This window comes from Lichenostomus cassidix, chromosome 3 (assembly GCF_008360975.1).
Source record: "Lichenostomus cassidix isolate B80296 chromosome 3, HeHo_3.0, whole genome shotgun sequence".
Taxonomy (NCBI): Eukaryota; Metazoa; Chordata; class Aves; order Passeriformes; family Meliphagidae; genus Lichenostomus; species Lichenostomus cassidix.
The window spans coordinates 79,109,032-79,253,210 of NC_139483.1; the positions used below are offsets into that span (position 1 = coordinate 79,109,032).

General features: G+C 39.1%; 1 protein-coding gene and 3 long non-coding RNA genes across 7 annotated transcripts; 3 read left to right on the plus strand and 1 right to left on the minus strand.

Moving 5' to 3' along the window:
- Positions 1–231: 231 nt before the first annotated feature.
- On the minus strand, positions 232–8,285 carry LOC146440074 (uncharacterized). 2 transcript variants are annotated; one of them, XR_014851346.1, is made up of 4 exons: positions 8,156–8,285; positions 1,692–1,762; positions 470–647; positions 232–438 (listed from the first exon to the last, which is right to left on the minus strand). It is a non-coding gene; the product is annotated as an uncharacterized LOC146440074 (long non-coding RNA). The 2 variants fall into 2 exon arrangements; XR_014851345.1 differs by lacking the exon at positions 1,692–1,762.
- Positions 8,286–8,551: 266 nt separating this feature from the next.
- IBTK (inhibitor of Bruton tyrosine kinase) lies at positions 8,552–64,695 on the plus strand. 2 transcript variants are annotated; one of them, XM_085056440.1, is made up of 29 exons: positions 8,552–8,748; positions 16,335–17,002; positions 20,286–20,382; positions 20,713–20,837; positions 21,674–21,784; positions 23,025–23,195; positions 24,326–24,443; positions 26,192–26,372; positions 27,582–27,705; positions 31,751–31,928; positions 33,677–33,851; positions 34,681–35,274; positions 36,642–36,728; positions 37,646–37,728; positions 37,831–37,868; positions 39,686–39,779; positions 40,008–40,109; positions 40,855–40,972; positions 42,640–42,700; positions 43,406–43,533; positions 44,981–45,093; positions 45,697–45,845; positions 46,037–46,200; positions 47,323–47,415; positions 48,501–48,659; positions 53,259–53,411; positions 60,037–60,105; positions 60,215–60,347; positions 62,732–64,695. In XM_085056440.1, the coding sequence occupies exons 2-29, from the start codon at positions 16,679–16,681 to the stop codon at positions 62,855–62,857; spliced, it is 4,068 nt and encodes a 1,355-aa protein (XP_084912566.1). In that variant the 5' UTR covers positions 8,552–8,748; positions 16,335–16,678; the 3' UTR covers positions 62,858–64,695. The 2 variants fall into 2 exon arrangements, with proteins under 2 accessions (XP_084912566.1, XP_084912567.1); XM_085056441.1 differs by having other exon boundaries at positions 48,504–48,659.
- A 45,132-nt stretch (positions 64,696–109,827) lies between these two features.
- Positions 109,828–112,716, plus strand: LOC146440076 (uncharacterized). Its single transcript, XR_014851347.1, has 3 exons — positions 109,828–110,140; positions 110,685–110,820; positions 112,559–112,716. It is a non-coding gene; the product is annotated as an uncharacterized LOC146440076 (long non-coding RNA).
- Positions 112,717–112,828: 112 nt separating this feature from the next.
- On the plus strand, positions 112,829–118,889 carry LOC146440077 (uncharacterized). Of its 2 annotated transcripts, XR_014851026.1 has the most exons (4): positions 112,829–112,988; positions 113,071–113,155; positions 114,317–114,395; positions 115,280–118,889. It is a non-coding gene; the product is annotated as an uncharacterized LOC146440077 (long non-coding RNA). The 2 variants fall into 2 exon arrangements; XR_014851025.1 differs by lacking the exon at positions 113,071–113,155.
- The last annotated feature ends 25,290 nt before the right edge of the window (positions 118,890–144,179 follow it).

Consider the following 144,179-nt stretch of genomic DNA (forward strand, 5'->3'; position numbering starts at 1 on the left):
GGAATCTCACATGCTGACTTCTCTCCCTAGTTTTGATTCTGTAATGTTTGAGTAGGCTTGTAATTAGGCGACAGAATTTTATTCTGTCTCTAAATAGTACCATAACTATTTAAACAGCTAAATACAAAATGAACTAATTTACTTGCAGTAATCTGAAAAGATATTTCCCTGTTTCTGCTTCAGGAAACTATATCACATTCGCTAGAAATTCTAGTTTCTTCGATTGTATTTTCCCCTCAAGTTTTAAGAGTCAGGCTATCCAAAACGCTACTTAGAAATATAGCCTGCCATTCTTTTAATTTGGTTTTCCTGAATACCTTTGGAAAAGAGGGATCAAAGAACAAACGTGTCTCGACAGTGGCATCTAGTGGCGCAATACGTGCGATGCCCTTGAGAGAGCCGCAACCTCTTCTTCACACTGATTAATGCTTTGGGATGCTTTCACACTGATTAATGCTCTTCTTCACACAGATTTGTACTTTGGGAGGCCTCACTGTGGGCGACTTGAAGGCTTCTTCCATCCAGAATAGATGAGAGAGTACTTCTAGCAGTTTGCACAGGAGATGATGTTGTTCTGGGGGAAGAGGTCCATGCCTTTATTTGAGTTGCTAAGAAAGGTATGCCCTTTGCACATCAGGAAATATTTCCTGTGTAATGAAATCATGAAGGGAGAATTGTATCTTCTGAGAAAGTATGTAAGCTAGTCTGACACAGCAAGTCAAACTACATAAGCATAAGGACTATGTACTGGGGAACTGCTGATGAAGTTCCCTGTTAGCTCTTCTGAATGTCTCAGCAGAGCTAACAGGAACTATTTAATTACCCAGCTACTTAAAAACAAAAAAAAACCAAAAAAAAACCCAAAAAAAAGGAAAAAAATAGCTTTTTTCCCCTTTTCCTGTTTCTAAATAGCTTCATTTTACTTATGTAAATTGTGCTATTGTGCTTGGGTGTGTCCACTGCATTGCAAAAATCCAGTCTACTGTCATAAAGATGTGGAGCATCACCTTGATTCATGATCTGGCAGGATGATGTCGCTGTTGAGCAGCTAGCAGAGTAATGAAGGCACCAGTTCTCAGCGGCAAGAAGGAATCACCTTTATTGTTTTGATTTCATCACATATATAGAGTTCTCAAAAGTCACCCAGATTGGTCAGTCAGAAGCCTTCCCCCAGGCCTGATTGGCCAGGCCTGCACCGTCCAAGTTCTGGGACACTGTTCCAATAACATCCAAACTTTATCTTTATTTATAAAATACAAGAAGAATTCTCGTGGGAAAAACCTGTGCTAGCCACAGGATGAGATGTATCCTCTCAGTCAGGAGAGAGGAGCATATCCTACAGACAGCCATGGTTATCTATAAGGATGTTATCTATATGTAATCCATGGCTGCCCAGCACTGAGGACTTTAGAATGAATGGAAGTATAGGAGCTAGCTTGATTCTTGAGAGCAAATTTCTACAAAAATGAGATGCAACTATGAGTGCAGTGAGATACACTACAATTGTGTTCCTCGGACTCCTGTTTTTGGAGGTCTTATCTCCAGGGCATGGAGCTGAATTTACTGTCCATTTGGGAAGGAAATCAGGAGAGAGTTTAGTGGTTTTTGTAGTATTGTTGTTCAATACATGCTGTCTCACAGATAATTATGATTTTTTTGGGCTACAGTACTACTAAAACACCCCTTTGTACCTGCAGTGTTGTACTGGATATTCACACTGCCCAATCAATGCTAGAAGAGGAGATAGAAACCTATTTCATACCTAGAATATAAAATTTTAAAAATTAATCAGAAACAATTACTGCAAACTTGGGATTACTTTATTAAAACTTAGAAATCAGCATAGTGTATGAAATCCATCAAATATTGTGTATCCCCTTGGTGAAACTAGAACAAACAATAGAAATTATAATTTCCATTTATGCTCATTACACTGTCAGTTCATAGAAATGCTGCTGCTTAACTTTTGCTATTAGAAGCCTTAGCAGAAATTCAAACAGATATATCAAAGTTGCTAATGTTGAAAATTACTAATCAAAAAATCCATAAAGGTTTCAATTGGAAAAAAAAAAATCTATAAATTTTCTGAAATATTCTGTCTGAAATACAATGTACATATGTATGATCTATTTACAGTGGGCCTAAATGACAGCTAGGTGGGTTGGAGTTATCCATGAGAAGAAAAACGAACATTTTCGGTTTTTAAGGATTTATGTTTTTTTTCCCCTACAATCTGGCATCTGTTGGACCTCTTGGAATGAGTCCAGAGGAGGGCCATGAAGACGATCAGAGGCCAGGGGCACCTCTTCTGTTGTGAGAAGCTGAGAGAGCTGGGGCTGTTCAGCCCAGAGATGAGAAGGCTCCGAGGAGACCTTATAGCAGCCTTCCAGTACCAAAAGGGGTCTACAAGAAAGATGGAAAGAGATCCTTTATCAGGGAGAGATAGGACAAGGTGTAACGGTTTCAAACTAAAAAAGTGTAGGTTTAGATTAGGTATTAGAAAGAACTGTTTTACTGTGAGGGTGGTGAGGCACTGGACAGATCACTCAGAGAAGCTGTGAATGCCACATCCCTGGAAGTGTTTGGTCAAGGCCAGGCTGGATAAGGCCTTGACTGGGTCTAGTGGAAGGTTCCCTGCATATGGCAGGGGGCTGGAATGAGATGATGTTTAAGGTCTCTTATAACCCAAACTATTATATGATTCTATATATTTGTTTTAAAAATTGTAGGAAAAAAGACACTCTATTCACCCCTTTTATAGTTTTACTTGTATCTTCATTTGCACTTTCACCACACACTAAAACAAAACAATCTCAAATTTTAGGTATTGAATCATTTACTATTTCTTATATAGCCTTTCCTTCACAGGTTTCAACCCACTTTAGCTAGTCCTATGTGCATCCCACCTTCTATTTCCCTCCAGTACCTAAAGGGAGCCTGCAAGAACGAAGGAGAGAGACTCTTTACAGGGACATGTAGTGATAGGAAAGGGGGAATGGCTTCAAACTGAGAGTAGATTAGACAATAGGAAGAAATTTTTTACTGTGAGTGTCAAGAGGCACTGTAACAGGATGCCCAGATAAGCTGTGGATGGCCATCCCTGGAAGTGTCCAAGGCCAGTCTGGATCGGGCTCTGAGCAGTCTGGTCTAGTGGAAGGTATCCCTGCCCATGACAGGAGGTTATAACTAGATGACCTTTATGGTTCCTTCCAACCCCCTCTGATTCTATTTTGTTGAGGAGCCAGTGATTAGAAACAGCTTCATACAAGGGACAACTTAAAACAGAAAAGTTAATTTTCTGTTTGCAGCAGTCCCATTAGAGGTGCTTATTTAGATTGTGGATGGAAACAGACCATGTTGGGAGTGAGGAAGGATGAATATTCTTCCCACTGCCTGATGCAATATTTAGCAAGCCACTGGCACAGCTGAAACTAGGTCAGGAGAAATGCTTTGAGTCCCAAGCCTGCACGCCACAAGCTCACCTTGCACAAAAAACTGTGATGCCACAGGTTTTTTTGCAGAATTGCCTGCTAACTGAACAGCAGTGTGGTGTCGAGTGTTGCAAGACCTTTTCGACTGTAGATGGCACTGCAAGGTAAGTGCAAAGGTGTGTCTACTAGCTGTGGAGATTTTATTCTCTTGAGATTTTTTTTTACCAAACACTCTGCCAAACACTCTGATAACATTTTAAGACTATATACCTAAAAAGAAGCAAGGTAAGGTCAGAGGACACCAGTCTGGAGGTGATGGAAAGGGAATGCCATGCTATCTTTGCCAACATGCTATTAAATGCAGCACTACTGGGAACCACCACCTTTCACAACAGCAGTGAGTTGCTACAGGGCCAAGGACAGGAGTGGTGCTCCCAGCTGCTCCTGGCGTCCCTGCTCATGCAGCTGGAGCAAGACAATTCCAGTCTCCAGGCATCACTTCAGCAGGGCCATGATCTCCTGCAGAGATCACACTGGTACACTCAGAGAGACAGGTGTCCCCTGCTGTGCCCAGTGCTGTGCGGCATGTCCTGACTCATGGCACCCTTTGCCCTCTGCCACACCCCGACTGGGCACAGCAGGATCATACTGCCTACATGGACAGTGTATCTGGTGCTCAGTGCCAGAGAGGGTGCCAGATGCCATGTTCAGGTATAGTACCAACACAGCTGCATTTGGGCATGAAATGGACAGAAAAAATATCAGCTGTACAGTGAACAGGATGTTTACCTGGTCTTTAAAAGAAGTTTTTTTAAAAAACAATCTCTTCTTTTTTTCCTGTCATCAGAATAAGGCAAGAAAGGCAGTTCCTCTCTGTTCCCACATGTTCAGAAGCTAGAAACAGATCCTCTTTTTCTCCTAACCACCACGATCTTGCCTCTCCCCTCTTTGTGAGACTGCTACAAGACCAGCAGTTGATTGCTATGGCTGTAGAGTCTGAGATTTGCACTGGAAAATCTGTAGGAAGCCCAAGAGAATGTCCTTGAGTCTCTTGTCTTTTCACCCATCCTCTCCTCTCCACAAAAGGTTGATGCTCTGAAATAATCTGCAGCCTTGCTCCTTCGATTCAGGAAGATCAAGGTGAAAGATGTGCAGGAAAGGCAGGCCACAAATTGAATTTTTTGCTGCACTTATACAATAAACTTCCTCCAGAATAAAAAAAAAGCCCAACAACCACTTTGTTAAAAATCATGCTCTGCTGCAAAATATTTCACATCACAACAGATAATACTACAATAACTTCACATGTACTGCAGTCTCTGATTTTATTGAAGGTTACATTCTAGTAACTGTCCCTTTACCAGGTCGTACAAAAATTCTTTTGGTACCCGTGGTATGCCAATATAATTTTTGTTTCATGTATCTTAGGTCCTTTACCACAGGATTTTACAAAACGTTTTTTTAAATATAGGAATTCTGAACAAACGTGGGACAATGCATTCTCATCACATACACCTCATATCACTGATAACAAACTATCCTTTTTGTGTATCTGGACTACAACAATAACAGAAAATCTACCTTGGGCATCAGAGAGGTTCCCAAGGTCTAATTAGACAAGCTGGAGATCTTGTGAGTTAAAGAGGAGATGTTGGAGTTTCTGACATGGCACAGCTCCATGGAAGTGTTCCCAGTCATGCAAGATGAAGAAGCTGCTTTGCTGGAGCCATGGTTTGCTGAGAAAAAGCTCCACACCACATCTCCATTTCCTACTTCACAGGGGAACTCTCAAGTACATTGATCAGAGTTTGGGGAGTCCATATCCATCACCATCTTCATTTCCATGCTGTTTGATCCTTGGACTTCTCCATGTTTTTCTTAGATTATTATATGGAATTTAATGACTCTGTCTGTTTGAGTAAGAGGATAAGCTTTGTTAAAGGAAGATGCACATAATTTAATAAATTTGGACTTTTTTTTTTGCAAGCCTTCCCTTCTGTGAGATGTTACATTAAATTTTGCTCTGTTAGTTCTGTAATAAAAATTTTCCAGCATTTTACAATCTTTTCTTTTTTCAAGTTCGTAAAAGAGAAAGATCATGAGGAGTTTTTTCAGTAGAAGCAGAAGTTAAGCCTAGAGCTGATTAATTTTTTCTTCAGCAGAGTATTACTATTGCCAATAACAATTATTACTCAAGGCTCCAGAGGACACTGGTAATAATTAGGCCAGCTAAGGCACATAAATAGATATGTGAAGGCAGAAATCTGTCATTTGACATTTAGTATAACTGAAAAGGAAAAAATTATTTTCATTTTTGATGTGTAGACTGAACTTTTTGATTACTGGCTTATAGAAATAATCACCCTTTTTTTTTTTTCCAACATTCAGGGTCAATTTCAGATAGAATAAAGCACAAAAGTAATTTTTTTCCTTACTATCACTTACAACTTTTCCTCTAATTCCTCCACTAGCTTAAGTCTGGTGTAGACTACAGTGGATGGATGGATGGATAAGATTAATGGGTCACCAGAACTGCCTATTGGGGCAATGTCCTCCCTACAGCCTATAGTTAATCTCTCCATATTTGGAACACAGTCAATCTATAATTCTTTAACAGTCAGTGAACTGAGACACATACTGAGACAAAAATACACTCTGTAGGCTAGTTAAGTTGCTCAAAATTCATGTTCCTCCTCAGATTCTGAGGATGGCTAAGTACACTGGCTTTCCTTTTTAAGTGCTCCTATTTCTTTCTTTTTTATGGATTTTTGGCTTAAAGTCTAGAGCTTCCATAAAAAGTAACTCAGCAGTTAGAGACATATTTTTTTCCTATAATTACATCTTTATTTGTGATAATTCAGATCTTTTCATCACAGACTGAAAAAAGCCAGATGAACAGTTCTTTATTGACAGACACATACTATGTGTGTCAGGAACTTACAAATCTGTCTGTTGGATTACCCAATTAAAAATACACTTCAGTGACATGTTGCTGGCTTTACATCTCCACATCCTGTAACTTCTTCTGAAAGGCTTAAAACAGTATATTTTTCTGCAACAGTGTTGTAATTTTCCACAGTAGAAAAACCTTAACCAAAACAAGTAATTTAAACAGAGGCTCAAGTTAACCTGTTTGAGCTACTTTCATTTTACAGTATTACTTTATCACCTGAACATAGCTCTGCAAATCAAACTGTTATCATCCTGGTTCTGTGAATGGTGTTCATTAGCTTGCTGCTTTTGGAGAGGCAGTACAAGATAGCAAGAATTTTTATTATTGACCTATAAACTGGGCTCAATTAGAAAAACATAAACAATAGAATACAGGCAAAGTAGTTAATATTTTATTTTTCCATGAATATATTTAAAGTCCTGCAAAGAAGATAAAACTGTTGCATAGAAAACCATTGCTAAAAGCCTTTGGTTATTCTGTCAGGGTTTGCTGTGGCTCAGACTCTATCAGGTCCTATTCATGACTCCATTATTTTCCCAATTTTCTGTGTCCTGTGGTGTAGTTTTCTATTCTTTACAGTAGTATTTATTATGAAAGACCTGAGGGACAGTCCAGCTTCCAGAAATTGTCTTTCTCATATAGAATCTTAAGCCTTATTCTACTTTGAGCCTCTTCATCTTTCTACCATGCTCTTTACTGCTCCAAAGGATGCCTGTCCAGGTTATTCACTTGAATTTGTTATTGTGCAACAAAGCATTGTTTAAGACTGACTTCAGCTGTATTTGGACCTCCTTATATGATGACCTGTCCAGATGGTCATCACTGTTCTTAGGCCAGCTGGCAGCATACTTGGAGCAAGGCCACCTCCGACCTTTACTTGTGACTGAAGCACTAAGAAACTATCACTAGGAAAATAATCCATAAATACATTTCACATGGCTTGCAGGTTTAGTTACAATGGTGAATGACTGCTGGCAAACTAAACGTTTATACAGAGAAAATCAGAGAGCAGATTGTATAGTTCACATTAAGTGAGTCAGACGGCACTGATAAAAATGCTTGAAATACATCTACATACAACTCATACTGAATCTTTCCCAAGTTGAACTGCTGCTAAAAAACACGTATAATTTTCTTCCCCAACTGTTTGTGGTTTTAAAAATACCTAGGTTGTGCTAAGACCATAATGCTCATACCACATGGGATAATACTGTGGTTTTAAAAAACACACAGGAACTCTGGCCATTACATTAATATTAATACATCATTAATGTACTTCTTGGAAAAAATACATCTTTTTTTCTCTTTTTTGAAAAAGGTGAAGTGCATTTGTTTTACGCTGTATTTTATGATAGGTACTGCTTGTCTTGGTTCCAGCTTCCCGCCCTAAAACAGTACACCCTAATCCTGTTCCAGATTAATTTGTAATCTGTGCCACCTATTGCATCATCCAAGACACCCACCAAAAAGAACTGAGCCCTCACGGAGCAAGCCACAGGTAGCTACTCTACACGAGCAGCTGTGCAAATCCTTGTGCACACAGCAGGTTTGCTTACGAGACTGCCCCGGGCTGCTGTCAAAAGCCTCACAGAAAATCAAGCTCTATCTGATTATTTAGGCCACTTGCTCTATCAGACAAAGAAATTGCAGTGGCATAACACAGGCTGAATCGGCACAGCCCTCTCGAAGCTTTCAATCCATTATTTTGAGGGGACCGACAGGCTGGTTATTTCACTATTTGCTTTTGGGCCCTGCTGGAGGGAGGCGTTACCTTGCCAGAAACCCATCCCCTTCTCGGCAGCAAGACACGGTGCTTCTCCCGTGAAGACTGCCAGAAGGAGGCACCTCTCCTCTTCGCCCCTTCTCGGCTCTCCCGCTAACTCAGCCCCTTCCCTTCCCTACCCGACACGACCAACCCAACCCACACCCCCGGCGGCCATGTCAGTTTAACCCCTAAAACACCACGGAAGCCCCGCCCCCAGCCCCGTCCCCAGCCCCGTCCCCAGCCCCGCCCCCAGCCCCGCCCCCAGCCCCGCCCCTTGTCCCGCTGACCCCGCCTGTCACTCAATCCGGGCTCAGCTGCGGGGGGCGGGGCCGAGGCTGCAGCCAAGCCAATCGGCGCACGAGGTGCGGCGACGCCGCGGCCAATCAGTGCTGCGCTTCTTCGTGGGTGCGGCCGTCGCTGTCGGTGCGCCCCGCTGAGAGTCGCGGCCCCGCCTGTCACCGTCGCTGTCGCCGGCGGAGCTGTCGCGGTAGCAGCCGCAGCCGCAGCCTGGCCGTGCCCCGCAGTCACTGAGGATGAGCCCCCGCGCTGCTCAGCGCGCGTCCCGTCCTGCCCGCCCGAGCCCATTCATCTAGCGACTGGTGAGGGGCGGGCCGGTGTGTCCGGCGGGGAGCCGCTCGGGGGAAGGATCCTGTCGGAGGGGTCGGGACGGCGGCAGTAGGGGGCTGCAGGAATGGGGAGAGCTCCGGGCAGAGCAGTCGGGGAGAGTAGAGGGCAGCCGGCCACGTAGGATGGGAGGGGACCAGCTTCGTGGCTCGGCCGCCTGTGTCAATAAGTCTGTTGTTTCGCTCGTCGCTCCCCGGCTACGTGGACATATGTGGTGGGAGTCAGAACGGCCCCTTGCCCCCCTGCCTGCCCCTGGCCTCTGTCTGCCTCCCTGGAACACTTCAGACCTTTCCCCGCCCTGACACTGACACAAACCTCTTGCCAGGTTTCCTTAGCTGTGGATTCAGGGAAAGCCTGTCCTGTTTTCTTGCCTTCTTGGTCATACTAGTCCATGGTTTTTGGTAGCAGCTCATAGTGCTGCTGGATTAGACCAGCGCCGTAAGCACTGGAGAGCTGAGGTCTCGTGGTTAGCTTAAAAGCATACTTCTGTGCAGTCTTCTTAGGCAAAATACGACTCTTTTTTTGGTTACGTGGTCAGTGTAGTTAGTTGTCTGTCTTTATGGAAACTGACCGCAGTTTGTGGTTTACAAAAAGCAGTAATCGCCCACCAACATCTGGTGTGGGTAGTCTATAATAATACTGTACCAGAAGTTCACAGTTAATTCCAAAAAGTCAGTTTTCCCAAGATGGAATAATTCTTGATGTATTTATCGGATATAGTTTGAAGTGTGGTGAAATTCTAGAGCACGCTTGTGGTTCGTTGTGCCTGACTTCCCTTCAGCATTATCTGTTTCAGTAAAGCCTGTAGCAAGATCCGGATGGATTGTGGAAGTGACTGTAGCTGCACTCACTGTAATTTTGTCTATACCACTTCATGTTGTAATTTTTTTTGACAGCATTAAGTTATGAAGCATAAACAGTCCTGAGTATTTCTAGATAAACCCAGCACAGTATTTCAGTTTACTGTTTATGTACTATGATTCCTAACTAATAGATTTGCTCTGACGTGTTGTCGCTGAATTTAGCTACCAATGGTACTTTGGTCTTTTTTTGACAGACGTGTCAGCCTTTAATTGGCAGTGCTGCTTAGCTCAGCTAAGAGCAGCTGAATTAGGGTTCTTGGATTGCTGAATGTCTCATTCTGATAAGGATTATGCTGTTGTCACTGTGAAGGAGGAAGTCATAGAAAATCTGGAGAGAGCCTCTAAAGGTCACTTGTCCTGGGGTGTACCTGTGCCAAGCAGTGGCACAGAGGCCCCAGTCTAGTAAATGACTCATCTCAGATCTGCCATGGCCCAAGGGACATATTGGGCATGGTGGAATGTGGTGTCTTTCAAAGCAAGTTGGTTTTCCTTCGTAGCTTTACTTTTGGGCAGGTCACATTTATTTATTACTTGAGCAGTTTGCTTGTTGTCTAGCCACTTTTGAGAGCCTCATGTGAATAAAATTTGTCATTTGAAAATCCTTCCTGGCATGTAATCTGAATCTTTTATGAAATTTGAGTGAATGACTACTTCGCCCACTGTCAGGAGTAAAATGGACTGGAGTTTTGATTTCTCTTCTTTTTGTAACAGATGCCTTATTCAAAGGCTCTGGGTGGTCTGCTGCAGTCACAGCTGAAAGAGAAAAGAGACCTAATTTGCTTGTACTCATGGGTTGTTCCATAAACATTCTGAACTCCAGTGGCTCTTTCCAAGTTCTTCCTCTATTTACTTACTTCTCTTAAAACTTGATATCTGAACTAGAAGTAGGACTCTACCTGATGTTTTGTGCATTGAGAAGAGCAGAACCCTTGTTTTTTGTATCTCATGTTGCAGTGCTCCTGTTGTATAGTCAGGAAGAAGCTGCTTTTTTTAAAGGTCTCTGTGTTGGAATTTCAAGCTGCTAAACCACTCTTAGCTAGTGCATAGCTTAGATTTACCTGTTTTTCCTTGTACATTTAATCACTCTTTTCCCCATAAAATATATTTGGTGTTCAAGAGGTTGGAAAGCCTAGATTTTTGCCCATTCTTCAAATGTACAGGGAATTTTTGAACAGGTTAAACTATCTGTGGATGTGTAATGAGTAGGAATTAATAGTTGAACTCTTCTGTAAAGCGTAGGACAATGTGCTGCTTGTCCTTGAAAGGTGTACTTGCTTTGTTTATCTAGGAATTCATGTGTGTTTCCTTGAGGATATCTTGCTCAATGCCAGTGCTAAGCCTGTTGTATTACTATCCAGCTTCAATTTTCTAGTCACTTTTTTCCAGATTCTAAACTATTACTTTAATGTGTATTAGTGAAAGTTGCCTTTAGGTAAGACTATAGTCAACAGGATGTCCTGGAAAAGTGGTAACGTGATGGCAAATTCCTGTGGCTTTGGTTCCATAAACCTTTTTTATTAGCTTAGTAATCAAGTAGTCTGTGTAGTGAAGTTTGCTTTGGGTACAAATATTATCAGGATTTCCATGCTGTTATGGTTACAGGTCTTTCATGGTGTTATGAAACAAATGCGAATGGACCAACATGGAGAAATGTCAGCATGCTTGTTTCAAAAACAATCCGCAAAAACAATCCACACTGGAAGTATTTAAGATATTGCAATACCCTTATAAGGATAGAATTAACCTTCCTGAAATGTATGGTGTTGTCAGTCATCTTTTACTTCATTTAGCAACTTATTATCAAAAGGAAAAGCAAATGAATTTAGTACCTTCAGAAAAGCCATATTGTTTTTACTTATTCTGTTTTAAAGGAAGGGTTAGGAAAGCTCTAGGCTTCTTTTATATGGAAAATAGAAACCATTACTTCGTGCTGTTTTAGGAGAGCCAAGTTAGGGGAGCTAGATAATTTTTCACCATGTGCATTTTAGATGCAATTGGTATTTAGAAAATCAGTAACACTTAAAAAATAAATTAATAAACCCCAGCAGAAAAGCAGTAAATGGAATGAAGTTATGCAAATTTTAAGGTCTTGAGAAATATGTTTCTAGTAAAGCCACCTGAGGATGGGCTTCAGGGCCATGTGACTGATTTGACAATTGAGTTACTTTAATGCAGAGCACATTTAAGATGCAAACCCAGTAATCTGTCTTCGAGTGGCATTGAATTCTGAGTAGCTGAATCTCTTCTGTATTCTCCTTCACTTCCATATAAGACCATTGTCTATATTAAATGAAAAAAGCCACAGCAGCAGCTACTGGCCACTGTCTTGGTACCACTATCCACATCTGTGTTAGCCAGATTTTGGTTTATCCAATATCAGAATGTAGGCTTTTATTGGAAGAATCGGAAGGACCACAGGTGGGAGTTCTAGTATCAAATCAGACTAGATGTCAGAAACATACATTGATGCTGCCAACCATGAGGTGAGGGTTGGTTGTTGTTTCCTTGATCCTCTGAGCCAAGAAGACACAACCTCTATGGAAATGCTATGGAAAAAGACAAAATTGGGAATTTGTTGATAGAGAATATGATGCACAGAGAGGTGTCTGGAACTTCATAGTGGGAGGCTTCTGCCAGCTCTGTTCATTTTTCCCAAATGTTGAGATTTCATGTCTGCTGTCTGCTGTTTGCAGGAAATGAAATCTATCACCATTATCCTTAGTCACTGAGGTATTTGTAGAATCTTTGTTCATTTCATACTCAGGAGAGGTGTGACAGCTTTGATTTGTGTAGTGACTTCTTGTGAGAAACAGATTTTTGAGACAACCATAGTAGGTAGAGAGCTCCTTTTTCAGCTGTAGGAGTTCTGCCTCCATGGGGTCAGATGACACATCTGACACACTGCTTCTTGGAGGGTGTCTGACAGCTCTGGTGCACTGGTGCTTTGCCTTCTCTGAGGGGGAGAGCTGAGTGAGACAGCTCTACCTACCCACTTGCAGGAGGCAAGATAGCACAAACACTTTCTTGCTACTAAGGAATAGCTTCCAAATTGGTTGACATCTTTTAAATTTTCCTGAGTTGTGAACAAGTGTAATAAATAGCTCATGTCTCTGAGGGTTAGAAACCCACTTGCTGCTGAAGTAAAATATCTTTGGGATACTCTGACCACTGCTCCAATTCCTCCATTTTTTGTGACTTTTTTCTATAATAAAATGTTGAATAGGAATTAATTTTTAAAGATAATCTGAATTCTAGATAATATGTATGTAAATGTTAAAAATATTATAGCCTCATTTAGCTTTTTATGTCTTTTAATTATTACAACATTAGGAAGATGCTGGTATTACAATATGAATGTGATTCATGCTGAGAAGCCTACAGAAATATCTGCAAATAAAAATGAAGACACATAATTAAAAGAGTACCATGTTCTAGATAATACGAATTCAAAGTTTAAAAAGTGCTGGTGCTTCCTGTTTTGTGTTTGTTTTAGGTGCTTACTGTTCAGCTGGGACTCCATATACTAGAAATAAGCATTTGACAGCAGAAAGGTTTTCATACAGACTTGAGCTTCAATTCACAGTGTGAAAGATTTAAGGCTTCACTTAAGGACTTACTTCTTATAACAGATTATCAACCTTTTTTGGATATTGTAATAATGTGACAGTGTTACCAGTGTGACAGTCAATCATGGAGAGATGAAAACTTGATCTACAGCCTTCTGTCTTGAGCTCAAGGTGTATATGTCAATCAATATACTAATACAGTATCTAGTTTTGTAATGTGTAAAGAAAGGCTGGGTTGGAATGACTTATAAAGAAATAATTCAGCAGAGTCAGGTTTCACATAGCTGCAGTAAATGTCACCATGATGGAATTAGTGTGAAGTAGGGAGGCTTGTATTTCTATTTAGTAGCAGACTTTTTTATTTTTTAATCTTTGATTTGTCGTTCACGTTATTTATTTTGGTGTTTGATGAGGCTAGAGCTCAGGTGCCTTCAATAAGTTTTTCTCTGGCCTCTCTGTTCCTTTCTTGTGATGTCAGAAGTCTCAGGATTTGCTTTCTTCTGTATCATTTTCTCAAGCATTTCGGTGCCTTAGATAGGTGTGTATCTGCACAAGGAAGGTATGGCACAGGGGACAGCAGGACTGCTTCCTTGGGTGGTGGTGCCATTACATACCAGTTTATCTAACAGATTAGTCAGCCTTATTTTATGTCTTCTCTGAGTGATTTTTCTTTATGTTCTTTTTTTTTTACTTTTTTTTCTGTGTAGCAGTAATAGTGATGTTTAAACAATGAACTGTATTTAAGATGTGCTTTACAAGGCATGTGTAAATTTTCACTTCTTCCACAATATAATTTTATTGCCTAGTGTCATATTGATGAAATGTAATAAATTTTTCCTGTAGATCTCCTAATTTTTCTTTTTTAAATTATTAGTTTTAGAAGGGTGTTTGATGCACTGGCAGTAGGAGTGTGCTAATAGTTACCTATCACTCTTTGATTTATTGGTGCAACAAATCAGACTGCGTTTTTCAAATTAGAGCTTTTTTTCAAGCCCATTACAGTGATGTACTTCTCCTTATAGCCTGAGGCTTTAGAAGATCAGAGGACTAAAGTCCACACAAAAAAATGATAAATTTCTTGTGTTACTGCAGAAGTTTGTAAGTTGTTTGGAAAATGTCCTGTAGAGTGAACTGAAGCTTGCTGTGACAAATGTAAGCTGAGCAGTTTTGGTCAATTCTAGTCTCAGAAAGATTTCTGAATGTTACCCCTGGTCAGGGATGAGGGACTAAATTGTAGTGAATAAAAACAATTTTTTTTAAAATTCGTTGTTTGCCTGCTCTTTGAAATAGTTTTGAAGGTATACACTGAACAACTTCTTATCTGTAGATTTGCATTCCAAGTATTTTAACCCTTCTGAATGAAGTGGAAAAGTAATCGCTGAAGGCATTGTTATGAGATATTTAAACGAATACTCTTGGATTGGAATTTTTTTTTTTCTTGAAAGTTTAGAATCCATTATTAATGTTTGCTCTGAACTGTTTGCTTGGAGCTTTATGGAAATCTTAATGATGATTCTTAAAACCAGAGGAGGATTGGGATTTCTCTTTTCCAAACAAAGTCATATTTTTCTGATGTGTCTTTGCAAAAAGAGATATTAATAAAAGATGGTTATGCATTCAGTGGCTGAAAAGCAATGGAAGCTAAGCTCAACCAGCTTTTTTGATGAAGCTGGGGTCAAGCAGTAGGATGTGAACATATATAATGGCTGCTAAGCTTGAGTAGGGTGGGGAAGTTTGGTTTGGTTTGGTTTTTTTTTGTTGTTGGGGTTTTTTTTTGGTTTTTTTTTGTTTTGTTTGTTTTTGGTTTTTTTTTTTGTTGTGTGTCCCTGTCTTATTCCCCCCTTCTCCCCCATTGCTCACACTGAGGGTTTGTTAACATTTTTAGTTCTATTTCTCTATCTTTCATGATGGCATTGTTCAGCTTCTCTTGGAATATTTCACTCATGCATAGAACAGTTTTAAATTACATATTACACAGCAAACAAAAACATGAACTGAATGCTGTTTCACTCAGTTTGAAACTTATATCTGGAAGACTGAAGTGTGATTTTTGGGGCGCTTAATAGCAGTTCTCAGTAAATTAGTGATGTATGTAGTTCACCTTTTCTGTTTTCTGGGTTTCTGTGTGATTTTTATATTGCAGTCTGCACCTCTTGTGACACTTTTGACTATAACTGCACACATTTCACAGGCTAGGTGAGTGCTACTGTCAGGCCTCCTTTACTTTTGAGAAAAGGGTTGCTGGAGAAAGATGGGTATGCTAAAGATAAAGTATGCACAGCTAAGCAGAAATGCTGTATACCCCAGACTGTGAAAATATTTTCATGAAGGAGAATTCTTACTTTTGCTTCCTTTCCCTTCATCTTCCTCCCTTACCCCTTCCAACTTAGACCTTCGTTTCTTCTTGCCTGTTTCAGGAGCTTTAGACGTTAGCCCTGCATGAGTGGTAACAGCCTGAATTCATGTCTCTTGTACAAGCTGCTTTTATTTGCTCTGATGCCATCCTTCCTCCCACCTTTGTGAACAGCTCTGGGACTGGAGGAGAGAAGCCTTCAGTCTTGATTCTGCAGTATAGAATTAGTAGGGACATGGGTAGGCATTCAGGCCAGGGAAGGGAAAATGGGACATAATCCTTTTATTGCAGTGGCTGTGAACTCTGGTGGTCCCTTCTTCCTTCTGGATATAACTAACAATGCCTCTATTAGCCAATACGTGCTCAACAGCTGGGGATGGGTTTTTAGTGGATGGCTTCTGCCCCCACCCAGTCTTTTAGTTCAGTTCTTGCTTTCTGATCACAGAGTAATGATACAATCAGACACAATACAGTCAGGGTCCTGAGGACCCTAAGGTTGGGAAAGCAAACGTTTTTGGATCTAGTTTACCTTGTAGCCTAAACGATTTATGTCAAAGAAAGGTAGGAAGTGCCTTTGGAGGCTGGGGTGGGGAAGGGAGTAATGTTTTTTAAGATGACTGAATGTTTGAGTGTAAGCTCAGATGGCATAGGGAAGGTCAGTCAGCCCTTGTCACATTGTCTTGTCCTGCACTTGCTAGTTTGATACGCAGTTGAATCGGTACAGTTGCTGGGGAAAAGAGTTTTTGTTTACTAATCTGTTCTGGTTTGTTCTCTTTCAGGTCTCCCTTGCAATTATGGAGTTCTAGAAGAATAAGGTAGTGTGGAGGGGGAATCCCCCTCTGCACGCTAGAGGTCATTCACTTTTGGAATTTTCTATGGACAAGAATATTTGTTATATAAGATGGTGAAATAAGACTTCTAAAAATATATTTTTATAAATATTTATTTGGATCAAGTGCCAAACATAACAGTACAAAGATTTCTAATGGCAGCTCAATAAACTTGGATTTACATCCTTGGAATTACAATTTTTCTAAGGCACTGTGCTGTGTACTGAATTGGAGTGCCTTGATACACTTAAGGGTTGTTCCCCTTAAGGAGAAGAGCAGCTTTAGAAGTGAAGATGAATTCTTACATGCCAGAGTGCACTTCAAAGTGTCGATCTCTACAGCATGCTTTGGATGTTATTTCTGTAGTCACCAGAGGAAGTGAAGGCCAGATCAAGGCCTTTCTCTCTTCTTACTGCTACAATGCTGCAACTATCAAAGATGCCTTTGGTAGAAATGTTATACATCTTGCTTCATCTTGTGGCAAAAAAGGTGTGCTGGACTGGTTGGCTGAGACCAAAGGAGTAGATCTCTTGGCAAAAGACAAAGAGTCTGGATGGACAGCTTTGCACAGAAGTATATTTTATGGATACATTGATTGTGTTTTGTCATTACTGAAGGTGAGTGATTTGCAACTGTAGTTTTCCTTGGCATCTACAATTTTTTGGAGTTGTATTGATTATGTAAAAGTATGTTTTTAAACTTGACTGGAAACCTTTTGAGGGTTGTCTTAATACTGTGTTTAGATTGCAGTGCATTGATTTACTTGAAGGTTGTCTCTGTTCATAGAGATGTCTGTCTTTGGCCATGCAGAAATCACCACTGAGCAAGGATTCCTGATTAATTGTGGACTTCCTTCAAAACTTGTTTGTGTGGATATCGGGGTCAGGATCTTAAAAGTAGAGAGTGATCAGACTAAAGATACTCTGAAAATAGACTTCGCAGTAATTATACTAATTGATGTTAGAGAACATAAAATAAAGGAAGATTAAATGGAGTTATAATTAGAAATTAATCTTACATTTAAGATATAAGCAATTCAAGATATGCAATATTCTATCAAGTGAATCTCCATTTTATTAGTATTTTAAACCAGGAGTTTTGCTCAGTTCCCCTTATTCCTTTCTTAAAATTTCTGTTTCTTTCCATCCACTTAGCAAGTTGGATATATTTTTGATCTTCCTTCTGTTTCTCCTTTCCCAAGTATAGCAAAGGGAAGAGATGTTTGTTTGAGATGTTCAGGGTCTCTTTAATCATGTGAGAAAATGAAACATTTGTGGTTCAGGGTTGTTTAAAAACAAACCTTTTAAGGCAGAGAATTTTCCATTTTGAATGCAGTCTTACAATTACAGTGACTAGCCATTTGTAGACATAACTCTCGGCTTTCTATGAGACTTCAGGTACAAAGATGGTGGATCTGGTATCTTTTAATTCTTGAAGGTTTGATGACTTAAATATGTATTTCATGTGCTGTCCCCTTACATAGTAGGGAAGTTTAATGAAAACTTGGCAAAAGTAGCTATTTTTATAAGCATTGTACATATGATTCTGTTCTCTAGAAAACTGGAAACTGTGTGCATGATACATGAAAAAGTATTTAGTCTTCTAGTGCATTTGTGTATATCTGTATCTTTAATATTTGCTTACAGGAGGCCTGTACTGGTTTTCCCCAATGTATTTTACTTTTCTGTCAGTTACATAAGCGAATGAGATTTTTTGCTAGCCAGCTCTGCTGATGTTCTTCTGAGAAGCAGAATGAAACGGCTTATGGAGGATGCTCTGTCTTCCAGTTCCTTAACTGAAGTCTGTCTGCTTTACTTTGTTATGAAAAAGTTATGTTCTTAAGGTATAGCAACATCAAGAATGGATTATAGAATAGAATTATGAAATAGCTGAGCTAGAAGGTGGTCTCTGAAGGTTGTCTAGTCCAGCCCCCGTGCTTGGGCAAGGTCAGGCAAGCTAGAGCAGATTGCCCAGGACTGTCTGTTTGGATTTGGAGTAGAGCATCCAACATCTATCTCTGTTCCAATGTTTTAATATCAGTGCAGTGCAAATGTGTTTTAGATTTAAACAGAATTTCTTATATGTTAGTTTGTGCCCATTGCCACTTTTTCTGTCCCTGGGTATTGCTGTGATCCCCACCCCTCACCTCCAGTCAGGTATTTGTTATGTATCATAAGGCATACTGTCCCCTTCCCCCATCCCAAATTTTCTCTGCACTAAGCATCCCAGCTCTCTCAGCTTCTCTTTGAATGTCAGATGCCCCAGTCATTATTTTCGTGGTCTTTTGCTGGACTTGCTCCTGTATGTCCATATCTGTCTGGGAGTCCAGACCTGAACCCAGCACTCCAGCTGTGGCTTGCCAGTGCTGAGTAATGCTTGCTGGCAGCACTCCCACCTACAGCTCTGGATGCTTTCACCGTCCTTAACTCTGAGCTTGCTGGCTTGTGGTCATCTGGTGGTCTACAAGAAGCCCTAAGTGCTTTTCTGCTAAGGTGCTCTCTAGTCATTCAGCCTCCAGCTGTACCAGGTCACTGGGTTGTTCCTCCCCAGGGCTAGGATTTGCATTTCCCTTTGCTGGACTTCATGTGGTTCCTCTCAGCCCGTTGCTCCAGCCTGTCAAGGTCCCTTTGAATATCAGCACAAACCTCTGACTTACCAGCCTTTGCTGAGGGAGCAGCACTCTAGTCTATTATCCAGGTTGTTAGTCAAGATGTTAAACAGTACTAGCCCCAGAATCAGCCCCTGATGTCCTAAACTAGCATGGATGACAGATTTCTGCTGTGGGCTGGAGGCAGTCTTGACTTATTCTCAGGTTGTATCTAACTACAAGGTTTGCAACTCAGCGATTGGAGTTTATTTTCACAAATTCAGACCATGTGAATATCCCTGCAGCCTCTGCTTCTGAATATTTTAAATGACTTTCAAAGTGAAGAACATCCAGCTACCCTAAGTCATAAAAATACCAGTTAAGCCATAAAAATAGGTCAGTCTTTCTATCATAAAGTAAGTTTATACCAGCACTGTTGCACCAGGGTTGTTCTTACAATTTGGTGAATGTATGTTGTTGTTGTTCTCATGCGTGTTTATCCAAATAAAGTTGTTCCAGTTCATGTGTTTACCTCTTAAGTGTGAGGTTCCATAAGGTTTTCTTTTGCATTATCTATGAACCCAGGTACATAGGTACAGCTGTATTAGGTTCTGTTTGAGGACATCTGGAGTTCTTCCCTTTGGGGAAGTGATTGATGACACTTGACTTCCTAAAACCAATGCTGCTGTGGCAGCACTCTTTTGTATTGAGCAAATGGTATTTACAGAGATTGTCTACGTCTCTCTGAGTTTTAAAAAAATGACTTGTTTGTGCTTTGTGCCTCTGAACCTTCCCTAGTTATCTCTTGCCTGGCTGCTTGTGTCCTCTTGCCTTTTCTCAGCACATGTGAAACTCTATACTTTGTTTGTGTTCAAAGTTGTAGTAGTTTTTTTTTATTTTCTCACTTGCCTAGCCTGTCAAAACTGATTCTGTAAAATGCCACTTTAAAAAAATATGTCCTTCGAAGCTGGTAAATGCATTTTTGGTGAATACTTGCCATTCCTAGATGTCAGTGCTTTATCTTCAAGCCTGTTTCCTTTATGTTTCAGTGATTACATCTTATTATACAGTCAGTGTTGAGACAATAAAATCCATTTTAATAGATCAACAAGATGCATATGTGGCTGAACAAAATTGCACCCTGTTTTTTTAATTTAGATTTGCTTACAGTGTATTTGAATCTGAAGATTTTCATTTATCAGTATTAAACTTCAGTTAAAGATGTGTTTAGCTCCTTAAAGGTTTACCTGGTTTACCTCAAGCTGTGCGGTTAAAACTAACTTCAGTTCTCTTCTCTTCCTCTCCTCTTTCAGCATGGCGTTAGTCTGTATGTTCAGGATAAAGAAGGCTTGTCTGCCCTGGATCTTGTGATGAAAGATAGGCCTATCCACGTGGTGTTCAAGAAAACTGGTAAGAAATAAAATAGCCTAATTTTTATTTTGCAGTGAGATCTGTTTCAACAATGTATTTATGTATGTACCAGTGTAGATCGTATTTTCTGTATTTAATTTGGGCTTCATAAATTGTGAGAGTGCTGATACTAATGTTGATCATCTGTACAATATTATAATATTTTTTCATTGCACCTTCTTATAATATTAAATGTTTTTTAAGTTCAGCTTCAGGTAAAAGAAAGTTTTCCTCTTGAAATTTTAGATAGAAACAACAGTTGTTTTTTGAAGTTGATGTGCACAATATTGGTAAGTTTACAAGCTTTAGAGAGGATCTTTTTCCTTACAGATCCCACTGAAGTCTACACCTGGGGAAACAATATCAATTTTACTTTGGGTCATGGTGGTCAACAGGGTAGACATCATCCTGAATTGGTGGACCTTTTTCCTCGGAATGGCGTGTATATCAAACAGGTATTCTTAATGTATTTCATAGTCACCTTTCTTGGTGAGGGGGAAAAAGCATCCAAGAAGTTATCAGCTGTTGAAAATTTGCATGGAAAAACCAGTTCTGGCTGCTTTCCCCTCTCTGCCCACTGCAACCCAATCACCACTCATGAAATTGTGGTTTTCTGTTTTGGTGGGGAGAACAGGGGGTTTTATATGATTTACCTTGGATATATGGCTTGTATATAATTAAGTACATTCAGAAGCTTGATACTTCTGTAACTGTTTTGAAGTGCTGATTTCCTGTGCAACTCTCATACGGAACTGAAGTGGAATAATAAATGTGCTTGGTACATGTCGAATTAAAATTCATCTTGTGTTCAAAGAAGCATGTACTGTGAAGCACATTCCTGTAGCAGTATCTTTTTCTCTAATAACTTCTTGAGACTTCACTTTGAGAATATTTGAAAGTTTAAAGTACAACTTGAGCAAACATTCAGGGCAGACAATCTGTGCTGAAGTCTTAACATGTTTTGTTTGGCACTTTTGAGGCAGTATTGTGACCCTTAAAACTCAATCTTTTGAGTTTCTGTTAGCCTGTGGGGCCGCGCTTGATCTTATTTTAATAAACTGAAACTATTGATCTCTTCAAGTAGGTTAAGGCAGTACATATGATATTTAAAGCAAATATTTTACGTGTCCTGTGATTTAATACCCGTATCTTACTTGTATTTTTGTGAGCATATCTTTATTAAAGCAAAACCTCTTCACAAAGTACTTATAGCAGGTGTTTCCAGATTGTCCAAGAAAATTAATTTGTCCTGTTTTGCCTCTTCCCCATCCCCATTTTGTTCTTTTTTCAGGTGGTACTCTGCAAATTCCACTCTGTGTTCCTTTCCCACAAGGGTCAAGTGTATACATGTGGACACGGACAAGGAGGGCGCTTGGGTCATGGTGATGAACAAACATGCCTGGTATGATGTCTTATGTTATCTTTTGTAGTCTAGCATGATGTTTCTTTTATTTCTAACAGCAAGTCTAAAAAGGGAATTACTTTCTAGCAGTGTACTTTCAAAATTAGTTTGCTGTTGATTTTAAACCAAACCCCTTGCTTCCCATCAAGTAACAGGAAAATCTCTTCAGTGCTAATAGCGAGGTGCCAGAGAGTAGAGGAATGTGCATTTAATTATAGTTTAACTTAAGACAGCTAGATGCAGTAGTCAAACTTGTGTTATGGCTGAGTTGATTTAAAGGCTAGCTGATGCTAGATAAGTGGAAGCAAATGTGTTTTGGCTGGGCTGTCTCTGTAAGTAGGTTTATGATGCCTTCTGATGAGGGCCAAGGCTGGCACAGAGAAACAGCACTACTGTGAAGCTGTAGGGGCAGGAAAAGAGATGGTAGGGTTGCTTTTTACTAGACTTAGGCAACTATTAAGTGAAAACTCACTGTTCATTTTAATTTGAATAGTACGTTCTTGCAACACGCAAAACTAAAATTTGAGAAGACTAAGTAAGATATGATGACAATTCAGTTCTTAGACTTAAGCATTTAATCCTCCCTGGTAGCGTGCGTTTAGCTTGCAGCACAGTAATGTTTTAAAATTTCTAATATCAAGTGTCTGGTAGAACTTGATATTCTGTTGCTGAATGCTGTAGTGGTAACTGGAGCTCAAATTTTATTCACTTATTTTTTTTTTAAAGAAAGTAATTTTGTTAAATTAGGTTTGTTTTTTCTCAAATTGCTTTTCGAAATTGTGATGTTACATAGTTGAATAAAGGAAAACTCATGTTAGAGTGCATGAAGAGTCAAAGATACAGAATTGCTTCCTTATTCTGTGAAATTTTATTGTGATTATCCATTGTTGGAGGGAGATAGCTTTGGTGTTCATGGTATTTAAAAAGAGAAACAAAGAGGTGATGGGTAATACTTGTTCAGCTGTCCTGAAGATGTAGTTTCCAATCTAATTTCAGAACAGGCAGTTTAAAATTCATCTTCCCTGGTAGCAAAGGATGCATTTCAAATGAGAGTAGTTTATCTTAACTGCACTGGATGTGTTTGTTATATTAATTAGTGTGTTCTGTGTTCAAGTGCATTTTTATCTTTCTTTCAATATTTGTTCACAACTTTCTGTTGGTGTAACTTTAGTTTCATAGATGGCCACTGGTTAATAGCAAACCAATATGCTTTATATAAACTTTTCCTTTTCTTATTCAGGTTCCAAGACTTGTAGAAGGCTTAACTGGTCATCAGTGCTCCCAGATAGCTGCAGCTGAGGATCATACTGTGGTTTTAACAGAAGAGGGATATGTTTACACATTTGGTTTGAATACTTTCCATCAATTGGGTATTTTTCCTCCTCCTTCTAATTGCAGTGTTCCTAGACAGGTAAAAATAACTTCAGACAAAGCTTAATTGTTTGGTGCTGTTGTTTTGTTTTTTTTAACAGAAAGTAAAATGCGAAGATTATGAAAATAGCTTATTAATTTTTCAGAACAGCAAAGTTTCATGTGAGTTCAGTTAAATCTTGATTCTGTTATCAGACATCTCAGATCTTAGCTGTGTTTTGATAAATGTCTTCATTTGTAACCTGAACACTACCAAAATTTGTAGTGTGAAGTATGATACAAGGTGCAGTTGCCAAAACCCTTCTTTTTCCCCAAATTGTTCTGTAGCTGAAGTGATGTAAAAATAATAGGTATGTATCACTTGAGATTCAGGCTCTTAACTCCTTTTTAAATTACTGGATGATGGCTCCCAGGATTTTATTGTTAATGTCCTTTGCTGGAAGCAGTGGAGTCAGTGCTTTGGGCTGAATAGTGACAGGGAAGAGGGGGTATGGGTATCAGCAATTTAACTGTATTTCTATGCTTAATCTCTAAATTTAATATTTTTTGTAAGTAGAGACGCTTTACATTACCTTTTGTTGAAAAATAACTTTATCTGAAGCAGAACAACACTGCACTATCAGTGTTGTGAAAGTAAAAAAGAATGATTGGCCAAAATGCACCAGGACAGTGTTTTGGGGTACCACATGCTTTTCAGTAGTGTAATGATAGCTCTATATCCACAGTATTTGCTTTGAATATATCATCTTAATCTGGAAAATCAAGTTATATTGGAAGTGTGGAATTAGTAGTGTAGTGTTCTGCACTGTGTTTAGGCCATTAGGACTTAAAAGTCGAAACTTCTAGCTGACATTTTGCAGCACCTGAGTCTTCTCTGGCTATGCTATACATGTCCTGTTCAGTCTCGTTCAACATCTTCTGTGTGAAGACAGCCCAAGGAGACTTGATTCCAGTTCTGATTAGATAATACAAAACGTTCTTTTTGTCACCAGTGCAATAGTGCCCCACTTGACAAACTTCTGAAATAATCTGATTTATTAGATTGTATGTGGATTGATATTAGTGCTTTGTTCTTAATGACTTTAGGACTTAAATGTTGTCAGAAGTTTGTACATGTGAAATTCACCTGTTGCTACTTAATATTGAGATGTACTTTGGATTTGTGCTTAGGTTCAGGCAAAAAACCTGAAAGGTAGAATGGTGATTGGAGTGGCTGCAGGCAGATTCCATACAGTGCTATGGACTAAGGAAGCAGTGTATACCATGGGGCTGAATGGCGGCCAACTAGGTAAGGTAGAAGCGTTCTGAAGTGTTCTGAAAGTAAAACCCAGCCATTGAAAGATGTTCGTGCTTAACCTGTCATCTGCTTCTTAGAACAGAAGCCTGGGTGAAGCTTTCTTTTCTCTCTTTTTTTTTTTTTTAACTAATCTGATGACATCATCCCTTCACACTTATTTCAAAGAATATTTTTCATTTCTACAAATTACTTTCACATTTTGAGGTGATAGGGGCTAGTCAGATTTAGCTCTTTCATTTGAGCTCTTTATGACTTTCACCTTTCTTGTATCCTGTATGGTCCTGCTCCTGGAGACTTAGAGGAAACAATGTTGCTGTTTGTGTTAGAAATTACTCCAAGCCATACTTGCGCCTTCCAGCAATCTGGCTGGAACTGCCCTTAATAAGTTATAAACTCACCTTCAGGTCTCCTGCCTATGTCCTAATTTCATCAAGCACTGTAAACATGCTACTGATAGCCTTTTCATAATTACTTTTTAAAGTGAAATACTTGCCTATATCTAGATTTTTTTTCAGCAGTACCATTACCAGAGTCTTCACTTACCTCTGTATTATTCTGAAGTCAAGAAAGAACCTATTAAAAATGTATTACCAACTAGTGAACTTGATTTGTTGTATGAATTGGGCATTTTAATTGCTTTTATCTTTTTTAATAAACAGGTATTTCTATATTTGTTTGGATTTGTATTTTTACAGCTTTGTGTTTATGTGCAAACATAGCTGCTAGCTAGCTCTCGTACTTAATCTGCATCAGCTCTGGCAGTAAGTTACAGCTCTTTTTGTGTTTCTGTTTTAAGGTGTCAAAGTTATGTGAAAAAACTGGTCTTTATCAGAGAAATATCTTACTAATGAATATCTTGCTTGGTTTTGCCTGTTTTTTAAATGCACCCACCACATAAGCTTTTTTTGTGGTTGCTTGTGTTGTTGGGACTATTCTGGCTAGCACGTGGCCCAGTGCAGTACCATGGAGAGACAGTAACTGAATCCTAAGTGGCATTAGTTGTGTCAGCTGGGCACCATGGAAGACCTGTGGTGGTAAACCTTGCCCCCATAAGATGTTTGAGCATAGCCCTACACTGTCTTGTGTCAGCAGGTAGAGGTGACTCTGCTGCTTGTTCCTGGCCATCTGTACCCTGCTCTGCCCTGTGGTGCAGGCCTAAGTGCCCTGCACACAAAAAAGGGTTATGCTGTGTATGACATTCCTGATGTTAGGTTTTGTGTGGCAGAGCAACAATGGGCTGTTTTTGTTTTATTTTTTGATGTTTTCAGAGATCTTGCATTACAGCTCCAATCTTTTCTGTTTCATTAACTGCTGCCTTCATGCTTACCTGCACTTAATTTTTTTGACAAGCTTTTTTTTTCCTTCCAATGTCTGAAATAATCTGTAGATTTATGCCTGTGTTACAGTGTTTCTACTGCCTTGAAATGTAATATGATTAAATAAATATTCTTTCTTTGGAATCAAAGCACTACTACCGCTTCAAATAGGTTCCCTGTAGGGTATACCTTACGTCATTTGTATGTATCAGATCTTTAATGTTTCCTGGTGTTTGTGGTGAACTAACAAGTATGCGTGGTGGGTCTCTGGCTGAATATTTTGAAGATGAATTATCTTAACTACCTAAAAAATCCTTTGGAATTTAAAGGTTCTTCAAAGTAGTGTAGTGTGGCAAAGTATCCTTTAGGTGCGCAATATGTGGAATGGCAAATAATGGTTTTGGGGTGTGTTGTATTTTCTAGGTTATCTACTGGATCCTAATGGAGAAAAATGTGTAACTGCACCTCGCCAAGTTTCTGCTCTACATCATAAAGACCTCTCTGTGTCCCTGGTCTCTGCAAGTGATGGCGCTACAGTTTGTGTTTCTGAAAGAGGAGATATTTATTTACTTGCAGACTATCAGTGCAAAAAGATAGCTTCAAAGTATGTGTTGCTTTTCTAATTTGTCATGAAGAACAATAGGTGAAGATTTCACTGTAGTTGTATACTTGCAAGCTATTTTAATGATTTTTGTGCATGTAGTACAGATAATACAGTAGTCCCATGTGAATTCTTGATTTGAAGCTCTTTCATGTGAACTAGGGCTATTTTTTTGTTTGTTTCTTCATTTGTTTGCTTTATTTTACAAGCGGCTAAGGTGCCACTTGCTGTTTACCAAAGATATTTAAAAAAACACATTGGGAGGAAATACGTTGTGCCGTACGTTTAAAAACATTGAAACTGGTATTTTTTCTTCATCTGTTAGCCTGAATTTTTATAAGTGCATCTTGATAGAGACATTGAAGATCTGCTATTCTGTTTACTTACGTTGTTGTGATTTTGAATCGGTAATTTGGGGTCTGAATTTCATAATTAATGTGTTGATATAGTATGTTGTAAAGGGTAATTTAGGTTGCAAGAAGGACCTTGTAAAATCATCTGGTTCATGTGCTAAAGCCTGGAGGTAAAACCTGTTGAAGAAGCTGGGTTTTTGACTCATGAATTTAGGAAATTATTTAATTCTGTTCTCTTTTATTTAGTTTGCAAGAACAGATCAGAATTGATTTTTTAGATTTGATTTTGCCCAGCTAACTCCGACCTAGTTTTTCAGCTTCACTTCAAATTCTAACAGTATTTATTGCCATGTTATAGCTTAATGGTTATTTTATACTTCATTTCTACATGACTGTATGTGAAGGTGCTGACACTTGTATAAACTTAACTAGCGTCCTGTGCTCTTATACTAAGAAACTGAGAAAAGATACTGAGTATGATTTTGATCAGCTAAAACCAAGACCTAGCAAACTCTTGCTGGGATCTGCTAGGATAGGATAGATATTTTAATACCGCTAAATAACTTTTTGTAACGATGAAATCAAAGCTACATCATTACTCATTTTCACTCATGGAATTTTCTGAAGAACTTATAGATACAATGTGACTTACTTAAAAACAAGCAAAAATTATAGTCTGCTACAATAGTAGCAGTTATGGTAATAGTACCATAAGGTGAAACTAAACATAAGTATTTTTTTGGTGTCACTGCCTCAACTGTATTTTTTGGCACTTCTCTAAGTGAAAAAGTTAACCGTCATAGAACTAACATAAGTACACAATAGGGTAATACTAATTTAATCTTTTGTGTTCTTTCAGACAGCTGAACCTTAAAAAAGTTCTTGTCAGTGGGGGATACTTGGAATATAAAGTAGATACCGAGCATCTTAAAGAAAATGGGGGTCAGAAGACTTGCATTCTGGCGCTGGATGAAGCTGGAAGAGTAAGTTGTCATAATTAGAATTACATAGCAGGCTGCATAGTGATTAATCTTCAAACATGGGACAAAATCATGCACAGAAAATATCTAATTTCACAGAATCACAAAATATGCTGAGTTGGAAGGGACCCACAAGGATTCCCAAGTCAAGCTCCTAGCCCTGCATGGTACCATCCTGAAGAGTCATACCATGTGACTGAGAGCATTAACCAAACACTGCTCAAACTCTGTCAGGCTTGGTGCTGTGACTACTGCCTTGAGGACCCTATTGCGGTGCCCAGCCAGCCTCTCGGGGAAGAACCTTTTTGAAATAAACCTTCTCTGACACAATTTCAGGCCTTTCCCTTGGATCCTGTCTCTGGTCACCACAGAGAAGAGATCAGTGTCTGCCCCTCCTCTTCCTCTCATGAGGAAGTTGTAACTGCAGTGAGGTCTCGCCTTGGTGTCCTCCAGGCTGAACAGACCAAGTGCCCGCAGCTGCTCCTCACACAGCTTCCCCTCAAGGCCCTTCACCATCTTTGTTGCCCTCCTTTGGGCACTCTCTAATAGTTTATTGGCTTTCCTATGTTGTGATGCCCAGAGCTGCCCCCAGCACTCAAGGTGAGGCTGCCCCAGTGCAGAGCAGAGCAGGACAATCCCTTGCCTTGCCTGGCTGGCCATGCTGTGCCTGATGTCCCGCAGGACACACTTGGCCCTCCTGGATGCCAGGGCACTGCTGGCTTATGTTCAACTTTCTGTTGACCAGGACCCCAGGTCCCTTTTCCTGGCACTTCTTTCCAGCATCTCATTTCCCAATCAGTCTGTTTGTGCATCCAGGATTTTCCTGTTCCAGGTGCAGAATCCGGCATTTGCATTTGTTTGCCTTCATGTAGTCAGTGATTGCCCAGCCCTCTAATTTGTGGAGGTCTCTCTACAGGGCTTCCCTGCCCTGGAGGGAGTCAGCAGCTCCTCCCAGTTTTGTATCATCTGTGAACTTGCTTGGTATCCTTTCCAGCCCTGTGTCCAAGTCCTTTATGAAGATGTTGAAGAGCATAGAGCTGAGGATGGAGTCTTGTGGAGCCCCACTAGTGACAGTTTACCAGTCTGATGTCACCCCATTCACTATAACTCTTTGTGCTCCAGCCTGAGCAAGTTGCTCACCCATCCCATGATGTGTTTATCCAGTTGTGTGCTGGACATTTTGTCCAGAAGGACCCTTTGAGAGACACGAAATCTCTACTGAAATCCAAAAATATTACATCAAATGGCTTCCCTTGGACAACTGGGTGGTTGACCTTGTCATCAAAGGAAATCAGGTTTGATAAGCAGGACTTTTCCTCTCATGAAACCATGCTGGCTGTGACCAATGACTGCATTGTCTTTCAGATGTTTGTCAATACCTCCCAGAATAATCTTCTCCGTAACTTTACCAAGCACAGAAGTGAGACTGACAGGCCTGTAGTTTCCAGGGTCCTGCTTCCTGTCCTTCTTGAAAACTGGGACAACATTCACCACCTTCCAGTGAGCTCCAGATTCCCAAAACTGCTCAAAAATCATCAAGAGAGTTTTTGGGATGACATCAGCCAGCTCTTCGAGGATTCTTGGATGAATCCTATCAGGCCCCATAGATTTGTAGGGAGCAAAACTGGAGCAGCAGATTCCGCACAATTTGAGGGTCAGCTGGGAGTTGATCGTTCTCGTAGTCATGATCCTCAAGGTCAGGGCACTGAGAGCCCCTTTCTGCATCATCCATATAGAAGACAGAGGAAAAGAATGTGTTATACACCTGTGCCTTGTCTGTGTCCCTGTTTGTGAAGTGATCATCCTCATCCTGTGAAGGGCTGATGTTATTTTTACACTGCCTATTGCCATTAATATGTTTGAAAAATCTCTTTTTATTATCCCTCAGTCAATTTGTTTCTGTAGAGCTTCTGGTGATTTTCTTTTTTTTTAGGGCTGTAGGAAGATTACAAAAGTAATGTACAGTAGTTTATTTTTAAATGTATGGACTTCTAATTGCTTTTCAGTGAAGGTGTAAACTTAATTTTTACATACTCAATTAGTGGTTACATAGTGTGTGTGGTTTAGGTTTTTTTTTGTAGTGGTGCTTTTTTTTTACTTCCCATATCTTGTATCACCCCACCTACTCCAGGCACCTTTACACCATTCAGAAGAAGTCTTCACTTGATGTTTTAGAGCCTTTGCTGTAACACAGCTGTTTTGTAGATGAAATGTCCGTTTTATTGACAAAATGTTGCACCTAAGCCTGATGAATCATTTTGTGTTTACTGTTAAGTGTAGATGCTGTCTCGTCTTAGAATTGGAATGCCATGGTGAATTTACTGTTTTTTTTCCCCTTAATTTTTATTAAGTACTGGTTTACATAACCGTACAAAATCCCAGTCTTTTCTCGATCTGCTCACTGAGAGATCCCAACCTTTACTGCCATCTAGCGGTGCTTACAAAGAAGCTTTTCCTACTGAAATGCCTTCTTAAAGAATGTTAAAAGCTGAGCTTGTGTATCAAAATAAGGAACAATGTGGTTATCTCTTTTTCTTTCCTTGCATGTGGCTGAATTATGTTTTGAGATGATCTTATTTTTTCATTAGGTCATTAGTTGTCTCAGAGATTATAAACTTCCAATTCAGTATTTGATCATGTGGGATTTTAGCCTCTAGCATCTGTAGAATTGGTAGTGCCCCTTCAACATCTTTGGGACACTGCTTTAGCAGTAAGCAACTGCTCTTCCTGCATCAGAGGAGCTATGTCCATGTACATTTTGTATCTTTCCATGTTGAATACGGACAAGTACTGGGATCATTAGTGCTTTTAGGCATTATAAATTACTAAGTAAGAAGAGAGATGGGATTTTAACACTTATATTTCCTGAATCTTGTCTGGCTTGGTTGCAGTTTCCTTAAGGGAGTGCTGTTTAGCCTAGCAAACAAAAGTCGCCAAGGGACTCTTGTATATCATACCTGAAGGAAAGATGTAAAGAAGATAGAGCCAGGCTCTTGTCAGTGGTGCCCAGAGCCAGAACCAGAGGCAATGGGCACAAACTGAAATAAAGGAGGCTCTCTCTGAGTATCAGGAAGCACTGTCATAGGTATCAGGAAGGGTGGTCCAGCACTGTCACAGGTTGCCAATTAAGGTTGTGAAATCACTGTCCTTGGAAATACTCAAAAGCTGTCTGGACATATTCCTGGGCAGCTGGCTCTGAGTGGTCCTGGCTGAACAGAGGGTTGGACTAGACAATCTTCAAAGACGCCTTTCAATTTCAACCATTCTGTGATTTGTGGGGCTCAAGGGAGGGGAAAGGAATTAGGTTACTAAAGTTTTTTAGCCCCTCCTTATACATGCTAACAGACCTGTGCAGGTCCTTCAGTGGGACAAAATGAAAGCCTGATTTTAGCACTGCTGATGCCACATTTGGCTTTTAGCTTGCTTGGAACTGTCTTTCAGACGTGTACAGTATACGTTGTTGGGGTCTTGCTGTGCATGCAGTGCTTCATATTCCTGTTGAAGGTTTTGAAGTTTGTGTTTGATCATGATCTCCATCCCAAACCTTGACTGGTACAGAGAAATTTGAAATTTTTGTCAAACAATTACCAGGAAATGCTTTAAATTTCCAGTGTGCTAGCTTTGAAATTTGTCTTATTTATAAACAAACCAGTTGGACAAATCTGTAAATTAAGAACTAGAAATTTGTTTCTTGCCTTGACATCTTTTACCATCCTTGTTGATGTGTCAGTAAAACCTGTCTTATAGATGACTGCTTGTCATCAGATGTCTTTAGAGGACTGAAGATGTTTGAATATTTTAAGAAGCTTTTTGAATGCCCTTCATGAACAAATGAATCTTGATATCACAATAAATTTTCCTTGTTTTACTTGTGGATTCTCTGTAACAGATGCTCATAGCACTTTATACTAAAATTTTAAAGAATGTCTTTCTCCTTTTATATGCCTCTTTGAGATGGCATGTTCTTGTGTTTAAAAAAGTAGTGTGTAATATGTAACTGTTTTTATATGATATGACGATTTGCCTTTTCAAAATTTTGCTGTTACAGGTGTTTTGTTGGAAGTCATCTAACAACTCCATGAAGCAGTGTCGTTGGGTGTATGGCCGGCAAGTCTTCATGTCTGATGTTGCATTAAATGGGAATGAAATAATGTTTGTCACCCAGGATGGGGAAGCCTTTACAGGGAAGTGGCTGGAAGAAGGAAAAAAAAGCTCAGAAAAGAAAGGTTAGCTATGATTTCTTAGTGGTTTTTAAATACTTTAAATCAATAAAAAAGTTTAATTGAATCTTTACAGTCTCTTAACAGTATTATGTGGTGAGTTTGTTCTTTCCTCTGTGACTGACAGTTTTTATCATAGCATTTAGCATTACATAGATTGTACTCTTTCCTCAGTAATACTAAGATTTACTTTGCAGCCTTCAGTTAATCTCTAGGTGGAGATTTCTGTGAAGAAAAGCATTTCTGAAGAGTAATAGCATAAGGGTCTAGTGTAATGATCTTGCCACGTATTAGATAATGAGTCCTAAGAGAATTGGTATTGAGCAAAAGGAGGAGCACATACTTGCTGCACTGCTATGTCTATGAAGTCTATTTCCCAGTCCTTTATCTAGGCACAGTACAGGGTCCAAAGCAACTTCCACCTTATTAACTTGGCTCATATTGCTGAAAGTAGATCCTGATGGTTTGTTTTTCTGCAACGAACGTACCTGTCTACTGCAGGACAAGATGTTAAGTGAAACTGCCAGCTCTTTTCAGGTAGATAGAAATAATTTTCCTTCCAACCTGGAATGTATTTGAACTTCATAGCTATTTGTTGTATTTCTGCTTCATTTGATACTGAAATTACATTTTTAGTTTTCAGTCTGGTCTTGTATTCTTTCACAGCGAAAATATTTTCTCTGTTTCTTAATTCAGAGTTTTATACTCTGTTGCTACTTTGGTTTATTCAGCACAGTATATGGTAGTTCCCTCATTACAGAAGCACCGAATGTATCCCCTTTTTGCTCTTTTTGTCCTGGCGCTGGTAGATGTCTGTAGGTACTCTCCTTCATACATACTGCTATTCTTTTTTGTAGTTTTTAATATCTTCAAAGAAACTTCACAATCCACACCTGCTGACTAATTAAACACCTAGTTGGTCACACACAAGCACACATACACAGAACCATCAAGGCTGGAAGAGATCTTCAAGATCATCTAGTCTAACTATCAGGCTGGCCACCACCATAATCATTCCTAAACCATATCCCAATGTGCCACATCCAGGTGCTTTTAAATGTTTCCAGAGAGGGAGATGCCACCACCTCCCTGGGCAACATTTCAGTCTTCCAGTGAAAATTTTTTTTCAAATATCTAACCTGAAACTCCCTTGGTGTAGCTTGAATCCATATCCTCTCATCCTGAAGAGCATCAACTGTGATATTCATCACTGAATTGTAATGAATTAGGGCTTCTGGGTTTTTTTTGTAAGATTTTAATGAATGTCATGAATGGGGTGCATATATTCAGTTATCCAGTTCATGGAAAAGTCTAGAGATGTATTCAAAGATGTATTCATATTATCAAAATAATATTTTGTTAGTTTGGGTGTAATTTAAACAGATATAGTATGAAGTCCAAAGGTAATTGTGTTATTTCTGCTGTAATATTTCACAGGAAAAGGGAACAGTCTTGCACTGCTGTATGCTGATGCACAGCTTGTTTCGTTCCTCAAGAAGTATTGGGTGTTAGATACAGTGTTTTCCCTTACATGAAGAAGTGGCAAATCACTTTCACAAGAAATTCGAGATAAAAGCTCTCCTCCTATATGTACTGTGAATAAGCAAGCTGAAATCTTCAGCATGATTTAGCATTATTCAGTTACTCCATCAATGGACATACAGAAGTCTTAGTCTTGCCTTCTTTTGTATTAGTTGCATTTTAATTAGCAGGATCTTTCTGTGATATGTATTCACTTTCTTTTTTCTTAGCAGAACTTGTATCAAGCCTTCAGCATCCTTCATGTGATGTGTCTTGTGAACATGATACAACCAGTGTGTATGAAAGAATTCGACTTCAGAAGCTGACTTTTGTCCACCGAGCTGTCAGCATTGCCACTGATCCTAGTGGCAGCAATTTTGCTGTATTACAGTCAGATCCTAAAACCAGGTATATTTAAAATAACAACAGTTCTATTTTTTCCCTTTTTTGTGTATGATTGCAATTGAATCATTCTTTTCAAAACCATTTTTTTGGCTCATACAGAAGTCACAGTTAGATATGGTTATCCATACTGCTAGAGAATAGCACTTGTTAGTAATTACGTTGAAGTTATCCAAAGGCCTCAGCTTATATATTTGCATAGTAATAGACAGTATTGATATTTTATCTGAAGTATGTAAGGCAAGCATTTGCCATGTATTTCCTAACACACTCTGAGTTCTAAATACTGTAGAAATTCAACCCTTCAGTAATCACCAATAATCAGCTTGTAAATAAAAGTGAAAAGTGAATTTTTATTTGTTTGGAAAGAAACATAAAGTAAAATAAATAAGTAGAATACTGGACCATGTTCCTTATGCTCTCATAATAGTTTCCAATGTATCTGATTTTTAGCTAAATGTCAGCTTTTTTTCTTATTGCTTTAATTTGTAATATGAAATACAGCAAACATTGGTGTGTTTTCATGTTGGAAAAACAAGGTGAACATAAGATGGTTCTGATAATACAAATTTATTTGGTACAGTATAAAGGCAAAATACTATATTTGGTATTCTGAAGCTAGACAGGTCTTATTTATGTAGCTCAATTGCCTAAATACCATATTAATAGTTATTTTTGTAAAGAATATGACAAGAAATGTTGAGCAGCGCAGCAATGTAAGAAAAAAAACAAGGAAACCAAATGGAATCAAAATCATTCTCTTCATTAAACATACTATATAAAATGTTATAAGGCTTGTAAATCGTGTTTGATTATGGATTTCATTTTGTTCTAGTCTCTATGAAATTCCAAGTGTGTCACTCTCAAGTTTTGGAATGGATTTTGGCAAACTGTTAGATGAAACAGATGAAATGGACAGCATCCACGATGTGACTTTCCAGATTGGCACAAGAATGTACCCTGTGCACAAATACATCTTGGCCGTACGCTCCGACTTCTTCAAGAAGCTCTTTATTTCCAGTGACAACCAGCTAGACACTCCAGACATCTACCGTAAAGATGAAGATGCTGTTGGATGTGATCTTTATGTAATAGAGAAAGTTCATCCAGATCTGTTTGCATACCTTCTGCAGTTCATATACACTGATACTTGTGATCTTTTGACTCATGGTTATAAGCCAAAAATCCCAAATAAAGAAAAATCAGATGAATATCAAGATACTTTAATTTCTAACCTGAGCAAAATGAGTTTTGATGAAAATGTTAATGCGAAGTCTGCATTTGAGATTTATAGAAATAATCAAGTGCAAGTTATAAATGAAAAACAGAAGAGCAAATCTAAAAAAGGCAAAGCTGATGAAGAGGCTAACCTCATTAAAATGTTGCAAAGTGCAGCAAAGAAGTTTGGACTCAGCAATTTAAGTGGAAGGTAGGTGAAAGGAAACGCATTTATATTTTGACAGGCACTCCATGGAGTGTTTTTATGTAAGCTGATCTAACTTCAGTTGTTATGATAATAATGGAAAATAAGGCACTGATGTTAGAATACAAACTAGGGGTAATGATGAGGGTATGCAGTTTGGGAGCTGGCTGGGCTTGTTTCCAGTACATATAGGAATTTCAGGTTGGTGGGTGGTGATCTATTCCATTGTGCATCTCTTGTTTTGTATATGCTAATTCTGTTAGCATTATTATTATTATTTTCCATTCCTTTTCTGCCCTATTAAAATTGTCTGTTTCAACCCACGAATTTTACTGTTTTTTTCCCCAATTCTCTCCTCCGTCCCACTGGTGGGTGGTGAGGGGAGAGTGAGTGAGTGAGTGAGTGAGTGGGTGAGTGAGTGGCTGCGTGGTCTTTTTGGCTAGCTGAGTTAAACTGTTACAGTATCTTTTAAGGCATGAGCTCTGTGGGATTTTATATCTGATACAAATAATCTGACTTTGCAGAAAGACTGTCATAAAACATCAATACTTTTTAGGTTAGAGACAGCTGATCTAACTGAGTTTTGGATTGATTAATTCCTATGCTGTGGTCTGTAGTCTAGCAGTTTTTTCACAGACAGCAAACATATTTAGTGTGAAACAGCACAAAGCAAAGTTAAATTCTTGTTCAACTGATGTAATTTTTATGTTACGTGGTGAAACAAATGGAATTGAGATCAAATGTCTCTGTAGAACTGCATTAATCTGTTTATTTGTTTTTTCTGCATTTGTCCTTCCAAAAGAGGGAAATGAGCTTTTTCAGGGCAGTTTTCTTCACTGTACTTCTTGCATGCACACCAAGATGTGAGGCTGTTGCTAAAACTGAGTTCCTAAGTAAAATTTCCATGATAAAGTAATTTGTCTTTAAAGGTGTATTACTTTGTAATCCACCAGCAGCACTCTTTTGTCTTTACTATCTCATTCACAAGCCTCCTTTGATGAATTAGGATACTAAAAACCCCTGTGCTGAAACTTGCACCTCTTCCCAACCACTGTCTTTGCTCAGTTTACTGACTGCAGCAATATATTTTTAACTTCTAGATTTTTGACCCTGTAGTATTGAGCTTTGGCCTTAACTGTACAGTGTAGCTTTCATCTAAGATAATAAATATATAAATAAATATCTAAAATGTGGAGAAAATGACAGTCACATTTCACACCTGCCTTGAAGACTTCTGAAGTAACAACTGGCCCTTTCTATTTTTGTATGATGATTTATTTTCCAATTCACAGCATGAGTCCACTGAAATTGTTCTTAATGGTTTGAACTGTATATTAATTGTATTGCTTATTACTAATGTTAATAATTTGCAGGTTGGATGGAGTCAGGCTAGAAAATGGAAAAATTAATGTTGTCAACAAGAAGAATGGGAACAAACCAAAGTTAAGTCAGAAGAAATGGTAATTTTCTTTAATCAAGTTTTCCCTACCCCACCATCTTCATCTTATGCGATCTCTTTACCTGTTAAGTGTGGGCTAAGGATGATCCAACTGCGTTTTAACTTTTGGTGTTCGATTGTCTCTATCATAGTAACTCAGGTTTGGAAGTTCTCCATAGATATTTATAGACTGATCTGTAAATTAGTAATTGGGTACAGAATATGCATGATGTATCGTTTTCGCTTTTTACTGTACCTTAATGTGTTCTGTGGATTAACTGTGTCTTAGAATGCTAATGCCAGGAGAAATATTATGTGGATCCAGTCAAAAGCAATTTCACTGCTTTAAATCTGCTTGGTGTGACAAAAAGACTACATAGATTGGAAATAAGTAAATGTATAGTATGTTTTCTAATTTCCTTTTAGCAAAGTGATGTTTGTTTTTTAATTCCATTGATGTGATCAAGTTACTTACACCTGAAGTCTTGAATAGTCTGTTTACATAGTAAAAGCAACATTGCATGAAAGTAGCTTTTTCACAGAATCTGGGTTGCTTCATTCTCGAAATTCATCATCAAGGCCTATGGTACCTCCTGATATTGAAGAAATAGGTAACTTAACAGAGACCATTTATGATTGACTAAAATTAGGCATAATTAATTTATTTAGTCATCGCAGTTTTGAAACAGTTATTGGCTGTGTTTTGAGGGAAATATTTCAGGTGGAATTTTTAAAGATCAACTTTGGACAAAAACATTCTCCCTGGAAAGTATTGTGACTGTACTTTTGGGTTCATGTTCTGTGATACTGTTAAAATTCAGGTGTGTTTTATTTCAAAGGATAAATCCTAACTTGCTAAAGTAAACGTTTATTTGTAGAGTTTACAACTTGTAGCTCTTCTGAATAGTCATAGTTCTGATCCTATTAAATATCTTCTAGTTCATACCTCTGCGATGTGACCCTGAAATCTTTAGATGGAAAAGAATTCCCGTGTCATAAGTGTGTACTTTGTGCAAGACTTGGTATGTGTGTGTATTTTTACATATATTTATATAACATAAGTTATATTGTCTTTTATAACTGTCATTTTATTCCATCTTGAACTGAAATGCCTTTCTTTACAGATTATTTTCACAGCATGTTAAGCAGCTCATGGATTGAGGTAAGTTTGCCAAAACCATGTGTGGTGGTCTGATTTTTTTTTTGGTTTCTTTTTTTTTAAACATCAAAGACAACTTTTCAGTTTTTCCTATAATAACATATCCTAAATACAAGGGAAAAGGAAGGGCTGGATTCTTGGATTCTGTTTGCAAGAAAAAAACCCCAGAAGCCACATTTTTGGTTGCTCTGTATTTGCACTATTGAGATTGTGTATTAAATGAGATTAATAAATGTAATACTGTATATTGAAGGAAATTACTGCTTTTGTTTTAGAGATTTCGTTTGAACTAGTTCATAGATTTATAGAAAACACTGGACTGATCTTCTTATGGAGTACTGCTCTGGACAAATTTTCACTTTCTTTCTGTAAAAGATCTTACAATTTAAATAGAGTGCAGTTTGGAATAGCTTGTCATAAGTACTGAGTGCAAGAGACAGCAGGATTGAGAGTCAATGTATAGAACCTCCAGCTGACTTTCACTGTTAAATGAAAGCGAGGATATCAGGAACTGTTCTACATAGTCACCAACTGCTGTTTCAAAAGGTGTAGATTTTTATTTTGTCTTCATTCCTATTTGCTGTGTGTCAATGCCCTGGTTGTCCCCGGATATTGTAATTTTGCTAAATACCTCTGCTTAACTACCTGAGTACTACTGATAATGGAAAGAGAGAAAAGGTGTAATTGGAGAAGCATTTTTCTGAGACTGAAAGCTAAAGCAGTGTGCAGTAGTTTCTCAAATTTCTTAGCTTTCTGGCAATACATCAAGAACCTCGTGAAATACTGGCAGATCAGTTCTGCTGTGACAGAGAACTTCACCTGTCCTTAAGGTTACTGTGCTGCCTTTTCCTCAATCATCCTTGAGAAAACATATCTGAAACACTGTGAAACAAATGGTCTATTTAAGGGGTTCTTCTGGTTCTTCTTAGGTGTTAGATGTCCATTTGTATAATGGATTTCTATATTAGTAGCATGTAGTTCGTAAGTTACCTTTTATTTTGTAAGTAAATCTAAACCAACCTAAATTAATAAGTAAATATTTTGTGAAGCAAGGGCTCTAGATGTTATATAAAAATCTTAATGTCTGTAAGAGGTTTTTAAACTTTAGCAAGAAAATATGTCAGTTCCAGTAGTACATTCTAATGCAAAATAAATACTTCAGTGTGAAGCTTTACTTGAGTACCACCTGAAGTAAACCAAAGTTGTTTAGCAGTGATATTGCATAAACACAAATGGTGACAGTTACATGGTTTAATGGCTAATGTTTGCTCATACAAAAGCTTTACCTTAATGGTTAGGATGGTTCTTCAACTGGAGGACATGATGAAGACCTTCCTTTCAGAGAGATTAACAGTAGTGACTACTTCAATATTATTGTTATTTGGGAACTTGTGATTTTAGTAGATGTTTTGACCTTGGAAGGAAGGCAGTTCAGTACTTGCATAAAGGGCTCTTGTATTTCTACTTTTAGAGAATTAAAAGTAATATAAATGGTACTTTAAAATAATATAATCAAGGAGGATTATTGGAGTAGATGGTCAGAGTGATCAAACATGAAACTATTTCATGGATATTTATTCAGAAGTTTGAGCAGATTTTAATCACTCTGCTACCATCATTTCTTAATTGAGAAACTTGGACAGATTTTATACAAATGCTTAAGTAATTGTTTAACTGTGAAAATGTTACCCTTGATCTGAGTAATTTTCTTAATAAAATTACTGTCTTAATTTTGTATTTTGTTCCAAGTAGTCAGCTTCTCTTACTATTTCTGTTTCCTATTTTTTTCAATACTTTTTTTCAATACTTTTACCTTTTAGGCTACCTGTTCAGCTCTGGAAATGCCAATCCATTCTGACATACTACAGATAATTGTGGATTACCTATATACAGATGAAGCTCTTGCCATAAAAGGTGCCATTAATATATTTTCAACTATAGCTCTTTAAAATAGAAATTCAAAACTTAATATGCTTGTGTTGAAGTTACATGTAAAAAAACTAAAATTCTTGTGCTGTGAAAATCCCATCAAAATTTTTGAAGCCATTATATTTGTGCTTTGGTAAAATCTTAATTGAAGCTGTATGTGTTACAGTTGCTTTTGATTTACCCACAGTGCTTACATGATGCTTTGTTTTCCAGATTCTCAAAATGTGGAGTTCATATGTAATGTTCTTGTGGTAGCAGACCAGCTTCTTATATCCAGACTCAAAGAAATCTGTGAAGTAGCAATTGCAGAAAAACGTGAGTTCTTCCACTTGTATTATAAAGGGTTAGAGAATAAAAAATGGTATTTTTAGATATTCTTGCCTTTTTGCTGCACAGAATTTATGTATATTCCTTTCAGCTGGCTATATTTTGCTGTTGTCTACTAATAGTTGCTTCTTTAGTCTGAGCAATATTCTAGGTTAGCATCATCTTCCACTCCTTATGCATCATCATCTTAATCACATACTCTTTATTAAAAAAAGTAAAAAAAAAAAAAAAAAGCTAACTGCCCCCAAACCCCTATAAAATCTTTGTTTCATTGAATTCAAATTTCTTTTCTTTAAAATACAATAACATTAATTCTGTTTCTATTTCTGTCCTTGTATTTAGTGTTCCCTCTCTTTTACTCCCCTTAATTTTTTCTTACTCCCTACTAAATTGGAACATTTGGAATTTGAACAACTGTTTATGCTGTATATGAAACTTGCAATTTTTACCTTCCTTTTTTCCCTTTGTTTTGTACTTCTGAGTTTTATTGTTTTGAAATTGATCAGTTGGTAGGTTGGGTTTTTTGGTTCTGTGAAACAGTCATTGCATGCAAACTGCTACAAAGCTACATGGAGCTTCCTATAGTTTATGGCCATTTGAGCATTTCTTCAAGGAATGGTGCAGTATATGATGTGTTTCAATAACTAGACCGTACTGTACAATAAGTGTTAAAACTGCTGTTTGATAACACAGCAAATTATCTAATTTAGTTTCTTGTGTTTTGTCTCTGCAGTTACCTTAAAGAATGCTGCTGAGCTGCTGGAGTTCTCAGCAATGTATAAAGCTGAACAGCTAAAATTGTCCTGCTTGCAGTTCATAGGACTCAATATGGCAGCTTTGCTGGAAGCAAGGTAAGCGGGAATGCAAATGTGTTAATGTATTAGTTGTAAAATTTAAACATCCTGAAAAGGCAAAAGGATTGCAAGAACTCATATGGACAGTTAAATGTTAAAATGCAACTGAATTATGCCAATTTAAAGGTAGGCTCATTTTTGCTAGTTAGGGAGAGAGAAACTAGTTGAATATCTGTACATACTGTACCAGTTCTGTAGTACAAAACCATATGTTACAGTCTGGCATGAAGAGCCTTGCTTGAATTCAGTGGGCTTTGACATTAGGCCTAGTCTTTTTTGAGGTTTTAAAAGTGTTTTTGAAGATGAATAAAACTGCTGTGGGTTTTTTCTTTTCCCTCCCTTTGGAGGTTTTTTTTCTGGGGGATGGGATTATTGTGGGGGTTTTTTGTTTGTCTTACGATTGTTTGTTTGGGGTTTTGTTTTTTTTTTTTAAACATGTTTGTTATGATACATATTTGATTTATTTTAAGTAGGTTTATTATATAGCTGCTGCATTTTCCAAAGAGGATGGGCCTGCCATCCGATAGTCTTGTTGCTTAAAGTGTCTGCAGTGAGAGTTGAACAAATTACTTTATTATCCTCACTTTCCACAATGATTCTTCTAAAGTTCTGAGAAGCTGAAGGTGTGCTCTGGCCTTCCTTCTCTTGATGCTTTTGGACAGACCTTCAGATTGCTTCCTAAGTGCATATCATCTTCTCAGAGCAAACTTTTTCAGCTCTGATCGCAGTTCTTTTCTAGCAAAATCTTAAAAAAAACACAAAAAAAACCCAGCCAAAGAAGAAAATTCCATCTCTATTGCTAGTCCTCTCTGTCCTGTTTGTCAGACTTCTTTTCACTTGTAGAAGTTCTTAGAGACTTAAAACAGTTCAGAATACCAGCACTTCATTGCCATGTCACACAGCAGATTTGCTTGCATGGCAGGTACAGGAGTTCATTCATAATAGCAATTTTCCTCTTCACATCTTCATAAAATAAATATTCTAACCTTTGATTATGGAGGGAAGAGTAAAAGTATAATAAAATTGCCTTAAATATTACTTGAAATTGGATTTGTTTCATCTTAAGCCTAGAAAGAACATGCAGCATTCTTACAATGATTAAGACTGTATCTGCATTTTAGTGAAATCTGAAAATTTTAATATTGGGTAGAAGGACCTTTGATTTGAGATACCTGAGAAACTGAACTTAGTCCTGACAGCTTTGTGCAAGGAGAACTAACTGCCCACATGAACAAGACATTCTGTTGAATCAGGTTTGTTTCCGTAGTATTATTTTTTGGCATAAATGTCTATGTTGTGTGTTGTGTTTGAGTTTTATGGAGTATTTACATAGAGTATTTAGATACGTGTCAGGAAGACTTGGCAGTATGCAGAAATAGGTAAAGCAATGACCAGTTCTTTGTAACTTAACTACATAGGTCTATATTGGCTGTGACCTTAAGTAAAGGTAGGTGGAAAGGTTGTTTAATCCTGCCTAACAGAGGCATTGATTAGTTTCTATTTTGTGTTCAGTGTCTTTCCTTAGACCTGACCACCACGAATAGGTGATAATTCCTATAGGTGATATTCATCCAAAATGTTCATTGGAATTTTTCACTAATGTGATTTTTTAATAAGCTGTTAAGATGAATTTGTTTTTTAAAAACAAAGATAATTTTTTTTAGGACTCTGGATGTCTTAAGTGATGAAGTTGTGAAGGATCTTTCTGTTTATTACAGGAACATGGTAAGTTGTACAACTTGAGTGTAAGCTTATTAGGTGTAAAATGAGAATAACAAGTGATAATAACATACCTGTGGAGTCTGTAGGCAACAGGCTAAATGTGGAATATCTGACCCAAAGGATAAAGTTGTCTGCTGTTATTATGACTCTCAAGGAACTCATGTTTCATTACTTGCTAGCTACTCCTGCAAGAGTGTTGTGTCTTTTAAATTAATTAATTATACACATTAAACGTATTAATGTTCTGTAATTAATAATTGTTGCATGAAACAGTGCAAGCAAAACCTATGGAAAACAACATCCCTTACTTAGAAGAAAGGAGAAGAATGCTGAAAAGTTCAGGGTGATCATATAGATGCTAAAATCAGTAAAAAGATTAATGTGAAAGTTGAACTTTAATGCAAAAGTCAAAACCAAAACACATTATAATCCAGTATTCTTTAACTGTAAAAGAAAAATGTTTGCAAAATCTTGAGGCAGTTTTTTTCCAGAAGTTATAGATAGGTGAAACATACGCATTTCGAGTCTGTCACTTAAAATAGTTCTCCTATTTTGCTTAAAGATGTAACTTAGATTTATAAGCTTGTTAAGTAATTAATTGCCTGATCTGTGAAAGTGTTTTAAATGACAGTTGGTTTAGTCCTTTTACATAGATTTGCTTGCATACAACTTAAAAGAAACTTAATGTAATGGCTTTTACAACTACAGATTCCAGCTATGGTCAGGAGGGTAATTACTCCATATCCAGATGGACCTGACATAAGTTCTTTTGAGCCTGAAGATGGAGAGAACTTTGTATTTTTAAGGGAAGAAATGAATACAGAACAAAATTCTCAGTAAGTATCTGTTTTTGCATCAATATTTTTAACTAGATGAAGTGTGTGGTATTAATCCCATTTGCATTGGTGCCTGACTGTCTTTAAGTTCAGAATTGGAATATTAAGAATTGGATATTTCAAAGACTGCTCTCAGTTCCCCTAAGTATTTGAAAATGTTGCAAAACTGCAGCAGAGCAATTTCAGTTTATAAGTAGCATGTGAGTAAAGGTTACAAAACAAGCTTTCATAGCAATGTTTGGGAGTTGTGCATGTGATGAGAGTACCTTTGTATGTGTGAGACCAACTATGGAGTTCATTGAACTTCACTGAACTAGGAGAAATCAAAAAAGAAAAAACAGACTTGAATGCACTATGCTATTTGAGATCTATTTGAAAAATTGGGATAACCTGCCTTTCTTGATATTAACGGAATTGGCAAGTGAAATACAGAGCTTTGTAGTGTGATAGGATGATGTGGTAGTAGGCTTCCAGATAGTGGGATACAATGTCACTGTGCAGAAGAAGCCTCACCTGCAGTATTGTGTACTGTTCTGACCACTTGTGTCAGGAAAAGTTGCAGTAAATTACCTAGTATAGGTAAGAATTAGTAGATCAAGGGAACTGAGGGGCTATTTTGTTTTTGACTTCAAGTCTTGCAGTGTTTTCCAAGGCTGCATGGTAGCTTCTAGGGAATTGGGCAGTCCAAGGATTAAAAAGTGAACCCCCCGAGCACTGTAAGGTAGTGATGCAGGAATGATTAAGTAGTTATGTAGTTACTTTGCAAAACGTTGCTTAAAGAAGCTTTGAAATAGGGTGCTGTATCTGCCTTTCTTATTATTCTGAATCTCTAGTAGTATTGTTAAAATGAAAGATGCCTTTTATTTGATTTCACTCTTCCTAATAGCATTGGAGGAACACATGACATTTAGATAGCATCACCCTATATCTGCTTTGTTGTAAAATTAGTGTTATCACAATGTTAATGTTCATATGGGGGACAAATGAGACCAACTGTGGCATTTATTGCACTTCAGTAATTTAGGAGAAATGAACAGAGAAAAAAAGTGGAGACTTGTCTGTAATTTGCTTTATGTCAGTTGCTGTGATGTGTAGCAGGTTTAATCTGACCTAGATGGCAGTGCCAGCCTGTGCAGCAGCTGTATCTTCCACTGTCTCAGCAGAAGTCTTTGCACAATATAATTGTCCAGAGATTAGATCTAGATTGGAAAGAGTTTTTTCTTTTCCTCCTGGTTTCCTTTTTTCCCCCCAAAATCATTTATGGAGTAGTCGTTCCAGTGCATAAGCAGAGCAGGAACAAGCAGCTAGTGCAAGCTGGTGAGATCAGGTACTACTGCTTGAAGTATAAGTGCTGCTGCTGACTGAAAAACTTGACATTGACAATGCAGCTCAATTTCTTTGTCTTTAATGCATTTTGGGGGTTTTTGGGGGTTTTTTTCCCTATTAGGGAAGCCCTTTTCAAGAAAGCGAAAACTAAGGCTAAAAAGAAGCCACGAAAACGGTCTGACAGCTCTGGAGGATATAATCTATCAGATATTATTCAGAGTCCTGCCTCTACAGGTCAGTGGGAAAGAGATTCCTTTCAGGTATAAAACCAGAACATGAAGTGTAATACGCAATTCAATGCAGTTTCTGTATTGCAAGAAGGAAATCTTAGAAAGATTATTTATTTTCTCGTGAAGACTACATTTAAATTTAAATTGTGAATTCTTGAGATTAAGGTTTTTTTTGAAAGGATGCTTGTCATATGGAGTTTGTGCCCAAAGTTCAGATAAAAGCATGTATTTTATCAAAGATAATAGACATTTTCTCATGTGGTTTCAGTAAGCGGAACATTTCTATTAATGCCTTGTGGGGTTTTTTTCTGGAGTACAAGGAATAAATTAGCCCCTTTTTATTGAAAAGGTTGTAGAAGACTTCAAAGGAAAAGTGTTGTTATTTGTATATTGTGAGACAGAGAAATAAAACTGGGAATAATATTCTGAAAAAATATTTAAGGTGGTCTGAAATTTGCTTATACTTACTACAGTCTAGTATTCTGGACTGTAAACTTCTGGTTATTTCATATTCATCATATAGAGTGAATAATTTTTTCTGTTTGTTAAGCATTGTTTAGTCTGGCTCTCGTGATTTAATAGTTCTACTATCTTTTCTTATTTGTAGGCTCAGTAAAACTGGATAAAACTAACTCCATAGAATCACTTCCAGAACTCTTGACATCTGACTCAGAAGGTAGTTACGCGGGAGTGGGTAGTCCCAGAGACTTGCAGTCCCCTGACTTCACAAAAGGATTTCATCCAGAGAGGACTGAGGTTGGGTTTCTTCTTTTTTTCTTTTTGTGTTTATCTAGTCCATCAAAGACAGAGTTTGTATTTTGGAGTCTTTCTGTGAAGCTGTTGTACTTATAATGGAGTAGACAACTTTAAGTCATTATTGTTTATTTGATTAAGAAAAAAATCAGTGTTTGTAGCATTTATTCAACAATTTTCTGCCTGATTTTTAGATGAAGGACAAAGTATGCAGTCAGGGTATGAAACCCTCTCAACCTAGCAAGGAGATGAAGTCATACAAGGGAGCATCAGCATTGACACAGTCTGTTCCACAGACCATTCCCAGTGCCAGACACAACTCTGCAAGCTCTCCCAACTGGGTAGCAACCAGTTTCAGGTGGAGTAATACTTACAATCACTGTTCTACACTTGGTAGTGAAAGCTAATAATGTTCTGTTCAGACTAAAAAGCTGTCTGCTCTTCAAAACAATCATACATTACTTGACGTGTGAACTCAAAATTTTGATAATTTAATAAAAGGGGTACATTTTTCAATTATTCATTAGGAAAAGCAGTGCTATAGATATTTTTTCTTATTTTTTTTAATTGATACCAGTCTGTATTTCTAATATCTGATTTTAGAACACCTACTTTGTTAATACTTCGTAAAATACTTGAGAGTTTTTTGTAAAATCAGACCATGCTTGAAGCCATTAGAAGCTCCATTGTACTTGAAGATTTTTTTAGGCCTTTAGACTTAAATGGGCAGTAAAAATCAACACCACAGGTTTAACGGGTACAGTAATAAAAAAAGTGTAGTATTATTTTTTTATATGTAGGGAGGGATGGAGGAAGTGCTGCTTACATTTTATTTCAAAGTCTGTCCTTTGATTGAATTATAGCACAGCTTAGTTTAAAAATGCCTTTAAATAAACACATTCAAATTTGTAGTTTCATGTAAAGCTTGGTAATATCTAGATTTAATTCATACTCATTTCTGTAGAAGTTTAAAATTAGGTCATTTATGAAAAAAAAGATTGATTCCTGAAGTTTGAGAATGTTACTGATGTTTGTGTAAAACTCTGACAGCAAAAACTGTTCTGTTTATCATGTGAAATAATTTTAATCCTGTTCTTCAAAGAGAGATTTAATTCAACCTTCAGTACAGAGCTGTGAGCAGTGTTTCTCTATTACTTAGCACGAGCATTTGACTACTAAATAAGTATCCTGGGTTTAGGTGTCTAATTTTTTTAACATAATCATAGTTCACATCTTTTTGTTTCATAATATAAAGAGTCTTGAAAGTATTTTTATAGTGTGCTCTTAAATATGTATATATTTATAAAAGTTTTGTCAGAAACATTTTATTTGAGGTTTGCCATAATTGAGGAAACAGACATAAATTATACAACCAGTTACCAATCTTATGTATGATTTAGAGGATTTCAGTGAAGGCTGGAACTGTGGAATGTAAGTAAAAATCAGTTCCTTGTAAGGTAACTTTTTATTTTTTGTTTAGCCCTGCCAGCCCTCCTGCTATGGATCTGAGAACCATCATGGAAATTGAAGAAAGTATGCAGAAATGTGGAACCATGCCAAAGGCAAATTCAGGGTTGGTAAAAAACCAAAATCTATAAAAAAAAGTGTGATAGGTTAGGTTGTTATGAATTTACTTAGTGGTTTAGGCTGCTCAGAGTTTAAAAAAAAGCAGGAGAAAACTTGTTCTATTTGGTTTTGAACAGCTTTGTTTACTTCAGTTCATTATGTTTTTCTGTGAGCATACAAAATTTATCCCTTTATTTTACTCTATTTTTTTTGGTCAACTACTGCAAAAGCATAAGTGAACTAGTACCTTAAATAAGTGGCCTGCTCTGCTAAACCTTTCTATTTCCAACTAAAAAGAATTAATTCTTGTCCCTAGGACTTTGGAAATTACTTGTGGATGAGTACTGTAGTTGAGAAGTTTGTTTCTTGTTTTGCATTCTCTGATCTCTCTCCCAGCACCTGTGTCTTCATGATGACAATTCTTCAGACAGAAGCCGGGGTAGAAGGGTAGAGAGATGTACCTTTTTACAAGGCAGAGTATTAATCCTAGTGCTTTTTAAGTGGTGACATGTGGAAGAGAGCTGGAGCCGACTCTCATGACCTTTGAGGTGTGGCATTCTAATGAAGGAGAGTTAGGACAATACTCATGGTGAAGGCTTGCCTGCTGGTTAGATTCAGAAGCTGCAAACAAAACAGCCAAAACTGAACAATCCAAATAGCTTAGAAAAGAAAATTATTACAGATAGAAGAAATGGCTGTTGGCTGCTGTATACATTTTTTTAATGTATTAATGTATTTGGTTTAAGGGAGCTAAGCTTGACAGTCTCTGAAAAATCGCAAGATTAGAAAATAGTCTTCATCTGGTGGTAGTCCTCTTTTGGAGACCTGATTCCTACTCTGCATGTTTTCATTTACAGACATCAATGTGAAGAATACTTCTGCGATGCTTTTCTTTCTATCACTCTCAGTACTAATTGATCTTTTTTTGCTTCCCAGCCATCTGAGCCCTCCCCCCCTTGCCTTTTGGCACTCTAAACAAAGTATTTTGGTCTAGGAAAGAATTATTTCTCAATTTAATTTGCAGGATTAAAGGTGAGTCCTCTCCAAGGACACTGATCTTACATTTTCTTCCTTTGCAATGTCTATTCACAGCAGAATGGTGTCTCATGGAATCAAGCTTTCTCAGAAGCAAAGGAAAATGATTGCCCTGGCAGCAAAAGATAATGGATCAGTAACCAGCAGCCCAGAGCCTACCTCTCTGGTTACTACACCACCTCCACCTATGAAAGTTGCAAAACTAGGGAATGCATGGTATGTTATAAATCAAATATCAGTTCTTCTTCTTTGGAGGGTTTTTACATTTAATAGCCTCTTAAGAGCAGATGGGACTATTTGTGTCTACATTTGGTAGTGATCTAGAAATTCAAAGGAGGCAGGGAAATGCAGTGGTTGCAGTTTAACAGTTCTTTGAAATTTTGCTCTGAGTCAGAAGACTCCATCCCATCTGGTGTCTTCCTGTGTGCGATGTGGGATTTGCAGATGGTGTCCAAGTAAAGCATAGAAGAAGATTGAGCACAAGCACTGTGAAACTTAGTCAGGAAGATGTTACTGAAAACCATTATGAATGGTGGTTTTTCTCTGTTAAAAATATGAAGAAAAATTTTAGCCCTTCCTGGGGGAAAGATCTGGAATGATTTTGGAGTAGAGCAAAATTGACCAAAATTAGAGATAACAAAGTTATCAAGGTGTCTCAGAGCTGGAGGGAGCATTGGATACTTCTAAGCATTTTTCTGGTGGAAGGATGCATAGGGGATTTAAAATGATTTTGAATGCTGGTTACACACCATTTAAGTGTTTGAAGTAATACCATGGTATCAAATACAAAAATAGTTTATCGTCTGTACAGTGAGTTAGGTTAATAACTAATGTAGTAAGATGCTAGCCCAAGTCATACTTTCACATTTACAGTTAGTATTTGATAAAAGCATAACAAAAAAATGTAAATATTTCAAGGTATGTAAATTTAATGGGTTTAATTATTACAGGATAAGTATCTGTTTGCATGCTCTAAGCTTGAAGTAAATGTTGGCCATTTCTCCAGTTTTCCCTGTTCAAGAAGGTCTAGACTTCTGTTGCAGCTTAATTTTTTACTGTTATCCTAGAAGAACTGTCTGTCTCCTCTGTCTAGCTTACTTGGTTGTACCTCCATGGGAGCAAAGATTTCTGCGTGCCCATCACAGTCACTCTTAAGCTATATGTCATCTCAATTTGTTTTCATCCATGTACACCTAATTTTAAAATGTAGGGTCTAATTTCTCCCCCAATCCCTTAAATGTATTCTGATATAATTTTGGGCAAAATCTACAGTTTTGTTTTAAAGAGGGAGGACAATGAGTTGCTTTGCATTTAAAGATTCGGACTCTTCCTGACCTCTGAATGAAAATTGAGACCTTCATGGTAGGAGAAACAAGGTTTGCAATATTCATCTTTTGAAGTCTATTGAATGGATGAATTTGAGTTCTTAAAACTGGTTATACAATAATAAAATAATACTCCATCCAAGATTTTTAATCTTACTGCTAATGTTGTAATTATCCATAAAGACAATGAAATATAAAAATTATAAAAAATAAAGACAAAATTGTGTGTAGAAATAAAATGAGGGTGAAGGAGAATCTCCATCCTTTATCAGGTGCAGTGACACAACATGAAGGAAATCCTGAGGCACTTGATGTCTTCTTTGGGTCAGTCTTTCATAATAAGACCAGTCATTTTCCAGGTACCCAGCTCCATGGGCTGGAATGAAGCCCCATAATCCAGGGGGAATAGTCAGTGATGTGCTACACCACTTAGACACACACAAGTCTATGGGGCTGGATGGGATCCACCCAAGGATACTGAGGGAGCTGGTGGAGGTGATCACTGAGCCACTTGGAATCATTTACCAGCAGCCCTGGTGAAACAGGGAGGACCCAGGTGACTGGAGGTGAGCCAATATGACACCCACCTGAGGACAGATCAGAAAGAGAATGTGGGGAACTACAGGTCTGTCAGCCTGACCTCAGCTCCAGGGAGGCTCATAGGGAGATCATCCTTAGAGTCATAACATGGCATGTGCAGGACAACCAGGTGGTCAGGTCCAGCCAGCACAGGTCCTGCCTGAATAGTTTGACTTATTTGTGCTATTCATCTCTTCTCTGATAGGTGATTCTTTACCTATTGGATGTTATTTAAACTACCAACTGCCGTTGAACTGTTATTTGCATTTAAAAAGCAAATAAGGACTGATTCTTGAATATCCCTAGATAACTGTGTCCAAAAAATATACTGTGCTCTTAAGGTTCTGATTAAACAGTTTTTGGAAGGAGCTAGGCCTACTGTGTTACACAAACCATCTTAGGTGGAAAGGCTAGGGTGTATTTCAGGAGGATGGAATCCAATCTAATGCTCATGTGGCCACCACACGATTCCACACGTTCCTCTCCTGCGTTCCTCTGGCTGCTGATCTGAAAAATGCTGGTGGCTCAAGAGTTCAAGCAAAGAACCAGTGGGAGCTATATGAATTTTTAAAATTAGACCTAGCTGCTGGAAGAGAGCACTTATTGAATAAACTTTAAGCTGTTTTAGGCAAGCCATCAATTATTTGATTGCCCCTGCTAGTTGTTCAGAGTATTTTTGTGTGTAAGTTATAATGGTGTTACTCATCTACTCTAATATTATATCTGCAGAGTAAGTCTGTAAATTCACAATGGACTATTAAGTGTCTTTGGCAGTCGATTGAGCTTTCCACACATGCAGTATAGTCAAAGCCATAGAGCTTGTGTTCCAGTGAAATCAGATATTCATCTTGGATGTGCAGTGAGCACACTTGCCAGAAGGGTGTGGGACCTTCTGGCTCTTTTTTTGGTTGACTGAAATACAGCATCTGTCATACATGGTGCCCTATCTTTTCCACCAAAAGAAACCTCCAGTTTCATAGTTTTTGGGGAAACTGAACCTCTATTTCCTGCTTTGAAGAAAAGTGAAAATTGGAAGGGAAAAATAAAATATCGCACAAGGAATGCTTTGAAAAAAATGTCCAAAGTTAGCTGCATATTGACTTTATTAGTTCTACAAACCTACTTTGATCGAGGGAATGGGGGTAGGCTTACTTGTTCTGGGCCTTTTTTAAGCTCAGGAGAGTCTGTGGCTTTTCAAGCTTAGAGAAACTTAGTCATATTCCACCTTTTTTTTTTTTTAAGGTATAAATTAGGTTTTCTAATTTTGCAAATTAGATAGAAATGACAGTGTATCAGGCAGGACAAGCTGAAATTTGGAGTTACTGTTAGGAAAATTTTGTACCAGTTTTCAGACAAACCATTTTAAGTCACAAATAGTTTTTTTGGATGGATTCACAAACTGAGAATGACACAGTTGATTTTTTGGTAGATGTTGTTTTGGAGTTTTTGGCTTGATTTTTTGTTTTTTGGTTCTCTGTTGCAAGTGAATCTGATCACAGTACAGAATTTTCATGAAAATGGGTAGGCTACTTGAAATGTTAGTAGCAAAAGAAGCTTCTGTGACAGCAGATCCCATAGACCATTTGCCTGCTTGGTATAATAGGCTTTGGGAAGTTCTGGTCAAAAGCTTGCCTGTGTGCCAACTGGTGGTAGGAATCAAGGATGTGCAAAATTACTATAAGCGCCTGTATCTCGAAGTTCCCATTCTCCTTTCTGTGTCTTCTGTGCTGCTTCTCTAATATTTTAATAAAAAAGAAAGAAGATCCAAACTTAAGCCAGGGTGGTCTAACATCAGACATCATGCATAGCTTTCAGAATTTTTTGTTGTAAGATTTCAGATACAAGGTTGTACTTTTAAAATTCCATCATATTTGTTATCATAAATTGTGTACCACCTTGATGTAGTTTGAAAGTCTTTGACGTCAGATGCTGCTCTTCTTATGCAGCTGCACAAACAATTGGCATTGTATAAAAAGCTTGTTTTACTTTAGTAGTGTTTATAAATGGTCCCTTGTTTCTTTGAATAGATAAAAAGCAGAGCTGTTCTTTCAGAATGTATTTTGTGTATTTTGCAATGAATGGGACTGCGATGCTTAGTAAAGTTAAATGTAAGCAAATATAGTAAAGTTACATATATGAAGAATGAATTCCAAAGCCTTGATGGAAAAGAGAAGGCCTAGTGGTAACTGCCTATTTTTGGGTTCAGAAAGTATTCAGAATACCTAAGATGCTAAATTGCTATATCTTCATAATGGTTTATTTTTGAAAGGTAATATGTAGGCTCTAATTCAGTAACTTATGCTTGGAGAAGTAAAAGGAAATGAAGGATATCAGTTTTACTGAACTTCACTGTGGATTAAGTGATTTATAGAGCCTCCAGCAGGTATGAGTAACTCATTCAGTATCTTGGAAGAAAAAAGTTCAGCTATACTTGACTTCTGTGCTGGCAAACTGCCTGGATTAGATCAACAGTACCTGGAGCATTGTGTGATTTTTTTATAAAAATACTTTTCAGGGACCAGTACTGTTAGAAAAGGTACAGCTTGTCTAAGACAAGCCATCTATGAAAAAAAATTACAAGAGATGTTGGGGGGAATAGGTGGAAGGGTGGGGTTTGGGTTTGATTTTTATGTTTGTTTGTTTTGCATAATTCTAATGAAATTTCAAAACTAATGGCTTCCTCTGTTCTCATAGGTATTTGTTTCTGGTTCTTTACCTGTATGACCCAGAATGACTCATTTTAGCAAATAGGGTCTAGCAGGATAATGGTGATACACAAAACCTAAGTAATATTTTTATTTTTAGTAAGTAGAACGGCCTCTTTGCTGTCTGAATAATGGAATAATATGGAGTCTTGGAAAGTGCAAGTGTAAAGTGCATTGGTTTTTGTCTCATTTTTATTTTTAAAAAGGTCATCTTCATTACATTCTGCCTTGCCAAAGTCATTCCGTGATCTTGTAATGGAAGAAGAAAAATGTATGAGTGTGAATAATTCACCTGGTACTGGTATTAAAAGATGTGGCTATAAAGGATCTGAGGATTCATCAGTCCAAAACACCATAAGGTAAGAATGCATTTTTTTTTCTTATTGGTCAACCATTACACAAGAAACACAATGACCTGTTAAATTATGCTGAAATAAGAAAAAATAAAATTATCATTTGAAAAAGATTCTTCTAAGCATTCTTCTGATGATTCTGTTTAGTAAGATTTTATTAATTAAATACTCTTTAGAATTGGAAGCATACAGACTAAAGTAATATAATGCCCCTGCTAATTGTTTCAGGTTCAAAGACCTTGTATCCATATAGATATGTGTGTGTGTGTGTGTGTGTGTGTGTGTCTATCTAAAGACTTGAGGCTTCAAACAAAATATGTCTGTATTTGTTTGCATATATATGTATGTATAAAATTATAAACCTGTGTTTTCTAACCTCTGTAGAAATCAGGTATTCATGAGCATTCAGATACATGGGCATTCATGAAACATTTTGTTAAAGAGTATTTCTGTGTAACCACTGAGCAGATAAAATCAGTTTATTCAAGTGCAGTTCTGGCATTTCCTAATCTGAGTTTTCCTAAAAGATGACTTCATTGTTTAGGTACAGTTTTTCATAGATTAAGAGGGCATACATAAACATTGCTGCACTAGTTATGTCTGTGTATTATAATTACTGTGGGGCTACAGTTCTAAGGACAAAAATAGGGCACGTGTAAATTATATGTATCTAGTTACTTGACAATATTGGTTGTTGGTCAAAACGTTTTAACCATGCATCCTCTCGCTACCTACCATAAAATCGCTGTTTTGGGTTAAAATGACTGCCTAAGATGAGGAAGGAAATCTCAGCCTTATTCCTGAAGGTCTGTACGACTGAAGGAAAGAAATCTCAGCCTTATTCCTGAAGGTCTGCCCACCCATCTGCATCTCTTCCTCCTGTCATCAGTAACTTTGAAGGCTAGGCATTTCAAATATATTTACAAAACAGCCTGAAAATCTTCAGCTTTCCCACCTACTACCTGGAAGTAGTGAAGGCCAGCTGACCCACAGTGGTAGGGAGGCCAAGTGTTACAGCAGGACTGGCTGGCTGGTGGCTTCCCTGGTAAGGGGCAAAGCCCTGGGGCCAGAGTGAGGTGAGCAGGGCAGACTGTGACAGAAACTAGCATGAGCCACAGACAGGTGCATTAGGATGAGGCAGGGTTGACATCAAACCTTCAAGTCAAGTCAGGCTCAGGAACAGCAAGACTGGGCTTGGGCATAGCTGCAGCGTAGCTCAAGAAACCTCTGAGGGACTGAGCTTAAATGCAGCTCTTGAGTAAAGAGGGGGAACTTCTGTAATCCTTCAAACAGCTCTTCTTACAACTCAGCTTTAGAGCAGCCTGACTGAAGTTTACACAGCTGCACTGAGGGAGAAGTTTGCAGAGCTCTTGGTGCACAGGGAGCCATGTCATTATCTGCCTGTTTTTCTTAGGAACTCCTGTTGCATTCTCCTCCAGTAACTGAGTCCTCTGAGGAAGAGAAGGTCCTGCTGGGCCTCACTTTTGGTTGTTCCGTTTGTATAAAAACTGGTGTTTCCCTAGGACAGAAGTAGTACGTGTTTTGCTGCTAGATAAAGAACAAAATGAGGGCAGAAATGTAAGAACATTGTGTGTGGGATGGTGTCTGAGCAGAGAGGTAGGAGACATTTGGAGTGTGTGTGATGGAGAGGCATTCTTCAGGAGCAGAAGAATAAAGCTGAAGTTACTGTAGTGAGTGGAGATGTGGGGACATGAGACACAAATCTGCAGAAGAGCAGGTATCGTTCCTTTTGGTGCTAGCACAATAATAAAACTTCATCATGTGGGAGATGCCAAGGGCTGGTGATAAGAGAATTTGCACTGGATGCTATTATTAGCCTTGACACAATAGCTCTGTAATCTTCATGAAGTTATTTCTTTTCCTTTTGCATTACTCTCACTAGTCTGTGCAGTCTGGCCAATCTGCACGCTCTCAGAGTGGATTATTTGAGCTGAATCCAAGTCTAATTCATTAACTGTCTGAAAAAGATACATTAAGCTTGCAGAAGCCTAGGAGATGGCTAAATTGACTATCATCACTTTGAAAAGAAGGCCCTTCCAGAGCTATTTCAGCTTGTTTTTGAATTGTGTCTGAAGATGCTTATTTCTCTGTATTAGATGTAAAAAGCCTAGGTGACTAGTTCCTCCATCTGAAACTTAGGAGTTGAGTTTCTAGTTTGAGGTAATTTTATTTTTTGACTGTACAGTTCCTGTCACAGTAGGCTCTGATTTTTGCCTGTGGCATTCAAGGGCTATATCTGTGAAGATTAATTATCCACACCCTTACCCCTTCCTTGTTAAGGGAAGGAAATTACACAAATGTAGAGCATAAGTAATCCTCACCTGTTGATGTCAGACTTGCTGATGGGACACCAAAGATAGTTGCATGGCTTAATGTTACTGCTTTGTCTTTGTCCTTGGACAAACCCTGCACTAATTAAACTGACAATCGTCTTAGGTCTCTGGATGAGGGTGTTTTGGATGGTGGCATAAGCACTCTTCTGTGTACTGTCACCTTCCGATTTATGCAATAAAGAATTTTTTTTAGGTAAACCATGTCACGAACTGTGGTGATGTGAACTGGATTTAATCCAGAGGCAGATCATCCCAAGACCTGGGGTATGTGGATGTGGCTGCATTGTTTCCAGGGGCACCTCAGCCTTGGGAGTTACTCTGTGCAGCTGTGCATGTGTAGCTCACAGTCCAAGCTAAAAGCATAGGCCTGACATGACTTTGTTGTGGCTGCCTGAGTTGTCTTCACTGTTTTACTCCAGGGAGCTGTGAAGCGTCTTAGTGGAAACAAGTATTTGTAGCTTTGTGTGGGAATGGCCTAGTTCTGTCATGGCTAATAATGAGCTAATATGTAGCACATGACTCAAATGGTAAAGCAAAACCCAGGAGGTTCTGCAGAAGACCAGGCTTTGTGTTCTTTTTCTGAGAGTAGTTATTAGATCAGGGAGGCACCAAACCTGACCTGGCTTCTCATGAACAAATACTCAAGAAACACTGGGGAGCTGAGGGCTGGGACGTTTTGGTGGCTGTGCAAGAGTCAGGGCAAGTTCAGCCAACTGAGTTAATCAGGTTGGTTCAGTACTGATGATACTTGGCTGGTTTGTTTCCATGCAGAACCATTTATGTCTCTGCATCAGTCTTTAATTTCCAAGACTTCCCAGTTTCCAATTTCTATATTTTTGAGACTTTTCCCCCATTTTTTTGTATATGTTAGCTTTGCATCTTCTGTCTATTCCATTTCTCCTAGTTATTTTGATGCCAGATGAGGAATTAATTTAACATGTTGAAATATCTGCACTTGATTTAATATCTGGACTGAGTGTCTTGCTAGTAAGAAACACAGATGTACATATGTACAAATAGCTTCAAAATATCTGGACTGCTTCCTACATCTTTTAAAGCCACATCAGCTTTAAATGAGGGAGATGATACAAGTGTTTACTTACCTTTCAATTGATTGCTAGAATGTGCTGTGATGCTGCAACTTCCAGTTTTTGGCAACTCCCGTTGAGGTGACTTTTTTGGTTGTTGTTTGAGTTGTTTGTTTGTGGAGAAGTCTTACTCTGGAAAGAACTTTTAGTCCATACTGCAACAGGTTTGTTAAGTATAACAATCAACTTGGGTTCATTTGTAGTAGTGCTGTGATGTCTTGGATTGGGAGTGGACAGAAAAGTGTAGCTGTCAAATCAATTTTGTCAAATGGGCAGGAAGGTGAGTATTATTAAAGGAAGTGGAAAGAGATAAAATTGAGAGGTAACATCAGTGTAAAAGCACAGAAAGCCACCTTCATCTCCTCTTCCTTTTCCTTGGTTCTTGCCTGCTTTTTAATGTTGTTATCTTTAAGTGCAGTCAAAGCTGGAAGCTAATTCATCATAGAATATTTTGTGTTGGAAGGGACCCTAAAGATCACCTGTCATGGGCAAGAACACCTTTCACTAGACCAGGTTGCTCAGAACTCCATACAGCCTGGCCTTGAGCACTTGCAGGGATGGTGCATCCACAACGTCCCTGGGCAACCAATGCCTCACCACCTTCACAGTGAAGAAGTTCCTCTTAATATCTAATCTAAACCTGCTCTCTTTCAGTTTGAAACCTTATTCTGTCATTACATGCGCTTGTAAAAAGTCCTCTGCTATCTTCCTTGCAGTCTCCCTTCATATATTGGAAGGCAACAATTAAGTCACCCAAAGCCGTTTCTTTTCCAGGCTGGACAACCCGAATTCTCTCAGCTTTTCCCTAGGTGGGAGGTGCTCCATCCCTCTAATCATCTTGGTGGCCCTCCTGTGGACTCACTCCAAGGTCCCTGTCTTTTTCTTGTGCTGAGGGCCCCAGAGCTGGATGCAGCTAAAAAGTAGTGCCCTGTTTTGAAATCATAGAATAATTTAGATTCTGTAGTTTAGCCTCCCACTCCAAGTAAGTCTAGCTAGATCATGTTGCTCAGGACCTGGTCTTGTTGAGTTGTGGCTGCTTCCAAGTGGGAAGATACTACAAACTTTTTGGGCAGCATGCTTCAACAGATAATCATCTCCCTGTGGGATTTTTATTTTTCCTTTTATCTATCTGGGATTTACTATTTTGCCTCTTGTGTATGTTGCCTCTATCCTGTCGTTGTGCACGTCTAAGAAGATTTTTGCTTCATCTTTGCTATAGCCAGCAGTTAGGTAGCTGAAGACAGCAAATGAGGTCTCCCCTTTAGGGAGATCTCCCTCTTCTCTCTTTAGGATTAAGAAAACACATTCTTTCTGTTGCGTGCCCCAGCCCTTAATCTTGGACATGTTCCAACCTCACAGGGTCCTTGTATTGAGGAGCCCAATCTTGAGAATGATACTCTGTATATAGATGAAGAAATACAACATATGAAGGGGAAGAGCCACTTCCTGTGCCTGCTTTGTTACACTATTGCTAGCACAGCCCAGCATGCAGTTGGCTGTCTCTGCTGCAAAGGCGCTTGCTGGTAACATCTACTTGTTGCCAGGCAGGACTTTGCAGGTTCTGTTTTTTCTCTGCAGAGCTGCTTTCTAGCCAGTCAGTCCCGGCCTGTACTGCTTTGTGGAGCTGTTCTTTTCCAAATACAGGACTTTGCACTTGCCTTTGAAATTCATTGGTTCTCTGTTGCCCATTTCTCCAGCCTCTTGAGGCTTCTGAAAGGCAGCCTGGCATCCAGAATGTGCACTGTCTCCACGTCCAGCTGTGGCCTGTTGAGGTTCTGTTCTGTTCTACCAAAGATGCTTAACATAATGGGTTCCAGTATAAGTCCCTGAGGACCCCCACTAGTGCTTTGTTTCCAGTTGGACTTTGTACAGCTAATCCATTTCCAGACCATTATCCACCCATCTCGTTGTCCATTTGCTCAGTCCATATTTTCAGACTGAGTACAAGGATACATGACCTGGCAGTGTGCATTGTTTATTTTGTGGGGAAAATTATGTGTTGTGACAAAAAGCTCAACACAATTCATTTAAATACATTTTTGAAGATGGATGTTGGATTTCAGATTTTTTGAGATCTTGCCCTTACCACTTAGTGGTAGGAATCATATTCTTTGTTGTCCTTGGAATTGTATTCTGGGGAAAATATTTCAGACAGAGAACTTGGTAGTTACTGGAATTCTCTTAACTTTCTATAGATTTTTTCTCTGTTTCATCCAAGAGTTTGTGGTCACTTACAAAGGATTACCAAAACTTTAAAGAAAATTGAGAGTGATTTATTGAAACAGCAACACCGTTAGAGTTATTTGCAGCGCATAGAATAATTCAAAATTGTTTGCCAGCATGTCACAGTATGCTGTAACACTTCTTTAGGGTTCTGGAAATTGCAAAACTATCCTGTCAAAGATAGGTATTAAATCATGAGAATAGGGCCCTCTCTTCCTACTGGTGTAGGGTTTTTCTGCAAATATACTTGTCTCTCAAGGAATACAGTATACCAAATATGACTTCTTTTTGTTGAGAGGTTAACATTTTGCAACTGAATAAAATATTTTTCTGTTGGGGACTCTGTAAATATTTCAAGATTCTTTTCTTCTATTCTGTTAGTTATAGTTTTATGCTATTCTTATGAATGTGGGAGGTGGTTACAGGATATGTACTGAAACTCCATAATTTCTGGGCTTGCACTCAAAGTAATTTACTGTAGGGCTACTGTAGCACTGTCTCTTTTGCTTGAAACACTTGATTTGGGTGCAGGACAATTGTTTGGATTTTTTATCATCTTGAATCTTTTTATCACAAATAGTTTATTCTTTCATGTTAGTTGCAAACTTTTCTAGGTAGTGCTGTTAGTGCGTAACTCAGTTGGCTAATTTACATGTAAAAAAGCCTTTTTTTTTTTTAATAAACAACCAAAAATGAAGCATGTTTTTTCAAATGCTTGGATGTTAGGAAATGCCAGAATTAATGCCCAAGATAAAATTTCATTAGAGTCTGGTAGTTAGAAATGAGAATCAGTGTCTTCTTCAGTCACATTAGCACACTTAAATTCAACATTATATCCTAATGCCTTTCCGCTGGAAAAACCTTATACATTTTTTATAATTGCCTACTGTACGTTTGTATTTCACAATATGATGTAGGAGAATGCTCTGTCTGTGACTTTTACTTACCTTTCCTACCTTTTTCCAGGTTCACCACTAGAAGTAACCCTGGTCTGGAAGACCATGTTCTGGATTCTCCACAGCTGGAGAATCATAAGTAAGTTTGGCAGTGGCTTAGATTCTGGAACTTTTTTCTGTGTGTTGTGCTGACCTTGATGTTGCCTCATAATGCTGTTTGGTTTGTTGTTTTGGTTTTTTTTTTGCAGTCCTTGGTCAGCAGCATCACCGACCAGCTCTCCTGTGATAGCACCTGTCATGTTTTCAGCTATTGTAGAGGAAGAGCTCCAGCAAGAAGCTGCTCTTATTAGAAGCAGAGAAAAGCCTTTGGCATTAATCCAGGTAAAGTGCTAAGTTACTGCTGCTCTAATGTAACACAAGGAGTTTCCAATGACTCTTTCAGAGATCAGTTATTAGTATTAATTATGTATTAGTACATTTCATTTACATAATGATATTAAATATAATTTAATAATAACTTCACATTGCTGTTTGATAAAGTAGGTCTCTGTTAAAGTCTAATTGACTACTGAGTCCATGATAAATGTATTTGCAGCATGAGAGAATGGTTGACTTTGGAAGGAACCTCTGGAAATTGTCTTAATCAAGCCCCTGCTCAGAGGAGGGTCAGTTTAGAGCATGTTTCTTAAAGCTGTGTCCAGGCAGCTTTTGATTATCAGCAAGGATGGAGACTAACGGCCTCTCTAGGAAGCCTGTTCCAGGGACCACTCTGACAGCAAAAAATATTTTTAAATGCCATTTTCTGCTTTTCAATCTGTGCCCATTGCCTCTTCCCGTCTTTGGGTACCACTGAGAAGTCTGTGGGTCAGTAGTCTTTATTTTCTCCTGTCAGGTATTTATATACTTTCATAAGATCTCCCTAAGCCTTCTTTTCTCCATGCTAAATAAATGCATGTGCTTGGCATCTCCTCAGTGTCAGATGCACTGGTCTCTTCGTCGTTTTTATGCCACGTCACTGGACTGTTCATTTTAGCTATCTTGTACTGGGAAGTCTAGAAGTGGACCCAGCACTCCTAAAGTGTCTCATCAGTGCTGAGAGGGGAAGGGTCATCTCTCTCATTTTGCAGGCCGTGCTGTCCCTCAGAGAGCACAGTAGTCTGACACCCTTCTTTGCTATATGAGCACATAGCTGGCTAAAAGGCTAAATTGTCCACCAGCACCCCAGCTCCTTTTATGCTAGGCTGCTTTCCAGCTTGTCAGCTCCCAGTGTGTACTGGTGTCTGGGGTTATTCTCCCCAGGAGCTGGACTTTGTGTTTCCCTTTCTTGAACTTCATAAGATTCCTTGTAGCCCATTTTTCCAGCTTTGTCTGGATCTCTCTGAGTGGCAGCACAACCATCTGGTGTATCAGCCACTCCTTCCAGTTCTCTACTCCTTGCAACCTTGCTGAGAGTGCACTGTGTCTTGTCCTGTGGGTAGTTGATGAAGCTGTTAAACAGTGCTGGCCCTAGTCTCAGTCTCAGTCTTGCTGATAGGCCTCTAACTGGACTTAGTGCCACTTGTCAAAACCCTTTGAGACCACCGGTTCAACCAGTTTTCAGTCTGTCTCACATTCTGCTTATGAGGTCTGTTCTTAAGCTAGTCCACTGAATTCTTAGTCAATCCTTAAGCTGTACCACTTTCCTAGGAATCACCTAGTAGTCACCCAGATCCTCTTGCCCTTCTTGAAAGTAGGAATGACATTTGATTCTTTCCAATCTTCAGGAATAAACCCTTGTTGCAACAGATTTTCAAAGATTTTTTTGAGCGTGGGCTTGCAGTCATATTGGCCGACTGATCTCAGCAGCCTGGTGTTGCTGAAAATCCATCTTACCACTAAAGACCAAGATGAAGGTCCCTAACCTTTTCCATGTCTTTTTCATCCAGAGTGGATCCATGTTGTCTTTTTTTTTCACTGCTGTAGAAGCCTATTTTGTTGCCCTTCATATTCCTTACCAGATTCCAACACAGATGGGCTTTGACGTTTTTAATTCTGTTCCTGTATGGTAACAGTGTCTCTGTTTTCCTTCTGTGTCACTTTTCTCTGCTTCCACCTCTTGTATGCTTCCTTTTTGTCTGAGTTTTGGCTGGAGCTCTTTTTTTGTCTGTGCAGTTCTCCTGCCATTCTTACTTGGCTAAGAAGCTCATTGGCGTGGTCTGTTCTTGAGCTTGGAGGACATGATCCTTAAAATCAACCAGCTGTCCTGGACCTTTCTTCTTTCTGTGGCCAAATCCCACTAATTTTTCCAAGCAGATGCCTTCACAGTCTTCTCTTCTGAAGTCCCAAGTTGTTTGCTGTTTCTGTTGTTCCCAGCTTTGAGGTCCCTTAATTCTAGCACCTCACTGTCGTTGCAGCCAAGTCTGCCCTCAACCTTCTCATCCCTGAGCAATCCTTATTTTTAAGTGTGAGATCCATCAGAATGTCTCCCTTGGGCAGCTCCTTGATCATCTGTGTTAAGAATTTTTCACCAATGGAGGGACCTGCTAGAGTGCTTGTGTCCTGCTGTCTTGCTGTTCCAGCAGATATCAGGGCGACTTACATTTCCCTTGAGAAGCAGGGCCTGAAAACATGAGGTTTCTTCAAGTTGTCTGAAGAATGCATCATCTACTACTCCCTCCTGACTGGGAGGTCTGATGCATTCAGGACCAGTAAAGCCAGTTCATAACCATGCCCATGGTGTAAATGTGGACCTGCCACTGACCTACATGCTCTTTTTTTCCTTCCAGATTGAGGAGTGTGCAATTCAAGACTTGTTAGTCCACTATGAAGCTTTTGACAACCCTGATGAATTTGTGACCGTTGAAAGGGCTCCCCAGGGACCTATAGCAGCACCTATGTGGAACAAGCACTAATTTGTACTCTTCACAGTCCTCCCTTCCACAGTTTTCACAGTTGTATGTGCACTTTTGAAACTGTAATTCTTCTTACAAGTAAAACAGGACTGGAAGAATAAGAATCATGTAATTTTTAACATCAGCATTAAAACACTGCCCATAATCACTAGGTATTTGTTAGAGAGAATGAAATAATGTGTTCACTGTGTCCTTACCCACAGTATCTATTGTATGTATGTTTTTGGAGAATTTCTTTAATAATACATATTATTAGTAATGTTACATGAGGCTGTAGATTGGGAATGTATTTGCTAATCTTAAATTGTAAGGGTTTTTGTTAAATTTACAGGTGGCTGAAAAGCGAGTGTTTATTTTGTGATTTAATATGAAATTAAATGTGCAGAATTAAACACCTTTAAAGTTTGGGGGGTGCTGTGTACTTCAGAGCTTTCTTGCAAATTGGGGATATTGGGAAAAAGTTTGTGCTTGAACTTCATGTAAAAGTACAGTTTGACAGTGCAGTTTTTCTCAAGTTACTTGTGCAAGTCCTGGTTCTCTGGTTGCTGTGGCCAGAGTGTTTCCCTGTCGTGCCCCAGGCTGTGCCTCTGTGCCCAGCATTGCCTGTGCTCGGCTCAGCTGTGCATGTTTGTCACTGCTTTGAGTGAGTCTGGCCTTGGAGCAGCCATCTCTGTCTTGAAATAAAGCACACAGCTCAAGAGAATGTGGTGCCACTTAATTAGCCCATCTATAGTCTTACTCTGGTAAATATGGTACAGTTTTAGAACTGCTGTGTTTGAGGGATGATTCACTTGAAGTGCTGAGGAAATAAAAGATCTGTGTGTATGTTGTTAAAGCTATAGGGGCGAGTGCTTGACTGGGGAATTTGCAAACACCTAACCTGCAAAGATTACCATAGATGGCTTTCAATATTGTGTTCCAAAGTTCTCTGTGCCTGGTTGAAACAAATTCATCTATAAAAAAGAAAAAAAAAGGTAGCCTTATCTGCAATATTCTGTCTAGTTTGTCTTCTTTGTATTGATGTGTTTGAACTTGTACTTTCTCAATAGTGTCAGTACTCTTGAACTCGGGAAAACTGGAATGGAGAGATCTGCAGAAAATGAATGTAGAGAATTGATCACTGTGTGATAAAAGAATCTTGAAAAAAACAATGTAGATATGTCTTAATGATTTCAGGTCAAGCTACACCAAAAAATCCCCGACAAAAATTGTAACAAACGCAATAAACCATAAAATCTTGATTTATACAAAGTTAGTATACTTTATGTGCTGTCTATAAATTCAATGATTTAGGTAACTAGAGTAATCTGTAATTACTTCTTTTGTGTCTGAAACAAGAACTGTAGACATTTTGAAGCTACACAGGCAAAGAAAGGTAGGTTTTAATTCTGTTTTAAATTCTACTGTAGGTAATTAATTCACCATACTGATGATAATACTTGCATTAAGGGCTTTACTTGATGCACTAAAGGGCCTTAGGGCCCGCAGAAACAATCCTGGTTTAAAAGAAAACTTATGTAATGTGAGAAATAGCTTGTGGAAGCAGTGGGCCTTTCCAGGTGTGAACCTAATTTGTTATCAAATGTAAAATTATGGTTAATTTACTTTTTTTTTTTTTTTTTCCAAAATGTGCTGTTGAAAGTCTCATCATCCTGAAATTTCAAGAGGATTGATGTTTCCACCATGCCAAGGAGCTTGACTGCTTTCAAGTTGTGGTTTATTGTCACAGTTTGTTTAGGCATAATCACTTGGTTATGTGTAATATTCATAAACAAAAGTGTGGAATGATCAGTGTACCACTCTTCTGGAGTTAAAAACATTAAACTGTTGTGTTAGAACAGCTTTGTTAAGGCTCAAATTTGTCCCAGAAAGCTGCCATTTTCTAGCTCAGATGCCCAACTTTATAACCTTTTTTTTTGTAATGCCAAACATGAATTCTATCTTTGCAATAACATTTTGTCGTTTCTGGGCTTGTTAACTCCTTCAGCTTGCACCAAAAGAGGGTGGAATTCCCGGGTTCTAGTGACCATAAAGCAACACATCAGAGTTTGCAGTAAAAACCAGTATATAGTATAGAAGTTCAAGGAGATGTAGCTATTTAGTGTAAGAAATATAAAGTTAACAAAAGGATTCTAATGAGGTATTTGTTATGTCTCAAAGACAAACCAAACTCCAAAACAGTTCCTTGAACAGCAATTTCTTTTCTCCATCATTCACTATCCCCAGCTTCAGTAACTTCTAAAAAAATAGAGGGATAAGTAAAACTTGTAAATGTTTTCACATCCCAATGGAGGAAAAAAAAATTTTAAGGACTTCAGGACTTGCTGTTATAGTCATTGTGATATAGGAATGTGTAACTTTTTTGCATTGTAAATTGAAATGAAAATGCAAGTAAAGTGGGAGACTTCAGTCAATTATAGAACCTTTGCCACTTTTGTTTCTCAAGGATAGAGTTTGTATTTAGTGAGTAATCTGACAGTACTGTTGAATAGAATTTTGATATAAGGACTGATTGTGCAACCTTTCACAGAACAGCATCGACAAAAAAATTAATGAATTTCCTAATTTAAGTCGTGGTATAAATCTTGATGATATCTTCTTGCCATATGTTTTTTAACTGAATTTCTCATCCCCCACCCTGTGGTTAGCATCATTTGTAGGTGGCAATAGGATGTTATAGCTGCATATTCTAAAATGAATGCTTTTGGACTTCAAATGTGTCCATTTTTGTCCCTGTGCCTTCCTCCCCCTTTCTTTTATTTTAATAATACAGAAAGACTCTCAGCTCTTTCAACAGTTTTCAACTTATGCTCATTGATTGTTCTGCTGTTGAAATGACCTTCTGCAGCCCCTTGGCAGCCTGAACTCTCTTCCTTATCCAAAGAATTTCTAGCTGTAATGTGAAGACAGGTCAGAACAGAACACTGGATTGTTAGATCATATTTTAAATATAAAGGTAAAAAATTTACACTGAAATAAACTTACTTAAGCTCTTAATCCTTGACTTGCAGGATGTCATCAGAGACACTGTTATTTTGCAGGAACTGGTCAGTTAAGGTATCGAATGATCTCAGAATGGATTCCCTCTGTTTTACTCCAAGAAAAGTTTGTAAAACTCCATTGAAGAGCCTGCTAGTTAAACTGAAGGGAAAGGTTTTCTCTCTCGCTCTCGTCTGATGTGGTGGACACTGATCAAATGAGATGTTGAGGCATCCAAAGGTTGAATCCCTCTTATCAAGGCTCTAGCTGTGGCAGACCTCAGAAACACCAAGAGGGAAGGCACTATTTTTGTAGTATTTCAGGTGTCTAACCTTGAGAAAAAAACCTTATTAATTGTGCACAGCTAACAAATTCACATACACACAGTATATGTTTGAAATGAAAGGATTTTGGCAATGATACAGCACAGGACTTCTTGTGAGTTCAGGGAGTCCCTCTAATGGCTTGTGTGAGATTTTTCTTATATGAGAGTGGCATCTGACCCACTACCTAGAAAGTTTTTGCTTTCCAAGAAAATTCTTCCTCAACTGCAGTGTGTATCATGGCATGAAAAGCCAGCATTTTTATAGCAGCTTTCAGATACCTGCATGGACTCGAATTACACTAGTCTTTCAGCACTAGGAGCCCTTGAAGGCTTTACCTGGAGGAAGGGAGTTGGGTGTGAAGAATCTGGTGGACATGAAGATACTCCTCAGGGGAGCTATCTTTGTTGTTCTAGCAAGAATTCTGCTTTCTGTTCTCTTTTCTGTTTTTCTATTTTTTTCCTCTTTTTCTGTTCTTCGATTTTTCTCTTTCTGTTCTGTTTTTCTGGTTTTGTTTTTATTTTTCTCTGTTTCTCTTTCATTCTTTTGCTTTCTTTTTTTCTCTTTTGCTTTTATTTTTCACATGCAGTACCTTTTCTTTAGCATGACCTGTCTTTTATCCCCTTTCTTGGCACTTTAATAATATGAGAAAATAGCAAACTTTTGCAGTGGCTTCAGATAAGTGTTGGCAGGAACTAATACTTATATATTATACTAATAGAAGTTGAAACTCTGGTCTTTATATCGGCCTTGGAGAATGCACTTGAGTTTATCAAGGTGTTGCTTAAAGCATGTTTTATTTCCTGTAATTTGAATGGCTGAAATGCTCACAGTGTTCTGTTTTAATACAATGTATAGATTTCCGCTCTGGCCCGAAAAGTTAAATTGGGCCTTGAGTGGGTATTGTCTGACTGAGCCGTGGTTAAAGACAGCAAAGAGTTGGGCAGTCAAGTGAAGGGAGGGAGCGTGATCATCCTGAAGTGGCTTCTGAGGATTGCATAGGGGAATTCTCTCTGGGCTCTGGTGTCTGCCTGGCCTGGGTCTTCTGCAGCTCCGTTCAGATCACATGAAGGTGCCTGAATTTTCATGTCTCAACCTTTGCAAAGAGGGAGGAAAATTCCTTGGTTCATCTTTTCATGGGAACACCATGAGTTTGTCAAAAGCATTGGCTTTGTGCAAGTGCAATTTCTTTGTGTGGCTCATCTGGGAGGATGCTTTTGACCCAGTCAAAATCAGGCTTCTCAATGGAATTAATAGTCTCATGGAGTGGGAGAACATCTCATTCAACTCCACTATCTCAGAGGAAACTGCTCCAGGAAGAAGGTCTGAGTTAAGTCATGGTTTTGAACAGATCATCACACTCCTCCTTGATCTTGTTTTAAGTGAGTTCTTTGTAGATCTATAGAGTTGCTTTAAGACACATAATGTTTGGGGTCATTTCTTCCAAATCATGTGTGAGCTTTTCAGATAATGAAGGGAATATAACTATTAAAAACCTGGGTATGTTTGGGGGATTTTTTTCTTAATTCATTTGCATAAAGGCTACGGCAGGTATGAAAAACAGATAAGCAAGCAAGCAAACAACAGGCAAGTTGATCTTAGAGCAGACTTAAACAGATCCACTGCACTTGCTCTCAATAATGTACAGCTGGAGGAAAGCTGAGAGTCAGTTCTCTTCCTTCTAGTAATAATAATAAAAAAAAACCCCATAATTTTCATTAATAATTCTCAAATAAGAAAGTAATCAGGGAAAATGGATCCAAAAGTTTTTATATCATTCTCAGTACTGTAAGATTTCTTTTTTTTTTTTCTTTCCTCCCTTCCATATTCCTTTAAAGTTTGTTTCAGGAAGATAGGGAGAGCGCAACACCTGAGGCTGGCTTCTGAACTAATGCTGCACAGTGGTAAACTATTTCCAGATTTGTCTCAGACTGAATGCCATTAAAGTAGAAGAAGAGTTGTTCTTCTTCACACAGTGATTTCACCATCCTGTAATTCTGCAGGAATATGTCACATATGTTTGTCAGGCAGTTACCCCTGACTCCAAGGAAATAGCTGCCTGTGCTGTAGGTTACGTGGCTGGGAGGGTGCCAGGTGCCCTTTGCTTTAAGCACAGCAGCTGTAACTGCTGCGTGAGCATCACTGCAACCCCTGTACAGTAGGTGAAGAGGTCGTGAGAGCTGTGCAGGGAATACAAGCTGCTTGCTCCTGCCTCCTGCTCAGCTCTCTCCAGTCTTCATGATTTAGCAGCTGTGACTGCCTTCAATGTGACTGGGCTATGTTTTAGCTTCAGTTATAGGTTTGTTCTGAAGGGGACCCCACCTCTTCTGCAGACATCATAGGCAGCAACACAGCATTTCGTGATGAGAACTGTGCTCGTGGTATTTAGTGACACAACACTGGGACCAACTGCTGATACATGAGCAAAAAAGAAAAGGATATAAAGGACGTATAAAGCATCAAGTTTTTTTTCTGTTTTCTTTATAGACAAATACAGATATTTTTGTTTACTCTGCATTCTCTATACTGCTGCTATTGCAATAGAATGGAAAAATGTGCAGAATCTTTTTCCTACTATGTGTATTTTAAGATGTGTACAAGACATGCTGCCATGTTCATGCATACTACAAAGATGGAATTGGGTTGTGAGTGCTGTGGAGTTTCCAGGGTCACATCTTTGTGTTACACAAATGGCTGATAGCACATGGGCTGAAGGAGAATGTGTGTGCATGCACGTGTGCATAAGCACATTTGCTTGTGGTTGTAGAATTGAATTACATTGCACCATTTCAACAAATACAGGTAATGTGTTATCTCTTCCCTCCATCTGTGTGTACTCAGTGGTAGTGAACCTTTTCATCTGAACTTTATCTATGTGCTTTGCAAATGTTAACGATTACGTCTCACTGTGTTTGTGAGGTACACTAACTGTGGACTGTTCTCCAACTTCCAGGTGGTGGCTGTCAACACACAAGTAGGAAATTGGTTAGTCTAAAGTTAAGCAGTACATTTATGGTCATGTCCTGAAGGAGAATCTGGAAGTTTCTCCTGTTCCTGTCCCATGTGGAGCCTGTAGCTTTTCTGGGATCAGCTATATAGAAATGCATTTCAACCAAGACTTGTTCCTCTCTTTCTCTGACCCTTTCTATGAAACAAGTCCATCTGCTGCCAGAACAGACTTGCCCCACAAGTAGAGGTGGAAATTCCTCTCCCAGGGCAGTCTCTTCTGGCTGATGGCACCAAAAGGGAGGTTTTGGCTGGAATTTGGCTGAAAATTGTAAGTTGCAAGCTACGATTTTTAGGCCACCTTTTATTCATTCTCATAGTTTAGTTTCCAAACTCTTCTTTCCTAGAAGCAATAAACCCAGGTTTTACTTAGTCCTTTTCTCCCTGCTCCTTTGCAGCTTCAGAATGAGCAGCAATAACTGAAGGTCTAGTGTTGATAAATCTTTGGTGGACAAGGAGTTGGAAAGGTTTGTGTACTACTGTGCACTGCAAGCTTACTCTTTGAAGTGCTATTGGATGTATTAGAAATGCACCAATTGAGGAAGAAACTGTAAGGCTTTCACCATAAGTGGCAATGACCACATGCGCGTGTGATGGTTTGATTTTTTAATGGAGTGGACTTTGTATAAATATTCCTAATATTCCCAATGTTCCCATATAAAAGTCTTGCCTGCATAGCAGTCATTAAGCTGTATTGTTCAGAGCCCGAAATGACCACCTTAATTTCAGTAATGTCCATGTTCATGTAGGTTTGAAGCTGAATTTAATTTCTCCTGTGTTGTGCTTTCAAACCTCATCTAACAGAGCACAAACAAGTCTCTTACTTTGATGATAAAAAACGTAGCTCATTAAGGGGCAGAGATTTAAAAAATTATGAAAATGCAGCAGAAGAAAACTGGCCATATCAGAGCCATGATAAGTATGTGCTGGCTCTCAAAAATGTGCCTTTCCCCTGGTGACTGTAGTGCCCACAGCCTTGGCACAGTGGCTGCAGTGCTGGGTGTTCTAAATTGGCTCTGTTGGCTTGTGAATTACTTCCATGGTTTTCTTCTGAAAGCTGTGATGCTTTTAGTCTTAAACACAGGAGGGGTCTGCTGATTCTCAAGGCACCGAGGCAGAGAAATCAACAAAGAAGCACACCAGTGTATCTAAGGGCAGCTCCTACCTTGGATATAGTGGGGTCCATCCTCACCAGAGCTTTATAAACCCAGCATTTTTTCTGTTTTCTTTGGTCTCAGGTGATATGCAGTCATAGTGGCATATGGCAACAGAGATTTTAAGCCCATTGAGAAATAAAGGTAACTACTGACCTGGTGTAAACTTCTGTTAGAACATGAAATCACTTTTTGCAGATATTGGAAAATCCCACAGAAATTCTTTACTAGCACTTCATCACCTTGCAAAATGCTTGGGTGTTTCTGTGCCTGTGCAGTAGGCCTCTGCAGATTTCAGTATTTACCTCCAAGCTGCTGAGATGCACTTGTAGTAATCTGGGATGAGCACCAAAAGGAATTAGAAGAGAGTGAGTTACGTGGACTTTGCTTGTTTTGAACACGTGATGACCCAATATTTTCCCCTCTATAGCATAGTCTTGATAGTGAATTTTTTTTCTGTAGCTGTTTGTATAGAACTGTGTTGTTCATGAGATTCCTGTCAGCCCATTCCTTCAGTCTGTCGAGGTCCCTCTGGATGGCAGCACAACCTCTGGTGTATCAGTCACTCTCCCCAGTTCACTGTCATCCACAGCCTTGCTGACAGTGCGCTCTACCCCATCATCTGGGAACCTCAAGGTGAACCTCTCATTTGACTTCTGTCTCCAAGTGTGCTGGACACTGCTGTGACCTCTGTGGAAATTATTATTTGGGTTTCTTATTTCATTTTTATTGCTTTTGTTTTGCATCAAAGATTGGTTTTGTTTGCATCAAAGCAAGAATGGAGGCCTCCAGCTTCTTTCTCTTGTCCTGTTTTGCAGAGGTCAGCATAAGGCTGTCTTCTTCTAGTGCCTTTCTGTCACACAATGTTGGACAACCTCATCTGTAGCCTGGGGTTCCCTTTTGGCAAACTAGTTATCTCACGAAGGAAAAATTGAATGTCCATGCATTTGTTACTGTCTAGGAATATTTAAGGGGCAAGCTTTCCAGTTTGAGTGGTCAAGGGACCCATTCAAACAGTGGGATCTTTGAAGTGGAATGGCTCTAAATTTGGGGACAGACACTAGTTGACCACTGAAATTAGCTCAGCGGGTTAGAGCATGGTGCTATTAACAGCAAGGTTGTGGGTTCGTATCAGCGATTTAAGAGTTGGATTGGATGATCCTTGTGGGTCCCTTCCAACTCAGGGTATTCTATGATTCAGGAGAATAGGTAAATAGAATATAACCAATACCATTAGTCTTAGTACCTCTGTCTCTGTTTCATTTGCTGAGGACTGTTTCCATTTCTCTTCATTTAGGGTGTGAACCCTCTTGCCTTTTCCTTCTCTGTGCTTTGGATGAGGCAGTGCTGATTGATGAAAGAGATCTTTACTGGCTGTATCCTCCTTAGACCTCATGACCTATCTGCCTCCATGTATCTGTGTTACTGAGGTGTTAGGGGAAAAGCTGCCAGAGTTACTTACTGCTGGCATTTTTATTTTTTTCAGTTGTTTCATAAGTGGGAAAGGAGCTTTCTCTGTTCACCACCTTCCTTCATGCCCACATTTATATGTCTTTCTCAGCTTTACTTAAAGGAATTGTTGATAGGGAATCTCAGCATGGTCAGAATTATCCTTAAACAATAATTTAAAGCAGATGATCCTATAATTAATTGTCCAACACTATAACATATATGTATTGCTATTACTGTGATTCTGTTGTTGCTGCAAGGTCTTGACCAGATTTTTAGAAACTTTACTGCAGGGACAGAAATATGAAAGTCCAGCAAGCTCTTAAAGCTTGGATGATAAATAGGAAAGGAAATTAATCTGTGAACTATTGCAGGCAATCTACTTTGGGTAGGGCTTCTTACTGGTACTGTGGTAAGATGGGTATACTGGAGAAAAGGTACTCTGAAAAGAGAATTTTTGCAGCAATTCTTTTTAGGCAAGGGAAGTGCGGGAGCTCAATCTCCCTGTGTAGCCAACACAAGGATTGCTGTGGATGCCTTTGAATGGAGCAGCTCAGTGGACTGAAAATCAATGCTTTGCCCATCACATTTAAACTCATTGCTGCTTTTTTATTTTTGTCTTGGTCTAACTGGGTCCTCCTGAAGGACTTTGAAGCTGTTTCCTTTAGTAGTCTCTGGCTACAAAGCTGAGGAATATTTTGAAAATGAAATGTTTTGGCAAAATAGTTCTCTGTAAACCTATCAGCTTTAGACTACTTCTTCACAAGCTTTTTGCACGAAACAATCATGACCTGCCCCAGCTGATGTAGTAGGCATATGGCTATGTGAAAACAACAAGCTTACACATTCTGCTCTCTAATATGGCCCTGTAAACAATTTTGTACTGCTTATCATGGCCAGATATTAATCAAACTGTGATGTATGGACTGGGACTTGTTTTGGTTGTGGTTTGCTGGGGTTTTTTTTGTTGTTTTTGTTTTTGTTTTTGTTTTTTTTTTGTTGGTTCATGACCTGTTCTTTGGGGGTTTTTTGTCATGTCGATTGCTCCATCCACCACCCACCCCTACCACAACTTACAGATGAGAAATGAGAAGTATAGAGGCATTCACAATGGTTAGGGATTGTGGACTGGCATATGAAGAGTCTCCTCCCGCTTCAGTCAAAGTAAAAATTAGGTTAACTCAAGTAGGAGTAGCATGCTGTGCATTATTATTTGGACACTTATTTTCAGCAAGGATGATGGGATCAGGTAAAAACTGTTGAAAATGTCACTTTCTGTTTCATTTTTGTCAGTCCTGGCATTTGGGAAGAAACAGGAACAGTTCCATATTTTCATTCTGGAAATATTACTAATAGCTCATAGCAGCTGGAGGAGATGCAGTGGGTAGAGCAGGAAAGTACAAACACATGGCAATTTGAAAGATTTATCATAGAATAAAAGTTGATGATCTTTTATTTACCGAGAACATTAATCAATGTCTGTTCTGGAAGAAGGAAGATTTTATGAATAGGAATTTAATATTTCTTTAATTAACTTATTATAAGTGGCATCCCTAAGTTCAGAGTTGGATGTTTGTAATGCTGCTTTGGACTCTGAAGCAATATACTGACATCCAACAGACTCAAGAACTGGCCTTTTGACCCTTGCTCTCATTTTTAATAACAGCTCTTTTGGATTCTGCTGACAGCATAATGATGATTAATTTCACTTACTGGATGTTGAATCCCTTTTAGCCTTGCTGAGCAGTTCATGGGGAGAGGAACTAAGACTTAAGTTTTGTGAAGTCCAAGTGCGAGGCAGGGATGGAAAATGTCATAGAGCCCTATGTCCTGTTGAACTGTACACATAGAGTATTTCCCTTGGGCCTTCCCAGGCTCTTATCAGATACCAATTTGCCAGCCCTGTTTTCCCAAAAGTATCTGTGCCTTGAATATCTCCAGAAAGTGTGGCTGCTTCTTCCTGTGCTCTCCTGTGGTGGCGCAGCTGTGGTTGTAGAGGCAATGTATTGAGCTGGAGCCTTTGCAACATTCCTGGCCTCCTTCTGTCAGTTTAACTCATCTTGGATCAGGCTGAAAGGGAGAAAAAATAAATTAAATTGCATTTATTTATGTGTTATGCATTAAACTAACTGAAATACAACCTTGCAGTAGTAACATTACCAAGGGCTGTTTTAAGGATCTATGATGGTATTTTAATGGTAAGTACTAATTATATAATACCAAAAGACTTGCTTGAAAAGGAAAAAAATTATTTTCTCATTAAACAATTTTCTGCTCCTCACCAATGTCATGGAGGTTGTAGTAACTTCTAGACAGTGCTATGGAGGTATAGGAAAGTAAGAAATGAAGAGGGGGATGGAGAGCTAACTGAAATCAGGAACCAGTTTCCTTCTCATGCACTTTCATGTACTCACTTCTATGGTAGGAAATGCTTCCTAATGAACAGAGTAAATTTTGGGCAAAATCATCTCCATTCCCTGTGGCTAAAAGCATTTCAAGCAGACAAGTTATCAGAGAGATTCTTTTAGTTCCCTCCTGTTTTTTGTGAGACACAAGTGTGCAGTGTCCTGGTCCTGCTTCTTCTTTCACGTGTGTTGTTCTCAAGTAAAAAGCCCTGAAAGTTTTCAGTTTCTTTATGTAAGGTAATAGTGCCTTGTTCAGGGAGATTGCATCACTTTTCTTTGTCATATTTGTTTGAGACAGTAAATTTCAAATCAAAACACTCGTTAGGGTAGATTAGCTAACTTTTTAATACATGTGTGTCATGGTTTAATCCTGGCCGCCAACTCAGCCCCACACAGCTTCTTTCTCATAAAATACTTTTGGTTTTCTTTTTCTATTTTCTTTTCTCTGCTTTCTTTTCTTTCCTTTTTATTTTCTTTTTTTTTTTAACTTTTTCTTATTTTTAAAAATTTTTTAATTTTTCCCCCTTTTTCTTAAACCTAAAGATTTCTCTGGAACTAGCAACTCTAAAATCTAAAACCTGCTGCTAGTGATATGAGCTCTCATTATCTCCTTGCCACTTAACTTGACTTCTGCAAGTACCATGACCACTTAACCCAGCGTTGTGGGCTGAATTTGGCAATTCTGACTTTTCAGAAATAGCTTTCCCTCTGATAGTGGCTCTGACTTTTGACAACCCTTTTGTTCTCAATGATCCACTCATCTTTTAAGTGATGCTTTCAGTCTGCCTCAGCTTTTCTTTGTGTTTCTTGTCTTTATGGGCACAGAGAGGAATTCCTCCCCAGCAGGGATAGTCTGGCAGAATAATGAATATGCACACTTGGATACCTCTGCTTTATTTTCCTGTTTCCTTTCCAGTGCCTGCCTTAAAATTCTCAATTAGTTGGGGTGGTTAATGGGTTTTGTTTGATTCTGATGTCAAAGTTCTTGCTCTGTTGATGGGCTTTCACATAGTAAGGCCACTGTCTCAGCAGTTACCTATCTACCTTTCAGTCCCTTTAGTGAAGTACCTGTTTAGATTGTGATATTTTTCATTAAAAACAAAACAGAACAAAAAAATACCCCCCAAAATTCCCACAACCCAGAAACTGGCTAAGTGGAAAAAGAAAAAAAAAATATCTCCTTCTTGCCTAACATTCTCTAATATCCTTTGCTACTATTTATTACCTACTCTTAAAAATTCTGGCTGGCTTTTGTCAAGCATTTATTTCAAGATGTTCTTTCCAAGAATTTCTTGACCATCTCTTGATAATGAAGCTGATGTGCAATCCAACAGCTCCCTGCCTTTTCCTGGAGTGGTACTTCTGTTCTGCCTGGCTGATCTCATGCTGTGTGCTGATTGCCTCTTCATTCACTGCTTTATTTTTCAGGATGTGGTAGCTGGCTTCCACCTCCTATCAACACTCAAGCTGCAGTGTGCTGAGACAGTATCCTGTAGAAGCTTACTCCATTTGTTGTCTCAAGTGGTGAATGTGCTTGGAGGTTTTTGAGAAAATATCAGATAGTTTTATACCCTAGATTATTGGTCTGATAATGCTGAGAATGAATATCTGCGGTAGCATTTTTACTTCTTTGGAGTCAGTGACAAACAATGTGTCACTTATGTACTGTAACTGACTCATAAATATCCTGGTTTTATTCAATTTTATACTCTTTTTCTTCTGTGTCAGTGTATGTCTCAGGTTTAGTTACTGTGTGCATTTTCTAAATTCAGAAGCCGTGATGTTTCCTCCTTATGTGAAAATTCAATTTTTACTCCCCCTTTTCATGTGTCTGTTTATAATAAAGTATGTTTATAATAAACTTGTCTTATTGTAGTTTTAATTTGCACTATTTAGTACAGACTTTAGCATGGGAAAAATAAAAAGCTGATTTTCTCTCTTTGGTTTCTGTTTTCCTGTTCATTCACTCCTGTCTTTTTTTGTTTGTGGAGTTTTTTTCCTGTTTTTCATTTGTTTGTTTTTTGAGGGGTTTGACTAACCTTTATTTTTTACTTATTGTGTTTCATTAATGTCATCGGGGAGAAATCTCAAAGTTATCAGCAGTTGAATTTGTTCCTGAAAGCCCTGATGTGATGATTCTATGTATAAGGTTTTTCCATTAAGTTGTCTACATGCTGTCACTGCTTTTCTAATTTTATTTTTTTCTGTGTCTTGCACATTTGCTATTGACTGAGTGCTGGTTTATTTTCTGTGTCACTTGCATGCCCCTTTTTCTTCCCAGTGTCTTGCCTCTGCCTCTGTTTGACTTGTGACTTGTGTTTGTGTACAAGCTTGTTTCTCAGGTCTGTGCGAGTCTCTCCAGTTTGCTAGAGTTTGCATCTTTCAGTGCTTTCATTTCAGCTATTGCCTTTTCCTTTCCTGTTACTAGTGCCATCTGTTCATCTCTGGAAACTGGGTAGTTACACAAGCCTGTCTTTTTTTTTGTAGCTTGGCAAAATATTGTTGTGGGGTTCCTTCAACTTCTTGATAACACTGTTCAAAATGTCTTTCACACATGCCATTTTTGTATGGTTTTAAACCACTTTTGGAAAATTCCCAGGATTCCTCTCCCTCACCCCCCACAATATTCTGTTTCATTTAAATGCCCTGGCATTGTGTTGCAGCAGTTTTTAATTGCTGCTTCTTGCTCCACTGCACTTAGCTTCCCTCTCCCAGTCTTTTTCTCTCTTCTTACTGCAATTGCATAGCACCTCTCATTATCTAGAGAAACACTACTTATTATACATCTCCCCTTTAAAGTTCATCTGCTTGCAAACAAGAATCTGATCTACTAAGATTCTCATTGATTATATATTTTATTTATACATTTCTTTGCAATATTCTTAATATCTGATTTCATGCCTGTGTCTGCAATCTAGATTTATTTCCAGCTTTGCTTCATCAGGGAGCCACAATCACACTCCATTTTTTTCTAGTCTTCTTCTTAGTTCCAGACACAAAAGTTGTCTTTTTTAGCCCACATTAATGGTTTTTAAAACACAATTTAGAAACGGGAATGAAGTTTATCATCTTTGTGCTTCTGCAGGGGCCTGTAAAACTGTGGTCAGACATATCTCTTGTAACAGTTTTCTGTTCCCACAGTGTTTTGCTAATTGTTAGCCAGCACATTTGAACAGGAAAAGCTGTTTCATACCCACTTGGGATTCCCCCTTATCTGGATACCCTTTAATGTACTATCTCATATGTAAGTTTTCAACAGTTAGTGCTAGTGTTTGAAGTAGCTTAATTTAATATCTGTGAAATCAGATTCAGAGAAGTCAACGAGGCTTGAGTAAGATAAGGTAAATCAATAGAGGGACTCTGCCAGCCCAGGAAAATAACTCTTTCACATAATTCCAGCAGAAAATCTCCAGTACAAAGCATATCTCCATCCTGGCTTGTGTAAACTGACATAATTTTGGAGTAAGGGGATGCAGGTTTTTGTGAGAAGCATGTGTGGAGCTTGCAGTGGGGAGTTCAGCAGTACATTTCAGTCTCAGGAACAAATCAGTCTGGCTGTGCCACCTGAAGAGATGAGCAGTGCAAGGGAAAGTCTCTGCTTAATTGTCTCTTCCTGTGAGCTTTACTACAGGACCAGTGGCTCTTTTAATATATAACTTCATGTTCTTACCTTCCTTTCCTGTTCTGAACAAAGAAATTGCTTTATATTAAAATTAAAGACTGACAATAACCCCATGAGTTAAGAATTTTGAAACTCAGCAAGTTTTGATATTGCAACATTAACTTAATCAAATCCTGACATAAGTGCAACTACTTAATATTTCATGCACACCGTCTGCTATTGAAAAGGCAACTGACACATCCATAGGTCCAGTAAAATACTCTGAACAGTTTTGTCTCCCACACTACTGGGTTGACTTTGAATCTTGGTTATCTTTGGATCTAAGCTTTGGCCTCCAATCATTTGCTTTGTGTGTGGGGCCTCAATATACTTACAATCCCAGAGGATGTAACTAAGGAACCTTGCGAGCTAACTGTGCTGGATTCCTATGATGATTCTCATCTTTTCATTAGTTAACAGCTCTTGCTTGAACATTTCTAGGGTTTTTATTCCTTTCTTCTTGAAGTCGTCTCTGAAATGTGAATGTTTGGGTGCTGTGATCTGCTACAGCACTCCACTGAAGTCAGTATAACCAGATACTAAGATATATAATTTCCCTGCTTTTCTCATCTGACTTGTTGACATGTACAAAAATCCCAGTAACCCCTCAACCTCATACTCAGTGTTTATGTTCATGTCATCATCCCAACTTTCTCATCATCACTGTTTCCTTGGGTAATCTCTCATGCTCACATGTGGCTTTCATTTTTGAGTCCATATGTATGATTTCACTTCAATGTGCAGAGTTATACATTTGCTGCACACACAGAAGCTACCTGTTGCAGTCAGAGGTCACAATGGGCTTTTGGAGCACATCCTGCTCTGTCTGCAGTAAAGTGATAACTGTAAAAGTGAGCTGGACTTGCTTTCCTGTGCAGGTTTCTGGCTGAGGTGGACACGTTTTCTCCAAAGAGTCATTTTACATGTAGAAAATATCACCACTGAAGAAGGTCTGGAAAAAATAAAGTTGTTTAGCCTCAAGAAAAGAATGGTAATGGATCTTGCAAAGAAATAGGAATATACTACACAGCTGGACCTTTGAGGACTCAGCTTAAACACTTGAAAAATCCTTGTGACAACAAGGATTGTTGTCAAGGGAAGCCTTGCCATGACTTCCCTAGACAGTCTCAATCACTGAAGTCTTTAAGAGCAGGCTGCATGAAGGCAGATGTAACCAATCCCACCTCAAGATAAAGTGAACTGGGTCCCCATCCAAGCCACTTCTTCTATTTCTCATGCAGATGTCCTCCTGCCTAATAGTTGACCTGAAATCTTGATCAGTTCCCTTCTAAAAAGGGAGCACTTTCTGCCACTGCTGACATCTGTATGAAACTGAGACTTTTATATAAAGACAACTATATGAAAGGATCTGCATTAAAGGCTGTAATTACTGCAATGAACTTTCAGTATTTTTAGTGAGGAACTGCTATTAGCAGTTGATATTCATGAATCATGCAGGTAAGCATTCAGACTTGACACTTATTAGGAGCACTACCAATTTTTTCCGGACAAATTATTTTAGTGTCATTAATAACAACCCCAGAGGGCTACCAAATCTCCACAAATGAATGCTTGGAGGGAAAACAATTATGGAACTAATAGACATCAGAACATAAACCACATGTGCCATGGGTGAATAACAAGATTTGACTGACTATCAATTTTTCCTGCTTGGAAATGAGTTTTAATTAAGCATAATCAGAAATTATTTTAATTATTTCAGTTTATTTCTGGAAGTGGCTTTTAATATGCATCTATGTACTTAAAGTGCCATTCAAAGTAGTTAGAGCTTGGCATTGTCTCAATGAAAATAGTGTGCTAACTCTACTATCCCTGTGTGAGTTTGTGTGAAACATCCATTTTTAAAATCCCTTTACGTTCTTAGAAAAGGATGACTGTGATTTGGAAAGTCCAGTAACTAAGCAAGAGCCATGTACTTTTGTCTTGGCAATCAGAAGGTGAAGTATACCACATAAGTGCCTGGTTTTCAGTGGAGAAGTACTGTAGCAGTATGGATGTGAAAGTGTGAATGAAAAAGTAATTTAGGTTGACACAAGTACCTGATTTAATCTGTTCCATTTTACATATTTTATAGTCTCTGCATAGTCTCTTTAGCCCTGGTGGTCATATGGTGTCCCCAAGCCCCTCATTTGCTCAATATTAATTTTTGGACACCTTCTTAGCACTTCATTTTGTGTCAAGTCATTTACAGAAACAGAAATTAAGTCATTCTGTGAAAAGTGTTCTGCAGTGCTGAACCTCATAATTAGTTATAGTAACTGTGGGTTTCCATTTCAATTCATCTCCCCTGAGTAAAATAGAGGACATGAGACTGGTTTGGTAAGAAATCACAAGATCACTTAGAGTTTATACATAATAGCTGACTTTCTAGTGACCTTTGATTGAAAACAAAGAGCAAAAGAAAAAAATTTGTTTAAAACACAGTGATCAAGACCCAATCAAACTGTACTACAATATTTTTAGTTTAAAAACATTTCTTGTGGTGATGGTTTCCCAAAGTTTTTTGTACTCCTTAGTAGTTATAGTTAGCTCAGTCAAAGTAACTGTGGCCTGGCTGATTTTATTTTATTTCCACCCCTGCTGCTGCCTCTTTTGGATATCACTAAGGAGATTCAAAAATGAAGTCTATGTGAAGGAAATAAATTGACATTTCTTGAGAAAAGCAAGAGCAAGGCTGAGTAGGGCACTGGAGAAATGCAATTTTTCAGTTTGACTTTGCTTGGGCTAGACTCCATTGTGAGACAGAGACAGTAATTAGCACATGAATTTAGTGTATAGGCTCAGCTTTTACAATATATATCATTCCTATCAGCCCAAAATGATGCAATACACTTGTGCTTGATCTCAAGGTGGATGAGAGGACTCTCACTCACTTTGCAGTGAAAGAGGATGTTCAGAAGTCTGACAGGACAGTGGAATGTTGAGTTGGTCTGTGGTTAAGGCATGCACAGAACAGATCAGTTTTGACTAAAAAGCAAAATCTACTGTAAAAACATTTTCTTTACCGTGAGGGAAACTTCCTTTCTGCCTTCACACCTCTTGTCCTGTCACCCCATTTACCTCCAGTACAGTTGTACTTGCAACTTCCCACTAGGAGCACGTCCTGTGTCTGCACTTTGTAGACCTGTTGTTTCCCCCTAATGTGAAAGTTATACCCATGGATAACTCTGGAAAGATTTATTTATTTTCTGGTTTAGATAATGAAGGTATTTGTGAAGAGTGGTTACAATATGTGGTTTCCCCTGGTGTCCAATCATAACTTTTGTGCCTCCTGTTCTTGTGAGGAGCTTTAGTGGGCCTCTGAGTCAGGAGTCTCTACCAGTGAGGCTTAGTGGTGAATTTGGAGGTAAAGAAGATTCTGGGGCTGGGGCCAGAGCAGGAGTCTGTGGAGGGTCTGAATTTCTCTGTGCCAGCACCACTGACACACACCAGGAGGACTGAGAAATGAGGATTTTTTTTTTAAGTTCCCTTCCTCTTGGACTTTTCCAAACCAACAAATGGATCACACTTGTTTCTTGGCCTCCCAGTTCACAGCTCCATAGGACTTTTTCTCTGCTAATCATGACTACACAGATTGTTTCCTGAAGCCACACCACTTGCTGACACAGGGAAGGAATGTGAAAAACAAGAAGGCTAGACATCTCAGAAATGCCAAAGGTGAAAATCCCTGCATAACATGACTGCTTTTTATGGCAATTTAGCAAGTGGAAATGAGGAGGAGAGCCAAAAAGCCTTTCACAAGTTAGGTTTCTGCAGACCACGAACAAACAGTGAGTTCTCAGTTTGGAAGCTAATAGAAACTGGCTCAGACAAGGCAGCCCAGAGCAAGATCTTCTGCCTGTACTTTCCCTCATTATTTCTCCCCATCACACACACACACACAGAGGCACACACTCATGCACAAGCACCTCAAAAGTCACCACCTCAGTTAACACTCGACCACTGGTAAAAAGGGAAGCCTTAATTCATGGCCATACCCTTTAAATCATCAAAGGAAAGGTGTCAGACAGTCTAGTGGTTAAGATGTAGGATGCTGTAGAAGCCTTGTACAGAGGTAAGGCTCTGTGTGCTGGCATTAGAAACTGTTGGAAAGAAAGCTAGAGTGGTTTTGATCATTGTGGGTGAACATGTCCTGAACACATTTTGAACCTATCTCTTCTCTAGCCTGACCATGAACATTTCCTCTGGAATCAAAACTTCTGACAGTTTCTTCCAGTCTGAGTTCTTTCTGTATTTCCTCATTTTTTTCCTGCTATATTTTTTCCTGCTGCCTTCCTATGTGATGCTTTTTCTCTTACAATTTCTTGTCATCTCTTCCTTGTTTTGTTTTCAGAAATGTGTTTTAGAGGCAGAATGTACTGTAATTTTCAAAGGTCCCTCCTTTCTACTTTCCTGCTTGCTGTATCTCATCTCTCATATCTCCAATCTCCTAGCAAGTTTAAATTTAAGATCTTCATGTTTAATATAGCCAAAGTGTTTTTCCTAAGTCTGAGGCATTCATTTAAAACACCAAGGATTGCAGCAATTTTGTGGTGTGTGCAGGGAATGATGGTGGTTGCTCTGGAAAACAACCTCCTTCTCTGGCGAGAGCCTAAGGGTATTATTTCACAAAATGTACACCTACTTAAGAAATGTCAGGCTGTAGGGGAGCAGCTGGAAGCCAAAGCATGTTATGACTCTCCCTGCTCAGCTACTTTCTGGCTGCTTTATAGCTGGAGTTTTGCAGCCACTCAGTTTACCACAAAGAGCATGTGGAGCAGTTTGAATGTCTGGGGCAGGGGAAAATGCTCTTTCTTAGCTTTTAATGCCAAAGAGAGTGACAATATCTTCTGATTACATTTGTGCCAGTTAGTCCCCAGCTGTGAACTCATGGTGGGCAGCAACCTCTCTCTGCACCTGCTGATGCCTGTGTTTCTCAGAAGTGTTGAGTGGGTGGGAAGTTTCCAGGAAGAATGGATTTGTCTTTGGTACATCTCAGGTATGATGTAACTAGTGCTCTCATCACAAGCTGTAAGCAGGAGTGACCAAGTTTGGTTCTGCAGACAGTCAAATTTCTGAAATGTTTCATGTCATGTTGACTTAAAAAAAACTGTGGTTCTGAAGAGTACAGAATAAGAAAATATCCTGCACATAAGGGGCAGGTATGAAGGCATGGTTGGTTCCCTTGGGCTGCTGAGATGAGATGTACAGTTTCCAGCCTAGCTATCCTACTTCCATCAACAAGGCAATGTCCTGTCAGTTAGTTTTTTAGGTCTTTAATAAAGTGTGCATTTGGGAAAAAAATCTAGATACTGCGTCATGCCAACCTATGGCAGTTGTGTTCACAAACTTTTAAAAAAAATTTCTTAGCCCAAGTTTATTTTCAGTGTTTTGTCAAATGACTGATGGAAGACTAGTATTCAAGTAACTATGCAGCATAATTTTATGTCCTCATTAAAAAACTTGATGCAAATGAGCACTGAGAGATCATTGTCTGCTTTGGAGTCAGATTAATCTTGTTGAAGATCATGCAGCAGCAAACCATCAAGCAAAATCACTGTAGGAAATCTACTGTTAAAAAGTTAAACCAGAAGAACTTCACATTATATGGGGATGATTGGGTTAATATGGTAAGCATGCTTTGAGGACATTTCTTCCTTATGGATATTAGCCTTATTTAAACATGAAAGGTAAGAACACTTCAGACCATGCATCTGCAACCATTATCTCAATTAATTACCCATCCAAATTGAAGCATTTAAGGATAATCTCCATTTTGTAATTAGAGTTAATCTGTTCTTCTACTTTGCCTACACAACACATGGCTCCTAGATTACTTTGAACTTTCTTCCTAAGGCTCTGACAGTTTATGAATCTCTTTTATTTCCTTATCAGATTTGGTGCTGTGTGGGGAGGTCTCTGTGTACTCAGAGTGGGTGGTTTGCAGTTGAGTGAATGTGTGCAATGATTACAGATCAACACTACTGTTAACAACACTAATGGAAGGAGCACTGAAGGAAAAACAACACACAAACAAAAACTTGTAGAGCCTGGGGATAGGTGTGCAACTGGCAGGCATATAGATAACATTTGCTAATCACCTTTCCCCATTAATTGTAGTGCTCAATACTTAGTGTCATGTGGAACTGGAGATATCTTTACATTCTTCTTCCTCCATCAAAGGTATATTTTTATTTTGCTTCTTACATCAAAGATGTCTTAAACTTGGTTGTTTGGCTCCTTTCCCATAAGCCTGGATTCCTCTAATGTCTTATATTCAGTTGCTATCAAGAAACAGTTACTTTTATTGCATTTAAAATAACTATTCACTGTCAGTATTATTAAGTAAAACATGCTATGAAATGAGTATCACTCAGTAATGACCTTACTATCATTCTGATGTTTTGCCATTATCTGCAGAAGTTCTCACTTTATCCTCCATTATTCACCAGCTTATATCAGCAGTGACTGATGCAACATGACAAGATGACAGTCAGTGCTTTGCTCCCTACCAGCCAGCTCCACCACTCATGCATGCTAATAACAGCACTGAGAAGTAACTTGTGGAAGAAGGACTTGTGTTCTGCCTGCACTGCTGCAGGCATCTCTAAAGTTACCATTTTTATGAGATTGCTGAGGAGGTGATGAATTTTAGTTGCAAAGGATATTTTACAGGGCATTGCTACTGAAGTGTGCTCTGAGATATTTGTGACTCTTATGATTGCTTCAGGGCTATGTCTAATATCATGAGTCACTAATTCAAGAGCAGAATGTTCTAATGGCATATTAACATTAATGAGAGAATACTAGGAAATCTGAATACAGCCTGAGCACACCAGTAATCTCCTACTTGCAATTTTGATGAAGTGATGGCTAACTGGGCATTGAAAGGTTAGCACCAATGAGACAGTAAAATTCTCTTTCAAGGAGTAAATGGTTTGATTTATTGGACTCTTTCTGTAATTTGTTTGTTTTGTTTTTTTTGGGGGGGGGTGGTTTTGGTAAGTAGATCCTTTTTATTCGCTCTAATTGTTTTAAATTTGTCCTCATTTTTATCTGACTACCTACATATTCTTCTAACATGTTTAGTAAGTATTTGCAGTAAAATAGAGAACATTTAACCCCCCCAAGCTCATTGTTAGAAAATTATTTAAACACAATTACTGGAGTTGTTACAAGCTATTTGTCATAGAAGATATTTGAACTCTCACCTGGGACCTCAAACCTGGAAGACTCACACTGTTTTTGTTCTTAAATTAGATCATGTTGCCATTCAATGCAGCTCTTTTATGCAGCATTTCATAGCGTTTACAGTTCAGCTGTGTTCACTAATTAGTACATTTCTTCTCATTTATGTGAACTTTCTTCTGATCATGAACTTGTCATGATTATTTCAATATTCTACATGCCATATCTTTTAATTTTTTACCTAGGTCTATATTTTAAATAATCTTTTTAATAAAAGGAAAGTTGTTGAAAATGTTTTTCAAATAAGGGGATAGGCTTTCTTCAGCCTCCTAGTCTTCCTGTCAGTATCCAAGACCTAAAACCTGATCATCTGAAGACATACCAGCAGTAAGAGGCCATGGCACAGGAAGACACCAAATCAAAGATGAGGAGGAGCTCCATTTTGGAAGTTGGATGGCTCTGAAAGAGATATTTTCTAGATTTTCAGAACATCAGGGCAAATTGAACTCATCAGGCACAACAAACATTAAAAATGTTGTATCCTTTGTAGAGCATAAGTTGTTTGGTTTGGAAAACAACTGAATGTCTGGAATTTCTAAAGCACCTGTGTGGGTCTTGGTCCATATTCTGAATGCTTCACATGTGGCCTGTTCTGGACTGGGTGCCCATTTCAGAAGATCATGTTTAAGGAACCATGCAAGTGCTTTGATTTAGGTGTTACAATAACTGGTAGGTGGGATCCGTGTGGGTAAGTGCTGAAGGAATACAGAAGGGCTACTCAACCTACAGCAAGCAGGCTTTTTCAGCAGCTTTGTTTGCATGGGTTAGTAACTTTTCCCTGGTATTAAATCCTTGTGCTTCTGGGCTCCTTGACTCTGGAAGGAATAGGAGTAAGTAAGGTATTCTTATAGGGCAGGACACTACTTTGGGCAGTGCAAAAGCAGCCCAGTCTTTCTTATCTGAACTGAAAAAGCCCTCAAAGCTAGAGTCTAAGTTAACAGCTCATCTTAGAGCTCCAGAATGACTTTAAGGTAAGCAATTATTGATTTTCTTTTTATTGATTATTTTGTTTTAATTTCTAAACTGTTAAAGATTCCATGGCAAAGGAAGAGCAGCTGAGCTGCTTAGAAGACAGTCAGGGCCATGACAGACTGTGAGCCTGTCAAGTGTAGCCTGGGCCAGGGTGCTGCTGTACAGTACATGTGCATGGCTAGAGGGCCCTGCATCACCCTTTCAGCCCACATTCAGCACAAAACCCTCTGAAGACTTACACACACAGCACTTCCCCTCGTTGGCGCTTGAAGAACTTTACCCATTGTGTCAAAAATGCTTTGTGATAACAAAAAACCCCATCAGGAGTTACTGCAAGTCGCCTGCAGAGAGTGAGACTTTGCCACCATGGTTGCTGACTTAACAGACTTGGTGAAACTGATAATGAGTCTAGTAGAGCCCATAACTTTTGGAGAATTAGATTTTTTCTGGAATTTTCAAAAGTTTATAATTTCAGAAATGCTTGTGGGTATGTATTTAATTAGGATCCCCTGTCCCTGCTGTTGCATCCATCTGCATCTAAGTTGCATCTGCATATGCTGTTGCATCCATCTGCCTATTTTTAAAACACAAGTCAAACAATTTGGAGGGTAGAAATCCATGTCAGAGTTGACATCTAAGTAAAAGACTTCTTTGGCCTATGAAAAATCACACTCCATTTTTGTTTAATCATCAGTTTTTGCTGTGGTGCAAAAGCTCTGTTTGCTCTGCCTTCCCAGGTCTGCTGGTGGCAGTGGGCTTTGGTGCCTGAGAGTCTGGGACATCAGGCAATGACCTTGGTGTGAAACACTTCTTATTGAGAAGTGTTTGTTTATTATGTTGAGGTTCTTTTCTGAAAAGAGTAATAATTGCCTATTAAATAGCCAGCAACCATATCTGGCTATTGTTTTTTGACTTTAAAACAAGAAAAGTAATATTTTCCTCATCTGTGCAGGAAAAAGAAACAGTCATCCGTGGTCCTCCCTGTTGGTCGTCATTACTGCCAGGGACTGCCTATAATTTTGGTTGTTTCTTAAGATTTTAGACTTTAAAAAAGGAGTAACATAAAATTTTGTCCTTTTTTTAAGACATGAAAAGAACTGAATATACTTAGCTTTTTATTGCTTGCTGGGATCAAATACCTGCAACCATAATACGGGAAAATGTGAAGACCACATTTGAAGAGAAATAAATTTCTGTTTAGAAACAGGACAGCCATTCATTCATAAGAAAATTTTTAATGTCCGCAAATTCTCATTAGAAAAGATTTGTCTCTAACCAGAATGCTGAACTCATCTAATGTAAACATAGTTTATGATGACAAAAGAACAATTCTGCTGACAGAAATTCATGTCATTGCAAGTATTCACTAAGGAATACGTTACTGAAGTACTTTCTTCCTCGTGGAGGAACTGAAAAGCTATTATGATTGTGTCACTTAAGAAAGAGGTAGATCAACCCACTCAGACCTTGTGGTACAAAAACTGCTAAAAATTTCTAGTGCAGTCCTGGGATGACACAGTTAAAGGAAAGAATCTCCACAGTATAGAGGCAGACAGATTAGGAATAAAAATACTCTTTTGCTTGTATGAGCCACAAAACCCCCTCTTTGTACTGATTTAAAAATATACAGGGAAGAAAAATGACTTCTTAATTTTATTTTTTTAAGGTTTATCTAAGCTATGATTCAATCTATAGCTAATTCTTTGAAAACACTGACAAAGTCATGGGTGTTTTTGTTGAAAGATATTTGTAGTACCACTACTTGATTTGGATTAATGAACTAGAGAAAGCTTTTCAGCATGGTCTGTTCAGTATCAACCTGAGATCGTTAAGGAATCTTCCTGTGCATGAACCACCCCAGTTTCCCATAAACCCAAGCATAATGAGGTGAAATGTTTGTCTCTATATATTTATTTACCGCTCTTGGATGGTTCAGAAAAAGGCCCAAATAATGTTTTTCCTGGTCTGAGAGGTAGTTTTATTGTCCTCTATTGGAAAGTTCATGTTGGTCCAGGAAGCAGGATTTGGACTTCATTTTGTAAGAAAAACATGTTTTACTGCATTCTGAGTAATTTCCGTTGGCGACAATTATGCTTTTGAAAGAAGGGTAAATAATGCTGTGTGGAGCTTCGGCACCTCTCACGGGAAACCTATCTCTTTTCATTAACTTATGAAAACATAAAACTAGGAAATGTGGCTATTGTTTATGTGTGAATTGATGAATTATTAAGAGTACAGATGTCAGCTGTAGCTCTTAACAACTCTCAGCTTATCTCCATTGATTTATGTTGATACACCACCATGCTCTGGCAACTGAAGCACTAAGAAGGGATTTGAAGTGAAATACTACTCTGTGTCAAAACAGGTATCAGCAGATTAAAGAGGGAGTAAATCCAGAGAGGATAAATGGGTTGAACAATGCAGACTGTGAGAGGCTCTGTTGTGTTCACCCTGAGACCCCTGGCTCCCACAGAGGAGAAATGGGAGCAGGGAGGACAACTCAACCTGTATGGGGATGATGCTTCCACATGAGTTATAGATACATTTCTTTAGCATGTTTAGCACTGTTATCACTGTTTGTACTACTCACCTGTGTTTACTATTGTACACCTCCCGTTGTGCTATGTAAGAATAAAGTTGTTTGTGCTGCTCCAAAGATTCCTATTCCTCTGCGGAAGGAAACAAATTAGAGATGAAATTATTGTTGAAATGTTTATCAGAGCCATGTGGCAGAAATGAGTGTGAGATGCCCCATCCCTGGAAGTGTTCAGGGCCACGTTGGATGCAGCTTTGAGTGACCTGGTCTAGCAGAAGATGTCACTGGCCACAGCAGAGTGTTTGGAAGTAGATGATTTTAAGGTCCCTTCCAACTCAATCTCTTCTATGATTCTATGCCTGTATCTGGGCCTTGACACTGTATGTACCCTGCAGACCATGGAAAATATTTTTTATTCAAAGGCGGGAATTAGCAGAAAATTACAACCACCCAAACCCCGGGCTTTAAGTTTTAGACAGGTTAGCTGCTGTGAATCATTAGTAGCTGCTGCTGATTTTTCGTTCTTGGAGTATGATATTCTTTTGAAGTCAATGATTGAGGCTGACAATGGAATAACTTTTTCTTCCTTATTAGAAAATGTTTAAGTTTAGAAGATTATGTGGTGTTTGGCTACTTGGAAAGTTGCATCTGTGTGATGCTTTTGGCATCATCACTTTGAGTGGATTTTTTGCTTGTGGTGAATGATGACGGTTACTCCAGTGGAAAAATGTCATGTGATACTTGTCTATGCCTTCTGCACAGTAGGGATCTTGTCTTTTTTTGCTCGACCACAGATGAACAGATATATGGTTGGAGCTATCTGCTGAGTTTTGTATGCATGTATGCATGCTTTGAAATAAATCAAGTGAGTGAGGAACAATAGCTCTCTGAAGCTGTGTTTTCCTTGGCTACTCAGTCAGTGCCTGGAATGCAGTTTAAGCAAACATCTGTAGGGATGTCCCTGGATGCAAAATATGGGCTCCCCAGACAGAGACCCTTGTTGCTGTGTCTGTTCACAAGGCTGTGGACAAGCCATCTGAGTGCTTTTGGCACACTGATGTCTAATTGGCTTACAGAATTGCGTTTAATTAACAAGCACACCATTACATGGGTTTTGAGCCTGTTGAGTCTCAAGAGCAAGAGTACCTTGTGCAGCAGCTGTTGCCCAGGAGCCTCACTAGATTCTGAAATTGAATCTGTGACACCAAAAAAAAAATTGTTGTCCAGGGAATAGATAAAAAATGAGCCCTGCTGAAGGGTCTCTCTTGGAAAGGATGGACCTGATGTGCAGTTCCTGCCATGCAAGGTGAGACCTTTCTAAAAAGTTCTTCTCTCTCTTGTCTGTTAAAATGGATGTAGCATTTAAGGTGTTTGTCAGTTACCAGCAGGCAGAGAGGGTGGGGAGACAGGTGGCATTGTTGCACACATTCTGGGAAATCTCCCCTCTTCCAGGACACTGGCATAGCCAGGTAACAGTGAGCATCTGAGTCACTGTAACTATTCACACGAGTTTTAGAATCTCATGGCAAACATAAGGCAAAACCATCTGCCTAATGAAAGAATTTTTTAATATAACTTTCATGACTTTCTTCACAACCCCAGAAAATCCCTGCATATGCAATAATGCAAATTATGTGTCTCAGATGTGTTCATTTATTGGGGGAAAAATAGAAAAAGAAGGTAAGTAATGAAATAAATGGTATGTGCTCAGTACTACTGGCACAGACCAGAACAGCAGTGCTAAGGAGAGCATCCCAAGTCTGCGGGAATTGCCAGATGTAATTCTTGCTGGCACAGATGGCATCTTTACAGCACTGACTTCAGTGGGACTTTTGGGGATTGCAACGTATAAAGATTTCACTGTTTGTTCTTGCTCTGGCCCTTACCCTCTTGAAAGTTAAATATACAAATACAAATAAAGACACTAATTTCAATAGTTCTTTCCATGTGTGTAACCTTAGGTGTGTGCTGAGCTGGGATTGCCTCTCCCACAGCACCCACTATGCTGCACTGTTTGCAACTGAAGTGTATAAAATAATCTTGTTCACAGGCTTCTGGAATGTCACTGCAGTTGTTCAGATGAGATAATTTTGTCTAAAGCCAAAAAAGATGTTACTGACAATAATAAGAATGATCCCAGAATCCACTCTTTGGGGCTGAGTTTTATTTGGATGGACTCTAAGACCATCTTATCTTCATGAAAGAGTTGTTCGATTTAAATCCATTGAGAAAGTTTATTTAGTCAAATATATCCCATCCACTGTGTGGATATTGCAAATAGAATGAAGGTCTTCCCTGACAGATTTTGCAGTATAATCAAACCAGTGTTTGAACTCAAGGAAACAAGACAGGCTGGCCACATGGAGCTACCCTGAGACCTGAATTGAATTTATTCAATTGATAATGAATTTAATTCTTTCCTCTATTCTCTGGCTTTCTGCGGGAATTTGGGGTATGCTTCAAACCTGACTATTTAACTTTTATCCAAGCTGGGGACTGCACTGCTCTGGCTCCTCTGGAACTAGAAACAAACACCATTTACTCTCAACATTGCTGGTGCTTATGCCTGTTTTTTCAGAATGGGGATAACAGCACTTTCTGCTCTCAAGGATCTTGTAAGGGGACATAGATTACCAGCGGCAAGTAGCCCAGATATGACAAAACCAATTACCATGCAAGTTTTGAAGACAGTTAAATTTGTGCATTGACCTCAGATGGGCAAAATCACTGTGTGACAAGAAAAGCACTGAGTTAATGAGAAGGCCTGATGGATAGTGTTTACCTTTGCCTTTTCTTTGCAGCTAACTCTTTCAGGGGAAAAACTGTCCAATGTTTGTCTGTCAGCAGTTTTGCTTTTCTCCTTTTACTCTTGTGAGCTCTTGCAATCCCACTTGTCTGTCCATGCACGATTCGGGGCCATGATGGATGAATTGTTTGAGCATGACGGCAGAGTTGAGAAAAGTCAAGACTCAGACCAAAGTCCAGGGGAGTTTTTGTTTGCAAACCTTCTGGGCATATTTCTGTAAGAAAGAGCAGAATATCTACCAACTTGTTAATGGACTACATAAAACCTAAATTACACTTGGAAATATGAAGAAGAGGAATAAATAAGGAGGGAAATGATTAAGTGTGGGCAAATTAAAGGAGCCAGGATGTTGTTCATTTTCATAGGCGGAAAGTTTCATTTTTTCAGTCCTGCTTATGAGACTTTTTGTGATGTTATTATCATGTGCATTCAGTACTTCTGAAATAAAAAAAAAGGAGCCGGGGTTTCAACATAGCTTCCCCCTGGTCATTGCCACTAGCTCTTATTTGTTTGGCTCCAGAAAAGGAGTCAAGCATTGTTTAATAAAAGGACAAAAATCCAAAATTATCTGTAATCCTTCATATTGTTCATATTGTCTCACTCTGTGCATGCTGCCAATAGGAAGGGAGGCTGTGTTAGCTACAGAATAAAGAGATCTTGTATTTGTTGGCAAACCAAATTCCTAATGATCTTCTTTGTTCTGCTTTGGGATTCTGTTTCTGAGGTGAGCTCCAGAGAGATTTCTTGGAATTTTATGGACTCTTGGCCTAGAGTAAACCGATGTCTTGAAATTTCCAGCCTACCACTTTTATGAGAACATATAGGTTTGCATGTCAAAAAAAAGACCTGTCTCTTATCTGCTGTGCTGGAGAGGATTTATTGTCTTGGAAAAATGAGCTGCTTTCTATCCAGTTTTCTTGCAATAGTGGCATTCCTAAGCTTGCTTGTTGGCACCAGCCAAGCAAATGCAGAAAACTCATAGTATTCTTAGAGGCACAAAGCTTTTGCTTTGAATTTCCTGTAGAAATTCTTTAAAATAAACACCCTCTCTCTGATTTACTGCTCTGAAAATTTAACTTTGTTTAGCAGGCTTGATATCTTCAACTAAATGATTAAAGAAAATATTTCGTGGTTTCTAAGGTGAAGTTTTTGCTTGGTTTTTTTTTAGTGGTATTTCTATTAAACTGGGGCTCCTCTAGAACTACAAATGCTATAAAAAGTCAATAATTTCAAACTAGCATTTTTCAGCTCTTCTCTTTACTCTGCAAAATGGTTCTCCTACATGTCTAAGACCTGTGTCCAGCTTGTGAAAATGTATGAATTTTGATAAACCATATCTGTTGTTTTTCCATACACAGTACTTTAAAAAGCTTGGGATGGGATAAAGCGAAGGATGTGGTCCCAAGATATACAATAAGCTGCAATTTCTTTGTATAACCATATAAATGCCTTTTTCTCTCAGTCTCACAGTCATGTGAACATTTGATGTTTTCAGAACATTATATTTGTTGCAAATGATCAAGAAATGTGTATTGTGAAATGTTGGCACGATGGGGACTTTTTTTTATGTAAATTTTTTCTTTAAGGACTAAACATCCTTTCTGAAGAGGTTTTTAGCACTTCATCTTTCCCACACTTATTCTTTGCTTTTGCTCCTGGAATGCTGACAGAATAAAGTCCCCTAAACTACAAAATGCATTTTAACATCCTGAATTTCATTGTTTAGTGGACTTATAGTGCCATGTGTTCCAGTTTTGGAAGCTTTTTATGCCTGCATCTAATTCTAAACATATATGTGCCCTTATATTGCCACTTTGCAATGCTCTTAGATGTCTTGCTGAATTACAGACAGAAGGCTCAGAAATAAACCCTTGAATATATGTAACTCACCCCTACACCTTCTTCCCTTCCAAAACTGATCCCCTTCTCTCAGTGAATTTTTTGAGTAATCTTGAGCAAATTGCGAAAGGTATATGAGAAAAGCAAAATGACAGCGAATTCAAATCTACCAGTCTTCAATATTTTGATGTCACTAAGCAGGCACAAGATCATTAGCTACCTAATATTTAGGGGCATACTTCAACAGCAAGAACAGAATGCTGATGATTGGATCAATAGAAGTTAAATATATCTACATTGCTGCCTGAATTCACTTGCTTTCCTGTAACTCAAAAAAACTTTAATTAAAGAAAATTAAGTAATTTTCTTCTCCTAGAATGGTATCTGACTGTGCTTGAAAAAATAGGAATCAAAAAAAAGGTACAAACTCTGATGCTTTTATTTGAGTATTCTGCAGAAGCATCTTGAACACAACTGTATGACACCATCTGTCTCTTCAGCCATGAGTGTAAATGAAGGGGTGTATCACTAACGTGACTTCAAAGCTCAGCATCCTCTATTTTTGCTGCTTGGTGAGCTGGGCTAGACAGCGTGCTAGCTTTTCAAAATATATGAAAAATATCTAGCATGTTAAGCAATGAAAAATGCAAACAGAGAATATTCATGATTCTTCCCCAAAAGCTGTGAAGCTTAGTGTGGGCACTGCAAAGGGCTGGGGAGTGATGAGAGATGTGGGTGCATCAGCAGCTTCCCTCTCTTCACAGATGCTGCCTTTCTGCTGGGACTATCAGCTTCATCCTCACCTGAGCTCCCCCAGGTATGTCCATGTCCCCCATGTCCCCATCTGGATGTCCTGATGTAGCAATGTGGTTCTTTAGGATTCCATGCGGCTCCCTTTGTTCCCCTGCCCTGTATGCTATTGGTTCATTTTGAAATATGCACCTTGCTGTATCCAAAATCTATTGGTGGGTTCCCTATGCCTGTCTTCCCTTCAGACCTCCCAAGACTGGCTCCAGGGGAAACAGTCCCTCCCCTTTCTCTTCCCCTATAAGCCAGTGTCTACGTCAGTTTGGGGTCTCATCTCTGAGCTGGCAGCCCCTGACCTACCCCTGCTTTTCTTCCCCTCTTTCCTCCCCTGCAACCCCCTACCTAAGAACCCCAAATAAACCTCCCTGGCAGAAAGGAGACAGATTTCAGTTCATTCCTTCGTCTCACTGCATTTCCTGCTGAATTTCTGTGGCTACGAGACCCATGCCACGCTGAGCGGATCCCAGGGGCCGTGCGCCCCAAACCTGGTGGAGATAAGCAGCCCAGCGACCTTGTTCTGGGGGGAGCCGGCTCCTGCAGCCTCCCCGGAGCCTGCTACATCATCCTGGATTTCCTGTGCTGACCATGGATGGCCCCATGGCTACAGCTTGTCCTGTGGCAGCAGCATCTTGGCTAAGCCCACTGCAGCCTCATCCTGCCCACACGGGTTTGTGCCAAGGATCTGCCCTTGGGCTTCCTGCTGGAGATGTGACTGGAGCCTACAGCTTCCTTCTGGAGTGATGTGTCTTGTGCTATCTGGAAAAGGAGCTCTTCAACACAACACGTGGTTAATTCTGCTGGAAGAGGTTGCAACTGCTCAAAGCAATTTTTCCTTTTGGAATTGAGGGATTGTTTAACATATGATATTTGTTCACTGTTTAACTGAGATTCTGTTACAAGATGCAGGTGTGTGCATGCAAGGGTTCTCTGGTGCTCATGCCGATATCCTTGGTGGTAAAGTGTGCGTGTTTGAGTAACTTGTGGCAACAGCACTGAATCACCTGGAGCCCTCCAAAACATGGGCTCTGGCAGGCCTGTATTGATTTGCTTTAGTTCCCCCACAGAGATCAAAATGGGAAATACTGTGGTACCCTCAGAAGACTGATTTGATTTTCGTTTTAGTTATTGGTCAGGCTGGATTTACAGAGTATATTACTACTCCCTCTCCCCAGGGGAGGTATTATTACATATCCATTGGTTGTAATATGTGATTCAGGGAGATTCCAGGCATAATTAAGACCAGAGATGATTGGAGTTTTAGTAGTAAAAAACCCGTTTGTCTGAAGGCATTGGCTGTGAGCTGCCCTGCAGTCACCAGGGAGAAAAGAGCCTTCTTAGGATGCAGAAAGGGAGGAGACAGCCAGCAAAAGGAGAAGAAAAAAAAAAGACCCTCCTAGTAGTATTGCAGTCTAAATTTCTCTCCCCTCCACCATAACAGGCTGTTTAAAATTAATTATTTGTTAGGAAATACTTCATTTCCATAGGCCCTGTGGCAGTGTCATTTTTTGTCCCTTGTTTTCCAGTTTTCTAGTAGCTGCTCTCTAGGTTTCTCCAGTTTCTCTTTCCAGTTTTCTAGTAGCTGCTCTCTAGGTTTCTCCAGACAGCTGTTGCTTGCCCCTCAATTTTATAGTTGAAAGAGCTGCAGCCTGAAACAGTAGATATTTTCCTCTGCATTTCTGATGCTCTGCTGTGTGGAACTCTGTTCCTCCTACTGTACATCATACTAGGAAGGAGCCTCCCTGAAGATATGGAAGGCCTTGGTAATGACATTTGTCATCCCCAAGGAAATGCTGCCCAGCCCTGTGCATGCTGACAGATTTTGGGGAGAAAATATACTTCAAGCAAAAGGGCAAGAAGGAGCAGCTGCAACAGGCTGATAGCCAGCTGTGATAAGAGATCCAACACAGATGAACAAATGCAAACATCCAATGTGGAAGCAGCAGTTCATGGTACATTACATACAGTAGCAGGGAACTCCTTCTGTCCTGAAAGTTCACTTGATCTTGACACTAGCCTTTAATTCATTTCCCAAAATTGTCAAGTTTCAGGTCTGTCATTTTCTATAACAAACATATGCTCTTCAGAGCTGGTTCCAAGGAACAGAAAGGTAAAATTACTGTGTCAGGAGGGAACTTGAGAATCGCATGAAAGAAAAATCAAACCAACAACCAAGGAACCTCCAAGCTGATCATTCCAGTGAAAAAGCAGCTCTAAGCTGTGCCAAAGTTTAGTGTGGAGTTGTAAATTTCAAATATACCTTGAAATCTCTTTGCTTCCTTTGCTTGGAACATGGCCACTACATTTGCTTTGAAAGCTTTCCTTTCCTTTAAAACTGTTTGCAAAGAGTCACCATATGGAATGACAGCTTTTATAAAGTGCTATGGAAATGGAAACTCCAGTGCTGTTTTGCCTTCACAGTGCTTGTCCTTCCTTTTTATTCCCACAGAAATACTCAAAGCTAAAAATTTAAAAGAGAGCTTATTGTTATAAGATAATGTATATAATTTCTAGCCGTCTGCTATCTGTGTTTTTCCTCAAATATCTCAAACAGCTGGTTAAAGACTCTGGCTAGCAAGCTTAGTGTTGTGGATGAAACCGCATTGTTCCCGGCTGCAGTTTCTTAAAAGCAGGAGCCCAGCCTTAATCTGTGTCTCCAAGGGGTGTTTTGGCCAAGTGCATGTTTTTGATGTGGGTTTTCTCTACCGGATATGGGATATTTGATTAATATTTTATTTATTGACGTTTTAAAGGTGTGCACATACTGCTTGGTTTCAATAGTCTCATTCCACATTAAAACAGCTTCAGAATGAATGAACTTGTGCCTCAAGACAAAGCTGAGGTGAAACTGGAAGCCTCCTGAAGAGCAGACAGCAGTACAATTTAACACCTAATGGTGATAAGTAAGGATTACTTGTTTTAACAATATTTTTTTCTCCATATTTTCTTACTTATCTCTATATGAGCAGGTAAGGGGAGGGGGGAGGGCTGGGGTACAGGTTAGGGCACTGTCCTGAGATCATTTGACTGCCAGCTTGCTCTCAGGCATGATTTTGGTCACTGGTAACCAACACGTCTCTCTGTAGCACTCTAGCATGGTTCAGGCACAGTATGGCCCAGGATTATTCCTGATAAACAATTTGGACAGGGATACTCTTTTGTGGGAGAAAAGGGAGGCAGATAGGGTATGAGAGAAGGATGAAAAATGTAGTATAAAATCTGAGTCAGAAAATGCAACTTCATTGTAGCCTTTGATTACCAGGTTTGTGTAAAAACCTCTTGTTGGCTTTAGTGAGGGACAAGTCTGACTCTTAGTTGCATCTTTGCTTAAAGCAACTTCATTAAGCAACTCTGCTATTTGTGACCACTTCTCTTTTCATCTCTTTTAGAGCTGTAGTTTCTTTCCATGACCTCCTTTCCTTGAATTGTTGTGCAGTGTCTACCTCCATGTCCTTGACTGTAGACATTACTAAACAGCAATAAGCTGGTTTACAAGATTTGTAGGGACCTGCAGTGACTGCCGGTCCCCTTCTCAGCAGCCTTGGCAAACTGTTAACTTCAGCAACTGTTTATTAGTCAAGACTTACCAAAAAGGAAACTGGACTATTTCTTAAAACCAGTGTAGCCACAGAGCTTAAAAAGTTTCACCATCTCTCTCTTAGGATGTGATGGTCAACTTCTGTTGACATCAATGGAAAGATTCTTCTTTTTGAAAGAACCACTGAATTGGACCATTACTCAGAAGGAAAAGTCACAGTAATTAGCTCACCCACGCCTTTTCTTATGTTTTCCTTGGAAATCTGAACTGTCAGACCTTCTGAGAGCAGATCATGTCTTAGGCTGATGGATGGACACAGTGTCTGGTTGTTTGGTACACCCCTGGTCTGCTGCTCTTGTTGCTTAATTCTAGACTGTCTTGATGCACTCATGAGAGAGTGCTGGCAATGAAGGGGCACAGTTTTTATACAGCAGGTCCAGTATGCAGTGTTGTTTGACCTTGGGACAGATGCAGATGTAATTTAGAGATAGTTACAAAATTGCAAATTCTTTTCCATAGATGAAATTTCTTCTGAGGTGGCAACTGTGATCTGCTAGCCACCTACATCTCAAGCAACTAGTTTTCAAGTGCTAATCTGTTTTGCTGGATGCTATCCAAGCATGACAGTTGTGGTGAGAACTGAGTCAGAGTCTCTGGTGGCTCTGAATTGTCATCAGATGTGTCAGAGCTATACCACAATACCCCTCACTTCTCAGAATAAGATTCTGATGGTCTCTATTAGGGTCACATCCCTGTTTGAATCCCGGCAGTCAGGCTTCCACTCCATATTTATGTAACTTTAGATCTCTTGCTAGATTTCCATTATTTTCCCACAAGTATAGCAGGAGGAAAGAATGAAACACTAAGAACTATATTATTGAAATATCTCGTATCTTAGTTGTGTGAATTTCCATCAGCTTTGCTGAGATGTAGCAGAGATTATTGGTGAAAGCTGTTAAAATGCAAAGATAAGATGAGCTGTAACCCTCTGAGTCACTGAACAGCAGGGTCAGCAGCAGAGCTCTGTTTTTCCAGCCAGTTTAATTAAAAAACATAAACTATCTTGGCTCACTAACTTCACCCCAAAGCCTTTGCTATAAAATCAGACAGCCTAGTCTTCCCAGAAGCAGAATTTTCCCCTTTTACTAGCACGGTGTTAAGCAAAAGACCATAACAGAGCAGATTTTTACCGAAGAAAGAAAGCAGAAATTCTGTAGTGCACTTTGAAAAGCCTGACTAACCTGTGCACTACCCTTTTCTCCTCAGCTACAATGTGCTGGCCTCCTCTAAGTCCTGAGGGGTCCTAGTGGAGGAGTCAGTTGTTACCCTTTTTGCCCAAATGAGCCCCACTTGGAGCCTGTGGGCTCCAGAGGATTTTGATATGTAAGAAGTGATAAGAATCTCTGGAGCCTTTACAGTTCCCTTTGGACAAGAATCCTTGTTCATCACTGGGGGAAAAAGGACCTTCTAAGTTATTGCTGAACTGCAGTTGCATAGGAAGAGATTTGCTTACACAGTCTTTTCACTGGGCTGTGCTGGCCCTCAGCTTGCAGTGTATTTAGTGTGTTTCATCTCCTTGGCTGAAGTGGAATAACAAATGGGATTTCCAATCTGTCAGAGAAAGGATGCTTCCTTAACAGCTTTTTTTCTTCCCTTAGAAAAACAACAAACAACAACAACAAAAGATAACAAAGTTTCTTTTTCACAACTTCGATTGAGTTGGAACCTACCCTTTGGGTATTCAGTGTATTTGGGTTTCCAGTGGTTGCCTTTACAGTTTTATCAATTACACAGCTCCCTCCTTTCCTTTAAGCTTTAAGCAACTAAGTTGTCCTCCTAAGGCAGTGACTGCAGGGGCTTTTGAACTTTAAAATGCAAAGATCTATGATGAATCATAACAGTCTGTAGAAAATGAGACATCAGTGGGAGCTTTTGATTTTGGCAAGTTTTTAAAATTAGGCACTTTTTCATCAGTAACCCAGATGCTACCCTTAATCTAACTTCTCTGGGATGTTCTGTGCGCCAGTCCCTGCTGTCTGAGAACCAGGACTGAGGAATTTTTATAGCAAAATCTCTCCCAAGGGTCTATGTCATGGGACAATTTTGCAATTGAGATTGAATTTAGTGTAACAGCAGAATTTGTACTGAGTACAATTTTACGTTGGGTTGAGGATATCCTCGCTTTATTGCCTTGGTTCAGTTTCCCAGTGACAAAAACTCAGGCAGGTCTCTTTATTTTAAAATATGTATCTGAATTTTTTAGGGAGTGTTCAGCTACTTTGATAGTACCTTTACCAGCTTTTAAAACTGCATAAGAGTTTCTGTGCAATGACAAATTAGGACAGTGTAATAATTTAAGGACCTACAAGGTGGTAAAAAATCCTAGGAGGTTGCTACTGGCATGTATTTGCAATGAGATGGAATCCATTTTATTGTCAGACTTGTGTTTAGCAGTAACAGGTAAAATCAAAAGAATACAGATGTGGCTGTTGAAGATGTCCCAGTGGAAGATGAGTGGCTGGATGGGTGCTCGATACTACGGACATGGGAAAACCCACAGCAACTAATTTGACTGAGATCTGAGTAGCCTTTTCCCCTGTATCATGGCAAGCCTAATGACAACATCAGTAAGTCAAAGAGCTCCTTGCTCTTTTTAAAATTAATGCTAATAACAATATGCGGGACATATATGAACTGAAGAATGCGTGTGTGTACACAAACACATGCCCAAGTTAAGGTGGCAGATTAGTTAGCAACTCATGGCAAATGTAGGTCAGTGCTCAGAAGCCTTGGTCTGTGAGTTATACAGAGAGAATATTCTGTTCCGAATCACCAGCCAGGCCTTTTGCTTCAGCAGGGTTTGTCAGCTCTCTCAGCTGGTGCTCCATGTCAGGTCTTGATCATCTGTTTGCGATAACAGGGGCGGAAACGCCAGAAGGCACAGATGAACTCCTCAGAAACAAGCATTCTATTTCTGTATAAATATCCCTTGCAATAAAGTGAAAGGAAGAGAAAATACAGCAAATCTGTTACACAGTATCAGCAAAACTGTTGCTAAATAGAATGTTTTTATGAGCAGTCGGCAGATGCTGAGGCTCAGATATTAGCTCAGTGACTGTGTAACAAATTACAGTCACAAGACTCAGTTCACTTTCACCATCTTGTGCTTGTTTTAATGGCAAATAAAGATCTAGTTTTTGGTGAAGGGGTGGGGATTTAGGTTTCTGTTGTTTGTTTTGAGGTTGGTTTTTTTCAGTGAAAATTCATATTCCCTTCTGACATTCAGCAGACGGCAACTTAAGTCAACAACAGAGAGCTTTGCAAAGAGCCCATTATCTTTTTCTGATTTATTGATGTGACTTTGCCTTGTCTCTATACAGATAAATTCCTTGAATCTCTTTGCAAGCTTTTGTGTTTAAACTCTTCCAAGGGCAACAACTTAATGAATATAACATGTAGCTAGTCTAATTTTTACAATAAATACCTTTTTAGGATTCTTTTCTCATTACGCAGTGTAGTTTTGGGGCTCTGTGGATGTATGTAATAGTCTTAACTAATCAATTCAAAAAGTGATGGTTGTGCCTGAGGTCCAATGAATTTTTATTGTCCAATACATGTCAAAGTAACTTAGTATGGAAAAAACCTCCCTTGTGCCCAACAGAATTTGATCAGGCCCTACACCTTTGACAAAAGTCACATGGCTTGTGGAGCAGAGAATAAAGTTATAATTCACACTTGCTTGCAAAGATGGGAAACGAAAACATACTCCCTGCAGCTACTAAATGGAACTTATGCCTGAATGGTTTCTAGTTTGAGCTGTCAAGGGAGAACACAGTACACTGGCTACACATGGATCTAGTCATTGTCTGCAGTAATCAAGACAGAAAAGATTTTACTCTTTCAGACTTCAGATTTTACTCTTTCAGGCAATTACACTTCTCTCCAGATATCTAAGACAGATAAAATAAGATCAGGAAGAGAGATATTTTTCATTCTTATCCCACAACCTTTTATCCTTTGTAGCTCTAATTTTATGACAGCATTTCTTTCCAATGAAGGGTCTATGTGCCACCACTATCAGCTGAGAGATGCTCATGCATCTGTGCTCTGGCTTATCTTCTATTTTAAAATGCTCTGGACTAAAGGCATTTGTGGCAAACCAAAGCAGCCTGCAGAATCCAGCCTACAAAGAGTAAGTAGAGGGTGTCTCAAACCATGGGGCTCTGAAGTGTATCATATTTTTATATATTGCATGCCTTGGCCATGTGTATAATTTCATGTAATAGAAATATTTATTAACATGGTAAAATGAGTGAACTGAATAAGTTTGGAGGTTAACCTGCTGTTTTCACTTACAAGACACAACCAAATGTGAAACATTCAACTAATTTTGTGGCTGACTGGTGCAGTATGCTGGAGGGAAGGGATGGCATCCAGAGAGACCTGATACCCTTTAGGGATGGGCCTGTGTGAACCTGATTAAGTTAAACAGGAAAAAGTACAAGATCCTACACCTGTGCTGGGTAATCCCCAGTATCAATATAGACTGGGAGTGATCAAATTGAGAGCAGCCCTGACAAGAAACACTAAGGGATTTTGGTGGAAGAAAAATTGAACATGAGACAGCAATGAGCACTAGGAGCCCAGAAAGGCAATCCATTCCTGGGCTGAATAAAAAGAAGTGTGACCAGCTGGCTGAGAGAGAGGATTTTCCAACTGCTACTCCACTCTTGTGAGATGCTACAAGATGGAGAAAATCCATAGGAGAGCAACAAAGATGATCAGAGGGCTGGAGAACTAGAAGATTCCAGAGAGAGCTTACATCATCCTTCCAGTTCCTGAAGGGAGCTTATGAGCAAGATAGGGACTTTTTATATGGGTCTGTAGTGATGGCACATTGGGCAATGGTTTTAAGCTGAAAGAAAGTAGGCTTAGATTGGACATGAAGAAGACTTTTTTATGATGAGGGTGGTGAGACACTAGCACAGGTTTGCCCAGAGAAGTTGTGGACGCCCCACACTGGAAGTATTCAAGGTCATGTTGGGTACGACTTTGAGAAACCTGACCGTGTTAATGATGTCTCTCCCGTGGCAGAGAAGTTGCACTAGATGATCTCTAAAGGTCTCTTCCAACCCAAACCATTCTATAATTCCAAGTTTTTCAAGTTGTTGTTGTAGAAGTTCGGGGAAGTGCAGTAAATGGCAGGGTTTTTTGTTATCTCCATTCTCTGATCACACCTCATAAAGCATTGAACACTTGGAGAGTGTTCATCTTTTGTAAGGCTGCATTTCATTTGTAACATCTGGTGTAAACAAGTAAGTTCCTTTTAGATGCTGAATTCTTATTCTTTTGAAATACTTTGCAAATTTTCCAATATTGTATTATTTTCCTTGCTTGTGGCTTATGTTTGTCTGCAGTTAATGAATACTGTGTGTTTGGGACAGAAACACTCTCCTATTTTACCTGAATGGAAATTGCTCCTATGTGTGTGCCTTTTCAGCATGAGGTAGTTTACAACTACCCATTTCCATAAAGTGTCCTATGAACAGTTTTCCTATTTTAGTTTTTGTTACTGATCCTTGGAGAACATCTCCAATGTATTTAAATAGCTTTCAGTGTTTGCATGAGTGGATGAGAGCAGCCCTGTTCCCTCCTGAGCCAGGGAACTCACCACCCTGCAACCATGTGGGGCAGTTCTCCAGTTGCAGGGCCTGTTCCCTGTGTTTGTATGGCCACAGGCTTTACTGCCTTGTTTGTTCAGTGGAAGAGAAAATCACATGAAACATACAGAAATGTTTGTGCTCTGTTTGCACTTTGCTACACTACAAAAATTTAGGGAGGAGGCATTGGGATGGATTCTCAGCAGGTGAAAACTGGCAGGGCTTAGGCGAAAGGAATGGTGTTTTGCCCTGCAGCAGTTGTGGGTCTGCCACTGTCCACTAGGATATTGAACATTAAATAAAATGTCAGAATAAATGTGAGGGCAAATTTTTAGGGAAAGCTATCATCTTAGCTCTCTTTATTACTAGTGAAAGATTTGTGGAAAACAGATGAACACTTTCAGGGAACTGTTTTTGTGCTTGAAAACTTATCTATTATCCAGTTGTGGCAGTAAGTCCAGTTAAAGGTATTGATTCTCCTTAAAAGAGTTTACTTGCTCTTATATGCCAAAGCAAATAAAGTAATATTTGCTTTTAAAAAATGTGTTGAGAATCAAAGATGAATTATCATTTATGCCTGTCTCACTTGGTATGTGGGAACAAACTTGCAGGCAATATTATCCCTAAATTAAAAGAAATGTAAACAGACAGGTGCAAATCAGGACTGTACAATTTCATCCCCATTGCAGACAATGCTTTTCACATGAATTTGTATGAAAACTGATTTGGGATCCTCAGTTCAGATTTTTAATCAAGAATGAATTGCAAGTGATCCTTGTTTAGATAGAAATCATGGTTTTGGTGACCTGGCAAAGGCTCTTCACCTTGGTTAAGTGAAGTGTGTGAATTACTGACTACATAGTGCACAAAAATATTCAGAATTTAGACCCATAACCAATGACTCCACTTCTGGTTTAGTTTGATCTGATCCTGTGAGATACTGAGCACAATGATGATCAGGTACCCAGCAAACAGAAGTTCACCATATCAATAGGCTGAGGATTTATATTGGTTTTATCTCAGTGATAGTGAGAACAGCTTTCAGCTTTTGAGAAAACTCTTACATCTTTGGTGTACCATGTCATGCTGAATGCTAGTGATGAGTCAGGATTCCTCTGCCCCCAATGACATATTTGAGCCAACCTGGATGAAATTAAAAGGCACCAGCTGCTGGGCTCAGCTGTGCCCTGCAGTAGGTCTGCTGGAGCTGGCTGCAGCCCTTTGCAGCCCCCACTGCCAGCTCCTCCCTGTTTGTACCAAATGCCTTCCTGTCTTCCCTTTGACCTGCCTTTCTGGTTTTTCGATCATTATTATTGTCTTCCAAGGTCTGTTTTGCAGAAATATTTGCCTGTACAGGAAGGTGTGCTAAATAAATAAACTTGTCACTCCTGCAGGGGACATTAATTTAGTAATAGCTCATATTCTCTCTATTTGGATTCTATCCAGGATTTTGACACCTACCCTCTCATTGAGAAATCAAAAGCAGTTGTGATCTTTCCTGACACTCCTGGAGTATAAATTGTGCCAAAAGTGGCAATAAGTGAAGGTCACAAGGCTGGAGTTTATCTGTCATTTTGTCTTTTGTACAAGGGAAATATCCTCTCCCAGGCTTTCTCCAGCCCCACGTAAGATTTGTCTGCAGTTTGCCAGGCAGTCCTGGAACATGCAGTGAGGAGCAGGGCTGAGGCAGAGCAGATCTGCTGTCCTTCAGCACAGTTAGTAAGTGCCAGAGTTTAATCTACATGCCGTGTTTCCAGAAGATGAAAGAACAGATTTGAAAGGGCTATGGATGCAAACAAAAGTGAAGACCAACATTTTCAAACACAGCCACTGCATGCCCATGTACTTAGAGCAGATTTTTGGCAGCATTCCACATTTCATAATCTACAAAGAGAGCAATGTTTATTGAATGAAACCACTCTTTTTTAGCAGTTTTGTTCTCTAGCAGAAGGTGTAGCTTTTGTGCCTGTGTTTGTAAAGGCTGGAGTGTAGGTTTAGCTGCACTAAATTCAGTAAGGCTTTCCCACACAGGATTTAGAGCCAAAGAAGGGTCCCAACCAAGTGACCTTCCTTGATTCATGTCTTCACACGAAGGACTTTGGAATCCAGAAAATGACAGGATTTGAAACTGCAAAATATCTGAAATCTTGTAATAACTTTTGATTATTTCAAACCCAAGTTTTACCTAAGACTGAACCACAAGATAATGAAGACATGTCACTAGAACTTATATAAAGGTGGGATGTGAAGGAAAAGTGTACTTGAACTGTTGGCTTTTCTGCAGAATTGCTGTGACAGGCTCAAGCTGTTGCTAAGAATGCAACAGGAGTTTCAAGCCAGCCCAAGGAACGTATGACAACCTGAAATTCAAATTAATTAATGAAATAGTGGGTGTTATTTTAGAAAATAAACTAATCAAATGGAAAGATCTGCTAAAACATCCTCAGGTAACTGCAGCGTAAGTTCCTTTCCCAGATAAGTTTGATTTGGTTCACAGTAAATAAGAATGATAATCAGACTGCTAAAACATATCTGCTTAGAAGATTTGTTTTTACTATGTAATTGAGCCTTTTCATGAAATAAGAAAAAAGGGAGTGGGAGCAGGGATCTCTTACCAAGGAACTTAAAGATCATTTTAACACAAAATCTGCATGGTTTTACATAATCTGTGGTATCTGAATATTTTCCAGATAGTTGCTTTTTATTTTAGTTGATTTCCCATATTCTGTGATGTAAATGCCTTTGTGTGTTTTCAGGTATTTTTTAATATTCTTCTATTTTAGTGTGAATGTGCAGTAAAAATAAGCCCAACAGGTGTTACATTTAGATGTGAGACATCCCTTAAAAGGCTGCCCAAGGTGGAAGTTGAGTCTGTGGCCCCAGCAACAATTTTCTGCTGATCTGAGAATGCTCAAATGGCAAAGGTGGTTTGGGGTACACAGGTAATTCCTTGATCAGGTAACTGAAACCAATCTCTCAAAGTGCTTTGCATAACAGGACCTGAACTTGAATTTAACTTTGATTCCTGTCAAGATGCTGTTGTGGTGAGAAGGCCCCTGGAAAATTGCATCCATACTGACCTAAGTTTTCCAGATGACCCGGTCCATTTCTACTGTAAATCTTTCAAAAGCTGTTTCTTCAGTAATCTGAGGAAATCTGGTTCTGGAGGTATGCTGGACATGAACTCCTAGAATATAATCCAGGCTCATATATGCACATTCATGGTGAATAGTCTTTATCTGAAGCTCTCCATACTGCTTTCTCATGGCTCAGTTTGACATCTGAGAACAAAACATACAGGGAGCCTTTTGTCTCCCTATTGTTACAGAATTGATGGCAGGTAAGCTTTCAGTGTAGCATATACTACTTGGGGGGAAAGCTTATACTTAAAGATAATGGCTCAATAGGGAAAAAAAGATCTTCCTGCTGTTCCCTTTCTGAAAAAGCTGGTGTATCACCCTACCAAGAGATAATTACTGAAAGCCACATGATCTCACCAAGTTGTCCCTGTGATTCTCATCTTGGTCATTCAAAACACAGCTGTATGCGGTTTGTCTAGCAAGGTCACCTAATTAATTTGGTACTGTAATCACAACTTTTACAACTGTCCTTTTAAACTGCAGAACTGCTCTCATCAGCTTTACACCCTTGTGAAAGAAAAGAGCTTCCAACTGAGTTTTCATCCCCATGAAGATACCTGCACCTAAGTAAGCACTCCTCTTATTTTTCTTTTACAACAGGCTAACGTGCAAAAGCTTCTGAGAAACCAATATTAATTGTGGCTTCACTACCCAGATGCATTTGTGGTCTCAGATTCAAATTTTTAAACTGTGAAAATGGATAAAGATTTGTTTAAAACAGCAAAGAAACACCAAATTTCACTATTTGATTATCTGATTACAAAGATCTGACAGCATTTCACTTCTCTTAAATATTAGTTCGATCACTAAATCTCATATGAAGACTTCTTTCTTGCAGGTAATTTTATTTCAGCAATTTTATTTTATCCAGTGTTTTATATTTGGTATTTGTTCTAGAAAAAATCCAAGAAAAGCATAAGTAAGTCTTGAAAACAATGGCACCACATCAGCCAAATTAAGTGCAATGAAATTATGAGTACATGCAAAATTGATAAATGTTGTTTAAATGATGTCTCACGCTAGAGAAACTGAGCTACCATTCTTGATGAATCCAAGCTTTGGTCATTCATTGTTTTAGAAATAATGAAGTAAAAGTAAAAATCAGAGAGAACAAAAGGTTCAACAGTATTTCTCCTGAAAATTGAAACAAAACCCCACAGTACCTGAAGAAATATCATGCCTAGCCCTGAAAAGGGAAAGAAGAGACTATCCAAGTGTAGATAATTTTCAGTGAAGTACAGCATCACTATTCATCATTTGAAAGAAATAATCCAGTACTTTTTCTTTCAACATGTACTTTTCTGGGCTTGTTGTGTCTATTGGTTTCAAGGGTTTTCATAGAGGTATGTATGTGCAAAACCTGAACTGTTAAATGTTTTTCTTTCTGGAGCAGACCATTAAAACTCCTAATGGATGTGAACAGACAGATTATGGGGGAAGTTCTAACAGAGCAGAATTTTTGTTGATGAAGATATTGTTTCTGTATATGTGTGGATGCTGTAGTCAATTCTTTATTAAGGGGAATAAACAGATTGACTTTAACTCGCAGCTCTAAGACAACTAATATTCCTTTCTAAAAAATCTCTGATGCTTTTTGCCTGCAGTAGCTGAACATGATAGAAATAATTATTAATTTATCTTCATAAAATTTCTATGAAGTGATCAACCTGAATGTTTATCTTTAATCAAGAGAGCAAAAACATTGAAAACTTGAGTGATGTACTCAAAATCATAAGCACAGTGGCAAAATCTGAAATCAAGACCTGATCTGGGTTAACTGACTGTGCTGAGACCCCACTAATCCTCTCAGAGAGGAGAGTCAGACAAAATTTGCAAACTTGGTGGATATTCAAACTGAGTTCTGATCCCATGTTGCCAAGTTTCACATCTCAAAAACCATCCAGGTTTGAGTCTTCAGCCTTGCAGTGTGAAGAATGAATGAACTGGTACCTGTATGAACAGAAATGGTTTTGGTATAGGTCTATCTGTTCCTCTGCTGGACTGTAAATTCCAGTTACTTTTCTGTATGTTTCAGTGCCCTACTGACAAGTGAAAGTGTGCACAAGTAGGGAAGTTTATTGCAAGTACAAATGAGTGACTACAGAGAGATTATTCATTGCACCCTGCCACAGCTCAAACACAGAATTAATTCAGTGCAGATGCTGAACAAATGGTTTGAATTTTGTTGCAGAGGAGGATGATAGTGGCTGCTGACATAGGGAATAACTGCTGCCTCCATGGGACTGAACATTGCTTGAACTAAAGTTCAGACTGATGTGTTTTTGCCATTTTGGATCAACTTCATTAGCAAGGTAGGTAGGCAAGGGAATCCTATATGCCTGGGGCCATGCCACAGTCACTTTTATTGTACCCTCTGGCTATCAAAACCTGGAAGAGAAAAAGAAAATGGCCTTTGTTCAGCATTATGTGCAGTGCTATTTATTCTAGAAAACTCTGGTGTTGACATACTGGCTTGAGATCTGCATCAAGACATATTGTAAGTTATTACCATAATGTCCATGGGCTTTGAAATGCTCAAAGGATTTGTAAAGATAATATATTGATATCAAAGCTTCTTTCAAGCCTAGTTTCCAAAAGAATCAGGTATAGTTGGTCATATGTTATAAAAAGAGTAAAAAAACATTATATGGTTGCCAAAAGAAGCAAACAGTTTTTGGGAAAAAAATCTTTTCTTTACATCCACACTAGATCAAATTAGCCTGGAAAAATAATATTAAAATGATATCACAATGATAATTCCTATTGGACAAAACATACCAGAGTGAGAGAAATGGAAACTGGGGAAACAACTGGGGAAGAATCAGACTAGCAAACTTCCTCATCATCTTCTGGGTTAGACAAGTTCATTCTATAACATTCAAGGCAGAGCTGTGGTGAGAGAGAAAAATGGAGAATCATAGCTGTGACAAATGTTCTCCTGACAGAGCCAGGATTTTACTTGGCACAACCAAACCTGTTTCATCTCACAGATGGGGGCTGTGGAAAGCATCTCTCATGCTGGCAAAAGAAATTGCCTTCATGGTATGTCTCCCCTTTGTGTGGTGGCCTATGAGATATCCTGTGCCTCAGCCTACATCACGTGGAGGAACTACAACTTACAACTTACCACTTACAACTTACACTGAATCAGTGTAAATACGTGCAACATGCAAACCAGGGAAAGAATGGGAGAAACAAAATAGTTACAAATTTAAAGGGATATGAACACTGAAAGCAGCTAACTGTAAACTGACAGGAGCTAATGAAGTCATGAGAAAAGAAAGAATAAGTGAATTAAATGGAAACATTGGGGTAAAAAGAGAAAATATTTCAAAAGGAACCTGCAGGTATAGATAAACTAATCAAAAGGACTCTTATTGCTTCTCATTATAATTATGTTCTGGAGCACAGCTATGAGCTAGCAATGCTCTTAATTCTTTCTAGGGCATTGAAAATTCTGTGAGATGGAGAGACATGGTAATTTCTTGTAGAATTGCTGCTTAGTGCTTATCCTGAGTTGATTCAAAAGAAACCATCCAAGCTTAAATTAAAAGACTGCTCATTGCTGGAAGTTTTATGTGGCCACTTGTGTATTCATCTGACACAAGGAGATAAGTGTGCCCCATGCTTCTGCAGGGTGCATGGCCAAGAGTTATCCTTAGTGTCACAGAAAGCAAACTTCTGCTGTGATTGCTATGGTGCTCTGGCACTTCAATAACAACTGAAGGAGTAACCAACTCAGGACCCATTCCTAGGAACAAAAGTAAGCAAATACCCATTGTAAGTTATTTTTTCCCCATTTTATCAACCTCTGGAGACTAAACTCATGAAAGTGCTGTTGGTCAAACTGGCAGACAAGGCGGCTAATGGCTTTCAGCCCTGGTAGCTGGTGGGATCCAAATGAGAACATGATGATGGCATGGTGATGGTTTCCACCTCTGTGAAGGAAAACTCCTGCTGATTTGGAAGTTCTCCTTGATGAAAACCACATGTCTATACTGAACTTTCTCTTCTATTTATTTTAAATTTCCTATGAAAGTAATTTCTGTGTGGAGGGATAAGGAAACTACGTGCTTAAAAAGAAAATCTAACTGCAGTGCTTAGAAGTGCGTTTATTCAACTGGGAAGTTCACTGCTGAAACAGGGATTGACAGATGTTAGCCATATTTTATCATTGCTCTCATGAATGCTAGGACTAGAAATGCTCAGGAGCAGCTAATGCCAACAGTAATCTGAGACATCAGCCCTCAGTTGAACATGTACTGAGAAGATTTATTCTTGCTTTTTTTCCATTGTGCTTATTCCAGACTTCCCACAGCAGGTCTTAATGAAAAATATTCCAAATTTCAGTGACAGTTCCAAGTAACTGACAGATGGAACAAAGTGCACCAAGAACCTGATTGAGGAACAGGACACCTGAGACAGGATTTAGGGGAGATGCAGGTGATTATCTCTGATACTGCAATCCTCAAGACCTGTCAGCTTGCACCTGAAGCTGGACATGTCTACACTGTTGGCAACTTAGTCTTTGTCTTTCTAAGCAGCCAAAGCTTGACTTCTTCCCTGTCCAGAACAACTTTCTTTGTGCTAATAGTCATCATGTAGCAAGCATTCCATGCCTAAAACCTTAAAAGGATGCCAAATTTGAGCACCTTTGTTCTGTCTGCCTTGCTTGTAGGTGTGGCTGCAGTAGATGACGGGAAAAGGGCACATCTGCCCCAGGCTGGCCTCAGGCACAACATGCAGCAGCAATGGCCTTTGTGCTCAGGCTGCCACCAAGTCCCTTTAATGTAGCACTGCAGCCCATGTATTGCACTGTCTGCTTGTGAGATTTTTGTCTGATGAGGGTGAGAACCGCAAGGCGAACCAAATTCAGTATATGAGAAAGCTTCCCCTCTGTTACTATGTCCCTCTGCCTACAAATAATTCAACACTCATTTTAGCAGGTGAGTTGTAAAATACTCATTAATTTCACCAGATGAGGATTAGCTAAACAACCTACTAGTTCATGGCTTGTACACTGCAGCTCATGGTAAGGAAAGTATCCAAGAGTGGCTCTTAATAGAAGGGATTTTCAGATTTATGTCTCTCCATAACATATCCCTGCCATTTTCACATGAACCCACCCACACACACACACTCATTTGCTTAATACTCTTGATTAATTGATTAAAATCTTGAGAAAAGCAGAAAGACTTAAAGATTCACTCCAGGTCAATGTTATGTTCAGCTGTGTAGTCTATTCATATTCTCATCACATAATGTTCTGCTTCTGATAAAGGAATAGACACAACCAATCTGATTGATTAATGGGATGCAGTTGCACATCATGTTGCTATAAGTGTGTACACTGAACAAGTCACAAACAGCACAATATACAAACAAGTTTTTGTTAAAGGAATTTACAAATAACTTCTGCTAAAGTATATGAAAAAATATAACTTCTCTGTCTAAGATTTATAGGCAGAAAAAGCAGGTAAAATTCATTGGAATAGTGATTTATTGCAATTCCTTACTTTGCTTTCAATATATTTGTATGCGAATGCAGAGAGCATGTGCGATTTTATTAAGGAGGGAGAAATAATTCAGTGGTTTTTTTTGTTTCTATGCGAACAAAATCACTATGCAAGTTTTGAAGGCACGGAAAAAAAGAGGAAAAAGCAGAATTTTTATGTTTTCCAGAATCGCCTTGACATATCAGTCCTGATTCACTGCACCTTGTAAGAACTTAGAGGGAATGTTGGAGATATTCTTTTCGCACCAGGAAGCACTGAATGGGACTGCTGTGGAGTGCTGCTTCAGCAGTACACAGGAGAGTGATGTTCACCACAACTGGTTGAGAGATGCTGCTTCTGCTCAAGAGTTAAGGCTACATGCTTCCCCTCCTCTCTGGGAATCTTTCTACTCTGGAACATTAGCTTTGATCCAGAATTTATGAAAATCTGTTTAATAGCAGTGCAGAGAACGAGTTACAGAGCCATTTATAACAGCCAAAATAATTCAGCCATGACCTCTTCATGTTCCCATAAAACTGTTTTTCCCTCGCCATCAGGAGATGAGTCAGCAGTAGTGATAACAAGAGTTAGAGAAATACTGGAAAAAACAAGTGTCCCAAGTACTTTGGCAGTGAAAAATTAAGCTTCAAAGTGATTTCTTCATGGAACATTTTTTCTCTCTCCAGGACACCAAATTGACTGACTATATTAAATAAAGAAGAAAAAGAGGGGGAGAGAGAGAGAGAAAACAGGACTTGGACAATATTTCCCAGTGTCTGCCAATATCTAACATGCTTTTGGAAAAGTTGCGTAACACAACCTACCAAGAGAGCCCTGTTTGAATAGAGGTTAGTAATCTTTCTATTTGGTGCTATGTTTGTGGTTTTGCAGAACTGACCCATGGAGCCTCATTTTTTGACTGGTGTAACAGGCTGGATTGTTTCTTAAGCCTATAGGGATCAGGAAGTTGTCCTCTGAATGCCTGCCTGACGAGAATTTGCCATCAGTTTACCATCAGCTGGATTGTTCTCCCTATAGGACACTTCGAGTGATGGGAAACCTTGAATGTTCTCTTTTGTGAAGGAGAGTCTTTGCCTCCAGTGATCAAACATACAGGTACAACATCAGGGAACATGCAATTTAGTGTTTTATGTTTGAAAGAATTTAACTGTTGCAAAGGTTATTTTCTGTTTTGCAGTGTTTTCAGTATAATTTCTTCAGATATTTTAATCTACTCTGCATAACAAATTAAAAGCAGTGTTGCACAAAGTTTTTCACTACAGGTAAGAGTCGACAATTTAAATTTTCTAACATAGGAATGTAACCTCTAATATTTAGCTACTTTTGTTTTCATGGCCTTTGGATAATGACTATGAAGAAAAAGACAAGGCAAATAGTTGTAAAATAATTTTTTGGTCTTTTTCATGACAAAGAGAGTAAAATTTAAGAGGCATATTCCTATGTGTGAGGAAGTTTGTGTCCAGGGACCTCTTCAAGGTTGATAACAACCTGAAAACTGCTGCTCAAGTCTTAAGCAGGAAATCTCCCTTCTGAATACCAGTTTGGCATGGGATGAAACATTATCTCTTTCCTAAAGTTTGGGGCCAACCTACCACCCAAAACTACTGTCTTTATAGTTTCATTTATGTGACAGACCCACCAGAGTCCCCTTGCACAGACATAGGTTGGGCATGGTCATGCCACACCTCTGACAAAAATCTTGTCAGGTCAGGTTTTTTGTTGGCTGGGCTATGCATGTTTGAACCTGGAAATCTGTGCATCGAGTTGCTTCTGGAGCAGATCCAGCAAAGGGTGACAAAGATGATGAGGGGACTGAAGCACCTCTGTTATGAGGAAAAGCTGAGGGAGCTGTGTCTCTTCAGCCTTGAGAAGAAACACCTGAGAGGGAACCTCATCAGTGTCTATCAGTATCTGAAGGGAGGGTGTCAGAAGTTGGAGCCAGGCCCTTCTCAGTGGTGCCAAGAAACAGGACAAGAGACAACAGGCAGAAACTGATGCACAGGAAATTCCACCTGAATATGAGGAAGAACTTCACTGTGCAAGTGACCAAGCACTGGAACAGATTGCCCAGAGAGGCTGTGGAGTCTCCCCCACTGGAGATGACCCACTGTGGTCCCTTCCAACCTGATCCATTCAGTGATTCTGTAATCTATACTCTCAGATCCCTCTAGTGCAGGATTTTTCTATGCTGGTGCTCTGTGTAGTTGGGAAAAAGGGAGCTATGTGGTACCTATTCACAGAAATGTAACCATTCAGGGGACTTTCTTGGGATAGAAAGGAAAGAAGGGACTTTGGGCATTCTTGAAGGTGGGTGGCAGCTGAACTGGGGAGGTGAGGCTGCCTCTGAGAGTGAAAAATTGACCATTTTTAACAGACTGCAGAAAATATTTGTTGCTATGACTCTAAAATGTTGTTTATTGTAGGACTGAGTCTAAAAGAAGATAAGCGTTTCATGAGATGTTCCCCTAGAACTTTACCCTCAGTATTTGCTACTTGAGACTAGTAAGTGAAAAAAAGTGACCATTGCTATCTTGTTTTATTGTTCTGGCTGGCACTTTCCTGTGCATAATGCTTGAGAATCTGACTGTACACCAACAAAATCTTTACCTTGACCCACTCTCTTCATAGTCATGAGGATGTCTGTCAAATTAACTGGGATTTGGATGAAACCTGCAGAGAGGAGTATAACATTCCAGCTTTATTCAACTTAGAGCTGTGAGAAATATTCACCACAAAACCTAAAACTTTTCAAGGGAGCTTAGGCTGAATATCAAATGCAGGGAGGGATTTACTGTTGGGTGAGATTCATGTAAAACTCTACTTTTGACATACTTTTGACCTGAAACCTGACGATGCTCAGATATTTTGACTGAAGTTACTTTGAGGTTACAAAGCCAGAAGTTAAAGAAAAACTCAGAAACTGCAAAGGTGGCATGAGGGGCTCAAACTTAAACCAAATCTGCTTCAGATTTCATGCTGGATTGAGCTAGGTGCTGCTCAATGTTTCTGCTTCCAAGTAAACAACAGGCATATTATTAAGGCATTGCAATCTATTACAAACATGAACACAGATTAGAATATTGTGAAGCCTGAAAATAATCAAATCAGTTTTGTATTCTCAGAAAAAATAATGAACTATGAGAATAGGAGTGTTACTAGTGATTTCCCCAAAGATTTGCTAAAGGGCATGCTTTAGAATCCCAGCTGAGATGGAGCTTTGCTGAATATTTAATCTGAGTTGTTAATTGCTTGGTGTTCCCGTAGCACTGTCCAGCCATCTCAACCTTTGATGATGAGCAGCAACTTGGAAATAATCTTGTGCAGTGTATTTCTGTTGTTCCCTATTTAAAAAGCATATTCTTTTTACTCATCTCATCTTGCATTAGGAATGACTACAGAAGATCAACACTCAGCAACGAGTAGGAATAACAGCAGGATTTGCTTAGCCATTTTGCCCAGACTGAATTTAGTGGAAAACCTCTATCAGATGGAGAAGAGGCTGTGTTACATTTGCAGATGAGAATATTCTTGGGAGAAGAAAGCTTTTCTCAACAAAATTGTTACTGCAGAGGATCAAACATTCCCAGGTCTCTGAATAGTCCAAGTTCTGAGAGCTATAATTCCAGCAGGCTCTAGGAAAGAAGTCAGTCATTCACATGTATGTGAATTCTCTCACATGAGTAAGAGCAAAGGAACTTTGACTTGCCGAATCCTCACTTTTTTTCAGCAAGGAATTTTCTGTTTGGAGACAAAGAACATCTTATTCTCTCCCCTGCTGCCTCTTGCTGCTTATATTGCCTCCCTAATTGGAAGCTGCAGTATAGATGTGCAAAAAAGGATATGCTTTGAGCATACCTCAAGGGTGAGCTGTCTAACCAAGGAAACAGTTTCATCCTGCCTGTTGTGAAAAGAGCCTGGCGCAATAGAACACCTATTTCATTGCTCAGCAGGGCAAAATAGAGCAAGGAGAAAAGACTCTGACAGCTGAAACTGCAATACATTAATATTAATATTTTCTGTGTGCAGCATTTTGTAGTCTGGTACAGAACTATTTGCCTTTAAATTGGAGAGCTAAAGTTCCAGAATTCTGTTTTTTTCACTGCTTCAGATAGAACTGTAATGGAATCAATGAAGGAAGAAGAAATAAGTTTCCAGACTGGATCTGTTGCTTGCTGCAGAGGGGGGGGCTATGTTTTCAAATGGTTTCCATCATACACCTTGCATTTGGGACTCACAGGTACACAAAGGGAATTAGCAGCTTTCAAAGGCAAGACTGTGAGTCTTAGCAGTGCTCTCTGCAGAGGAACAGTATGGTCTGTCCAAAAACCTACCCACCCAGGTTTAGGTGACACCTTCAGCATAAGTGATTGTGTCAAATCCTAAATATCAGGGTGCTCCCAGAAGAGTTTGTCCAAACCAAGAAATTTTAAAGTCTATCTCACTGCCAGGAATGCCACATTGCTATCACAAATGGGGCACAGCTTCAATAAGTATGATGGTCTTCATTCAGCCAATTTTAATGTTAGAAACATACCGGCTAAAGCCAGTGGAGGTATTCAAGTGTTTAAACTTAACCACATGCATATTTCTTATGTAGCATTTTGGAAAGGTAGAAGTATAACTGAACAAGCTCCAGATGCTCTGTTTTCTGCTGACATTGTTTGTAAGTTGAGACTAATATTTGTCATCAAAGACAAACAAATGGAGAATGACTCAGTCTCACTCTTGCTCAGAGGGGAAGAATCCAAAGGGAATTGGATTTCCCTGTTTAAAGAATCCACTCAGTGAGGGGAATCCACATTTTTCTGAAACTGTGAAACTCAATCTTATTAAAAACTGTTTTTCTGCAGCTATTATTATTTAAGTCTGAGGTTTCTAGGTCAAACACTGCTGCATTTTTTCTCACAGAGAACATCTGGAGGAAAGGCTTGATATTATGGTAAACTTCTGCTTCTTAAGGAAACACACAATGATTCTAGTCTCATACATGTTCTTTCTCAGATCAATGAAAAGTACTTCTCAGATAGTGGCAGCACCTCAACCACAACTTTCTGTAACTTAAGCCAAGAGCAAAATATATGTCCCTTGTAAAGTCAGTGAATTCAGTGCAGATAAAACAACTTTTTTACTAGCCCCACCTCCTCCTTTCAAAACCACTGATGTAATAATGACAGCTTATTTTCCTTATGTTCTTGGGGTCTTAGTTTCTTTTAAAGATAGTGAAATATGTGGAAAAACAATATACTGAGGAAAATGAATACAGAAAATTGGAAGACCACATTAAATAGTCATCCGGGTAGATAAATGCAAATTGAAAGGGTCAAGTACTGAGTTCCTCAGAGTGTCTAAGAAATAACCTTCATTATTTTTTATTAACTCACCTTCCCTGGTCAAAGCCCTGTTCATTTGGTTGAATAAATGCATGAAGGAAGCTTGATGGATGGTGATAAATTAGCCATAAATAACCTCATATGTAGCAAAGGACCATTAATCCTGCACAGTTTGAACTCCACTTTCAGCATGGTAAGTAGGAGAAATTAGCTGCAATTAATATCAAGGATCGTTAGATCACTGTCAAATAACTATTAGAAGGTGCATAGCTTGTGATACGGAAACACTTCCTTTCCTAAGACATGCCAGCACTGAGTCTCTCTCCTGTGTTATTCATGGATTTCCCTGAGCAGAGAAAGAAGTGTTGCTGCTAATTCTCACTACAAGATTTGCCACAGGGTTTCAGCAGGAGGGAAAATAGCTGGATTGAGGAACCAAATACTGAAGGGACTAAGAGAAATGTGGGGATGATCCTCATGAACTGCTGGCCAGCAAGGGAGAGTGAAGGAGGGCAATGCTTTAAAAGAAAACTTCTGAGTCACATTTTCTGAGCTGCACAGTTGCACACGGTTTGTGGAAGGATGAGATTTTGCTGCAGAAAACTTCACTGTGAAACAAGTCCTGATCAGGGGGTTGGCAAGATAAGCACAGTGCCGACTTCAATCATGTAAACCCTCATGGTGGTGTGCTATTTTCAGTGAAAAGTTGGGTCAGATACATTCATCATAAGCAGCACACAGGGGTATTCAAAGAAAAGTTAAGCAATGCAATATTCAAACCGAATCTAAGAAAACATTCTTCAGTTAAATAACATATTTGAAATACATTGGACTCTTATTTGTGATTTTCCTAGGGGCAGTATTAGTGCAATAACAAAACAGATGAGGCTGAATGCTTGATTTAAAAACGTTGGGCCTTCAAGGGATGATTTACTGTCCAGTGAGGCTCTGCAGGCTGGTCTTCCCAAGGTTTGGAATGCTGCAGCAGCTCTCAGGTTTGGAATGCTGAGGAAAGAGCCTTGGAGCACAAAGCAGTCCAACTGCGGCCCAACATAAGGTCACAACCAGGAACATATGAAATGAATAAATCTTTGTTGGGCAGGACTGCAAAACATTAGGTAATGGGGCCAGTGACAAAAAAAGAACTTTTTTCTGAATCATACTCCAAAACTGTGCACAAGAACATTTCAGGCCTCTAGCAAGGGGCAAAACTCATGTTTCTAATGCTGATAGGAAAAAAAGAAAGAAAAATCAAGCAAGGGCTTTCTTCTGCTTATGTAAGTGCATGCATTGTACACATCTTCCGTGTTTCAGTCCACAAGAACTCATGATATTTTTCATAGTTCAGACTGGGTGCAAGTGCTAACACAATCTTTTGTGCTTCTTTTCCGGCTTCTATCACCATATCTATCTTCTGTATTCTTCTCATCTTCTTTCTCACCTACAGATGGAAAAATCAAGCTGAGAAGAAAACCAGAAAAACCAACAGCCAAAACTTTACACTTCTGGGGAAGTGTTTCAGGGCTTATTTTGCCCTAAACTGTGTTTGATAGTTAAAATATCCCTTCTCCCCCTCCCTATGGGAAATAGAATTCTGGGAACTCTTTACTCACAAGGAATGAAACACTTAGTTGTGAATCATGTTGGAATAAATTTTTGTGTTGAATTGGTTTGTGCCCAAGGGAGATGATTACACAGTTTGAGGGGCTAGCTGGTCCATCTGTTCAGGTCAGATACCCAAGAGCTTGTGGGCTAGAAATTTGTGTTACTTCTGAAATTCATTTATTGAAACAGACACCATGAGCTATTTCCTCAGAACAAGGACGTATCTCCTGTAAGGGACGAGAGCTGCTAAGAGGGGGTGGGACTTTGAAGAGAAGGCAAGGATGTCAGAAGGAATCAATCCTGCAGAGTGGGTCTAGACCTTAATTGATCCCCAGCTGATCCCCAGCCGATCCATTTTAATGATCTGAGTTGTGACTGCTGCTCTGTCCAGGATAAGGACTCATCCAGAAAAACTCTAACTGTAGCTAGACTATTCCAAGTGCTGAACAGGTTTCCCATGTTACAAACCAAGAAAATTAATTTAGTGCACACAAAATTTATGGGATTCAAGACTGGCTGATGGGATGGACACCCCTCGATGGAGATTGCTGTTTTCAACTTAGCTGTGAGTGACAATTTACCAAAAGAGCTGCGACTGTGAAAATGTTTATGTGTCACAAAATAAATTTAGTACTGTTTGACTTCTAAATAGCAGCAATTCAGGATGTCTGAATGACCTTAATGGTTGGAAACTTGGGTGTTGAGGAAAGGATTTAGTACTGTAATGGTATTAATGCTAGATGGTAAGATACGAACTCATGTACATAACCATAAAACAGATTTCACTGCGATCTGTTCTACCTATTTTACTATGCATTATTGTCATATAAACTACTATGCTTGGATCAAACTGAACAGAAGTTCCCACTTAGTCTAATATAATTTGTACACTTTTATTCAGCCTCAATTTTATTTTTCTTTAACAATTTATAGCAATATGACAGACAAGAATGTCCACATACACATCTGAACTTAATGTAGGCTTAACCCTAAAGTATGCCAGGGACTATCTGGATAAACTGGGGAAGATCCTTCAGGGCAAATAAAAGGAGACCCATGTGCAGCAGGCTGATGCTATACATTCCAGCTTTTAAAATGATGGAATACAATGAAAAGCTTGTCTCTAACTGGACACCTAAGCTCTTCTCCACCACTAACATTTTGCCCACTATTCCTTGTACTGTTAATTAACCATTTGGACAGCTTCTGTAGCTCCCCTGCACAATACTTTTAGTCTCTGGGATATTTATTTTAGCTTGGCCAAGATTAACTCAGCTTTCTGTGAAGTTAGCTGTAGTTCAAAGAACAATCATGCATATATGTGTGATATTTCTTTTTTCTGTGCAAGATGACCTTGAATACCCTCACTGGAAATATTCCTGGGAAGCAGCAGCAAGTTCATGTCATGTAGCAATTTATCAGTTAGTGGATTCATCCTGCTATCTGTGCACATTGGATGGGTGTGTAGTGTTCTCCTCTGGCATGTAGTTTGCTCATTGAAATCTCTTGGGATTAAGATAGTGAACTCCTTCTCAGGAGGAGGGAACATGCAAGAGAGATGCTGGACTTCATAACCTGGTCAATGCATTATTCCAGCTGGAATTTGGAAGACGAACCCTTTATTCCCAGGCATGAGAAATGAGTTTATAAAAGGCACAGAAGGCTCCCAGGGCAGGCTGGAGGAATGAGTGAGAGAGCTGTCTCCTGGCATGATGCAATGCATGCAGATGAGAGCAGGGGAAAGACAAACTTATGGCAAAGAGCCTGCTTTCCTATTAGGTACTTCCACTGAAGTTCTGCTCTGTGGGTCACCACAGATACAAGAAATGCTGGACTCTCAGTCAAAGCTCAGATTCACTCATCACAGGAAAAACACTCTGAATTTTAATATTCAGGAGACTTTAAACAGGCTGGTCCTGCAACCTTTTAAGTGAAAAAAACTAGAACTGAAAGTTGAAAGCTAACCCTTTATCATTTAACACACTGTCCTCTTCAGATAGCTAACAGGACAAGACACCATCTGCACAGGGGCTGGGAGGCCAAGAAAATTTATCGGGAAACTCTAACAGGAGCTTTGTGACAACAGAATTCCCAAAGAAAGAGCTATTAAGGTGGTAGCAGAGAGATCAGATTAAAACTGAAACAGCACAATTTAAATACTTCTATTCATGTTTTACTCCAGCATGTTTAATCAGTAAAATGTGAATACTATCTAGGGATTTAGGAGTGCAGAGGTGGAGTATTTTGAAACTAATTTGGAAAGTTTAAAAAACTAACTCTGCTTTCTATTTAAATGTCTGTTTTATTTCTTTATATAAAAATATGTTTTCCCTGTGTTCACAGCAAAGAATTACTCGTCTGCATAAATCCTAACAAAAAGCAGCCAGTGTCTTACAATTTCCCTCCTTATTTTAGAAGAAAGCACAGCCCCGCATTCCTATCTCCAGGCAGTGTGGCATGAATCACAGAATTGTTGGGGTTGGAAGCAACTTCTGGAGATCATCAAGTCCAACTCCCCTGCCAAGGCTGGGTCACCTAGAACAGGTTACACAGGAGCATGTCCAGGTGGGTTTGGAATTCTCCAGAGAGGAAAATCCATGACCTTCCTGAGCAGCCTGTTCCAATGTTCTGCCACCCTCAATGTAAATAAATTCTTCTTCATGTTGAGGTGGAACTGCTTGTGTTTTATTTTATGTCCATTGCTCCTCATCCTGTTGCTGGGCACCATTGAAAAGGATCTGGCACCATCTTCTTGTCATCCACCTTTGAGATATTTATATCTTGATGAAATAGCCTCTCAGTCTTCTCTAGGCTAAACAGGCCCAGCTCCTGCAGTCTTTCTTCATAAGAAAAGGATTCTCTTCCTCATGAGGATACATGATCCATTTCTCCTTCCACCTTCCCTAAGGTCTGATTTGCCTCATGAGAAATTCTGACTCATATTTGGTACCAGAGAAAACTTAAAGTTGAAAGTTGATACATGCAGCTAAATCTTCTGCATTTTAAGGTAGGTGAAAGGAAAATGTAAGGAGCTAACACATGTCAGGATCTGGATGCTCACATCCTTGCTGATTTTCTAGGAACTGATAAAACTGTTAATGCTCTCTTGGGCTCTGCTTTTAGAAGTTTACCCATCTTCCTGAGTCTGGTCATTTTATTCTACTTGACAGAAGTATCTGCTGTATTATTTCAGTCGTCAGGCTAAAATCTCTAAAACAGGTAGGTAGAAGACTGACCAGGATTTGCACCCTTGCATCTTGCTGATGTAATAAAGGCAAAATCCCCAAATCCCTGTTTAGTCCTGTCACAGGTGTATGTCAGCTGTAAAATGTTCAGATTGTTTCTATGTCATGGGATAGTTTCTCTTTGAAACAAGATGGTCTTCATAAAGCATGTTTAAGAGGTGCTGCCCTTCCCAAGGCATTTGTTCCTACCTCAACAATGCTCACAGCTGCCTCAATTTTGCCTGTGAAGTTGTATTTAGGGTCAGGACAGAAATAGGGTTGGGGATGGAAGGAATGGCTAATGAAATGGAAGGCAGTGAGAATAGGAGTGAGTGGCTGTAGGGAGTCTCCTGGAAGTGGAGTTAGTTGTAAAAATGTTTGTGGACGCTGGAATTTGTTTTGTCAAGCATGGCACTTATTAATTTGAATCCTTCTGGCCAGGTTAGAAAAATGAGAGGTCTGTGGAATATGGATACTCAGGTGGCGGGAAGGAAACAATTTTGGCAGCTTGGTTTTGCAATGGTCGTGTTACTTGACATTCAACACAACTGTGAATGAAAGGTTTCCAAGAAAGTTATACAGCATCCCTGTGAAAAGGAAGTTAAAATGTCTGCTGGTAGAGGTCAGCATTGGCTGTGGTATATTGGCCTCCATCAGTTGTATGTTGGTTTTAGTCCTGTTGCAAATACTACCTGTGGAAACAGAGTCTGAATGATGCAGTGTGAACTGGTCCTTCCAAGCCTTAATCTGGATGGTCCTACATTTTTTCAGTCAGTTCACTAGACTGTCAGACACAAAATTATTACGTTTAACAATAATGTTCACTTGAACTGCAAGGCTCTATAATATTCTCATCTGCCAATGTTTTAATTACAGGGTAGCATTCGCTAAGGGAAACTAAATTAGAAGTGGATGAATGGATTTTGATATGAAGGGGAATATTTTCTTTCTTTTTTTTTATTTTGCTTTTTCCATTTCCCAAGGAAATTACATTCTTGGGAGAACTGCAAAACCAGAAAGACCAAAATGGCCTCTCCTGAGCCATAGGGCGGAGAAGGCTTTGCAAACCAAAGGTCAGATACAAAGAGACATCTATTTATAAGGGACAAAACATAACTGTAAAATAGAGAAAAGGATGATATACAAGTGGAGAAGAGATTCAGGAGAGAGGGGCAAGGAAAGAAAGGAAACTGTGATTTGTAGTTTTGTCAGTGATGAGTGAATGAACATTTGTGCAAAGTAGGTCAAGAACAGGAGAAAACTGCAGTGGTGGAAGCATTGGGTGAGGCAATACAGGGAAGGGTCAGTCTGTAACTGATGATATTGAGGGATGCCAGTGTTTCCATAGAGCTGGGTTTGTCAGGGAGTTCCTAGAGTCTTCAACTGCTCCATCTGAGAGCTCTTCCTAAGTGAGCACTGGATCTCACAGTAGCTTACAGGGTGAGGGCTGCAGCTTGCAAACCACAGGCACACTAAGTGCTGTGAGGGAAGGGAGCCCTGTGTAATCATGAAACGTCAAGATGGGGACTCAGCACTGTTACAGAGTACACCTCCAAAATGGGAAGAAGAATGTTCCTTTTGCACAGCTCATAAGTAATCTCTGGTCTCTGTCTTTTTGGCTGATTAATCTCGCAGTAATGCTTCGTCATTTTTTCTTCTTTTCCTGGATATGTATAGCTGCTCTGGGAAAGGTTATTAGATATGGGACTGTATGGTATCATTGACATAACTTGCTTCTGTGTATTGAATTACTATAGATATTCATCAGAAACTGTGTCATTCTGCTGATGACAAAATCAGCCCCCATTATAATTTATTTTCCAAGAGCAATTTTTCTCTCAGGCTCTCATTGAGTCTATGCAGCAGCACCAGGAGCCAGTGGGAGTTTTGTGTGTGTGTAATGTGAACTTGGACAACATTTTCACAACAAGTTTTCTCACTTGAAGAAGACAAAGATTCAAAATATTGTTTTTCTTTGGCATCCCTCAAGTAGGTTAACGTAACAGTTTGTGTGTACAATATGCCACGTTCATCCAGACATTTGACACCTCGCCATGTTTAAATGAAGAGAGAGGCATGAATCCAGTCCCTGGAGCCATCCTGTCCCCCAGACTGTGGGAAACTGACCTTATGCAGACTATTCAGCTAGAAAATCAACCTTGCATATGACTTTGGGGTTTGAGGACTTAACAGCATTGGCCCTTATGCTCAGAATTTCAAACTTAGGCATGCATAGCATTCTACAAAAAACAAATAAAGACAAGTGTGAGAGAAGAATAGTTCCTACCCTGCAGAGTTTACCTTTTCAGCTTCATAGAACTATTGCACGAATTTCTGCATAAATCTGCGCACTTGATGAAGAGGTAGCCCACAGAGAACCAAATGGAACTACACATGACAGAAAAGCATGAAAGAAAAGGCAGATAAAGTTAGATAAAGTAGTTACACTGGAAATCAATGCAAATACCTAGATGTAGGTACAGCTTGCTGTCTATGTTTGTCTACTTTTACAAATTATACAGGACAGTGATATTAAGAAAGGACACCAGAGGAAAGGAAAGTGCAAGAATTGTCTGGTAATTTCAGAAAGCAGATGGCGGCAGAAAGGTAAAAGGCACACAGAATTATATTAAGAAATTTTAGGGAGAATCAGAAGAATATTTGAACTGAGAAGATAAAATTATTCCAGTTATATAGGTGTCAAAAGTAAGAAAAGGCCTATGTTTGATAGAAGTGGTAGAAGCTGCCTATGATGAAAAAAGTCCATTTGGATACCAGACAGCCACAGCTTGTGATTTATGCAAACTTGGAAGGAATACAGAAACTAAGCCCAAACACAGTAGCTGTCGTAAGAGATGCACAGCTCTGGAATGACAGCAAAACTTAAATATATAAACGAACCGAAATGAGGTTAAGCGCTGGCATAATTGTGACAGCAATTCTGCCTGCGGTTTTACTCGAAAGCAGCACCCACAGTCAGAAGCTCGGATGACCGACCCGAGACACGTCTCACGTGATTCTCACACACGTGATGTAGTACTCACTGTACACAGATCAAGGGTACTTGAAGCTCTACCTTGATAATTTCTCAGGAAATCTGTGTAGATGAATTTCTGCTGGAGTTATGGTTAGAGTCTAACTTCTAGTCCAATTTTTTTTAAAATTGCTTATAGCATTCACAAATAAATTGTTTTCAGCTGAAACTTTCTCCACTGAATGTTCATTTTTCCAGATCCTTTAAATTAAATCCATGAGTCTACTTAAGGATTTTTCAGTAATGGGGAAGAAAATTGCCTTTTCTTTTACGATCTGCTAAGACCACTTCAGCTTTAGGGGCAGAAGAACACATACTCACAGAGACTTGCAAGTGAATCGAACCTTAGGCAGTCAACTCATTAATGCAGTTGACTAATACCTGCACCACAGTAATACTCTGGGACTCCTGTGGATTTTCATTCAGTGGGATTTGCCGATTCAGAAAGAAACCTCTGGATTTTTATGTTTTTCTTTACGGAAAATGTCAGTGACAAAATCTGATCTTATAACTTAGAGATCTTTATTCTATTATTTAAACTAGTGCAGGGCTTAATGTGAAAAAATTAAATTTTCAGTGTTTTTCTGCATTATTGCACAAGCTTCTTTCTGACTCTTCATACAAATTATAATTAAAAACATCTAACCAACTAAAAATATCCCAAAAATTCCCCACAAATAATCCTGAAAATAAGAAACAAGGAAATATAAAGGACAAAGGACAAAGAACTGCTATGATTTTTATTAACACTGTTTTTGTGAGCTCATGAGATTATCCTTATATTCACCCTTAGTGTAATACCTATGTCTACGAAAGGGAAAGCAAAAACTTCATGTCTGTTAGTCTAACTTGAGCAACATGAGAGTATTAGAAAAGAGAGTGAAAGCTATTGCTGTGAAAGATAAAAAATGCAACCTCTCTTTCAATGGAAGGCTGTGCCAAGTTAATCTATCTTGATTAGATAACTTCCTGTCAAAAGATCTGTGCTACTTATTGAAGATTTGCCATTAACTGCGCAAAGATCTTTATCATCAACAGTATTAATACATTGGAAAGGATTCGGTTGGTCCCAGGTCTGAGAGTGGAAAGGCCTTGTCTCTGTGAATGGCAGAGGGTTAAGCAGAGAGACTTCAGCAATGACAATGATGTCGTGGGGAGCAATGGTGTGCACTTGCTGTGAGTAACTTCATGTTTGACTGCTAGAGAGGTAAAATTAAGGAACATCTCTGTCTTGGAGGTAAATAACCTCGTTATGAAGACAGAGCTTGATAAATGTCTGGTACCATATGGCATGGTCAGCTGCAGTGGCAGACAGCTGAGTCCAGGAGAATCCTTTCCACTCTGGAGTTTCTGTACACTAGCTATTTCTGTGTGTAATGTCACTGTCCTGAGGGTGTACATGTGTGCTGGTAAGTGAAGATGTTAAAGCCAGCTATGCTTCTGATTATTTCAGAAAAGGCTTTGGCTTATTACAGAAGCCATATACCATTCCATTTCTTACGACTAATTACAAAAAAGAAGAAATGGGAATTTGAAAGTACCTTGTGTTGCAGTATCTCCATGAATGTTGGAATCTCAAAAATAATTCATGTTTATAAAAACTTTTATTTAAGTTTCTTAGCATTTTGGCTAGGATAAATGGGAAATTGTTATTTTTTTGCTTGCTCTTCTTACTTCGTTTAAAATGGCTACAGGGTGCATAGTTGGCATGAGGAAACTTTAAAGCCTCCCTATTTTGTTTCTTTCCTGTAATTTTTAAGTGGTCCCACAAATCTGAGAAAACCAAAGGTGGGAAAACCATGCTCACCACCATGGATGTGATGCCCCAACATCCTGAAAGCTCTTTGGCTTTAGGTTACTCAGCTGAATGCTTTCTATGTCTTGGCTCATGCAAGCCTGTTCCTCCGCACACCCCTTGGTACCTAGGCTTGCCTGCTCTCTTCTAGAGCTCTGCTCACTGGTATTGAACATACAGTGACAAATAGTACAAATGGATCTTTCCTATATCTGTCCATTATTATACTTTCAAGTGCTCCCAAAGTACTGTAAAATGTGTGTAATTTGACTTCCAGAAATCTTTTGATCTCTGAGGACACTCTTAACCTGCAGTAGATGTGGAAAGCTTTATGGAACGCAGAGAGAAGTGTGCTCCATGAAGGAATCAGCGTTTTTCATTGCAGTTTCAGGTTCTGCTTGTACTGGAAATTACACAGTGCCAGAAGACAGTCTCAGGCACTAACTCCATTGTCTACACTGTTAAATTGTTTGAGCAGTCCCTGGAATGGTTTTTCCCTGGGCAGTAAGCCCAGGCCTCTTCCAAACAGTTCCTGGGCATGTTTTGAGAATTAGCACGGGCCAGGCACCATGCCCAACATGTAGTTTGGATGCGGGCACCCTTTTTTGGATGATAATGGACTTCACTGGTGCCAGATGGCTTCAGAGCCAGAGGGAATAAACACAGCCTGATTGCATATGCCATGTGCTCGTGCAGAGGATCTCTTGTGCTGTAAAATGATAGCTTGACTTGTGTGTACGTGCACATCTCCATGTTAAGAAGCTATAACCTGAAAGACTGGATTTTACGAAGGGTAGCCTCAGACAGGGGCTTTGCGGTATCCAGGAAGACAGAGGGAGCATTATGTAATGCCTGTATTGCTGAAAAGATCACAAGCACAGATCAAACCCTGGGACCACATGTCCAATGCACCACCTCAAATGGACACTAAGTAGAAATTGGCTTTAAGGTCTCCTGGGCACCCTCTGGCCTTAAGACATGTTTATGTCCCTTTGCTGTTCCGACTGCCTGAAATAATAGAGGGCCTGCATTACAACCCACCAGATGAGTGTTTTTAGCATACAAATTAGAAGGTGTATGTTTCATGTTTTAGGATGTGGTGTGTTCAAAGATGCAGTATCTCCTAGGATGCTGTTAAAAGGCTGTGTTGTTGGGGGAGAGCCAAAGTAAATGTACCCTTGACCATAGTGAACTGAGAGCAGCTCCTGTTGTGTTCAGGCCCAGCCGAGCAGAGTGCTTGTTGAGGTGGTCCAAAGCAGAGGTGAGAAGTGACTCCACAGGGAGACTGATCAGGGCTCTGGCATAGTTCCCACACTGGCCCTCTCTTACTGAGAAGTACAACCACACCCCTTGGTGCTGCTTTCATGGACACAACACCCTAATCTCCTGAAAAATCCTGACAGGTTTTAGGTTGTCTGTGAAATCTCTGAACTTAACTACTTTCTTTCATACAGGGCAAACTCTGATGGCAGAACAAGAGAAGATCTCCGCGCTGGATTTCTTTGTTGTTTGTGTAATTACCCGGGGCACAAGTAATAAAAATTATTAAATGCTGAAGAGCCTAAATCTGCTGAAAAACACATGGATGTTCAGGCCTGTAAATGTGTCTGCTGAGTTTTAACTGTCCCAATTCCACTGGAGAGTACCAATAAACTCTGCTGATAAACTTTATCCCCAAAATCTTTAAGTTATTCAGTAGCTCATACATATATAGGCTTTTATGTTCAAACTCTTCTCCCAGTTTGAAAGTTTGGGATTAAATATAAAGTTACCTTTTTTTTCCTTTTGCTTTCAAAATCACAAGCCTAGGTGGAAGAACAAAACTTGCTACAGTATATTCACAATAAATAAAGATCACTTCAGAAAAATCTCATTCAGGAAAATTAAGAGGATAAAGCATGTTCTGGATGTAAAAAAATATGTTAATGATTATTATAATTAGCCTTAATTAGTCTTAGCCTTTTTTTAATCAGTAGTTTTGGAGAATATGAAATATTCAGGGATAGGCATGAAAACAAGGACTGAGCACAGAGAGTATGTGTTTGAGAGACACGTGTGACAATTAGAGGCTGCTGAAGTGCATTTCAGTACTACGCATTGAAGAGCTTGTTTAAATATTGGAGATGTCACCAGAAATGGGGAAATCCTTTGCTGTTACAATTTTTTGTCTGTCCTTTTTAGGTTCATGTCAATATGTTATTTGAGAGCTGATTTATGAGGTAGACATCTCCATTTAGTGGGGGAAAGGGAGGTGGCTGGAGACAGTATCTTCTTCAGCTGTATGACTTCAATGCTGCAAAGGTGTTGAAATTGAGAGATGACAAGGCCAACTAATGTCTGCAGGGCAGATTTGGACAAAGAAGAAAACATAGTAAATCATTTTGTCAGAAGGAAATGCATTAATAATATGAGATACATTTTCAACACTTGTTTGGGGGGAAGGGTGACAGGCAGTTTGTGTGTGTTATCTGCCAGCAAAAAATTAAAATTGGTACCTTTCCTGGTAACAGAAGTGGTCTTTTGGTATTTTCCCGCAGCTTTTCACTGTGGCTCATCAGTACTACTCAACTTAATGTTGCTTGATAGAGAGGAATCGTGAAGAGCAAAGTCTGAGGCTCAAAGGAAAGAAGATCCTTTTCACCGAAGCAAAAGAGGTCTGGCTACCTTGTGAAGAAACTGGATTTTCAGTTCAGAAGCAGTTGCACAGTCCTGGAGACACCAGAATGAAATATTGATGTCTTCAACTGTATTTATTTGGCTGAAGAAAATTTACTTGATTTGGAGACATCTGTATAACAGAGGGAGACGTGCATGCCTCTCCCATGTCATATACAGCAATTGCGAAATTTCCACCACTTCTGCTGCAGGAGTGTTAGAAGTGCCCTGGAAATGCCTTTTATAGATTTCTGTCACTGCCCGGGAATATCACAGCATATATTAACTCTGGCAGTTTTTCACAGTCACAGTCACCTTTAGATGCCAAAATGCAGTCATTTCTAGAGATATTGGACAAAAGAAATGGCTTCATGACCTAAATATATCCAACCTGTCAAGACGCCTTCTTATACACCTTTTTGCTATAAAAAGCTGTCAGGAAAATAGCCTTTGTCATCCCCTTAAACAGTGTTTATTTCTGTTTGTACGGAAAAATATTTTGAGACTGATATAATGGGCATTTGAAGGTATGTCTGTGCAGGAGTCAAATACTTTAAGCAAAGAGAAGTAAGTATTTGCTGGTGTGCTCTGAGACAAACATTTAGTTGAGAAGTTGCACAAGCACTGCTATAGGAAAAGAAGGCACCAGACTCCCCTCTGAAAATTGTACAGGTATCATTTCAGATGGATGTTTTACTCTCTAAATGCCTGCAATCCATGGTCACCAGAAATAACTGCCCCATGTGGGCAGCTGAGATGCAATCATGTTATTTCCCAAGAACAATTTCAATTGCAGAGCCTGCACAGTCCTTTGTGGAGTGAAATGGGCATGTGAAAGCTGCAGACCTTCATGTGCAATGAAGTCACCACTTTCTCATGATTCACAGACAAATAAGCAACCATCTTGTACTCACACTATCTGGTTTATCTAATTTTTTGTTTTACTATTCACTATTTTTACACTGACCATGCTTCAGCTCCCTCTGTGGTGATGGATCATAGATTTCAATCGCTCTTTGGCTTACCACTTCCTTCTTGTCCAACAAATTGAAGTCTTTTAAAGAGAAGGCAGTTACTTACGAAATCAAGTGGTTAAGCTTTGTGGATAGTCTCAGTTTTATGTTGGTGCATACTGCAGTTCTCTTGTGAAAGATTAGCCTAACTGTCACTTGACACTTTTTTTTTTTGGGGGGGTGATGTTTTGAACAAAGAGTAACACACACGTTTTAAACAGTATAATTGCATTTCTATTTCTGGTTTTGGTTCCAACTTCTGAGACTTCATTATGCTTACAAAATTAAGATTTTTTTCCTCTAAAATGATCCTCCTTTAAAAAAATTCAAGAACCCTTCCCTTCGCTTCCCTTCCCTTTTCCAAGATAATATCTTTTTTTTTTCCCTGAATAAAGAGAAAAAAATTGGACAGTAAGATTATAGAATGACAGATAATAGAAAAAAACAAATTCATTTACAATGTAACCCAATTTCAATCATTACAGTTACAAAGACAAAAGAAAAAATTTTAAACAGAAGCTCTTCTTTCCTTTAAGGTTCTCCAGATATGTATAAAAAGCATAAAAGGCCTTTCTGACTGCAACTTTCCAAAGACTTGTTCTGCTTGAAACTAATATGTCTAAAAGGAACACTATACAAGTAGAGAAGGGTAAAAAAAGCATGTTTTCATAATTTTAGCTAAGGTTCATGCTCTCCATTGCTTTTAGCTGTGATGTTCCACACGTACTTGGTGACATCTCCAGTCACTACACCCCACTTCCTGTGCTTTGTGTGCTTTGTGTGCTGACAACCAGTGTGAAACCCATAAGTGGTGGGAGGACTCACAGCCTACTTAGTTCACTGAAAAGAAAAATGAGGGGAGGTATTAAAAAAAATTAAAAAATAAGGTAGTGGTAAGAAACTCCTGATAATTGACAGGTCCACTATAAGATGCTGGCTATGGCTATGACAGTGGCAAGCTGTCCTACGCTGACATGGGTGGAAGGTATTTGATAATATGCAATCAGATGCTAGTGATTGTAAGCATAAGACTCATTTCAGTCACTAAACAGACCCTGTTATACTCTGACTCTGCTTCCTCTTTTCTCCAGCCGAGATAATGATTAGAATTACTTTTTCAACAAGAAAACCAGGGAAGGGGCTTGACTTGTCCAGAAGTACTGGGGGAAAAGCTGTTGGTGAAAGGATAAGAGTAACAGAAATGTTGCCCAGGGTGCATGGATGTTGGGTGCCATGAGGCGATCAAAAAGGAGACAATCATTAGGTTTTTGGGATGTTGGTACAAGGTGTGAATGCTGTTTAAGGGGATGATGAAAATGACAAATGTAGGAATGGGGAAATTAAAGGGACAAAAATAATATCTCAGACATGTATATTTTCATAAACTGTCAGTGTCAGGTGGTTGTGAATTTGGCCTAGAACTTCCCCAGAATGGTTTGCTATACTGTGTACCCTTTGTGCCAGGTGTGTCTCTTCTCCATGCCTCTGTTTTCAATGTTCGATTGGCACTCAAAATAAAAGGCGCTTTCACAAAGCTGATAAAGCTTGTTCCTTCAAAAGCTATTGCTTGCTCCAGTCTTTACATTGCACTGGTAGCTACCTAAAGTATGTACATCTAATAAATAATTAAATAGCTCTCAGCAAAGAGGTAAAGGTGTGGACCAGGTGGGCAGAAAGGAGTACTGCCAGTTTGGCAGTACCTCCCCTTTAAGCATGGATCCTTGATCTGAAGCTGCACACCTGTTTCCAAACAGGCTTAAAGGAGGGCAGCAAAATCTGTCAACCCTGGATGCTTTCCTGCACCTCTGGTGCAGTGCAGAAAGGTGAGAAGTGGTGAGCTAGACCCGTGTGATCTAGTTTGAGTTTCATCTGGGCAAGGAGCTGTGTGCAGACACCCTCTGCACGCAGACATGCACCTCCATGAAGCAAGCCCAAGTGTGACCGTTCCCCGTAATGCCACTTGCTACAGCTCTGCACAGCCTGTGGCTAACCTCCAAACTTCAATGGTTATGGTGTTTTCATCACACGTTGTTGTGAGGCAAGATGAGTCCCTCTGCCTGTCAGAGCCATTGCAGCCTGTTCTGCAGTCTGGGCTGATTTGCTGAAGGTGATTTTCTGGGAATTCTCAGGGTTCTGGACCTTGACCTTTTCCTCGGTTCTGTTAGCAGAAAGGTCCCTGGAATAGATCTGTCTAATTTCAATTATTATTTCTCAACAATTTGCTAGCACGGTCATGGTAAACAATACAAGCATAACTGACATCTATAGCACAATGCCATTTAAAAATGCTAAGTACAAAGGAGGTGTTTGTATACATGAGTAGAGATGATAGTGGTGTTTGCCTGGAGAGATATGCTCGGGCTTTACTGATATGAGAATTATTTCACTCAAAAATTTTCATAATTAGACAGATTAGCTTGTTTGTAAACTTTCCATGTTATTTATGCCAGGTTAAATATAAAATGAGGTTTTAATAGAAGTGAATTGATGGGTGTTTCATTGGTTTTTTTTGTTTGGTTGTGTTTTGTGTCTGTGTGGTTTGGTTGTTTGTCTTTCTTTTACCTTCCCAAATGTTCAGGCAGGAGGCAGAACAGTCAAATTATTCAAGCGTAATATGTCACCCTGAGTTGCATGTGGGTTGGTAAGGCACAGAACTTCAGGAGTGGAAGGAGAACAGGAACAGTGGTTCAGGAGCAGTTTTCCACCTTAACAGTGGGTATAAAACATGGCACCCTTGGTGAGCTCAGATCTATTCATTTCACACTCTATTTTTCTGAGATTGAGCCTACTAACAATATTATGCCTTTTCAAAGCGAGATCCTTATTTTCTGGCAGATATTTAGGCTTAATATTTTCTGTCTTTATGTGTGTGTCTACACAGGTAACAGAATGTCTATAACCAATCCCACAGTCCATAAGTAATTGTCACTTATTTGGCTGCTAGTCTGGTGGTTAGAATTGAAAAGAACCTAATGAACATAAATTTTTGTTAATGAAGCTGAGCTAGTTGGTTGGAAACCATCTTCTGTATTTCAACTGTGCATGAAGATATTGGTGGGAAACTTGCCCTTGGAGCAGAAAAGCAATGATCTTGTGAATAGTTGCTATAGCAGTATGTGGGAGCTGTCACTGGGATGAGGAAAGCACGGCAGAAAGCCATGGATTTGCTATGGCAGAAAGCAGAGGCACAGAATAAACAGTCACTAGAACAAATGCCAAGGGGTTTTCTTTGCAGTGTTTAATATGAAGAATCCTGGCTCAGTACCCTCATGCTCCCTGTGGGAGCTCCATTTGGCAGTCCAGCACTACCACCTTGTTCTCATGCTGTCCAAAACCAGTCCCGTTTATCAGCCCATCAGAGAGGAAGCAGATAATTAAATTTTTTGAAAGCAGGGCTATTTGTGGGTAATGCAATACAGAGTTGCTGGTTAGGCAGCAGTATCACCCTCACAAGGCAGGAATGAGCTGCCTGTGCTCATGATGCAAATGCAACGCAGGACCAGTGATCTTCCTGACTCCTCTGGTAGCACATCAGTGTATGATTTTGCTGTGTGACACAATCAACAATGTTGTTGCATCCTTTGATCTTCAGGGTAGAACACCAGGACAAACCCAGTCCAAACTGCCTCTCTTTCTCTCTCTCCCAATTTCTTGAAAGAGATGCTCTGCCATGTTAGACTTCTATAGAAGCGCAGCTGAATTCCAAAACCATAAAATGGCAGAATTTGGCTGAAAAACTGACCAAAGAGAAATACAATCCAAGAAAGGTGTAGTTCTGCTTGGGAAATGAAAGTCACTTTTGGAAGCCACTTTTCCTCTAACCCTGTTTCAAATGTAGTGATACCTTGGCAGAAATTTTCCAGTTCCCTGTAAGGTATTGCTGGGAGCTGGCCTTGTGTGATAGTTCTGACGTCAGTGGGAGTTAAGGACTCTCTCTTAATAAATCATTAAATCATGTCCTTAGAAAGAGGAAAATATTTTATTTTGCTAAGCATCCAGAGAGCAAAACCAAAGACAGTTTTAAAGGTGAATCACACCTGGGACATAAATTAAGTCATCATCCCATTTTTAATGTAATCCACTCCTTGTCATAAATCAGAAAATGTATTTTAAGATAATTACAGGTTTTTGAAAAGGTTAGTTTTAGGAAAATATAACACAACATTCAACAAGGACACTAAGAAAAACAGAACAGATAACCTTCCTCTTTTTAGATAGAGGATTTAATTTTATTGGCCTTTGTATGTCACTGTAACTACACACCTTTTAAACACACATTTACAAAATTAGACAGGAAATTTTATCTCTGCTTTCTAGGAAGGCTCCAATTCAGGAAGTATCTGAGCCTGGAATTTTGGGTAGGCTCACTAGAGTCATAATGGGCATATGAAAAACATCTTTATCAAGGTCTGACTGTAATTACATATTCATTTTATGCTACCAGAGCAGGTTAGGACAAACCTGCCTTTGGACTGTCTGGCCACAAAGTCAGGTATGCAACCCCCTGCTGATAGCATCTGAGGTAATGGTAATGATATATCTTGACTGCCTGCTGCCCCAAAAAATGTGAAATTAGTTGACACTGCAGGGGTTAAATAGTGGTGAAAGTGGAGGGGCACAAGAGGTAGAAAAATAGTGGATGTGGGGGCATCTGGAGAGAAAACAGAGAGAAATATGGTGGAGTTTCCAGAATGGATAGAAGGGACTCAGGTTTTTCTGAAGCCTCTCTAAATGCAAGCTTTTATCTGGGCTGTGCAGCTCTGCTCTGAGGAGTCAAACTGATGGCTTTTCTGGGTGCTCCTCGGAATAAAACTGCTTGTGTGTGGGCTGCATTGAACATATGAATACCTGTTCTCTGTTCTGGGTTTTCCAATACAGTATTTCTGTTCAGATCCTATCATGGAAAAAATGTATGCTTGAGACAGAGATGAGTGAAAGGTGAGATTGATGGAGACCTCATTCAGTGAACTAGTTCATCTGTATAAGAAATTTCTGAAGGTCAAAATATGGTTCACCATTTGATGGTACAGTGTGAGACACCTTCATACTTTAATAAATGATTACTGCTCTAACTGACATGAGCAAAACTGCAGATTTAGTCAGAGGACTTTGAAGAAGACTCTCTTCCCATCTCTATGCCAACCACTGAATGGAAAGAGATTTTCAGCTAGGTATTGGCAAGGAGCCTTTATCTGCTCATCACAGCTAATTAGCAAACAAAAATGAATATAAACATTAGATAATGAATATCTACATCTTTCTTATAAGACTCCCAGGTTTTAGATTGTTTCCTTTCATTAATCTTAGACTTCTTACACAGGTTGTCCTGTAGGTAAAGGATAATCAAGCTGAAGTTCAGTTGAGAATAGTTTTTGGTTGGTTGATTACATGTTTTTTTTTTTTTGCTTGGTTTGGTTAGATTTTTTTTTTGTTTGTTTGTTTGTTTTCTTTGTAAGTTTTCATCCATGTGTGAAGCTCCATCTACAAAACTGGACTGTGAAAAACTATTCTCCATGTAGTCATCACCATAGATTTTATATGAATGAAAGTTTAATTTTTTCCATGTTCATGATCTTCTGTCCCTACATTAACCCACAGATATTTAAAATACATCTCCTGTATGTTAGAAATTGTAAATCTGGCATCAGTGTTGCATCTCCAGGACTGAAATTGTAATTTGATTCTTAAACTTGTGTTATCTATTCGATGAATTGTATTACATGTGTGAGCTGGCTTTCCAGTATGAATTTAATTTAGTAGCTTGGGAGTTGAATGAGCTCTGAAGTTCATACACTCTCAGTTCTTAAACACAGGCTCTCTGTAGCCCCCCGCCTTTCTTCAATTTTGTAGAACTCTTTGGAGCTTCAGATTTGAAATTACATAAAGCATTTGTTTAAATCTTTCCAGTTATTAGACATCGTACTGAGATTTACTGAAGTAGAAGGGTAAGTGCTAGCAATTAATCAAGGCAACCGAACTGTGCTGGTGCCATGGAAGTGAACGAGTTCCCAATAGGGGATTTAAATGAAAAACATTAAGTTTCAAAATGAACTGGATGAAGTCAGGGGATTAGAACATAATTCTTTCAATTCTGGCAATTTAAGGAGAGAGAGAACTCTTCCAGAGGAAGGAACTGCACAGTGCATTGATGGGCCATCAAACACTAATTGCAGGTTATTAGTTTTAAGTGACACCTGGAAATTTAATATTGGCTATTTGCATGCTGGCCATAGGAGGAAGATATCTTCTGAAATGCGAGCAGTGAATTTAAGTCAGCAACCCTTATTTGGTATGAATGGCAGCCCAGCTGTATTTCACTGGAAGTGAAAGAGAGGCCTGTACGTGCATTCAGGGCATTCTGTCTATTCAAAAGGTCCAGTCATGGCAATTTCTTCATAGAGTGAGGAAATGTCACAACCACCCATACCACTGACTGTTTCCCTCCTCTCTGCTTATCACCTGGGTGTCATCGCTCTCACTGGCGCTTTTGCAGACTGTACAAAGTATGCAAAGATTAAAGAACATTACAGTCACATACATTTTCAACCACTTGAGTTTTCCCTCTGCACAACTCTTTTGCTCCTTGAGACCTCTGCAAGGGCAGCAGGAGAAAGCATTGGCAAGAGGATCACCTCCTTGTGATCCTGCAAAATATAATGGACTGAAGATGCTGCTGTCAGTGACAGTAGAACACTTCTGTTTGGTTATTCTGTATTTCACTCATACAAATGTTGTCAACTACAGCTGTGAAGTTAAACTTTTACCATATTTCCTTTGTACTCTTTATAATATTTGGTTACATGATATGAAATCAAGTATCCAGTGAGGCTGATATGAAACACATTTATTCTGCAAACCAAAAACTAGACCTATTTTCCACCACGTAGCTGTTGTTACACAGCAATTCACACACATTATAGACAGAAACACGGCTGCTGGGAAACACCAGCGATAAGAGCAGGCACTTCTGAGGCATGAAAGTAAACATTCAGCCTTGACCTTTTGTTTTGCTTATCATGCAAACGGAAACGTCATTGTCTTGAGTATTTATAGAATGGTGACTTAAGTTTTGAATTGCTTTTACGTTTTTAGTGAGAAATGATGAGCATCTGTCACATGCTGCTGAGGATGAAACTGCAAAGCCAAATAGAAAGCAACAAGTGTCTTTACACACACCAAAAAAAAAAAATCTTGCTTCTTATTTGACTCTCTGACAATCACGTGAGATTTTTCAGTATCTTCAAGAGGAATGATGTGTCAGGGCTTTTTTGTGACAATAAAACCTGATTTTGTTTTAATTAATTATTATTTCAGAAGGTGTTTTTAGAGCTGCTCTAGTGTAAAGGAGCTGGGATGGCTGAGTATCCAATAATCCTGGCCTTGTGACAAAACTTGGCAGTTGCTAGTTATTTGAAGGCTGGAAAATGAATGTATTAAGTTTCTGTAATTTAAAAATATTTCTATACTGATTCTTTGTCACTCCGGGGCAAACTGTTAAATGGGAAGCATGTTCTGTAACTGCCTTGAATGCTCAGTATCGTAGTTTCAAAAATAAATGTTTTGAAATCATGACAGTAAATTATGCATAAAAGCTGGTTGAGTAGAGGTTACATTAAAGAAAGAAGGTTCAGCTCTTTTCATCATTCCCTGCCTGAAGTGTTGCTATGCACTTTAGGTCATCTATGTAATTTTTATCTTTGTGGCGGCCTTTTTGGGACAGCAGTGCAGTTGTTAGGACAACAAGACCAAAGGTGTGTTTATTCCAGAATTCTGTCTCAAATATCAAGTATGGATGCTTAGGAAGAGTCCAAAAAGCCATGCCATATCATGTAACTCTTTTGTAAAGACAGCTTGATTTTTTACTAACCTGATTAATTTTATATCATCTGTAAATTTATAACTTATGCTATTCATTAGTTTATATGAGAATTTATTGAAAAGGGTTTTTTTTGGGACATAGTTCCTAAGGTAATTTCTTTATTTTATGCCCTCTCTCAGTTTTAATCAGTAACAAATACACAATAGACTTTTCTTTCTTCCTAATACAGTGTCTGGTTAGTTTTCTACTACTTGCTGGAGAGGCGCCTTGTCAACAGTTTCCAGAAATTCGTGCAGTTACACGAATGACATTGTCATTGTCAATGTACCCACTGACCCTTCAGTGAATCCTAATACCTATGGGTGCGAGCCTTGACTTTCTACTGCAAAAGCTGCTCCAGTATAACCAGGACATCAAATGTTGAGCAGATCTATAATTTCTCACAGCTCTACATGCACAGAAGTGAGACTTTCTGGTGGACATTACTCAATTCCATTTTAAAAGGGTTGTTTTACAGTTGATACTCTCCATTCCTGAGGGAGGGTGAGTCAGTAGGTTACCACTACAACAGAAATTCAGTAGTCTCAGCTTGATTATTATACTACTTGGTGTTAAAGGCAATAGAACCCCAGTGATTCTTTAGCATTTATTTTATCAGTCTGTTCATAAATGTTCCCTACTGACCTTTTGATAGTTCACCAAATTTGACTTATAAAACAAGTGTCTGTGAATCTCTCTAAGCTTTTCTTAAATGAATGTGGATAAAGAGAGTTCATCTAAGTTTTTCGTTATGACTTTACATTTTCTATTAGATCTGCGGACTGTACAAATTTTCTGCCAGGGAGGAAAGAAGTTCTTATTTACTCAAATTAATCTTCAAAATCTGTTTTTATCTACCTTTTACAGTTTTGTATTTGTTTTATCTGAATTTATCCTCTTTTTGTTTCCCTTCTTCAGATAAGACTTCTGCTTTCTGGAGAAAATCTTTCTAACTTTGAATGCTTTCCTTTATTGTTTTCCAGTGGTTCTGACTTCTGTCTTCCTTTTAATTTGTTTTCAACAAGCATATTTTCTTTGTTGTTGTTCTTTTTTTTTAAATTAAATCTACTTCATTCTTGTAAATGCTAAATTTGAATATATAGTAGTCATAATTACAGGGCAACTCTTCAAAAGTAACATTGTAAACCACATCTTGTGTGCTCAAGACTAAGCCAAACTGCTTCTTCCCTTGTGGGTTTTCTGAGTAGCAAGTTTAACAAGTGGTCATTTAAGATATTTAAAACTTGTACCTCTATATCATTTCTCACAATGACATTCCTTCAAGTTTACATAGGTATAATTGAATTCTCCCATGTTTTTTATTTGTTCTGCTCTGGCAGCTTCTCTGATTTCTGCCTAAGCAGGTTAAAGTCACATTGCTGCCTTCCTGTCTGGCAATGCCAATATTCCCATTGGGACAAGGCTGTCATAACTGTACAAATGGCTGTGTTCCTTCTGGATGCAGCCCATTTGTTTACCCTATTTTCCTCATTTAACTGTGTCTTCTCCCTGTCAGAGAGAGGGTGGTCAGTGACCCTGAGCTGGGACAGCTTCCAGCAGTGGTGCTCTGAGGAACAGTGGCTACCCTGGCTTTGGGCATCTCCATGGGGATTGGGATGAGGCTGGATGGGGCTGGCATGGAGGGACCCAGGACTGGCTCTGCTGTGCTGCCTTTGGGACAGGGACACACAGCCCTGGGATGGGCAGGGACAGGCAGGGCTGGCAGGGACTGTGGGGAGCTGACTTTTGGGCACAGCTTTGTTTTGTTTTGCTCTTCCTTTGCTGAGCTCCTGAGGGAAGTGGCAGCACTTTCTCTGTTGCTGGCAGGACTCTAGTCCAGAAAAGAGTTTCATAGTTAAGAAAGCAATCTACCTTGTTACACCTATAGTGAGATCTGAATATCTCCTGCTCTTTTGTGTGGCCTGACTGCCATTTATTTGCTTTGCTGATAACCATGAAACCTTCAACTTTGGCCTCCTTCACTGCTTACTGATTCCCTTCTGAAATCAACAGTGGCCTTGGTCAATATATGATACACACTAAAATCCTGAGCAACCTTCTGCTCTTGCATCTCTATGAATTAATCCAAAATAGGAAGCTGATGGAAGTCAGAGGTTTAAGCGCACATAGTACTGAATTTAATTTAAATTGTGTTGATATTTTTTATAGGAAAAAAACTCTCTTTTTCCCTTGCTATATGCCAAGGAAGAAAAATCTGATCCAATTTATTTTATGAGGCCATTAATGATAAAATGCATGCCATTTAGTAGGAAATTAGTTTTTAAATGAGGTAACAAAATCAGTTTTTGGATGTAAATTGACAAAAAATTTGACAAGAATATACTTGTTTAGACATTAGAGAAACCTAAACTGCTTTCTACTATCATAATGTATCAGAAAAGGATGCCCAGCATAGCCAAAGGGGTTCAGATTGTATTAATATTGATAATGTTATTCTCTACATTTCAGAAAACATTATGTGTAAATTCCCTCACTGATGTGTTTGGAAAGGTAATAGTCTTAATTTTCAACAGGTTTCTTTTCTCAAATAGTGTATTTCCATGGCAAACCATCAGCTGCATTTTTATTATGATCACACTTGTCCTCAGATGTGCCTCAGTTCTCTGCTTTTAGCTTCTTTCCTGAATGTTTGTTCTCGAATCAGACCCTGTTTAATACTCTCAAGGTTTTGAATGCCCTTACTGCCTTGGGGATTAAGCTGGACAAGTCAGTGTACCACAGAAATGTTATTTCTTTCATACAGAAACTACAGCTCATCTTTCATGCCTAATTTCCCACTGACTTTGAAAATTAGGTTCATATGCAATTTATATTAGCATCATCTTAAACCAGACTATTTAAAATATACTGTGATGAAGTTCTCATAGCATTTTTATTTGCTAGCAGCTGTCGGTGAATTTTGCTGTTTCCTCCTTTTCACAAGCAGCTTTGACGTTCCCTAGTTCCCTAGTGAAATTATTCTTCTGCTACTGTGACAGAATTAGCATAGTTCTCACAACGTTTCATTAAGGTCTATTAAATACTTCCCTCTAATTCTATGATGAATTGTGAATTTCACATAAAGAGTGTCTAGGTTTCCAAGGGGGAAGTTAGAAGCTGGCAGTGCTGGGTTTTTTTTTCTTTTATGGTGAAGAGCTAAAGGCATCCCTATAACTGAAGAACAAGACAATGCCTTTTTGGCATGTTCAGTTCTATTACCTGCTCTGACAGACTGTCTTATTTCTGAAAACATCAATTAGCCTGGTCTGTAACACAGTTTATATTTAAATATATTTAATTGGAGTGTATTACTGAGGCAAGAGATGGCTTGAGGGTCTCTCAGGATCAGTAATATCCATAGACTGTGTTTTTTACTGTCCTTTGATAATTCCTCATGCTTAGCATGTGAAATATCCCACCACTCAACAGCACCAGCCTTGTCACGGTGGTTTTCCATGCAACACTTTGTCAGTTTTGAATTGCCTTTAGCACATGGAGAACTGAGAGGTTATGGAGAACAATGGGCTCAAAAGCTAACTCGGTATCTTTCAGAGACTTGCTTTGCAGGAATTAGCTATTTACATATGTTCTACCTGAGAGTGGAATAGTCACTTCAGCATCCCCCAAGAGTCTCAAAGGCAGTACTCCCTGTAAACTAGCATTCTTACCTACTATACATAACACTTCTAGTTGACCTTTTCAAAGAAATCACAGTTTTCTAATATCCTGATTCAGCTTTGAAAGGGCAAATTTTCATCAAAAGCCTGTATAATTTGCAAAGTGTTTGGCACAAAAGACCCCATAACTTTAACTTCAGATAATATATTATCAGTAACAATTAAGTGAAGGGAAAAAGATACAAATAACATTTATTAGGACTTCTTACAATTGTACAAATTCAACAGGTATTTTTTATTATTGCTTCTGCTAATGAAAACCACTAAATTCTTCCAAAAATGAAACTCTTGTACTTACCAGAAGGACTAGAAAGAAAAGGAAAATCTGACCTCATACTGCCTCTTCTTTAACTCTTAGAAGTGCCAAATGCAACCTTGGGCATTCTCTTGATGTGGGGAGAACATAGGAAGGTGAGGTGAAGGAAGGAGGGAAGTGGGGCTTCTTTCTACTTGCTGTTGCCATAGCTTCAGCAGGCTTTGATAGTAACACTGCAGCAATTCGTTGTCCCTCTTAAGGCATTTTGTTTATATAAAACGCAACCCTGGAAGATCACTGTGTGTTTAGTCATAGTGGAGATGATCTCCAGAGGTCCTTTCCAGAACATCACTCTGTGATACACTCCTGCTGGTTCCAATCTCCACCACCTCACTTCAGCCTCTATTTTTTGTTGCAAGTTGATAATTTAGGGATTTCCCTGCAAAACACAGCTTTCCTAAGTGTATTTTCAATTATGTGCCTATTTTCTGTTTAAACAGATAACATCTCACTGTGTTTGACACCAGGTTTTTTTTGTTTTGAATGGGGAAGATTTAAATTCAGTTCTCTGAATCACAGCCCTCAGTTTCCCTTCAAACCCCAAACTAAATGCCTATAGTGGAAACTTGAATGGGTGTGGGACTCTTTAATGTACAGCACTTTGTAACATTTTCTACAAACCCTGCTTCATGATTCAGCATGCTGAGGTCAATATTTTACAGTAATAAGCACTAAGATGACACCAGTTTGTGTGGGTTGCATTACTTTTGGGCTAAAAGAAAAGGAACAGTGAACCATATAATTACACAGAAATGGGATTCACTGTATGATGGGGAAGGGTTCGTGAGAGCTCCTGAAATGCAGTCATTATGCATTTTTTCTTACAAGAACATTTATATATGCAAAGAAAGTTCTTCACTGACATTTGCAGGGCTGAAGCTGGGTATGTTCCTTGGTAAGGATGTGCTATACTCCACAGATATAGAAGTAGCCAGATCATGCTTTATTTGGTTTTGACTGTGGCACAGAGGATCAGCTTCTGAAGTGTAGGAGAGCTGAGTGTCAAAGTCTTGAGTGCAGCTGAGGCTTCTTAGTGGTACAGCAGCTTGTGGCACTTGCAGTTTCCCGATAGACCTGGATGCTCAGCATGTGGCTGGGAATTGTGGCTTAACAAGTTATCACCATCAGAAGTGAACAGTGGCTAGCAAATTGGCAGGGCTAATGTCATGTTTCGAAAACATGAATTTTCTTGCAGCTATAGTTACTTTTGCAGTTCTTGTTTGCCTGTCTCTGGGTAATTGCTAGTTGGGATGGTTCCACCTATGCTCACTGTGAGTTTGGTTTCAAGATGAGCAATAAAGTCTAAATCATTGACCTTAGCTCCAAATTAGAGGATGATTTTGTAAATTGTTCTCTTGCTTCCTCACCCATTTAGCAACCTCCTTGACCTCTGGGGACTTGATTTCCCTGAAATGCAGAGATAAATCTAACCTTGTTTCCTGATTGTGGAGTAATCGGTGTATTGTTCTAATATAATTTGAAATGATTTCTGCTTTGTATCACTGTTCATGGAAACCTTCACAGTTTTTCAGTTTTTTCTTTATTTATTTCTCCATTAAGTTTTTACCTTGTGCTCTTTCAATAGGGAAAGCAGAAAATACTTCTTAAAAATATTAGAAAATATAAGCATCTTCTTGTTTTTCTCTGACACAAATCTATCAGCATGACTTAAAATTACCTCCCCCATCATGCCCTACAGGTCAATCAACAGCTGGTCCCATTCTCCACCTACCTGTGTCTCTCTTTTGCCTCTGAAACAGTTTATTTTGTTTCTCTGAA

Bases quoted from the DNA above. Each gene is read 5' to 3' on its own strand.
- IBTK (XM_085056440.1), top strand. From the start codon at position 16,679: ATGAATTCTTACATGCCAGAGTGCACTTCAAAGTGTCGATCTCTACAG. The intron at 40,973-42,639 runs GTAAGCGGGAAT...AATTTTTTTTAG, and splicing joins GCAGCTTTGCTGGAAGCAAG to GACTCTGGATGTCTTAAGTG. The intron at 45,094-45,696 runs GTCAGTGGGAAA...TCTTATTTGTAG, and splicing joins TCAGAGTCCTGCCTCTACAG to GCTCAGTAAAACTGGATAAA.